This window comes from Eumetopias jubatus, unplaced genomic scaffold (genome assembly GCF_037043125.1).
Source record: "Eumetopias jubatus isolate StellerSeaLion01/CBP00866 unplaced genomic scaffold, mEumJub1_p1.0 scaffold_12, whole genome shotgun sequence".
NCBI classification, from domain to species: domain Eukaryota; kingdom Metazoa; phylum Chordata; class Mammalia; order Carnivora; family Otariidae; genus Eumetopias; species Eumetopias jubatus.
Window position 1 is genome coordinate 55,082,528 of NW_028274818.1, and position 144,179 is coordinate 55,226,706.

Here is a 144,179-nt window from a genome sequence, read left to right on the forward strand (position 1 = left end):
CCTTTGTTGCAACAGCATCTCCGTTCAATTCCTCCCGCTGCCCAATCCTCCTTTCCACTCCCTCGCAAATGGTGACCCCAGGGGCAGGCCCCAATAAACCCCTATGGCCCCTAAAACATGGTAGCAGCTGAACAAGCCAACAGTTACCCGTTTGGGTACTGTGCTGCCCCTAACCCATGTGCACAACCCGTAGGTACCAAGAACTGTGAGAGACGTGGCTTTGGGATGGCAGAGACCATCCAGGGCTGAGCTCGGGCCTGTGCAGGCGCCTTCGAATGGGAAGAGTTCAAACTGTCGAATTGGAAAAGATGTCAATGGTCTTTAACGGTTTCTTTTTGGTAGAGAACCACTTTTTGGGGGGTGAAATCCTGTGTGGGACCTCGGTACATCAGATGCAAGTGGAGAGGGAGTTTAAAGTTCTCTCCACCAGTGTGGCTTCTCTCCCTGGGGATACGTCCGAGGAACCAAGGATTCCCTCCGTATAATCTGAAGTGGGAAAGAGAAACCCTGACCTCACCCCATGTTTACAGAAGCTATTTGGCTCTAGGAAATTCTAGCTTTCTGAAGAGCACAGGCACTCGATTAAGCTACATAGGTTTAACAAGGCAGTAAAGTTCTTTTTTTTTTTTTTTTGCAACCTATCGAACACCCGGCATTCTATTTAAACATATCTTATTTCACTTACTTCACTTCCTATGAGGAAGACAGAATCATTTCCATTTTAGAGCTGGGCAAACCGAGACAGAGAGTTGTGACTTTTCTTAGTAAGTTCGAGTCCAGTGCTGCCCACAGCTCTGCCTCAAACTTTGACCATCAGATTGCCTGGACCAGACCCTGGCTCCTTTCCTGTGTGTCATTGTGCAAGTTATCCATGCCTCATTCTTCTTCTTAAGATTTTTATTCGAGAGCGCCTGGGTGGCTCAGTTGGTTAAGCGACTGCCTTCGGCTCAGGTCATGATCCTGGAGTCCCGGGATCGAGTCCCATATTGGGCTCCCTGCTCAGCGGGGTCTGCTTCTCCCTCTGACCCTCTTCCCTCTCGTGCTGTCTCTCACTCTCTCTCTCTCTCAAATAAATAAAATCTTTAAAAAAAAAGATTTTTATTCGAGTGAGAGAGAAAGCAAGCGAGGGGAGGATCAGAGGAAGAAGCAGACTCCCCGATGAGCCGGGGGCCTGATGTGGGGCTCGATCCCAGGACCCCAGGATCATGACCCGAGCCGAAGGCGGACTCTTAACTGACTGAGCCACCCAGGTGCCCCTCAACCTCATTCTTCTAATGCCCAAGTGAGACTGAAAATACCACCTATAAAGATGTTGGGAGGAGTCAGCTGCTCCATGTCGACTCGAACAGTGCTGGGCACACTGGCACCTTCTGAATTCAGTTTGCTATTTTTATGCAGACGTGGCAGGACTAAGAAGCTAGTTTTGGACATGTGGGACCAGAGATATTACCGTTACCACTGCTTTTTTCCTGTGACTTCTGGTCAAAGCATACTTGCGAAAAGCCTTTGTATTCGAGGAACGGATGGGAACCCAAGGAGCAGGGGCATGGTCTGGTGCTAATGGCCAGGCTGTCCCATTGACACCTAAACCACCAGGGAAGGAAGTACCACTCCCATCTTTTTCACTCTCTCTGGCTCTCTGACTAAACTGAGAGTTCCTCAGGATGGTGGAATCATGCTTTTTGGGGACCTAGTGAGGATGATGCCTACCACCCGTCAGGTGCTGCACCAATGCTTCTGGAATAAAAAGTACCATGTTCTTTCCCCATGGGTAAGAATGGGGCTGCCTCACGTGGGAGGCCTACCTGGCACTCTGTGCTTCCTGATTACATCCCAAAGTACCTTTGGGACCAAGGTTAAAAACTTCAAGTACCTGAACGGCCCTGATTCTGGGCTTTCCCTCTTGGCAAATCTAAATCCGGAGGGCCAGAATCCATCTGTCCCTCCTTTCTGCTCTACACGATCCCTGGACCTGAGACTGACTCATCTGGAAGCACAGGCCTGCTTAATGAAACTTCCCTGCTCTAATTCTCCACTGAACACTAATGCATTTGGGGGCTCCCTTTACATTTCAGATGAGGAAACCGTTGACTTTTTTTTTGCTCAGAAACCAAGATGATGAAACTTTACAATCCTACTTATCAGCTGGTGTGTCAAGAGACGGTTAGAAACAAGCCAGATAAGCACTGTCTATAGGCCTTTAGAAGATCTTAATCAGGGGCACCTGGGTGGCTCAGTCGTTAAGCATCTGCCTTCGGCTCAGGTCATGATCCCAGGGTCCTGGGATCAAGCCCCTGCATCTGGCTCCCTGCTCCGCGGGAAGCCTGCTTCTCCCTCTCCCACTCTCCCTGCTTGTGTTCCCTCTCTCACTGTGTCTCTGTCAAATAAATAAAATCTTAAAAAAAAAAAGACCTTAATCATATTTAGAAATGTCAGCAACGTAGACAGATGGAGGGGAAAGGGAAGAAGATGGCTCAAGGCATCCAGAAAACAGGTCGTTATTAGTGATGAAGTCTGACCGACCTCAGGCCACTGCCTGCATCTCTGCCTCCTCCACCAGACTATGTTGAGCTAAGAAACGGACTTCTGTATTCCTGGCAACTGATGCGTAACTGATGCTTGACCCCTTGCCTAATGTTACCAGACTCTCATCTCTTGCTCAAACTCTCCAGTTCAGGTAAAATTTTCTTCTATGGTATCTTATTCCTCTGTTGAGGGAAATGTGTTTTCAAAATAATTCTTACATTGGAATATGGAGTATTAACATACTCCAAGTCTTAAGCTTTAACCACTTGCTAGATTTCATACAGACTGATGCCCACAGCTAGTAGGCTGTTAAGTCTGTATTAATTGATTTCTACCAATTTCACTCTAAAAAATTGTCAAATTAGGTGTGGGGGGAAAACTGGAAAACTGAGGGAAAGTATCTGTAAAAATTCAAAGGAATTCTGTATTTACCCTACGAAGAAGACTCTAGCAGGCATCTCAAGGAAAATGGCATAGACGTCATCAAAAGATTGAATGGAAAATCAACATACACCAAAATCAAGGAATTAAGGCATTCATAATTTTCGATTTCCCAGTCCAGAAAGATGAGGGCTTCTTTTATTTTTTAGGGTTTTATTTTTAAGTAATTTCTACACCCAATGTGGGGCTTGAACTCACAACTCTTGAGATCAAGAGTCATATGCTCTATCAACTGAGCCAGCCAGGCGCCCCAGATCTGAGGGCTTCTACTTAAGAATCCAAGTGACACCAGGTCACAGAAGCTTCCATTTCTGTGGTAGGGTGAACATGACCTGCCAACCCATCGTACCCCAAGAAAGGCTGAAAATCAATAGCACTCTTGGCCTGAAATATGTTGCCACTGTCTTCTGGATTATTTCAGGAAAACCATATAGAGCACTACTTTGAGCACCGACAGCAGGCTCAGGCCTACACCTGAGGGTGTGAATGAAGACAGCACACGGGAGGAGGAAAAGGGCCGAGCAAATGATTCCTTTCAGCAACATGCAAATGCCAAGATAGCCAGTGTGACATTAAGACATCATTGTCCATTTCTTTTCTAGCTCATTTCATACACAGGTATCTTATGGCTGAAATTTCTTAATCACCTAAAAATACAATCAAATTGAGATGTTTTCCACAAACAGGTAGAAAAGAGATTGGAAAGGGCACGTGGAAATACTGAAGATGCCAACGAGCTGTGAGATCCGTTGGGCACCTGTGGGCAGGTGCAACGGAAACCTGATGGGCCTCTCAGGTTTTTTCTGCTAGGGCATATTCTGATTCTATCTTCTACATCTTGCCTCCAGCCAAGAAAGAGTATGTTGGAACTTTACTTTCTGTAATTTGTATTGTGAAAATAAGCAAATTAAATGCCTTTTCAAATTATCATTTCCCAGCCTGCTTCCCCCAATTATTCTTCCATCATAAAGCACAATTTATTAACTAAAGACAAAAGCATCGTCTTCTCTCTTACCAGAACAGTTCAAGGGGCAGAGAAACATTCAAAGGGTTAGTTGACTAGAGCTATTGCCACCGACTAAATGCAACATCTTTTGGGTTATCTAGTTGCATGCCAGAAAAGCCAGAGGTAAGAACTGTAGGACCAAACTGTGGAGAAGCATTGACATAAATACCTTACTTTCATTGGATACTTTTCTTTTTTTTTTTTAAGGGGTGGTGGTGGTGGGAGACCCACTGTATGATCCTACCTAGTAAAGGGCCTAAGGTGTTCATGGTTTCAAGTTAACACAACCCACTGAACAGCACATACGTGGTTGCTTGCAAATGCAGAGTGCAAACTATATATTGGTTGCCCTAAAGTCCTAACATTTAGGAGGACTGAACTTAAGGATTAGAATATGAAAAAGAGAGGCAACAGAAGTGACTTAGCAAGAAGGCAAATATGTGAAGTGGTGACTACAGCTCTTTTGGTACTGGTCTGTGATCCTAGCCTTATCCACCACACCAATGTAGAGCCTATTTTGAGAAAAAACCTTAAAACTGAAAAGCCTGGCCATCTAGGTATGGCTTAACAGTACCCGAGTGCTCTAAATGTTTAAGAATCCCAGCATCCGTGAGTAAAGAAGGTACACAAGTCATCAGTGACTGAATTACTAGTTTTCCTAAAGCTGGGTCTGGAAGCCTTGGGTTCTGGATATGGGATTTTAGGCAATGAAAATCCCTCAGCACTTTACTTTACAAAATGAGTAAATAAAGCAAATCCCTTATAGGCTGCTTATGTAAGTGATAATCTATGAATGTGCTAGGAAAAATACAAAAAATACAAAATTTAAGTACTGAGATCTCTTTTGGGCCCTTCAATTTCTGCCCTGAAGAACGATGAAACTATTTTCTACTTTCAGCATTTGGCATCATCCAGAAAGACTTCTCTCCTCCTCGACAGACTAGCTCTCAAGAGGAGTATGGCTACCCTGAGAACAGAGGCCCTATTATCCTCCATGACAACATTTACTTTGACTGAATAAACTTTATAGTTCTTAAAAGTCAGAATCAAGTCTTTGGGTGATAATCTTTTCCTTAGAGCATAATGTACTCTTGAACACTATTTTTGGTACATGACAGACCTTCTTGCTTCAGATTTTAGGAATGGATTAGAAGTTCCAAGATTCATTATTTAGAGAATACTTTATTAGTTTCTGTAATCAAACCCATGTAGATAAGACCTTACATATTTAATACAGTGCGTTACCCCTGTACAAATGGAAAAAATTATGTTTAACATTTCTAGACCAATATGGCTGTTAATTTCTGTACAATGCCAACCCAACACGGTACAACTGGGATACTTTTTCCAAAGTTGACAGCACAGCTAAAGTTTCCAAAAATTCAAATTATTTATATATATATGTATATGTATGTATATATATATATATATTTATTTATTTATATAAAAAGACCAATAGCAGTATGTTATGCATCAATAGCAGCAACAGCTTTTCCAGGTTCTGCAGTCATCTGAACAAAATTATAGAGACATCCAGCACACTCCATTAATAAAAAAGGGGGGGAAGGTAAAAAAAAAAAAACAAAACCCCAGAAAACAGCAAAGTTCTGTTACTGTTGTGGCACCTGGCACCATTTTTTTATTAGCTTCTCAATCATCATCTGGAAAGAAAACATTCTAGAATAACGTCATTAAAAACAGCTCTGATAAAGCACGGTCACTATTACGTATCATAAAGCAGGTACAAGATATTTTACATTCACAGAGGTATGATACAGTACTGTCCTACATCTATAATACTAGAGGATACAATTAAAAAGGCATTATTTGAGACTTGATTCTACTTTTCCAGCAGAGGGCCCAAAGGATGGTATGACACAGCTCTGGTAAAGAAATGCACCTTCTTCGATAGGATTTCCTCCATTAAGGGCATAGTTTTAGGTATTCACTGCTCTTGATGAACGTCAGTTAAAAACCGTTAAAAACAAACAAACAAAAGCCTATTGGATTCATACAAAGATGACGAGTGGAGGCAAGCCAGACTCAACCTAACTAGTATTTTACCCATTCTGTCATGTTTGAAGACATGACAACTCCGTGGAAGAAAGGAGATGCCAAGTAGCACTTCAAAGCTTCGGGCCACAACCAAAACACAGCATCATTTCAAACAGAAGTAGTAGTCAAACCCTGTCCATTTGGACATGTCCAAGGATGTGGACAGCATATTTCATCACCTGCTCACTCATCCAGGAAAAAGGGGGAATCAGTGACTGTACTTTGATTGTGTTCAACTCAATCACAATGTTACAAAAATAGCAAGCTGCCATAATAAAAAATAAGGCTCCTCTATCCAGCACCAGTTATCTTCAGTTCTTGACCACCAAGCCCACAAATGCTACAATCACATCCAAAGAACATAAGGGAGCAAAGAAACCACACCTGATCTATTAGCTGGAATCACCGTTTGGGCTCAGCTATTCCTCGGCAGGGTTATTTTCCTCATATTTCTGGTGTTTCATCTAACCATAAGGATTTCAGCTCTAAATGATATGCACTCAAGGAACGTGTGCACGTATTTGTATATAAATTCTGACTGAAGATGCACGGCCATCAACAGAGTGCGCATTATACAGTAGGTGCAAGCTGGCAAAGCCTCATTTTACTGCTGCAGCGGCTGTGTGTCAGTGTAAATTGCTCCTGTGTCCCCTGCGCACCTCCCAGCTCTGGACAGGATAATGTCACAGACCACTTTACCCCTTTGGCTGCCGGCATTATCCGACCTCATTCTCCCTCGTGCCCCTCTCCCCTCCCCCAACCCCCTGCAATAAACCACAGCCTTTAAGATTTTGTTTCTTCCGTTTTGATCGCCTGAGGTTTGATTGGTCCAGTTCTAACAGGTTTGGTGGCTATGGTGGGTGCAGGGGGTGGCTTTTCTTCTACTTTTTCCTGACAGACACCAGGAGGGTCGGTCAGTGTTTCAGGAGGTTTACTTGAATCACTGTCCACTTTCGGGGCTTTGCCTCCTATCTGTTTGCTCTGTTGTTGTTCAGAGAAGAACCGCTGCGTGGACTGAAGAACCTCTGCTCTCTGCTTTGCCTTAAAAAATGAGAAACAACGACTGAGAACGTTGCAGCATTAGCAAAGCCTGTCCGTCCATCTCCGTTTACTCTTCACCAACCACAAATCCGTTTGCCCCACATGTTTGGCCCAAACCAAAAGTACCTCAATGATCTTTCAGCTTTTAATGGACAGATTTCTTCCTATCTTGGCAAATATTCCATGTGATTTTTTTTTTAAACATTTGAAAACAACAGGACCACCTCCCACCACGTTTTCAAAGTTTGCCCTCTTATAAAATAATAAGACAGAAATTGCCGTTGGTCTGTAACTTTTCCGGAACAAGACTTACTGATATCAAATTCTATTTAGGGAGGCTGCTTGCAAATTTGAAGACATATATGTAACACTTAAAACTTCTAGTCATCAATATGTGGTCTACAATAAAACGAAAAGGAAGCACTTATATTGTGGCATTACCAACACCTAGGACCAAATGTCTTGTGGCTGAGTCCTCTTCCCACAGCTCTCTTCTGCAGGGGAAGAGCATCAGAAATTAGTAACTACAACTTCACTTGATCACTAAGTTCTGATAGCTCCTACCACATTCTGAGCTGGTAAAATAACTTCCTACTTTTATTGACTATGCGCCCCAAAGAATATACTTACGTCAATCTGTAAATTATACCACTGTAACGTACACAATTAAAACTTAAGTTTCTGTACCTCTCGCATACAACAAGGAGCCCTTCATGTTCACTATATAAAGATCTAAAGCAATTTCAAGAATTTTTACCCCCCCAACCCCATTATAAGCTCTAATGTCATTTCCAACATGGGAAGGTAGGAAAATAAGTTCCAAGGAGACAAAACAACTGGAAACCATGGCCAAATGATTTCCAAAGATTCCTACACATTTTTTAATAGTTATGAACAGATGGAAATCCTAGGCACACAGCCTTAATAAAAGCAGATCACACTTAACAAGAGTTTCACTGCAGAGTAGTCTTTAAATTTGATTACTCAAGATGAGAAATGAGGGATATCAATGTAGAAAGAAACTACCTAGTCAACCGAATTTTCTAATAGGATGATAGTAAGCATTGTTTCTGGAGTAAAGCATTACTATGGACATTGCCTTGTTTAAAGGCAGCAAGTTTTTCTTTGTTCTAGTGTGACCCGATATATATATATATGTGTGTGTGTGTGTATATACACATATACGTAGTGACAAAATAGGCAAAATTACTAAGACATCTAAAGGCAAGTTCAAGTAAATACAGAGTCAATGGATTCAGCTGGCTGTACAGGCAGACAGGTAAGCTTTATGCTATAAAAACTGTCCCCACACAGACTCCTAAAGGCACTCTTCTGCATCAGCAAACCTCACATTTATCAGTGCCTTTTATTATGAAGGATCCCAAAGTGCTTTTTTCAGTTCTTCACCTACAACTGCACGATCTGTTGTGGAATACAGCCAACTCAGGTGGCAGGCAAAAAAAAAAAAAAAAAAAAAAAAAAAAAGTATGGAAACAGTTTGAGAAAAAAACTGTACTTGCAGGACTCACGAAGGAAGGAAAATCAAGATAGGTAAAATCTCTTCTTACCCACTCCAAATTTTCACATAACCATGATTTATATCTTAAGTCTAGGGAGGGGGGAGGGATAAAAAAGAAAACAAAAGGAAAAAAAAAGGAAGAAAATGGGGAAGCTTATAATAATCCAAATTACTTTTTTGCTCTTCCAAAAAATGTAGCAGCTAAACTCAGATCTCCCTCAAATATTCATTTTATAAGCAATTCATTTTGCCAGAGTTTAAAATGTTAACTTGTTTGCTAACTACAGTTGCAAAAAAATGAAAACTAAAAAAACTTAAAAAAAAATTAAAAAATTAAAAAAAAAGAAAAAAGTGGGGGGGAATAGGGGAAACCAAAAAGAAATAATAATTAAAAAAAAAAGGAATGAATAAAAGTAGTTAGCTTGGTTAAATCAGCTAAGACAATGAATGCCTGGGTTTGTGGTTATGGGTCCAGAGGCATCTTAAGACATGGTTCAGAGACAGATTCTTGCTCTGTTGGCTGTTAACACTGTACTAACCTTCATGTCTTGTTCAGCCTTCAACGCAGCCTGGGCCTGATTACCTCTGACTCCAGATAGTGATCCACAAGGACCCCTGGCTACATGTGGCAAACGAGCATGGCTCATGAGGCCTGTGGTCAGCGGAGGAGGCATCTGACTGGCCAGTGCCATTGGCGGCCTCTGAACAGGCGCTGGGAAGGTGTTAGTATGTGGGGCTCTTACCAATGGAGGGACCAGGTTAGGCTGAGAGAGAATCTGAGTGAAAAAAACAAAACATACAACATTGAACTGTTAAAAAAAAAATTTTGCCAACTAGACCAGGTTGGCTTATCTCAGAGTAAATCTGTGCCCATTCTGCCAAGTGAAAGGAAGTGTAGGGATTTGTGCCATTCTATTACAGGGACCAAGAACAAACAGGCAATGCTTGGAGAATCTAACAGAAAAATTAGGCAAAGCATGCTATGGCACTGTAGTTGGTTCTAACAGCTACAAATTCTGAAGGGGAGGTAGAAAAGCTATTAATTAGGATAATCTTTTTAAAAAGATATAATTGCAGAAAAGGCACACACTTATACCACACAATCTGAAGATAAATAAAAATAACATCAATTCAACAAACAAGTGTTTTCTCAGGAACCAATTCTCATTTGTGAGAGTTATGATCAATTTTAGTTAGTCTTTCCACTTGATCAGCGAAAGGAAGAGAAGCCAATATTTTTACACACATATTAGAACATCTTTTGGAAATTGTAACTCAACTACACATAGTTCTCTTAAAAACAAAACAAAAAAAACCCAACAACGACGACGACGACGACGACGACACAACAAAAAAAACTTTAAACCTAGAAAACTTTAAGCACTGGGACCCTTCTCTGAAAAGTCCACTTCTTCAAAAAAGATAAAAGAAACAGGACTGAAATGACCAGAGCTGTGTGGGGAATCTCGAGTATTTCTCTTGTCTGCTTTAGAACTACACGGCCACTACCTTTACCTCACTAAAAGTTGCGGAGAATATATATGAATGTCATAAATGTACTGTTAAATAAGAAACTGTTTCTCATTAAGAACTATGTTTCTAAACTAGTTAGATGGCAAGATTATGAAATCAGATAATTAGCCAGATTAGCAATCATTTCCAAGTAAATAATACTCATTTCTCACTCGTATCTGCCCACCTGGGGTGCAAACTGTGTAGGAAATGGTTGTGTCATTCTCACAGTGGCAGGGGCTGACTGGAACTGCTTCTGATAGACAATGCTGTTCATTTTGCTGGACTGGCTGTTCGGACTTGTGGAAGTAGCCCTTGGAAAAAAGCCATCACTGGTCAGTACAGTAGTGCCAAATAAATAATGCTGTTAGATTTTTAGAGACATTGCTCTTGGAAGATTCTTCGTATGTGGTAGCTGATGAAAATTTACCAAGGTGAGTTACCAAACATTATGGTAGTGGAGAGACACTGGAGGGGCAGAGGTGAGAAAGATTACTAGCTAGATTTGCCCTGTATTTAAAAAAAAAAGTTCTTAAAAGTATGGTAAAACATACACATTCTTAATTTAATAGCTTAACATTTTAGATTAAACTATCAGAATATCTTGTGCTTACCACAGGCCTGGTGACATAGTAAATATCTAACAAACAAATTGTGTTTAGTTATTTGGAAATTCAAATGCCCATTTTACCGGAAGGGACTAGATGTTGGTGTGGTGCTTCTACCGCTGATTGGAGGTGTGCCTGGTTTTATATCAATGCCACTTCCAAAGGCTTTCAGTTCCATTTCAGACATCTGAGAAAAAACAGAAAAGACTTAACATTTCTGGAATTCCATAAGCTAAAGAGGCAAAGAATTTTATTCATTTATTTATTTATTTGACAGAGAGAGAGAGAGACACAGCGAGAGAGGGAACACAAGTGAGAGAGAGGGAGAAGCAGGCTTCCCGCTGAGCAGAGAGCCCGATGCGGGGCTCAATACCAGGACCCTGGGATCATGACCTGAGCCGAAGGCAGATGCCACCCAGGTGCCCCAAGGCAAAAAATCTTAGTACAAAAATCCTGTAATTAAGTTTCAAATAACATGGAATTATCAAGGCCATATTTGTGGGTGAAAAGTCTTAAGAGATAGTGTAAACCTAATTCTTTCACAAAATTTGTGAATTCTTCGTTATCAGGTAAAAACCAGAGGAAGTCAAACACATCAGTAGATTTAAAAAGTAAAAAAAAAAAAAGGTACACTGGGGCTTGGGGTGCCTGGCTGGCTCAGTAGGTGGAGTGTGCAACTCTTGATCTTGGGGTTGTAAGTTCAAGTGCCACACTGGATGTAAAATTACTTTAAAAATAAAAAAAAAAAATCTTAAAAAAAAAAGCATATCAGGGTTTGAGATTTACTAGAGGGTGGTAAAAACTGATGCATTTTTTTTTTATAGATACACAGATATACACATCTCAACATATAGCCTTAAATTCTCGAAGAAACTGTCAAATTTCTCTTCACTTACTTTTCCTGTGGTTGCAATCATGCTATGCTGTGTTCCAGCAGGGATTAATCCTCTGAAAGGCTGGCTTACTTGTGCAGGACGACTCAGGCTCTGGGCCTGGGCCTGTGGAGTGGTATGCTGTAATGGGGGCTGAAGAGTCTGAGGCAGAGCAATTAAAGGCTGCCCTGTAGATCCAAAATTAGGTAATGAAAGCTGGGATGCTGGTAAAGGTACTGTAACCTAGAAAATAAGCAAAAAGAAATTGCGGCAATTTACTTATACCTGTCATCTGTATGTCCCTATAACTATCTATACAACTCTTCAAAATCTTTTGAGTAACAGTTTAAACAGAATACTTCGATCTATTAATATATTTCACATGTTATCTTTTGCTTAACTACCTCCATTCTTTTATTAAAGGTGTAACAATAAAACAGATTAGTAGTGCAGACACTATATATCATTATGAAGATCTTTGAATCCATGGTATGTGTCTAATAAACACATAATACAATGAAGTCATGGGATACAATTTAAGAAACAGTGTTGTTGCAATTTCCCAAACAGACATTTCTATACTGTTTTCAGGTCTGACTAAAATGAGTTTTAGGAGAAGAAAAATAACCTTTCAGTTTTCATACAAACGGTATTTAATTTGAATGTCAGTAAGGTAATAAATACATTTATGAATTTTCACCCCTAAAATAGCCACCAAAATTAGTTATAAGAAAATGACTAATGGTTTGCCTCTCTCCTTCAGTCCTCCACGAACTTTTAGACAGCAGATTTATGACACTGCTAGGAGATCGTGCATGTCTGTCATTTACAGTCTGTCATACTCTGCCACACTGTTCTAAGTATTATATTAACCAGTGTGATGGTCTTTAGAGTCCTCCTTCCCCCCCTAGCATAGATGGGTAAAGCACTTCTCACGCTTACACGTAACTGTATGTCCTGGACAATGGTTTTCGAACTTTTATATTCATGGAATCCTTTGTTAAAATAAATGATTACATGGAAACCAATTTAAAACAAAGAGCCAAAAAGCAGAAATGACTGGAGTGGGGCTGAGGAGGTGCTGTGGCACTGAGCAGGTTCCACCACCAGTGGACCCCATGGAATTCCTAGGACACCTCAGAGCAAAGTCTGAAAACCACTGTCCCATCTCCCCATCTTGGTTCTATTTAAATTGCCAAACAACAACAAACGCAGTAAATGTAATAATAATAATAATAATAATAAAGAAAATTGAGGAAATTTACCATGCCATAGTTTACCTGCTGGAGAGCACTTGGTGACTGGGCAGTGTTATAAAAATTTGTCTGACCAGGCTGTTGTACTTGTCCAGAATAAAGATTTGAAGCCTGGGTAAGATTTGCTCTGGCCTAGAAAAAATTGTGTAAGAAAACAGCATTAAGATGGAAAAATTTCCAATTCAGACATCAAGGGTGTGGCTTCAAAACAATCTCTAAGAATTTTAGTATTAGATAAAAAGACCTTCATTTTTTTCACTACATCTTTTAACATTTTTTCTTTAAAAACTGTTTTCTTAAATAATCTGCTGCACAGGAAGATGATGATAGTGCATGACTCTAGCCCCTGTGCTCCTGTCTTACCTGGAGGAGATGTGTATCAATTAGTTGGGAACCTCCTAGTCCCGATGCCTGACCCAGCTGATGTTCATACAATATAGGAATAGGCTGCGTATTTGAAGTTTGTTGAAAGGCAAGACCTGACTGTGCCTTTGCAAGTTCCTGGTGTTGGACAGCTGGAAAGTTGTGGATGGCAGTACCAGAAAGAACCACAGATGGCTGGGACAGACTGCTTTGCATAAAGGCTGGCTGAGACCTACACAGGCATTAAAAATGAAAGACTTGTGTTAGTAGTCGATTCTATTTTGGAATCTGGAAATCCCTGGAATGAGTATCCCAAATGACCAAGTACTCTAATAAGCACAATTAAGAAAAGAAACAGAGAATGCAGACTGTGTCTAAGGTACTTGTTTCATGATTTAGAGCCCCATACACAACAAAGTTCTAGGGAAAGGCTTGCTCTTCCCGAGAAACTAACAAGCTTTTCTCCTCTTGAACAACGAGAATAATTCTCTTTTTGATGTGTTCACTAGCAAGCTCAGAACCAAATCTGTTCTTCCCTTTGGTATTAACATTTTATTCAAATTTACAGCACAAATAGCTGACTTTTATTATTTGTATTTCATTACTCCACTTATATATACACGTGTGTGTGTGTGTGTGTTTTTATAAAAGATTTTATTTGAGAGAGAGAGAAAGAGCTCAAGTGAGTGGGGAGAAGGGGAAAGGGAGAGGGAAAGAATCGCAAGCAGACTCTGCTGAGGGCGGAGTCTAATGCAGGGCTCCATCTCACCACCCTGAGATCATGACCTGAGCCGAAACCAAGGGTCAGACTCTTAACCAACTGAGCCACCCAGGCGCCCCATATATTTCTTATAAGAAATCTCAAGACCTCTACAGAATGAAGCAGAGTAGTAGTTCACCATCAGTTCACCATCAGAAACCACAAAGTTTCTGTTTGTTCTTACTGAGGTATAATGGAGATTTAACACTGTATTAGTTTCAGGTTCACAACATAATGATTCAATATTTGTATGTATTATGAAATGATCATCACAGTAAGTCTAGTTAACATCTGTCCCCATACACAGTTACAAAAAAACTTTTTTTTGGTGAGGAGAACTTTTTTCAAGATCTACTTTCTCAGCAAATTTCCCGTTTTTGTTTTTAAGAGAGGGAGAGAGAGAATCCCAAGCAGGCTCCACAGCCAGCATGGAGCCCAAACGCAGGGCTTGATCTCACCACCCTGTGACCATGACCAGAGCTGAGGTTAAGAGTCGGATGCTTAACTGACTGAACCACCCAGGTGTCCCCCAGCAACTTTCAAATCACAACACAGTATTATGGTCAAAGGATATAAATTGCTAGTTGTAAGATAAGTCATGGGGATGTAATGTACAGCATGGCTGACTATAGTTAATACTACTGTGGCATATTTAGATGGTTTTAAAAAAAACTACAATGCTGGAATCTAACTTCAGACTACCCTCCTACCTCTGGAATGGGGGCCTTCAAGCTATACTTTTAAAAATGCTAAGATAAAAACTAACTATATCAAAGTACTGGATTAAAGATAATATTATCAATAAATAACATCATTATGCTTTGTTAAAATTGACTTTTGTGGCAGAAACAAAAGCCATTAAGCAGGAGTGCTAGAATAGGGTCACAAGCAGTCTTTAAGCCTATGTGTCAAATATAAATTGGGAAGCATATTGTTATAAACTACCGAGTCCTGGGGTGCCTGGGTGGTGCAGTCGATTAAGCGTCCAACTCTTGGATTCAGCTCAAGTTGTGATCTTGGTGTTCTGAGATAACAAAGCCTTGCATCAATCAGGCTTTGTGCTCAGTGTGGACGCTTTCTCCTCTGCCCCTCCCCCAGTGTGCTCTCTCTCTAAAATAATGTTAAAAAAAAAAAAAGAAGGAAAGAAAGAAAAGAGAAGACAAACCCCACAACTACCCTGTCCTGGCAGAAGTTAAATTCAGGGATTCTGTATTAATAAACACTATGCTGATGAGGTTGCAAGAAAGAATAGCAGAATGATGTGGCAGGGATACAAACAACTGCTTTCAAAGTCTAAACCTGTGCCTTCCAATACACTTGTCATTAGTCACAACTACATATACAGCTTACATTATTTTTCTATGGAACAGGCCCGGTCTTAAGAAGTATATCTTCCAAGGCAATCATTAAAATGGGGATTACAAATACAAAATGTCAGTGCACTGCTACTCCATCTCCCATGGCTGTTGAAGATATTACTAATTAATCACCGAGCTCTTTTTTGCACAGCTAGAAAGTAGCCCCAAACTTTCCAACAATGTTGCAAGTAGCTAATACCAATTAAAAGGAGATTTCCTTAATCACAAAGCTAACTTACAGTGACTCTTTCAAAAACAACAGTTTCTTCTCTACTTGTCATCACTATCCCCACTGCCTTTGTTCCCTGCCTGGCACTCTCCACCCGGGCTCCTGCCTCCTATATGCTATTCTCTGCCAAGCCCCCACGCACATCCCAAGTGAGGGGCGGATTTACAGCTGCTGTGGCAAGGTGGCATGCAGCCTTTTAGGTCCCTTAGCAACTATTTCCTCTGATTTCCAATTGTTATGGGACTGTTGTTCTCCTCGTCTTCAAGAATATTTAAGGTCTCGGGGTGCCTGGGTGGCTCAGGCGTTAAGCATCTGCCTTCGGCTCAGGTCATGATCCTGGGGTCCTGGGATCGAGCCCCGCATCGGGCTCCCTGCTCGGCAGGAAACCTGCTTCTCCCTCTCCCACTCCCCCTGCTGGTGTTCCCTCTCTCGCTGTGTCTCTCTCTGTCAAATAAATAAATAAAATCTTAAAAAAAAAAAAAAAAGAATATTTAAGGTCTCACTTTGTTCAATAAAGTCTTGACTGAAACTACCAGAAGCTAAGTTTCAGGACCTACAATCAACATGCTTAATTATTGAAAGGCATTTTATAAAAGGGTCATCCTAGCTTCTGGGGGAAAAGAAGGAGCAGTAGGGATATGGCAAGAAGGCTCAGCAGTTACAAAAGCACGTACCTATATGGCTGAAGTGAAGAAGTGAATAACTCTTGAGCCTGGGACGCAGCAGGCCCAGCACCCAGACTCAGCTGGGCTTGGTGCTGTCCTTGTAGCGGCGCATAAATGGGGATCGGGATCTGCTGAACTGAAGTTGGCTGCAATGCAATAAAAAACACATGAACACCACACACACAAATCACAGTATTTGGGAAAATAAAAATCTGAGATATGAAAAGAATACATATATATATATAGATATATATCTATATAGATCTATATCAGCTTCCTTTTAAAACAAAACCAAATGTAAGCATCTAAATTTTCCTTTCAATTAATTATTTACTCTACAGTGTTAGCCATTAAGCTTTGGATAATTTGGGGAAGTTTGAAAATTTTGCCAATACATATCAAGGTAATCATGGATTGTCCCATGTTGTCGATAGAAGATTTTAACTTCTAAGAGCCTTTATTTGTAGCCTAAGATATCTATTACACCATTAGCATGCCAAGAAACAAATACATGATGGAAGAAGTCTGTGGTTTACCTGAGAGAGACCTGGTTGGAAGCCTTGTTGTTGAGCCAAGGATGGTGGAGCCAAGCGTGCATGTTGGGTACTGAATAAATGACTTGTGTCCATATAGAAAGCAGGGATTTGAGCTATATAGACCATCAGGAGAAACAAGCAGTTTTAAATGTCAAAGCTTCAGAATTTTCCAAATAGTAACTAAAAACCAAGTTTTGTAGCAGATTTCAAATTGAGTGAGCCCACTGAAACCTAATACAGCCAAGGAAAAACTAGAATGAAAAGACAGAAAACTTCTAGCAGACAGGTATATACAAATTAAAACAAAATTCTAGTACAGTTAACCCCTGAACATGGGTTTGAACTGCGTATTTTTCTTTTCAAATAATTCAGTGCAGTATTGTAAATGTCATTTTCTCCTTATGATTTTCTTAGCAACATTTCTTTTCTCTAGCTTACTTTATTGTAAGAATGCAAGGTATAATACATATAACATACAAAATATGTGTTAATGAACTGTTTATGTTATCAGTAAGGCTTCTGGTCAAAGGTAGGATATTTGTAGTTAAATCTGGAGGACTGAAAAGTTTTATGTGGATTTCTGACTGTGTAGGGTGTCGGCACCCCAACCCTTGCATTGTTCAAGGGTCAATTGTACTTGTGAGGGTATGGAAAAACAGACACTCATACACTGCCAATGGGGTATTAACTAGTGAAATCGGACATGACCTACTCAAAGTGAAAATGAACCTACCGGTTTACCAGCAAATCTATTCTAATTTTATATCTAGTTACTAGAATTTAATAAAATATTTCAAAGGAACTGGTATTTAATAACTGAAAGAATTTGGTTTATATTCTTAACATATTTCTATGTATTATATAAATTATTTTGTGATCTGCTCTTTTTACATAATAGTATGTTTTGGAGAACTTCCCGTATTATTTTTAATTTGTCACATTATAAACAATACTGCAATGAATGAACTCTCCTATATATGTCTCTGATTAATAGGTAAATTTATCTATATGAGATTCCTATGAAAATTGTTACTACAGTTAAGTATGTACATATAAAATATTCTGGTACTTTTCTAAAATTATGTCAATTTATATACTAACCAGCAATGCATTTTAAGACACTATTAATAAGACCTTTGACCCTTATAGAAACTGGGTATTATCAATCTTTCTAATATTTCCCACACAGAAAGGCAAGAAATAGCCTCATTGTTCTTTTATTTTGAATTTAAATCATTAGTGATTTTGAATATTTTTCAAATATTTACTTACTTTTTAACTAAGATTAACATTGTGGTATTTAGTAGGGTAAGTTACCCCAGTATCCAACATACAGTTTTTTTCTTCTTTGCTAATCTTAGGTTTATTCTTCCCTATGAATTTTATTATTGATTTGTCAAGTTTCGGGTAATAAAGTTTTATAACTTGACTAGAATAACATGAAATGTGTAAGTTATTTTGCAAATTATTAGACACGAATCTAATATATATGTAACATACGTGTAAGAAAGAACTGCCAAGAGCCTCCCCAGAATACTTATCAAAGACATTAAATTCTATGATGAAACAAATCTGCAAAGCAGATCAAAAAATAGTTAAACTTGAGCGAACAAAAGTATGCCCGCAAACAATTCTTCTGACTCCCTTATGTGCCTGCCACCCCCCCGCCCCCAGCTCTTACCTGCTGCCGACTGGGACACGTAGACCTGCGGGCTCTGCTGCTGCTGCTGGGCAATAAGGGAAGGCACACAGCTCAACTGTGAGAAATGACCCGCCGACGGCAGGCTGCTCGTCTGTAACTGCTGGGGCTTCACTTTACAAATGTTAGGAGGATCTGATGTGCTTGTAGATTTTGTACTCAAAGAAGAGGTAGTGTATGTACCAGCTCCTATATGTGGGAGAGGGGAAAAGGCAGCGTATCGTAAAGTGCCATAGTGGTTCACTGTAAAAACAACTCAAGCACCCGCTGGACACTGGAAAATTCACGTTTATGCCCTGCATGTGCTTAAGTAACAATCACCAAATGTAAACAAGACTATAATATCTGGAGAAATATAGTACAATAGAAAAACGCAAAGAGAAGGAAGTTAAAAGATTAAACAAAATAAGGTGGCCAAGAGCCTATAGGATTGTTAGTTTAGCCTCAAGCTAATAGTTTTTTAATCATCACAAAGAAAAGGATGGTCAAGAGCTTCATTCATTTATACAGAAGGACAAAATGCTGCCCCTTAGGAATAATTAAGAATGTAGGGGTGCCTGGCTGGCTCAGTTGGAACAGCACCAACTCTTGATCTCAGGGTCACAAGTTCAAGCGCCACATTGGGTGTAGATATTAATAAAATAAAAAAAAAAGTAAATGCACCTGGAAAGATCACAACTGCTCCTAAAAAGTCATGTAAACAAAAGGTCAGATCTTTCTTCTTTCCAGCAGAATACCTTACAGGCAAATATCTTAAGGGTAATCTTAAGACCTTCATTCATTTATGAATAAATGAATACATATTTATTTATTTAAAGATTTTATTTATTTATTTGACAGAGAGAGAGAGAGAGAGAGAGACAGCGAGAGAGGGAAAACAAGCAGGAGGAGTGGGGGAGGGAGGAGCAGGCTTCCCACTGAGCAGGGAGCCTGATGCGGGGCTCGATCCCAGTACTCTGGGATCATGACCGGAGCCAAAGGCAGATGCTCAATGGCTAAGCCACCCAGGCGCCCCTCATTTATGAATAAACATTTAAACATTTACTAAGGTCAGGCATAAACATAAGAACACGTAAGTGCTACACCTTAATAATCATTAAGGTGAAAGGGGCCTTTAGAGATCACAAATGCTCCTTAACAGCCATATAAACTTAAGGTTATACTTAGTCCTCACTCTGCCTGTATATATACCAGCAAAAAACAGGTATATAATAATACCTTAAAAAGAAAACAAACTATTAATAAATAAGTAGAATTATAAAACTTAAGATCTTGAAGGGTCAATTAGTTCTGTTGATCAGTGAGTGTTGATGACTCTAATACTGGAGTGAATGACAATATTGCTATCTGATTAAAAAGTGAGATGCAGTCACATCATTATTTTCAGATTTCAAATGATGTTTGATCTAAGAGAGGACCCAAGATCAAGGTACCTTTGTTCTTCCACTTGAGTCTCTACCAGTAGGATGACTGGGCAAGAAATATAAAAATTTATCCTAATTGAGGAGAGTGTGGGGAAACCAGACCTGGAAGAAAGAAGTACACTTGACCCTGTAACAATGCAGGTTTAAACCGTGTGTGGGTCCACTTATACGCAGACTTTTTTCGATTAAATACAGTACAGTACTGTAAATGTATCTTCTGATTTTAATAACATTCTCCTTTCTCTAGCATATTTTATTGTAAGAATACAGTTGTACGTTACAATACCTGTAACATACAAAATATGTGTTAATCGGCTATTTATGTTATCAGTAAGGCTTATAGTCAATAGTAGGCTCTTAGTAGTTAATTTGGGGGGAGTGATTTTTGGGTTTCTGACTGCATGTGTTGGTCGGCAAGTATCAGTGCCTCTAACCCCTGTGTTGTTTAAGGGTCAACTGTGACGGAAAGGGAACCTTCCCAGTCCCTTTATTTCCTAATCTCTTCACCATACTGTATTCCTGGTTGCTTTATAGCCCCAACCCCTACCCACCCAAATGACTGGGGCCCCAGCTAGTAAGCATAATGAAGATGTCTTACAAATGGATAGTAGGGAATGCATTAAATGGTCTTAAGGAGGGAAGAGAAATAGAACATGCTCTTTGATTTGAATCTGTTTGTCTTAATACATACTTTTGATTCCACATTAACATCAAAATAACTGTAGTACATCCCAAAGACCAATTCTTTTGGTACAGAATGCCAGAATAATGAATAAAAACAAAACAAAACAAAAAAGACCCCCCAAAAAACCAGTAGAACAATCACTAAATGAGAACCAAAGAAAGTAAATTCTGTGCTGGATATATCTTTTATCTTTTGGAAAGCAGCTTTTGCTGCTTTGGAAACATTACCAGGAAAGCCTGAAAGGAAATTTCTGTTTTCAATAGAAGAAACATGGTTATACATATGGTAAAAGGGTATACTTTCCTAGAGTCAAGCATTTCAGCATTTACATTCAACTGTAAAGCCCCCAAATGAAATATAGTTTAATGAAAGGATTACGTGCTAGTGAAAAATTAAAGGAAGAAAAGCACTTTCTAACTTGGGGTGTTGATGGACTCTCCTTAAAAACAAGCAAAACAACCCCCCCTCCCCCCGGGGCAAAAAACCCAATATATATCACCTACTCAAATAACAAACTGGAAATTCTCTACCCCTAACTCTTCACCAGAAAATATATGCCATCCGAAAAGATTTAGGCCAACAGCTCCTTCAAATTAGATACAGACCACAAAAATTTACCACCTGTGTGATTCTGTATTATTTCTGAGTTGGACTAATTAGCTGTATATGAGTTAAAAAATAAAAATCAAAAGATGAATTTTATAGAAAAATGTAGGAGAACAAGATAAACATCTTTTCACCAATTACTTATTAATGCCTATAATGGGGGCAGGGGGGCATGACACGGAGGGCATGGGGGTGGGCAGAAGGTCCAGCAAGCAAAGTGTTTTAGTAAGCCATCAATAACTGTCAAACTAAAATTGGAAGAGGGGCTAAGAGAGGGGAGGGTGTAAGAATGGCAAGAAGAGTTTACAAAATAGCTGATAATCAGATCTTGTGCAGTCTTACATATTTTATAAATAATAAATTTGGGGGGATAGTAAACAGGAAAAGATCATAAGAAATTTTAAATAATTACGACATTTAAAGGAAAGGTATAAAAATCTTCTACCTGATAGTGATGTTGTGGGAGTGACTGAAGCAACAGGAATCTGAGGCATGGATGCACTTGAGAATGAACTGTAATTGGCAGTGCTTGGTCCACCGGCACTACTGCTGACTCCACTTGCAATTGGAGGTGCTGTGGAAGTTACTGGAGATCCCTTCTCCCTCACATTTGGAGAATTCTCCCATGCCTTGCGTGCAGACTCCATCTACAATAAAATGGACATTTTTTTAAAAGCAAAAAAAACACAAAAACAAAAACAAAAACCCCAAAAAACACTATGCTAACACAGAATACGCAAACATATGTGTGTGTATATTTTTAAATCCCAAATATAATCTTTCAAAAAATGGCAAAAATAAAAGATTAAGACCCCTAAGGCTTTCAAACCTTTCACTTTCCCTTTATCTTTTGTTCCTTTACTCTAATTGGGAGGCAGTGGGCTGTAATTATGTCTCTAAAGAAAGCTTGTTGACAGCTTTGGCAAAGAAGTCAGCAAAATATAAAATCACGCTTCTGTACCATGTAAATACGAGTCCCTATCCCACTGGTGAATAAGGAAACAAATACCATGACCCTTTAGGACTGACCTAACGCTCTGATTCCAGTCAGAAAGGCACTAAAGGCCCTCCATAAATACCCACTCCTTCCATTCTTTCTCTGTAAGGCAGCAGGTTCTCAATGGCAGATGACAGGTACCTTTTGTTTGACTGTTTTATGTTCAGTGTCTTAAAAGGCCAAGTAACCAACCAGATAGGTTTTAGGCTTGGGTGCAGTAAAAATATGTCTTGTTTTAGATCCAGACCTCATCAAGCATTTCAGATACTGACTGCTGCCATTTGTATTTGTGGCTACAGGTTGTAGCTGTAGTCTCTTAGTTTCTTAAAATGTAGAAACGGATTGGGGTGCCTGGGTAGCTCAGTCAGTTAAGCATCCAACTCTAGTTTTTGGCTCAAGTCATGATCTCAGGGTTGTAGGACTGAGCCCTCAGTCAGGCTCTGCGTTGGAAATTCTCCCTCTCCCTCTGCTCCTCACCCTGCCTGTGTGCCCCCTCTCTCTTTCTAAAATTAATAGAATCTTTTTAAAAAATGTAGAAACACATCTTATTTTATCTATATAGACCAGTGCTATTCAACAGACATATAAATGCAAGTCATATGTATAATTTTAAATTTTAATAGCCACATTTAAAAAAATAAAAATAAAGAGGTAATACTAATTTTGATGACATGTTTTATTCAACCCAGTGTATCTACAATACAATTAAAACCTATAATCAACATAAAAATGGACATGTTTTAACTTTTTAAGTATTAACATTTCAGATTAGATAAGTATTAACATTTCAGATCCAGGGTATTTTATTTTACACTTACAGCACATACTACAACTTGGATCAGCCACATTCAAGTGCTTAATAACGACACGTGGCTAGTGGATCCTAAACTGAGGGCACAGATGCAGGTCCTCAACAGGAAGGAAACAGATACATAGATTGTGAAGTCTTTACTACTAGTCAAAATACTGAGCTGAGGAAAAAATAAACAAAAAACCCCACAAGGTAATCTACAAAATTCAGCTACCAAAAAATCAAGTAACAATTATTAATACCATAGTTAAGAAGCTGTCAGTCCTTGAAGTACCAACTTTAAAAATTTTAACCTTATTTTAACTGTAAGAATGATAAATCGTTATGTATCTTCCCTGCTTTCTTGTTAAAACACGTTACTTATAATTTAACTTTTTCTTAGATGACTAACATCATCACTATAATACCAAAACATGGGACACTTTGTTTGCTTCAGTCTTCTCACAATCACCTTGATAGTTTCAAATGTGTTTTATTTTAAAACAAAAATCTTGAGAAGTAAAAATAAATAAATAATTTTAAAAAATTTAGAAGTTAGACAAAATGTAATTTGTACTGAGATTTTATGGTTTAGAGCAGTTTTATAGAGCACATAATGCCTTTTATACTAGTTTTGTTGTGTTGAAACACATAAATTACAGCTAATCAAACTTGTATAATATGAGGGCCACACACATGTGGCTTCATTTCATTTCTTCAGCAACAAAGAAATTTAGATTCTATTTTTGGAAATTCAAGGAAACAAGTACAATTATTTAATTATACTAATTTTCCCCTTGACAAATATGCTGTCAATAAAATCCATGTAATAAAACTCTTCTATACTTTATACATTACCCAAATAGAAATGTCAGAAGAAGTAGAAAAAACCAGAGAAAGTGTTAAGCTAATGAAATTTAATTTAAATTATTTCTTCTTGGAATATTAAAAACTTTTAAGTGAAAGGCAAGGTTGAATGGGTTCTCTGAAGAATTAACAACTGGCCTAAAGAATAATTTATGATCTTATATTTGCTTATGTTAAACTGGACTAGCCTTGACTAGCATGTAGTCAAAACCACACAAAAGACGCAGTACGAAACAGACTGAGATAGTCATTCCAGTGGGAAAACTATAAAGGCTGAGCAGGAACTGGCAGTAAAGAGTAAGGACTGGGCAACGATGGGGGCTGACACAAAGCAGAAATGGTTGTCTCATAAAATTTTACTTTTAAACTTCTAGAAATGAACACTGGCCAGCAAGGTTCCCCCTCTTGTGAAGACCATCAAAGATTCCCTGTCAACCAATACAGCAGCATTAGGAAGTTCTGCTATAGAGGTTTGAGGTTAAATAGTTGCCCAGATTATAAAACCAAACAAACACCAAAAATGGGATAAATATATGTACTTTAAAAACATCTTCACTTAATTTCATGTCCCTTTTTTTAACCACTGACTAATCTGGAGATGAACAACTGACTTAAAATTCTCTCAAATAACTGTAAAAAAAGCATTAGTAACATAGCTCAGTATTATAAACACAATAGATTTAAAAAAAAAGGCTTATTTTTTGGTATTAAAAAATGTCTATAATCTCTTTTGCCCTCTTTTTAAAAAATTATCCAACAAAAATCAAATCAAAATCACTTGTATTAATAAATTACCTCTTCATAAAATATTCTAATTATTACAGTGCATTCATTCACTTCACACAGTTTACAGGAAAGACAGAAAATCAGCAGTCTTACCGTTACGGGAACATAGGATATAAAAAACCAAAACAAAACCAAAAAAAATGCAACACACCAAGCCAGTTGGTTTTATACACAACTAATATACTCAAAAATCAAAGTCTCTATATAAACATGAAATATAAATGCTTTCCTGTATTTTTAAGACAAAATTCACAAGCATAATAGGCCTCCCTTTAAAGTGGTATTAGAAGTTAATAAAATTTTAAGGTATAATTTGACATAACTCTATTTTCTCAGCTTAGTATTGCTGCTTACCATACAAAATGAATAAAAATACCAAAAGAGTATTTTTAACTTATGTACCCTAGCATGCATCAAGGACCTTTAGAGAAGGTTGTTGTACATACCTTGAAGGTGAGGCTGAAAGTAGTGGGAGGAGCTGAAGTTAGGCTGGAGCTCTGTTGTATAGTCTCCCTCTTAGGGAGGGGGAGGGTGTTGGGCAAGGGCACCTGAAAAGGAAGGCAACACATATCATAATCTAAGTCTGCTACAAAAGCCCCATTACAGATAATGCTAATGTACTCTTTCTTAGGGTGTTTATTTTTCTTCAGAGCCAAAAGGAATATCTGATTAGAGATACATTGTGTCTGCATTAATTGATAATTCTGGACATCTAAGAGAAATACTATCTGCTTTTTTAATGCATATAATTACAGAAAAAGAATCTGTCCCAAATATAAGGTACATACTTGAAGGCAGTACCTCATGTATTTTAATGTGTACAACAGTCACCTGGGGATGTTATTAAAGTGCAGAGTCTGGTCAGTTGGTCTGGGGTAAGGCCTGAAATTGTGCACTTCAAATGCAGTGATGTTGCTGGTCAGTGGACCATACACTGTGTAGCAAAGCTCTAAGGAATATAATTTCCACCTTTAAGGGATCCATAGATGCTATGAGAAGCATTTAAAATGATACTGTAAACATTAAGAAATTAACTTCTATCCTGCAGTATAGTCATTTTTTTTTTTAAAGATTTTATTTATTATTTAACAGGGAGAGACACTGTGAGAGAGGGAACACAAGCAGGGGGAGTGGGAGAGGGAGAAGAAGGCTTCCTGCGGAGCAGGGAGCCCAACGAGGGGCTCGATCCCAGGACCCTGGGATCATGACCCGAGCCGAAGGCAGACGCTTAACGATTGAGCCACCCAGGCGCCCCTATAGTCAACATTCTTATAACTAGACTCAAGAATAAAAGTAAAATCGGGAGGAAAGTACGGAATACCACCACCACCCTGTTACATTAAACAAATTGCTTCACTATAGTTTTAACATGATTATGGCAAATATTTTTAGAAATGTGAAGATATTAGAAACTCATTAGCCATATCTTTTTCCTTTAAGTCTCTGGATCTTGAAAATTTTATTATGTACTACTGTATGACTGATTTTAATGGTTCATTTATTCAGAGAAAATGACTGAGATACTTGGAGGTTTTAAGATAATCACTTTGTGGTACTATGGAGTATCTACCAGAGATTGATAATACTATGCACTACTTAATGGAGATGACTAAATATAAATCTTTAAAATAGCTGTGCCAGGAATAATCAAAAATACCACCTGCATTTAAATCTTTTAAGACACTCAAGATTCAAAATGATTGTCGTTATTAGGTAACACTAAGCAATAAATAACCAGCTAAAAAATCCTGAAAAAGTAGATTAAGCTTTGATAAAGGGAGTCTTACCAAGAATAATTTTTTCAAAAGATAAAAGTTCTATGCATAAAATGGAACCCTCAACCACACTAAGGAGAAAGGAGCATTTCAAAAGGTCCTAAAATTTTTCCCATGCAGGACAGTTGTTTTTAACACATTAGGCAAGTTCAGAATCACCACCATACTCGGCAGAAAACGCAATACTGTGAAATCATTCCAAACTGATGACCATTTGTAATGCTCCCTGACCCAAAATGGATGTTTGTTTTCAAACATGCTCTGGATACACAGCTAAAAATCAAATGTAGACTGTTTGCTTAGATACAAGACTGGGTCTCTCCCCTTCAGTTGTCCTGCATGCACGAGTCATATTACATTTTAATTAGATCACACAGAAAACCATTAAAACACTCAATATGGATATTTCCAGTGACATGTAAGTGTTCTGAGAATAATCTTTCCTTCCTTACTCGTATTTCAGAAATCACATTTTTAGAGGGTGATCTGGCATGCTTTCTCGAAAAAGTGACATCTAAGAAATATACTCTATATTTTTTAAATGAGAAAAGACACGATTTAAGTAAAATTAAACTTTATTGACACATTATTGATTCCATATTTGGTAACTGACATAGTGCCACTGACAGGGAGTCTTTCTTTCCTTCCCAAATTTCCCATTACTTCTTAAAGGAAGTTAAATAAATGTAAGACTTCCTCCAAAAGGCCAGGGGAAAAGGATCTGGCACATCAAGTGAAGTTCTACTACATCAGAAAGCTGGAGAAATCATAGTAATTGGCTCCTACAAAGCTCTCCTGCCACAAAGAGAAAATGTGTGACACAGTCGCTTCTTTCTCTTTTCCTCAAGCTCTACAGCCCGACTATCGAAGTTGGATTAAATGATCCCTAATGCATCTTGCCTCTCTACAATTCTATACTTGATGCTAGAAAGAAGAATAGACAGCATAGGAAAAATACTGTAAGGCATACAATTTTTATTCTTAAAATGCCAGAGTTAAAACCCTTTGTGAGAAACCTTTAAATATATCTGTGAAGGAGATTTTTGCTAAGAATGAGCCTTTGCTCATTATAGAGAGCTGTGTTTAAAAAAGAGAGCAGCTGACCAAATTTCTACCACACCTGCCCTCCGAAACAAAGGTCATACATGTGACTTCTAAAATGCTTTTCTACAGGGGGTTACCTAACTTGTCTGGGTTTACAATTTTTTCGCCTGTCAGTCAATGAACTAGGCAAAATGATGGACTGTACTGCCTTAACGTAATCCTGAATTATAACATAGCTGTTCTGGAAAACTACAGCCTAAAAATTTACATGACTTACTACCACTTTTTAACACAGCATTTAAGAGTTTCTGAAGTACTTACATATACATTACAGCTCAAACTTCACTACAGGATTGTTGCTAAGGTACAGCAAAAAAAAAAAAATTTTTTTTTTCAAGTTTAAAAAGAAACCCCTGAATTCTTGGTAACACCCTGATTGCCTTTTTGTTTTGAGCGAGCTTTCACTGCATTGTAAAAAGGTTTAAGAACAAAATCACCAACCAAATAAATTACTGAACTTGCAGAATGTAGAAGGAAGAACAAAAATTCTTACCAGATCCAGGTTAACAGGATTAGTACTTATGAAACTGAGCCTAAGTTTTGACTATTTTTGCTAATTATTAGTGCTCCAAAATGCAAATTCACTACAACCCTTTCCCAGACAAGAATTAAACACTGGTCACACACTATGTATTAGATAACAATAGCCAGGTTCCTAACCACACTTTCCACATTTGAGGTTGATTACTTACATTATTAACCAAAGTATCCTCCATCTTTGCATTATTAGTAGCCACAGTGTTAGGCAGAGAAGAAGAAGGTGTAGTATAGTCTGTTACAGACTCCTGTGGAGTAGTAATAGAAAAAAAAATACGTTGTAGACTAAATTAATAACTCATTTTCTAATGGCAGCCTAACAGTTGTAAAGTTGTTTTGGAGGAAAGCAGGAGAGGAGAGCAGATCTTAAGACTCAAGTCACTCAAATCTTAAAGACTAATACTGTGATAAAACAAATGTGGACTCACCACGGAAGTGGTAACATTTCAACTATTGCCAGGTCCTGTACATTTTTTAAAAATGCATTGCTGTATTACATGTCAACTATAATTCAACTAAAAAATTGTTAATAATTTAAATGCATGCACAGTACTAGGAAGTTGCCAACAGTGCTATTTATTTCTGTGGGTTACTAAGGGTTACTAAAAGAACTGTGTGGTTCTCATAATCTATAGCTTACTTTCAACTACTGATTATGTCAAGATTTTAGTTGTTGCAATTAGGTTTTAGGATAAACTTGTTTATCATCATGAACCTCTTCTTTAAATATGGTAGAGGTGGATCATAAGAGTTTTTATTTACATATACTGACTGTATAGCAATTAAGAGAGAAAAATATACAAATAACACGAAAGTTCCCACTTACCTTTCTTCCCAATATGTACCAGAGTGAACACAAAGTGGCAGATACAAATTTTGCTATTCCCACAAATATGAGTCCATATAAGTCACTCTGTTTCCTGGCATCTTGCCTTAATAATTGTATTTTTAAAGATGGTCCCTAAATTCAAGTTAGTTATTTCCTCTGGTGCTCAACCAATGAAACAATGATCTATTCCAACTCGGAAGAAAACTGCCTATACTGGAGTTACTGAAAATTTAATTTGATTTAGTTCCTGACTTCAAAATCTTACTAGTGGGCAAGATAAGGTGCCACTGTAACTCCATTAATAAAATAAAAATCTAGAGCAATCCTTTAAAAGCCTGTAAACCCAGCAAAAAGCATTCTAATCTTATGTACTCATTTTTCACCTGAAACTACTCAACAGTCTAGAACTGAGATTTCCACATAAAGAAATAACTTACTGTAAGGAATTTCTTTAGATCACAAATGCATACGATGAAATAAAATATTCCCTGTAGAAATAATAACCCAGATGGTTTACAGAATTATATGCCTCAAGCCAAAATAAAAGAAAAAGAAGAACAGAAAAAACAAGTATCATCACTGTTTTCCTCACTCATTTTCGACACGGTTTGCATCACCACCGCATATTGCCTACCTTCACGTTAGCGCCGTATTCCGTGGACGACACGGAAATCATCGCTCCTATTTCAGTAGACATTTCCGCAACTGCTTTGGTTTCCTTTGTTGTCACAGGATCTGAACTTCTGACTGTAGCGGGGCTTGGTTTCTCTTGACCTTCTGGCTCCACCTGTTGGGCATCTTTTACTTTTCTATTTTTTAATGAACGTTCTTTTCCAATAGGACCTGGTTTATGTTCTTTATTTTCTAGTGGACTCAAATCTGGAAGCTAAAAATTCAATGTTTATGACAAAAGGGTATCATGATCAAAGACATTCACTGAAAACTAAATTCAATTTCACAACCATTACTAGATTCTCCCATTAAAGTGTTAGTGGCTTTCATACAGTTCTATCTGGAATATGAATTATAATTTACCTTCTGGGCTTTGATAGGGCCTGCCCGTGGCTGCTTCTGCCGTTGTTCTTTAGGTTCGGGTATCTTGTCAGTAGTTTTTTCCGAAAGTACAGGCACAATTTCATTTTCATTCCCATTTGAAGCTGGAGCACCAAACTGAATTGTGTCAATTCCAATTTCAACTCCACTTTCTTGACCATTCTTTGTTCCCTAGGAAGAGAATATTTTCAAACTTGCTTATCCAAGCAGAGGTCAAATATGACCGAATGATGTATTAGTAGCACATATTTCAAAAGTACAATGGAAGGAAGTTTGAAGCGATCTATGTATTAACTGATATTGATCATGTTTTGAGAAACTTTCCTTTAGCCACTACTGATCTGTATTAAAAAGGAATAAAATGGAAACTAAGACTAAAGTTTTTATTTATTTTTGAAGATTTATTTATTTGAGAGACACAGACCACGTGTGCATGGAAACAGGAGTGGGGGGAGCGGCCAAGGGAGAGGGAGAAGGAGAGACGCTGACTCTGAGCTGAGCATGGAGCCCAGTGAGGAACTTGATCCCAGGACCCTGAGATCACCACCTGAGCCGAAATCAAGAATCAGATGCTCAAATGACTGAGCCACCAAGGCACCCAAGACTTAAGTTTTTAAAGTCCTGGCTTTAGGTGTCATGAGTTTTACTATGAGCAAATCATAGCCTCAAGTTATTTGCTCCTTTAAAACAAATGTAAAAGCAACAAACACACAAAGATAGCACCAGCAACAAATAAACAGATGAATGAGTGAGGGAAAGAAGAAAGACAGCAACACCAGTGTTACCCACTTTTAAAAAAGTATGCTTGGAAATAAAATGAAACAATGTCAAGTAAAATACTCTGTGATTGGTAATAAAGCGCACACACCTTAGGAATCCAATTAAACTGTTAATTTATGTGGAATCTTCTTTGTGCTAGGCACTGATCCAGAGAGACTCTAAGAATCTTAACTTGCAGAAGCTGCATTACAGTGAATGGAGAAAATGAACAACTAGAAAATCTGATGAGGGACATGCAAAAATAAAAATATGGTTAAGCCACTTTAGACTGGCAGACAGAAAAAGGTCCTGGGGAGGTCACACTGAAACTCAATGTAAAAGACAAAATCAGCGGGAAATGTTTCTGGCAGAGCAAACACCTAGTGTAAAGGTTAAGAATAAAAAAAAAAAAAAGGCTAGTGAGGCTGGAACATGGCAGGTATTAGGAGCAGTAGAAGATGAACAAACAGAAAGCTAGACAACACACGGTTTTATAAGCCAGAGATGTTTATAACAATTACTTAACATTTCCAGAAATAAATAGACAAAACTTGGGACAAAGTTCAACTTCAGGCTTTGATCTTATAATTAAATCATTACTTCACATCAGTTTCAGCATCCCTGAACTCTGTGTATCAATTACTGCGTAAGGTTACTGTTACATTTAACAGTGTTAACAATGTCAACATTATGAACAGGGCATGTCATTCAGATTTATTTATTTTTATTTTTTTAAGATTTTATTTATTCATTTGACAGAGAGGGACACAGTGAGAGAGGGAACACAAGCAGGGGGAGTGGGAGAGGGAGAAGCAGGCCTCCCGTGGAGCAGGGAGCCTGATGCGGGGCTCAATCCCAGGCCCCTGGGATCATGACCTGAGCCGAAGGCAGACACTTAACGACTGAGCCACCCAGGCGCCCCCAGATTTATTTTTAGTATCTGAACATTCTCTTTCAAATACAGGCAAACATTATTGATGTAACTTAGAATAAAAATCTCTGTTTGCTTTAGTCAATGCTGAAATTCTATAGTTAGTTCAGTATAAATGTAGTTAGTATTAGAAAAGTGAAACAGTAATCACTGAAATCTACTATGTACAGAAACAATGAAGAAGTTATAAATAATTCAATGAAATTCAAAAATAAATGGACAGTTAAGAGAACTATTAGAGAATGTTAGTTTTAGGAAAATATCATATCCTTTGAAACAAAAAATGTGCACAAAATATATATAATACAAGAAAGGATAATAAAGCTTAGATCATATTATCAATCTTTGTGAGACTACTCAGTGTATCTAACATTCATAGCATTGAACAAAATAATCATTAAGAACTGTACTTCACTAGAGTAATTCAGGAAGTCCCATTAAGGAATACTTTCCATCCTTTGAAATAAATTAAAAGTGAAATACAACTTTGCTAGCTCAAAAGTTCACCACGAGGCAATATTCCAAAATCATGTGCAATGAACGTCCACCAAAAAAATCACATTTTATCCAGAAAACATGAAGAACACAAAGAGGATGAAGAAAGATGTGTGTGAAAAAAATGAGATACTACCAAAGTATCTTCCTCTTTCAACTGGCTGAAGGCAGATGTAAGCGTTCTTTCAGTATTGCAAACCTGTAGTAGAACGTCCCCAAGAGAAATCTTGCAGCTTAGAGTGCTGAGAAATTATTCCTGTACTGAATGTCAATTTAAAAGACTGGGACCAGACGTTTTAATAAACTCATTAAATCCAGTGCACTCACCCAAAACAAAAGAAACAAACTTTCCACTTTGTCCTTCATATTAGCATGAAATATCTATGTAAGAAATGCTATGATTAATCCTAATGTCAATACCAACAGGCAGAAGAAAAATGATTAAATCGAGGATCCTAAATACTGAATGCAGTGATTCCATATTTCACTTGACATCTCTGTAGAACTTTTAAAACAGATGATGAAGTCTTCTCCAGACCTAAGTCAAAAAGCTACAGTGGGCGTTGGGGCAGCAGGAAGACTTCTTTAAAGAAGTCTTCAAATTTTTAAAAAATTGTACCTTTATTATCTACTGTCACATGTCTCTGCTCTCCCTTTAGAGCAAACCTACTTACTCTTAAGTTCTCTAAATGCACCTTTCCTCCCACTTTCTCTTAAATTCACTCTAACCAGGCTTCTGTACCTACTGCCCCACTGACACTGTTCTTGTCAAAATCACCAGTGACCACCATGTCATTAGCTCCAATTCTCAGGCCTAACTTATTTGACCACCCAGCAGCATCGGACACAATTTATCCCTCCTTTCAACTCACCTTTCACTGAGATTTGAGGACACTTTCCATCCCCCACATCCCCCTGAGAGGGAAAACCTTAGGACTTAGCTTCTGATTCTCTTCTCTTTTCTAACCACTCTCAGAACTCATTCTCCCTTGGTGGTCTCATTCAACTCATTCATTTTAAGCACCATCTAATTAATGGCTATGAAATTCAGGTCTCCAAACTAGATTATCTCCTGTGAACTCTAGACTCTCCCACCTCACAACCTACCCAACAGCTCCGCTTAGATGTGTAACAGACACCCTAAATCTAACATGCCCTAGACCAAATTCCCTTATATTTTCCCCCAATGTGGATCCCATGTTATAGCTTCCAATCACAACTGAGGCAACTCTATACTTCTTGTTGCTCAAGTCAAAAACTTTGGAGGTAAATCTCATTCTTTTTCACATACTATGTTTAATCCTTCAGTATCTGTCGGCTCCTTCAGTATCCTTCAGTATCTATCTTCAAATCTTCAAGTAGAAACGAACCATTCTTTATCATCATCAATGCCATTTCTCTGGTCTAAGTTACCATCATTTGATTATTATGACAGCATCCTAACTTCTACTCTTTGCCCTTCACAGACTCGTCTTAACTACTCAAAATCATCTTCTAAGAAAAAGTCAGGTCCTGTTATTCTTTTGCTCAACACTATCTATTGTCTTCCTACATCTCCCCAAGGCCCAGTAGGGTCTGTCCTCTGTTATCTTTCTAGCTTCATCTGTTGTCTCTCCATCCCTTAACTTCACTACAGCCATGCAGACCTCCCTGATCCTCCTCAAACACACCAGCCATGCCCCTCTCTGGGGGCTTTTGTATTTGCTATTCTCTGAACCAAGATTTCACTTTTCCTCAGAAATTTCAATAGCATGCTCTCTTACCACCTCTAAGTCTTTAACTCAAACGTCATCTAAGGGGCACATTTTGGCCAACCTATTTTAAATTGTCTCCAGATTCCTTGAGAAATTTCTTATGCACCTTCTGTACTTTGCTTTTCTCCTTAGCACTGATCACCATTTAACATACATCTGGTATATATTAGTGGTCCACTATCTATCTACCACATACTATCTGGTATACATTAGTGGTCCCCCCTCCCCATTTACAATGGAAGCCCCCTGACTGCAGGGCTTTTTGTCCATTTTTATCACACTGTCTCCCTGTTTTGTAAGCCCATGGGTTAGAAAACTGCCTGGTATATTACACTCAAGGAATTTTTGTTCAATGAGTAAGTGAAAAACTGCTGACTTAAGTTGTCATTTACCAATACTGCACATTTGAGAAATTATGTTGAACCTCCTGTAAACTCTGCTTCTAGGTAATTATATTGCCTTATTATTTCAGGCTAAAGACATGGTAGAAAGTTGAAAAACTAGTAACTGCACTTATATCCTCTGTATAAAAGGACTTTTATTGAGACTTAATTTAAAAAATGCTAACCTTATTATGTCTAAAGGTGAGAAGCAGCCTATGAATGTAGAGATCCAGCAGCAGTATCACTTGGGAACCCGTTAGAAACGTACTCTGCCCTCAATCAGACCTAATGAGACAGAAACTCTGGGCACGAGTCTCAGCAATCTATTTTATTTTAATAAGCCGCCCAAGGTGATTGTGATGCACATTCAAGTTTGGGAACTATGTTAAGGGAACTGCTACACTAACCCTGCTAAGGCCATTATTAAGTCTATTCCTACCTCTGATGAAGTAGCTGATCCAAACGATGTTAGTGGCTTATTCCACGCACTGACTGAAGGTGGCTGTGGTGGACTAATGGGACCTACTGAAAAAAAGAAGTCACGGGAAATGGAACCATTAAAATTCAGAGGATAATGATCCCTGATGTACTTTATCTTTTCTTTTAATGGCAGCTAGACAATAAAACAAAGATTTTCACAATACACGTAGAGATTTCAGCATACCAAAATAAATATAAGCTCCCCCCCATTGTGTATTTTTTTAATCAACACAAAACCATGCCCATAAAATATGCCATTAAAATCATAACACAAGAAACAAAGGTTTTAAGAAAGGAAGCTAAGAAAAAAATTACTATTACTGCTTCTTACTAAGAAAAAGGAGGTGGTTAGGAAAAAACATACTGAGTATACAAATAAAACTGAAAACAAACCCCAACATTCTCACGCCAGACCCCATCCTTCACTTCTCTGTTGAACTTACATTTCTTCGAAATGTCATTCAGCACAGCTGGTGGGGCCACCTTGTTATCCCATAATTCAGCTGTAAGTGTGCCATGTGACTGTGAGGTCTGGATGGACTTTCCTGTGGCTACATAATCTGTGCCATTAGGTGTCTGAGCTGAAGGCAGTCTAATTGAAGGTGGTGGCTGTTTTGAAGACTGTGTTGTAGTTTGTAGCGGACTCTGGACTGGTTTATGAGTCTGTCCCTGAGTCTGGGATGGTGCACTGGGGGCTGGAGTGGGGACTGGGACCAGTGCCGGGGCTGAAGCCGGGGCAGGGACTAGGGTAGGGGCTGGGGCTGGGGCAGCTGGGGCTGAGGTGGGGGCTACTGGGGCTGAGGTGGCTGGGGCTGGAGTTGAAGCTGAAGCTGGGGCTAGGGCTGAAGCAAGGATGGGAATTGAGGCTGAGGCAAGGATGGGGACAGAGGCTGGGGATGAAGCTGAGGCAAGGATGGGGGTTGGAGCTGGAGCTGAAGACGAAGAGACTGAAGCTGCAGCTGAGGTGGAGGGTGGAACTGGAGTTGAGGCTGAGGCTGGGAGTGGAGCTGAGGCTGAGGTTAGGACTGGAGCTGGGGCTGAGGCTGGAACTGGGACTGGGGTTGAGGCTGGACCTGGAACCGAGGCTGGAGCTGGAGCTGGAGCCTGTGCTTGCTGGGTCCCTGTAGCCTGTTTTTTGGCAAACCGTGGAGGAAGCTTAGAAGTCTGACTTCTTCCTTTCTCATTTGCATTCTTTTTGTTCCAGACCTAAAAAATTGGTAGGAACCATTTTTGTCAATAATGTAACTGAAAGTACAGTTCATGAACACAGTCTGACAAGATCTACTAATTTAGCTCCTTTACTTTTCAAAATAGGCACTCAACAGAGCAAAAACATCAAGGCTGCTAAGGAGATTTTAAATTATGAAAAGCAAAGATGCTAAAGGGGAAAAAAGACTTAAATGTATTATACATTCTTGATAAATGGTTCCACAATCCCTCTTCCCTAATTCTAAAATTCAAAAAATTAAGGAATTTTTCAATGAATTCATTTGGCAACAAAATCTGACCCAATCTGACAAAAAGCAATTTATCAACTTCACTCATGTTTACCACAGAAACATTAATCTGTGGGTGTTATGCTATATAGGATTTATGCACTATTTTTACCTTCCAAAATAAATGAGTAGACAAATCAATGAATGACTTCTAAAAATATCTAGTCCCATGCTCTATATTTGTTTGAACTTAGTATTACCGCTCATGTAAGATTTTTACAGTGTTTCTTTGTTTTTGAGGCTTCTCATCTGTTAGAGCTTGTTATCACTATGATCAATGTGTTTTACTTATTTTTATCCTGTGTCCGCATTTAGCATAATGGGTGTTTGGGTTGATTTAAATGGAATAACCAATCTTGATTCATTTTGTGTGTTTAAATGAATAATTTAGATTATAATCAAAACCTTTATAGGTGAAGAATCTGCAATTTATTAGATCATGGCAGTTGTATTCATTAGATTTCCAAGATAACTTAAAATTAACTCTACCTCTGCCATGAAGTAAGATGGGATAAATAAGATGACCAGTACTGAAACATGAAATCTTTTTGATTTAAAGTGAATATGGTCTACACTCAGGCACACGGTGAGCTACTACAGTGACTATGTTCTATTTAAAATTCACCTCAATTCTGGGTAAAAAGCTTAAAGTTGTGAAAATCATTCTGAACACTTGAATAAATGCAGCCTTGACATTATAGATAGAAACCTTAACCACTTGTTAATACATTCTGCACAACAAATAACTAGCAACAAACGTAACACTCACCTGTATGATTTGTTCTTCCTTCTTTCGACGTTCTTCATCCTGTAAACGTTTTTGTTGTTTTTTGGAAACCACCTCAGTAAAACCGTCATCATTCAAATTTGACTGGGGGTCTTCCACTACTGTTACTTCAGGATGGTCGTCAATTATAACAACACCTATGGGTATGGGAAGATTTAAAATGATATATATTTTTTCAATCTTGAAAAGGTAAATAGAAATGTTTAGTCCAGTAGTGATTAAATATAACCTAATTCCCATACCACACAATGGCCATTTATTAGTAAGATTTGAAAAGAATGCAGAGACATACAAAAAGATTTCATAAACAAGCTTAAAGAAAGTCTTTTGACTTTCTGAAGTGCTCTGAATGATATACACCTTTTTTTTCTTCATTAACATAGCAGTGATGTCTTGTAAAACAGTATCAAAAAACAAAACAAAACATCACTCAGTATCATCCTACTATCTTAGTCAAATTCCTTAACCTCTACTTTCCCAGCCTCAGATCTGTATTGTGCTATAAAGATCTAAACAGCACTTTACTTCATTTGCATGTAACCATTCTAAGAGGTGAATATTACTATTGTTCCCCCTTTTTAAGGATGAAATAAACTCTGAGAAGCCAATATGCTAAAGGTGAGCTGGTGAATAGTCAAGCCGGTCTTATGACTCTAAATGACTATTCCATGTAGACCATTTGTCTACAATATGTAGTTGTTAAAAAAAAAGAAAGAAAGAAAAATATGTGACAGTTCTATGTGAACCTAAAGTGGAAGAGATGTACATACGTCATAATAACCTAGCTGATGAATAACTCAAGATGTATCTTCAACTCACTGTCCAACTAACAATTATTCAGGCTATCTTCTTAAAATCATACATCCCAGTGAGTGAAAGAAATCTAGATCCCTTAAATTTAGTATTTAAAAGAACTAAAATAGTTTAGGCAATGTGACTTGTGGTTGCAGGTATAATGTTTCCAAAATAAATATAAGAAAAGGGTGAGGCAATTCAGATAAATTATTTTAATTTTGCAAATAATGTATGTTTTAATTGGGGGACACACAATAAAAATAGTTATTTGCTTGGGAATGATCCATATACATATAACTCAGGATGGTGATAACTTGTGAGGGATGGCAAAAGAGTATTATCAGGGAGTGGTTTACAGGGAATCCACCTGAAAACATTGCTCTTTGAATAGCTAAAAATGTGCATTTAGGAAAACAAATCATAAATATTAAAACTGGCTTCCACTCCTTTTTAAAAAAGATTTTATTTATTTATGAGAGAGCGAGTGTGCACACGTGTGTGCGAGCAGGGGGAGGGGGAGGGAGAGAGACACTGCGCTGAGTATGGAGCCCCACAAGAGGTTTAATCTCAGGACCCTGAGATCATGATCTGAGCCAAAATCAAGAGTCAGATGCTTAACTGAGCCAGCCAGGCGCCCCTGGCTTCCACTCTTCAAAAACCTATTACTGTTAGGGCGCCTGGGTGGCTCAGTTGGTTAAGCGACTGCCTTCGGCTCAGGTCATGATCCTGGAGTCCTGGGATCAAGTCCCACATCGGGCTTCCTGCTCAGCAGGGAGTCTGCTTCTCCCTGACCCTCTTCCCTCTCATGCTCTCTCTCTTTCTCTCTCTCAAATAAATAAAATCTTAAAAACAAAACAAAAAAACCAAAAAAACCTATTACTGTTATTCTGTTCTTTTCTTTTTAAAAAATACTTATTTAATTGACCTCTACACCCAATGTGAAGCTCAAACTGAAAACCCCAAGAGTTGCATGCTCCACCAACTGAGCTAGCCAGGTGCTCTGTGTTACTCTGTTTTTCTAACAAAAGCCTGATCGGTTCTGTTTCATCTATGATAGTTCTACATATGGCTTAAGGAGTAATGCTCATTTCAGTGAAAGGTCAAACATTTCAATGGATGCCATGTACTCCATTACTTCAGAGTGGTAATGAAACCTCTTCATATTTCTAAGTTCATCTCAGTCTTCCACTTTGACTAAAAAGTGTGTGTGTTTAAAGCTTTTCTTCATAGCCATGCCATCACCCACTATTCCAATCTTCTTCCAAAGAGCTTCTTTAGAATGTTTTGAAGTTAGTTTACCCAACTACACACAACATTTGTAGAAATTTGAATGATACTTTCTGTTCGTTTTCAACACCCTGTTCTTGCCTGGTCCTTAGTTAACATTTTGGGCTAAAAAGAAATTACTTAACGAGTATTAGGAAAACAACCTAAAGATGAGTTAACTCATTTAATGAGTTTTAAAAATGTATAGCTCAGTTTCCACTGTCAACTCAGAATTGTAAGGGAGTTCTTACCTTTTTTATGTCTTAATCCAATAATGTAATACTTTGGGAATTTCCTACCCCAAAAGTTCTTTTGAAGAAAGAACACTGGTAAACCGTTATTTGGAAAGACAAATCTGCCATGTTTTGTGGACTTTTTGTAATCTTCATTTGCCATTTTAGGAATGTGGGGTTTAGACTCTCCTTTCTTTATGGACCACCATTAAGACTGGCATCCAACCTTCCTATGGGTCTACTCTGTTCTCTAAATCAGGGCTTTCCAATTTCAGCACTATCAGCATTTTGAGGTGCTCATCCTGTGCACTCTAGGATGTTTAGCAGCATCCCTGGCCTATACCTACTAATATGTCAGTAGCACCCAGCCCCACGTTGTGACAATCAAAACTGTCTCCAGAGACTGCCCAATGTTGCCTGGGGTACAAAATCACTCCTGTTGAGAACCACTGCTCTACATAATCTAATTAAAAACTCTTAAACATGCAATTAAGCTAAGATTATTTCTTTCCCATGTGAATCCTAAAATGGTATTCTAGAACAACAGTTCTCAACTATTTGTGTGCATCAGAATCACCTGGACAATTCTGTTAAAACACAGACTGCTCCAAGGGTTTCTGATTCAGTAGGTCTGAGGTAGGGGCCAAGATTCTGAATTTCTTACATATTTCTAGGTGATACTGATGGTCTGGGGACAACATGTTGAGAATGAAACAATAATGCCAAGGTCCTGGGCCCAAATCAAGTTTTGTATAATAACCATTAACAAGATGAAAATTCTCATCTTTATTTTTTAATACTGGAATAGTAGTACCTAACCTAACTTTCCCATTAATATGATCTGGCCTTAGTAAATCTCAATTTTACACAGTATTTCCAGCTTAAGTCTATCTGAATGAATGGCAAACAGTGCATTTTTACATGTGTAAGTGCCTTCTCATAGATATTCCTTGTTAACTTCTTCAACAAATATTTTCTTATTGCATGTGTTACCCTTTGCATTTCATATCCTATTACTTCATGGCTTTCTGAAAGTATTTATCCAGAGCAACACTGTCTCCCACTCTATTATGCTCTATTTATCATATCTTAGATACCAATTTTGTCAGAGGTCTAAGTCTAAGGTTAACATTTCTTTCACAGAAGATAAAGCATACACTGAGATACACCTAAGCATCCTCTTAAGTCTTCTACGCTTCCCTACACCTGTCTGGCAAGGTGGAGCAGTTAATTTTCTCCTTTTTTATGAGGAATAATGAAACCCTACAGATTATCTTTAACAAGGACTTTATCAAGCATTCAGGGCTGGGCTAAAAGTTGGTGTTATTTTAGTTCATTATATCAATTAGTGATTCATAATCAGCCTCTATCTAGACCTTGCAGGTCCAATTCCTTCCCTCTTTAACAACTTCTTTATTATAATATCGACTCAAATGTAACATAATACATACATAAAAGGAATATAAGACATACTTGCATAATTGTTGAGATCAAACTGTGATAGTGCATCTACTTTTTCTTTGGGTTTTTTAGGGCCTGATTTGGGGTCCTCTCTTTTTTTCCCTGTGGAATCTTTGGTGTTCTTTTGTCCTGTACCATTAGGTGTTCCTTCCTGGTGGTGTGCAGAGCTGCCACTGACAGGATCAACAACAGCTGTGCCTGCAGACTGGTCATCAAATGGCCTACAAAACAATAATTCAAGTTACTATTACCTCCACATAATGGAACCGAAGAAAAATTACTGGCAATTTCTGAAGTCTGATCTAAGAAGAAATAGCAGTGGGACAGAAGACTCTAAAACCAATAAGCTTTAGGGACTTCTGCTGAGTACAACTTCACTAAGATTGAGTTTCCCAATAAAGGAGGTGGACTTTCTTTCCAGGAATTAAACTCCAAAATTCCAATTGTGCCCTGGAGGCTCTTATTGTGTCTGTTTGTCTGTCATGGTATAAATAAACTAATCAACACGGTTTGGAGCAGAAAATTCCTGTGATCCAAGCTAGTCCCAAGTATTTGTTTCTGGATCTTTTCCACAACAGGGCAGCATATGAAAAATTTAAAAAGCATTCTGTTTATACTATGTGTATCAATCAGATACATAAACGTAAGCATACAAAAAACCATTAATATGGAAATAATTCACTTCACAAACCAATGTATTTCCAGAGTTTTTGTTTCCTATCAAATTTTATTCTTGGATTTTTTTAATTTATGAAAATATACCTTGGAAAATGGGTTTACAAATTCATTTTCATCTTAGCCAACAGTATCACTTGAGATAAGAGCTTACCAAGTGCTTGACACAAAGCATGAGCTCGAACATTTAAAGAATAAAATGATTTCTTCTAAATGGGACTCTTTCAAGACTCATTTCAATTACAACCAGTAACTGCTATTTCTGCAGGTTCGAAGCTGTTATCTACATGGCACAGGAGTCTTGCTAAGTTGTTGAGATCTACATTACATAAAACCAGATCAACATTCCCTCGAGTGTTACTACTCAAAACCAGCATTTCATCACAGGCGGTAACTGCACTGTAACTACACATGCCATCCTAATTCTTTTGGCCTTCTGAAGAGAGGTTCAAATTCCGTGTTAAGACGGTACTCAGGAAACACAACTGGTCACATTATTTCCCTAAATTTTTTTCTAAGTTATCAGAAAGCCAAAATATTTTCGTTGATGGGTGTGGTAACCTGCAATGCTAAGTACACTGTAACTAACCAATGCAGATTAATATATTATCTGAATAAATTATCAGCTCAGGCTGCAAACCCAGGAATTTGATCAAAAACCAGGGCAAACCATAATAATAACTGTTTACTATACACCAGATATGTTATGTAGTCACAAATATATCCGTAATCTTCACCAAGTTTAAAAGTACCATTATTTCCTCCCTATTTTACTGGCGAGGAAGCAGAGTTTATGTAGGCAGTAAGTACCAGAACCTATTAAAAATTAGGCAAATAAATGAATGAAAGAATGAACAAAACTAGGCATACTGCTACTGTAATTTTTCCTAATATTAAAGAAATAAATAATTTACAATAAACAACATTGTAATATTTAAAAGAACAGACCAAGCTTAGCACAGTTTCGAAAAATTGTTTTAAAATAAATCCAACAGTATTTATGTTACTGGTGGCCTGGGTGGCAGTTCTGGGCCACTACCTAGCTGGATCATTCCCTGTAGTTTGCAACTCACGAGGAAGATATAATTTATTCTTAAGGTTCAACATTCACTTCCTAGCAACCAGTACAGAGTGATAAAGCATATGGTTAAAACGTATTAAATCTCAGAGCACACCTATGAGCACCAGAGTTTTGCAAAGAGGAACCAAAAGAAAGGAGGGCTGCTCATCATTAATAAGATGACTTTCAAAACAAAAAAAAGACTTACCAAAAGGAAGACACTGTACAGGTCCCTCCCTAGATGTACAGATATACATTTCTAGAAAAATGTTAACTTAGGAGGCAAAGACTCCTGAGACCCATTAACCTCTCTTGTTCAAGCACCCTTAACTTTGAGAACAGACAAAAAAATTTAGGGGAAAACAATGTCTGGGTCCTCTATCTAGACTGGCTCCTTTGCTCAGTTCAACTTTCAGGTACGAATGCAATTATTTCGAAAATAAAGTACTCACCCTCGCTTCCCACTTTTTGATGGTGGACCACTTCTCCTCTCATTTCTAGGACCTGAGAAATTCCTTCCGGATTTGGGTGGACCACTGTTGCCACGCCGATTCTGGCGATCTACGCCAGGCCTCTGGCTAGAAAAACTTCTCTTTGCTATTTCCCTTTTTGGAGGTAAAACATTCTCTCCGGCCTTTGTAACTGCTTGTGCATTCAAATCAGCATTTTTTTTTTCATCTCTCTCACGTCTCTCGTTGAAATCACTGCTTTCAGAAGCTGTTTCCCATTCTTCATTCGCCTGATCTGAAGAGTTCTGATTAGATAAGTCTGGCGTCTTATTCCCAGAAATATCCCCAGCAGGGTTAACCGGTTCTTGAACCACATTATTAACGGTGCCATTTGTGGGCACTGCCACCTCGTTGGTTTTGGAAGCGGCCTCCCTCTCTCTGAGACGTCTAAATCGAGGCGGCTTATCTTGCCTTGGTGGTCGGGTAGGACGTTGTCGTCGGGGCCTCTCTCTAGCTGGGTCAAATTTTCGCTCAAATTTTGGAGGTCGCTTATCTACTGGTATAGGAATAAATTGCTCATGTCTTCTTGGTGGCTCTCCATCGTCTGGCTTAGGAGCTTCTGCCTGCCTTGGGTTCCACTGATTGTCCCTGTAGGCAGGTCTTCGTAAGGTGGAAGGGCGCGATGGCCGGGCTCCAGGATCCCTTCCACCACGTCTGAATGTTCCCCCTCTGCCTCGCCGTGTAGGCTCTCCTTTAGGAAGGAAGCCTGGTTTAGATTTATCATCATCCCTCGCATAAGGTTTTTCTAGAGGTCTATTATCTATTCGGATGTGATTTTCAGGCTTGAAAGAAGACTGAGGCTTTATAGGTTTTTTGTTTTCAGACCGTTCCTCTCTTTTGGGAAGTTTACCTTTGCTTAAACTATCCTTATCACTTGCACTTTCATGAATTTCACTGTCTGTGTCAGTCTCTGAACCTCGCTGTCGTCTTCTTTTGGGAACAACTTCAAAATCAGAGCTCTCACTTCGTGTTTCACTTTCTTCTCGCTGTCGAAGAGGTCCTGAGGGCACATGCTCTGTCCGTGGCTTATTGTCTCTATACTGAGGATAGTCTCGAGTGTGCCCCCTCCCACCCCGGCCACGCCCTCCGTAAGAACCTCTATAGCTTCGGCCTCTGGAATAGTATTCACCCCGGCCTCGACCTCTGTATCCTTGATCTGGAAACCAATCTCTATCTCTAGCTTCTTTCCAATAGGTCCGAGGGGGTAAAGTGGATTCTTTTTTAACTGCTGGTCTTGAATCTGGTCGAGGCCTCTCTAAAACAAGATCTTTGCTACCCAGTTTCTCAGGTTGTTTTTCTTCTTTCACTGCTGGTGCTGTGACAGTTTGCTGGTTTACAGTTTTAGCCACAGGCTCTACCTCAACACTACTTAAAGGTTCCAAGGGCTTCTCAGCATCTTGAGGTGGCTTTTGAACCACAGCTGAAGTTTCTGTTGAAGGTAATTTCTCCAGTTCTGGTTGAGGTGGTGGTGGAACTGATTGCGGCTGAACCGGTGCTGCAGGTGGTGGGACTGGAGCAAGAGGATCTTTCTTTTCTGTCTTTTCAGGTTTTACAACTTTTTCAGTGACCTTTTCTCCCTTTTCCCCTTCCTTCTCCTTCCGCTGCTCTCGCTCCTCTTTCATATCCCTAAGTATAGGTTTTTTAATGGGACCTGATCTTCTCACAGGCCTATCATTACCTTCTTCTCTTCTGTTGGAGCTTGGCCTTGGGCCCCAACGAGTTTCCGATTTAGATTTATACAGTTTTTCAGGTTTGGGTCCCTCAGAAGATCGTATAAAGCCATCCTTCTTTGGCTTTTCCTCTGTCCTTTCTACTGGGTCCTTTGAATCAGTGCATCTGCTGGTTACTTTAGGAATGCCTGCAGATGGGTCATTTCTTTGCTCCTCTGATTTTTGAGTATGGTTAGATCCATGGGAAACACTTCTTTTCCGGGCAGGCTGACTTTCTCCAGCTGACATCCGCTCTTCTTGAGGAGTGGATACAGTTTTTTGATCAGGTACATCAAAACAAGCAGACTGATTGTTTGTGTCAGTATGGTGAGATCTAATGTCTTCCACAGATCTGCTTAAAAACTTTTGTACTTCTGTCTCACTTGATTCTCTGACAAAGTCTGCTTTTGGATGAACCTCTAATTGACCGTGTTCTACAGGATAAGCAGCAGTAATCTGTTCCTGATCCACTGGGGCTTCAGGCCTAAAAAAATGAGAATTCAGAAGCATAACTACCAAGACAAACTCTTTCTCACAAGTGTAAAGCAAAATAATCCCTTTAATTACAAACCACAAATGGATCCTAATCATAAAAACCATTTAAAAAGGATTCTAATCTTTATGTCTCCTTAAAAAGTTTAGTGCAGCAATATTCATAATAGCTGAGAGGTGGAAACAACCCTCAGTGTCCACTGACAGATGGATTAAATATGGTATATACATAAATACAATGTCCTGACATTAAAAAGAAAAAATACTGTTATATGCTACCAGATGGATGAGAATATTATACTATGTGAAATGAATAATCACAGGACAAATACTGTAGGATTCCACTTATATATATATATATATATAATGTAATCGAACTCATCCAAGCATAAAGTAGAATGGTGATTGCCAGGGACTAGTAGGAATGGGAAAATTATTTGCTACTCAGTGGGTATAAAGTTTCAGTTATACAAGATGAAAAATTTCTAGAAATGTACTGTAAAACACCATGCTTATAACACTCAAAATTTCATTGACGGTAGATGCCACGTTATTTTTTCCCTACAATTACAAACAAATGAAATTCATTCCTTAAGATAAAAGGAAGTTTAGGCCATGGTGATGTGAATTTTTAATCCATCAAGACTAGTAATTCCCATCCATAATCAAAGAGTACACTAGAGTAGATCTATCTTCCCTGATGAATCAGGATTACAAAATACACTCCTTAAAAGGGCAGAAGTTCTAAGTTTATGGTTATAAATTACTACAGATCACCAACTGTCTGCTACTTCGAATTATCTCTCTAAATTAGTATTTGCCTTTACCTTGGCATTAGAAGACTTCCACGAGGTACTGATAATCAAATGTCTACCATTTCTCATTAGTGGAAAAATTGTATCATTGCTTTAAGCTAGACTACATGTCAAATAGTAGAAACCTGCCAATTTTACATACAACACTGAATTTCAGTATTTAATTCAGTGTACAGAACTAGGTGACAAAATGCCCCCATCAATACAGGAATGAGAGAAAAAGAAAGCATGTCCAAAAATGAAATGACATAAACTAAATGGGAGGAAATAAGACTTGTCACTCAGTCCTAAATCAGAATGATCTTCAGGGACACTGTAGTTTTCATTTTACCACCATATTCAATTTGTATTCATAATTTTTATAATTACCTTGCATCCTCAGGTTCTTCTGTTGCCTTGGGAGTAGTGGCCCGCTGAGGCTCTGTATGGGGATAGGGATCTGACCCCCACATTACACGAGGTTCAGGGAGGGAAACTGCATGATCTCTTGTAGATCGTGCTATATGCTCAAATGACTCAGAACTGTTTGGTGATCCTTCCATCTGTTCTCTTCTCATTAATGGCTTAGGAGGAATCATTCCTATACAAAAGGTGAGAAAAAGATGGGAAAAACAATCATTATACACATAAAGAATCTGGGTTATTAATTACTATTTGGAATTCTACACTTGAGCTAAAGAAATACTTTTTGCCAAGTGAGGAACTCAAGAAATGATCAATGAAAATTACACAAGTTTTTCTGTGAATACAATTTTTACTGTTGCTATTAAGTAGATTTAAGAGGGGGCGCCTGGGTGGCTCAGTTAAGCGTCTGCCTTTGGCTCTAGTCATGATCCCAGATCAAGCCCCACATCAAACTCCCTGCTCAGCAGGGAGCCTGCTTCTCCCTCTTCCCCTCTCCCTGCTCGTGCTCTCTCTCTAAAATAAATAAATAAAATCTTAAAAAAAAAAATAGATTTAAGAATTAAGGAAGCAAAGCACACGAACAGCAGCCTATTTTTATTTTAAAAAAAATTTTTTTTAAAGATTTTATTCATTTATTTGATAGAGACACAGCGAGAGAAGGAATACAAGCTGGGGGAGTGAGAGAGGGAGAGGCAGGGAGCCCGATGTGGGGCTCGATCAAATGACCCTGGGATTATGACCTGAGCCGAAGGCAGACGCTTAACGACTGAGCCACCCAGGCGCCCTCAGCAGCCTATTTTCAAAGGAAAAAAAATGCAATGCCTATAAAAATCAATAACATGTATGATGCAATTATGCATGTTAAAAACATAATGAGGATTATACCAACAGTGATAGATTTCCAGAGAAAATATTTCCTACAGATAATTCCATTAATATAGTTTAATTAGTTGATCCATGCTATTAATTATGCCTCTTAAATTTTAAAACTGCAGTATAAATATTAAGACATGATTCTTGATATTTTTAACACCCCTAAATTTTCCTCTATACCATTTTGTTAATGAATTATCTGGATTTATTCTGATTCCATACAACACTGATAATGCGATTGTTTTCAGCTAACCTATGTGAAAACGTCAAGTATTTGGCAGAGAAAACTGAAAAGCTAGAATATAGAATGTATGGACAAAATTTAAATGCTTAAACACTTAAAAGAATGAAAACAATTTAGCAGATAACAAAGTATTTTCAGACTCAAAAAATTTTTAAATATTTACACAAAACAGAAAAAAACTAGTGTTTTGGTATTGTTACATGTATGATACAGTGTATGGCATTTAACTACTCTGTGCTGGAAGTTACAGAATTTTTTGGATTAAAAATCTAGGCACTCTGGGGGCACCTAGGTGGCTCAGTCAGTTAAGCGTCTGACCCTTAATTTAGGCTCAGGTCATGATTTCAGGATTGTGAGACTGAGCCCCGCATCAGGTCCCCTGCTCAGTGGGGAGTCTGCTTGAGATTCTCTCTCCCTCACCCTCTGTCCCTCCCCAAGCCTGCGTGTGCACGCTCTCTCTCTCAAATAGATAAATCTTTTAAATAAAAATCATCTACGCACCCTGGGGTGCCTGGGTGGTGCAGTTGGTTAAGTGTCTGACTCCTGGTCTTAATCTCAGGGTCGTGAGACTGAGCCCCATGTCAGACTCTGTGCTCACTGAGAAATCTGCTTGAGATGCTCTCTCCCTGTCCCTCTGCCCCTCCCATTCATGTGTGCTCACTTGCTGTCTAAAATAAATAAATAAAATCTTTAAAAATAAAAAATCTAAGGGCACCTGGGGGGCTCAGTCGTTAAGCGTCTGCCTTCGGCTCAGGTCATAATCCCAGGGTCATTTGATCGTTAAGCATCCAACTTCAGCTCAGGTCATGATCTCAGGGTCCTAGGATGGAGCCCTGCATTGGGGTGCCCGCTGAGTGGGGAGTCTGCTTGTCTTTCTCCCTCTCCCTCTACCCCTGCTCCCCACTTGTGCACACGCACTCTCTCTGTCAAATAAATAAATAAAATCTTAAAACAAATTATCTAGGCACCCTACTTGAGTTCTTACTAGATGATACATCTTAAAGGACTTAAGAGTGAAAATGGGAGGCAGGTGGTTGCACAACTGCAGTGAGCCATGAGACAACATCAGCTCCCACTCACCCGGATGAATGGGTGGAATATCCATAGCAGGTCTACCTGACATCATTCGGGGATCCATGTACGACTGCATCATGAGCCACCTTGGATCAAAACCCATAGAAGCCAAGTGCTGAGGGTGAGGCTGCATGGGCTGGTAGAGAGGTCTGTGTGGCGGAGGAGGGACGGCACCGCCGGACGGCTGCGACGGCACCGTCTGTGGAAGCACGCCTTGCTGCTGCTGCTGCTGCCACTGCTGCTGCTTCATCTGCTCCTGGAAAAGCAGGACCCCACACCCTGAGCTTTTTGTTCCACGTGATAAATCAGTATCACTCATATCAGAAAAGAACAGGCTTTTTTGAATCCTTCAGGGAAAAGAATTCAAAAGATACTGAACAGTGAGAGATGGTAAGTCAAAAGAACAAAAAATAAGTCATGACATTTCGCCTTAAGAAATTACTCACTAATTATACTGCAGAAATAATACCCTAGAAAGGAAGACGGTGTCTACAAACGAGGCAGAGGGGAAAAAATGACAGAGAAGTTTATGGTAAAACCCATTATCAACAACCTTTTATTAAAAAGGGAAAGAATTTCAGGGAAAATTTTTGTGCTTTGTGTATTTTAGGTTTCATGTCAAACTACTTCTCAGACTACTGAACAAGAAACCTCGTTGATCACACATACATGATAAAATGTTTTACTGTTACCTGCTGTCTCTGAAATCGAGGTGGTAAAGACTTCTGAAACTGTTTAAAATAACCAGATAATACAGCAGGCCGAGGCTGAGCCCCCGATTCTGGCTCTGTTTCATGTGCCACTTGCATGGTCTCTTTTTCACTGCGACTGCTGTCTTGTCTGGTGAAAACTGCATCATCCTCTGTCAAAGAAGGGGTGAAAAATAGTGATATTCATTGATGACACTTACCAAATACATGATGTGTGCACTGGCAGGAAATTATTAGATTAATATATAAAAAAGGTTAATGAGGAAGAAAGTATCCATAACACTCCCAAAAAACTGTTCTGTACTCTAATACTGGTAGGTAGCCATCAATGAGGTTAACATTAAAGGAACAAAACCTTAATTTCCTCAAAGCCAGGTTCTTAAGCTAGAGATCACAGGTCCAAATACTTTACCAAGCAAAAATTTGTATTTGATACTTTGTGATAATAAAACACTTCAAATACTACCTATTTGCTATCATTTCAATAACTATTAATCCTGTTAGTATTTACCTGTGTTTCACTAGGACTTATGTGAAAACACAAATGGCCTAAATGTAACATATAACGTTAAGAGTTTGCTTTTTGATCAACAGACTACTATATATAGAGAAAACTAATGAATCAAAGTCTGACAACAGTGATCATCAGCTATCGTCAAACATATAAATTATTCTATGTAAAGAGTATCAAGAATGATACCAAAAAGAACTATACACTTATTTACTAACTAAATAACAATTTTTCATCCTAAAGAAAACCACAGCCATAGTCGTTCTAGAGAATATCATTTGTCACAATTACCAAGCCAAGCTTGTTATAAATTCTTTTTATTTTAAAGATTTTATTTGACAGAGACACAGCTAGAGAGGGAACACAAGCAGAGGGAGTGGGAGAGGGAGAAGCAGGCCTCCTGTGGATGATGAACTGTGGTTAGTATCAGTCAATTAGAGCTCTTAGCACAGTACCAGCTATGCACCCCCCACCTCACATTTTTTTTAGATATTTATTTATTTATGATAGACAGCATGCACACACACACATGACTGGCAGGAGGGGCAGAGGGAGAGAATCCTCACGTAGATTCCCTGCTGAGCACAAAGCCATGAGATCATGACCTGAACTGAAATCAAGAGTTGGACACCTAACCAACTGAGCCACCCAGGCACACACCCCACCCCCCTCACATTTAAACCCACACTGGAGCAAGGAGAAGAAAGAATTCGCAAACTTGAAGATAGAACAATGGAAATTATTATGCCTGAGGAACAGAACAAAAAATAAACAGAGCTTAAGGCACCTATAGGACAAGATCAACAGACCAAACATATACACTGGGAGGAGTCTAGAAGCAGGAAAGAGACAAAGGGGCAGAGAGAATATTTGAAGAAAGAAATAATGGCCAAAAAGTCTCAAATTTGATGAAAGCATGAATGTAACTCCCTAGAAGCTCTCCCAATTCCAAGAGTCCCAAACTGAGATACATTATAATCAAACTTTAAAAAGACAAAGAGTGAATCTTCAAAGCAGCAGGATATCACTAAGGAGTTTCAAGAAGTCAGTCACATACATATGTGACTTCTGATATAAATAAACCATCTTTGGTTTAATTCTAAAATTAAGAAAGAATATACAGGGGATTCTTAATAAAACTATCAGATTTCTCATCAGAAACACTGGAGGCTAGAAGGCATCTCAAAGTATTAAAAGAAAAAAAAACTATCAACCAAGACTCCTGTATCTGGCAAAACTGTTCTTCAAGAATGAGGAAGAAATTGAAATATTCCCAGATAAAAGCTATGAAAGAGTTCTTTACCACTAGACCCGCCCTCTAACAAATGCTCAAGGGAGTCCTGTAGGGTAAAATGAAAGGTCAGCACACAGTAAATCAAAACTGCATGACAAAATAACGATCTCAATAAAGGTAAATACATGGGCAATTATAAAAGGTAGTAGTATGTGTAACTGTCCATGTGATTTATGAAATGAATACTTTTTTTTTTACATAAAGCAATTAGTCTAAAAGCTCACATTATATTTTGGCTTGTAACTCCACACTGTTTTCCACATGATTTAAGAAACTAATGCACTGGGGCACCTGGGTGGCTCAGGTCATGATCCTGGAGCCCCAGGATCAAATCTGAGCAGGGAGTCTGCTTCTCCCTCTGACCCTCCCCCTCTCGTGCTCTCTCTCTCTCTAATAGATAAAATCTAAAATAATAAAAAATTTAAAAAAGAAACTAATGCATTTAAAATAATTATTAGTTTGTTTCTGGGGATACAAAGTTAAAGATGTAATTCTGTGACAACAACCAAAAGGAATACAAATGGAACTGATAAAGGAAAAGGAATGAATCTTTGTATATTATTAAACTGATATAAATTCAGTGTTATAACTTTTGTATGTTTATGTAATCCCCATGGTAAAAACAAAGAAGGTAGCTACAAAATATAGCAAAAGGAAATGAGAAAGAATTTAAATGTTCCAATACAAAAAAATCAACTAAACACAAAAGACAGTAATGCAGGAAATGAGGGGCAAAAATGGATATAAAGCATATAAAAGCCAAATACCAAATTGTGAGAAATAAGTCCCTTCTAATCAATACTTATTTTAAATGGATTTAACTGGAAACACAAGATCCAACTATATGTTATCTCTAAGAAACTTAAGATCCAGAGACACAAACAGACTGAAAATGAAAAGATGAACATAGATAATCCATAGCAATAGTAACCGAGAGAGCAAGGTGGCTATGCTAATACCAGACAAGACTGGCTATGAATTGAAAGTTTTACAAGACAAAGGACATTATATACTAATAAAAGGTTCAATGCAGCAAGAGATAGCCATTATAAATACTTATACATATTTCATATATGTGTCTAATAACAGACCATGAAAATATATAAAGCAAAATACTGAGAGAGTTGAAGGGACAGAATATTGTACATTTACAGTTGGACACTTCAATACCTTACTCTGAATATTGGATAGAATAGCCAGACAGAAGGTAAGTGAGGAAACAAAGGACTAAATACAATAAACCAACTAGATCTAAAAGACCTACAAAACACTCTATCCAACAACAGCCATCACATTCTTCTCATATGCACAAAGGACACTTTCCAAGACAGACTGTATGTTAGGCCACAATATCAAAGGTCAATAGATTTAAAACGGTAAATCTCCTATCAAGTATTTTCTCTGACCACAGGGGGATGAAGTTAAAAATCAAAAAGAGAAGCAAAACAGGAAAATTCATAAATCCGTGGAAATTAAACAACAGTCTTAATCAACTAAGGTATCAAAGAATAAATGGCAAGGGAAATTAGAAAATAGTTGAGAACAATGAAAACAAAAACACAACATACCAAAATTTATAGGATGCAGCAAAAGTGGTGCAAAGGGGGCAAATTTATAACTATAAATTTTTTTTTTTTTTTAGTGTTACAACGTAAGGGAAAAGAATAAGAACAAAGTAAACCCAAGGTTACCAGAAGAAGGGCAATAAAGATCAACACAGAGATCCACAAAATAGAGAATAGCAAAATAGAAAAAAATTAATGCAGCCAAAAGGGGATTCTTTGAAGGTGCTTGGGTGGCTCAGTTGTTGGAGTCTGCCTTTGGCTCAGGTCATGATCCCAGGGTCCTGGGATCAAGCCCTGCATTGGGATCCCTGCTCGGTGGGAAGCCTGCTTCTCCCTCTCCCTCTGCCCTTGCTTGTGTTCCCTCTCTCGCTGTGTCTCTGTCAAATAAATAAATAAAATCTTTAAAAATAAATAAATAAATAAAAGGGGGATTCTTTGACAAGATCAACAAAATAGACAAACCTTTAACTAGGCAGGTCAACTAAGAAAAAAAGAGAGAAGACTCAAACTACTAAAATCAGAACAGAAACTGGGACATTACTACCAATTCTACAGAAATAAAAAGGATTATGAGAGTATTATGGATAACTATATACCAACAAATAAGACAAGATGAAATGAACAAATTCCTACAAATATAAACTTTGTAGTAAGTTTTTAAATACAGACGTGTGAGTCCTCCAGCTTTGTTATTTTATTTCAAGATGGTTTTAGCTATTCTGGGTCCCTTGAGATTTAGGGTTTTCTACACATAAGATCATATCATCTGCTCACATTACCTGCATCTCTAGTATACTAATAATGAATGATCTGAAAAGGAAATTACAAAAACAATTCCATTTACAATAGCATCAAAAAGAACAAAATACTTAAGAATTTTTTTTTAGGTTTTTATTTAAGTATTCTCTACACCCAACATGTGACCTGAACTCATGAAATCAAGAGCTGCGCACACCCCTGATTGAACCAGCCAGGTACCCCTAAAATGCTTAAGAATTAACCAAGGAGGTGAAAGCCTTCTACAATGAAAACTACAAAATATCGCTGAAATAAATTAAAGACATAAATAAATGGAAACACATCCCATGCTCACAGACTGCAAGACTTAATATTGATAACATTAATACTACCAAAAGCAAGCTACAGTTATGCAATCCCTAGCAAAATGTCAATGGTGTTCTTTACAGAAATAGAAATACTCATCCTAAAATTCACATGTACTCTCAGGGGGACCCAAATAGCCAAAACCATCATGAAAAAAAGTAACAAAGATGGAGGACTCACATATCCGGATTTAAAAGCATACAACAAAGCTGCAGTAATACAAACAGTAAGACACTAACATAAAGTCAGACAGGGCAATGGAATAGAATCAAGACCCCAAAATAAACCATCACATACATGGCTGAATGATTTCAGAAGAGGCTGCTAAGATCATTCAATGGGGGAAAGAAGTCTTTCCAACAATGGTTTTGGGAAAACTGAATATCCATGTGCAAAAGAATGAAGCTGGACCCTTACCTAACACAATGTACAAAACTTAACTCAAAATACGTCAAAGATGTAAATGTAAGGCATAAACCTACAAAACTCTTAAAAGAAAACAGAACAAAAGCTTCATTATATTAGATTTGGCCATGACACCAAAGGCAGAAGCAATAAAAAATAGATGCATTTCATGAAAATTTTAAAGTTTTGTGCATGAAAAGATTATCCAGAGTGAAAAGGCAACCTATCTAAAGAGAGGCAGATCATATTATCTGGTAGGGGATTAACATCTAGAATGTACAGCCAACTCCTAAAACTTAACAACAATCTGTTTAAAAAACGGACAAAGGACTTGAGCATTTCTCCAAAGATTCACAAATGGCCAATAAACACATGAAAAGATAATACTCAACACATCATTAATCATTGGCAAAGCGCACATCAAAAGTACAGTGAAATACCACCTCACACTTATTAGGAAGTCTACTATCAAAAAAACCCTCAGAAAATAACAGATGTTGGTGAGGATGTGGAGAAATTAGAACCCTTGTGCATTGTTCATGGGAATGCAAAATGGTACAGCTGCTGTGAAAAACAGTATGGTGGTTCCTCAAAAAAATCAAGAACAAAATTACCATATGATGGAGCAATTCCATTTCTGAGTATGTAATCAAAAGAAATGAATATTTGTACACTCACATTCACAGCAGCATTATTCAAAATAGGTAAAATATGGAATCAATCCAAGTGCCCATGAACAGATAAACAGACAAGCAAAAATGTGGTTTTAGATATAGATTATTAGCCTTAAAAAGGAAGAAAATTCTGCAATATGCTACAATATGGAAGAATCTTGGAAGATAATATACTAAGTGAAACAAGCCAGTCACAAAAAGACAAATATTGTATGAGGCACTGTGAACAGTCAAAATCAGAGACAGAAATTAGAACAGTGGTTGCCAGGGGCTGAGGAGATGGGAGAACACGGAACTATTGTTTAATAGGTAGAGTTTCAGTTTTATAAGACGGAAAGAGTTCTGGAGATGGATGGTGGTGGTAACTGCACAAATTATGAATGTATTTAATATCATTAAACTGTATACCTAAAAATAGTTAAGATGCTAAATTTTATGTTACATATATTTCACCATAATAAAAAAATTATGGAAAAAAGAGTATTAAAGTATCCAATAAAATTCAGCTTCTATTAAAAAAAAAAACTCAATTGGGATGCCTGGGTAGCTCAGCTGGTTAAGCGTCTGACTCCTGAGTTTGGCTCAGGTCACAACCTCAAGGTCCTGGGATCCAGCACCGAGTTGGGCTCTGCTTGAGATTCTCTCTCCCTCTGCCCCTCCCCCTGCTAACAAATGTGCGTACCCATGCTTGCTCTCTAAATAAATAAAATCAATCTTAAAAAAAAAAACAAACACCTCAATCATTTTTATCTGGATTATATACATACATATATTAAAAATACACAAACATCCACACCAGAAGTACTATGAAGCCTCTTTATAAGAACAAACAAGACTCTCATACCTTTATTACAGCTGGTTTCACTTTCTGGTTTCTCTACCATAGGCTCTAAAGTAGGTTCTTTGTGTTCAATTTTTTCCTCCACTTTTTCCCTTTCTTTCTTCTCCAACTCACATTCCTTTTCCTGTTCCTTGATCTTTTGCAGTTCTTTTTCCTTTTCCTGCTGTCGTTCTAGTTCTTTTTCTTTTTCTTGCTTTCTTTCCTTTTCCAGTTCTCTCTGTTTTTCCTGCTCTCTCTCCAGTTCTTTCTCCTTCTCCTGTTGCCTCTCCCTTTCTTTTTCCCTCTCCTTCTCTCGCTCCCGTTCTTGTTCTCTTTCAAGTTCTTTCTCACGCTCCCGTTCTTTTTCTCGCTCCCTTTCTCTAATCTCCTCTGGAGAGGGTTGTTTGTCCACAATGCCAAGTTTTTCATCCAATCGTTTCAGTTTCTCTGCACATGCTGCCTTCCTTTGTTCTTCCATTCTTCGCTCTTCCTCTTCACGCCGTTTCCGAGCGCGTTCCACTGCTGCAGAAAGTTCTGACTGCTGTCTTCTTCTTTGCTTCCATATTTCATCTTCATCTGGTACTTGCTGCTTCGGGGGGAAAGGGCCTGGTCTTCCAGGTACTGCCTGCCGGTCTGGAGGAGGATGCTGAAACATTATGATATATTACCAGATGAATATGACAAATCTATTTCCACACTTGATCTTAGCCAAATCATAGACATGAAGAGGGAAGAAAAAACTCCACAAAATGTCACAAATGTTTCTGATAAAACATACATGTTAAAATACAAACAAGTACCAACATGGGGAAAATATTAAATTTAGATAATTCCCCAAGACCAGAACAATTATTCTAGGCCATGTACCTATTTATTGTGGCAGACATTATCACACATACAGAATTTGTTGAATGAAATTAGAAGCTGTCACAACATGAATTTCAAAATCTAAATTTAGACATGAAGGAAATTTAGAATGTGAGTGCTTTCTGGAGCTGCAACTGTCAGAGATGGAATGCCTAAAGAGGGAGAGAAGTCCATAAAGATGCAGAACAGTGTCATGTGAGCCCTGAGAAGACAAAGGTGCAGTTACAGGGAAAAAACAGCCAGCCAGAGCTGCTAAGTGAAGAAGCTGGAGACACTACTATTGCCGACACTTCCGAGGAGGAGAAATTCCTAGAAATCAGCCTGTGTAGACAGAGTTCTCGAGCTGGGAACTGGAAGATCCAAAATGCATGCTTAGAACCCACCCACAGTGGAATGTGGGATATCACTTGAGAGACTGAGTTTTAATGACCTACTTTTTAATTGATATGTTCTAAAACAACTACAATCACTGCCAGCAACTACGCAAAACAAGCAGAATAACGAGAGCACCTGAAGGGCTGAGATGTTAAGGAACTAAAAAGAACTTTTAAAAATACTGATTTTAATAGCTAGTAGGGTGAAGAAATCTCAAAAGCCATATAACCAGTCGGAATCCTTACAAATGAGAAAATAATGGTATGATGAAAACACTGGACTAAATATAAAAAATATATATACATGATCCAGACTCTACCATTTACTAACAGTGCTTAGGCAAACCACTTTATCTGCCAGCACCCCTAACCCCAAACAACCACTGGTCTGCCTCTGGCAACAGAGAGTAGCTTTACCTTTCCTAGTTTCATATATATGGATACATCAAGTTATATTTTCTTTTGTATCTGGCTTCTCCTGCTCAGGATAACAGTTTGGAGGTGGCCATCCGTCATTTGTTCCATTCTATCGCTGGACAGTAGTATTCTATCATAGGCACATCGTTTCACTTGTGGATGGACACGTGGACTGCTTCTAATTTTTTTAATCATGAATAAATAGTTATGGGACATTCATGCCTAAGTCTTTGTGTAAATGCATGTGTTTTCATTTCTCTTGGATAAACACTTAGGAGTGGAACTGCCGAGTCATGTGTTAAGTGTATTTTTCACTTTACTAAGACACTGCCAAACTGTTTTCCAAAGTGGTTACAAGGTTTTACAGCCCCACCAGTAATTTATGAGGGTGCTAGCTGCTTTATATCCCCACCATATTTGGTGTCACCAGCCCTTTAAATTTTGGATGTGTAACAAAATCTCACTGTGGTTTTAACTTGCATTTCCATGGTGTTTAAGATACTGAACATCTTTTCTTGTGCTTACTGGCCATTTATATATCTCATTTTGTGAAGTGAATGTTCAAATCATTTTGGACTACTTGTCTTATTATTAGTTATAAGGGTCTTTTGTTTGTTCTTTTTTTTTCCCTAAGATTTTATTTATTCATTCATGAGAGACAAAGAGATAGGCAGAGCAGGGAGCCCAAGGCGAGACTCAATCCCAGGACTCTGGGGATCACAACCTGAGCCAAAGGCAGATGCTTAACTGACTGAGCCACCAGGCACCCTTGTTTGTACTTCTTTTAAAAAATATATTCCAGGGACGCCTGGGTGGGTCAGTTAAGTGTCTGCCTTCGGCTCAGGTGATGATACCAGGGTCCTGGGATTGAACCCTGCATGGGGCTCCTTGCTCAGCAGGGAGTCTTGCTTCTCCCTCTGCCTGCCGCTCCCCCTGCTTGTGCTCGCTCGCTCTCTGACAAATAAATAAAATCTTTAAAGAGAAATAAATACTTTCCTAAAAAATATATATATATTCTGGTACATGTTCTGGTCAGATTAGTAATATTTTTTATGTACATATTTTTTCATTGCCTCAGAGATGTTTTTAAAACTCCAACTGACAGATTTTTTTTTTCTAATTCACACCTTTTGTGAATTATCCAAGATCATCTTTGTTGACCCAAGTTTAAAGATTTTTTTCTCCACTTTCTTCCACATGTTTAGTTTTAGCCTGTATGTATATAAAAATACCATAAAGAGCATTCAGTTGTTAAAAGGAAAACGACTGGTGGAGATGGTGGTGATGGTTGTGGTGTGTATGCCCGTCACAGTAGGGCGATTAGGGAAGCCCTCTAAAGTGGTAACACCTGAGCAAAGAATTTGATTATAAGGATCTCTGGAAAACATTCCTCTAGTTAAGAGGAAACAGCAAATAAAATGTTTTATTTGCTGCAATAAAGCTTGTGTGGCAAGAACAAAGAGAAAACTAGATAAAATGAGGAGAGTAGACTGAGACCTTAAAGACCACTGGAAGGACCTGAATAGGACAAGACTGATCTACTATAGGAGAATTTAGGATGGAGGTGGCAGGTAAGCAGAGCAAGAGTGGGAAATAAGACCTATTAGGAACCTACTGTGATAGTTGAAGTGAAGTATAACGGGTGGTAGGCAATTACTCGGTATAGGAATATATCCCGAAGGTAGGGGTGACATAATTTGCTGATAGATTAGGGTGGATGTATGATAAAGAGGGAAGAGTTATGAGTGACTTCTAGGTTTTACCCTGAGCAAATGGGTAAATGATAATGCCATTACATAAGATGGGAAGACAAGGGAAGAAGCAGGGCCACGTGTGTCATGTGTACGGGGGGGAGGATATTGTTATGGTTTGGACATATCTTATCAGAAATCCAAGTGGAGATGCTTAATTGATCACTAAATACCTGACTCTTGAAGTTAGCATAGAACTTTAAGGGCTACAGATAACATATATTTAAGTACCATAAGCACATTTATGAGATCTTCCAAGGAAAGGATACAGTCAGAAAAAGGAATAAGAACACAACCCTTAACCCTCCAACACCCAGGGGCACCTGGGTGGCTTAGTTAAGAGTCTGACTCTTGATTTTGGCTCAGGTCATGATCTCAACGTTGTGGGATCAAGTCCCGAGTCGGGCTCCACATTCAGTGGGGAGTCTGCTCGGGATTCTCTTGTTTCCCCCCCTCTCTGCCCCTCCCCCTTCCTGTGTGCGTGCGTGCGCTCCCCCCCCATAAAGGCCCACAAAAAATACAAATTGAAGAAAGAGAACACAGTAAGTATGATGTCTTAAAAGTAAAAAAAATGGTCTTTTAGGAAGGATGGAAAGATTAGCTATGTCAACCGCTACGGAAATTAAGTAAAATGAAGACAACAGAACTGAATTTGGCAAGACGGAAACCATTACTGACCTTCATAATAATAGTTTCAAAGGCATAGTGGTAATATTCGTGTAACCGTAAAGGGTTATTGAGAGAGAAAGTGAAGACAGTAAGTGCAAATAGCTCACTAAAACAATTTTGCCATGAAGGAGAACAGAGAAATAGGGTGGAAACTATAGGGGGATGGAGGGTAGTGAGAGTTAAAGAAGGGTTGATTTTTTTAAAAAGTTTAAGATGGGAGATAATATTACCGATAAGTGATAGAAGATGGGAGCAAAGAACAGTAAGAAGGGTTGCCCTTAGCAGCAAAGATAGGAAGAAGTCAGAATAAGAAGGGCACTGAAATGGGAAAAACAGTTGCTTCTCATTTTCTTAGAGAAATTAGGAGCATGCCTATCAACTGAGAACGAAGAGGAGAAAAAAGAGGAAGATATGCAAAGAACTAACAAGGTAATATCCCTAGTTGTTTCATAAAAGTTGTAAGAAACATACAGAAATCTTTCCATTAAAGAAATAAAATCAAATAATACATACAGACCACAAAGAAGCATTTAACATTTACCTGCTGTGCAAGCAATTTTGGAGGTGGTGGCAGGTGTGAAGATGGTCCACGTTCCTATAATAAAGATAAGGAATATTACAAAATAACCAGATAAAAGATATCTACTGAAAATATTACTGAACGTAAATTTTTTTCAGTGGCACTACAAGATGGCAAACAGTAAACCATCTTCATCCTTTTCTCTTTTTTAATAAAAGTACACCACTCACTGCATGGTAACATTATATTCTATAAAATCACTCTGCCATTTTAATAAGATTAGAATCTCAAATGGACTTTGCAAAAAGTAGAATTTTAGTGTATAAATTCTGAAATTCTACCACAGGTAATTTGGCAGTGGAGAAGTACGCCTTTAATTTGGAATTTTATTTACGTAAGCCCTATTCTTTTTCTGCATTTTTTCCTAATGGCAAACTAAATGTATGAGATTTACCTAAAGAAATGAAACATCTAAAACATATTGGAATCAAATACAATACATACTCACTTGCTACACTTCACAACACTATTCACTTGCTAATACAATGTCACACACAAAACACACACACACGCATCAAGATATGGTATATGATATTCCTCTATTCTTTCATGGGAAAGGATTATCACTCCCCATGTCAAGCCAGTAAATTTAAGTCACATAAAACATGAATTTTATTAAAAAAAAAAAAACTTGAAAAATCCTTTTTCGAATTCACAAATTTATTCTCCAATGACTAATCAATGCCTTAAGAATAAAATTCAAACTTCCTTGTATAACATACATTTAACAACTGGTTATTATGCAGCTGTCTTAACTCCTCTCCTGTATCAAACTACTGGAGACTTCTAGAATGTGCCATGCTTTCTCGTGCTTCTCTACTCTGAACATGTTCCCACTGCTTGAAATTTCTCTCTTCCCTTTGTTTACTGGCTAATTCCCACTTCAAGTACCAAGTCTTTTGCAAAACCTTTTCCGGAGAATGCTCTAAGAACTCATTATGTGCACTCTGTCACACCATTTATCACACTGTCTCGCAAATGATATTTGATGTCTTTTCATTTTACAGAGACTGTTAGCTATCTACCTTTTATCTCCTTGAAGGGACCAGTTCCTCCATCTGTTTTGTATGAATTCAACAAATATATGCTGAGTACACTATGAGTCAAGTGGACTCTCTGATGACAGCCCTTTTTAATTCCCAGCTTGCAATGCAGTTTCTTGGAAGTAGGATCAAGTGTATCTGTTTACCTACATTATTTCCTTTAACGATGTTCTTCAAAATGACTCACACTTAATAGATTTCTCTACTCCTTATGTGTGATTCCCTACTCACCGTATTATTTCACATATGAATACTGACTAGAATTTACAAAGAACTCAGTAAACCATAAAGCACTTAGCAATGTTTGGAAAAAGTTTAAACCTCCACTTTAATAGGACCAAACAGTTACAAGGCAGAAAAAAGGTGAAACTTTAGTTTCTACTTGTTAATTTTAGCTACTGTATTGACAGTTCCTATTAATAATGCAATAAAATTATGGTTTAGATGTACAACTATTCAAGACAAAAGATACAGTTTCCTTTTCCTAATTCTTCTTTCAATTTTATGATTACAAGATTAATTCAACCAAGGTACAGGTAGTGAAAACGATCTTAAGTCCAACAAACCTGATTAAATGGAGGTCCCTTCCCATAGGGACCTTTTGATACTGATGGCTGGGCAGGTATCTGAGAAGATGACTTCGTGTTGCAAGCTTCATCTGCTTCTTTTCGGTTTTCAGTGTTTTCAGAAGCTTTTGAACCTTGATCCTCACTAAGCAATCAAAATCCAGGTGAAATTAGAAAGTAAAGTGGACAGACTACACCTAAGTAAAAGCATTTTGTCTATAAAGATTATTTCTCTATGGTTTTAGTGGGTGGAGTGGGAATATATCAAGAAATGAGATGGCCTTGTGACCAATGGTGCTATTCATTCATTCATTCATTCAGTAAATATATGCCATATGTCTATAATGTGTTAGGACCTAGGTTTGGCTAAGCTATCATCACAAGGTGTAAAGTGCAGTAGAGTAGCTGTCAAATATGGACACTCAATCTTGACATACAACTTCACAAAGGAATATATCCCAACCATTTGATTGACCTCCACCCAAAAAGTCTCATCTAAGTGCAACCAAGTAATATTATAATTAATACCTGTATTCTTATTCTGACTTAATGAAAAGACAGAAGTCAAACTATAGTATTTTTTAAAATCACAAGTGCCAGGCATCTCAGAACTGATCATGAAACAGCAGTATATTACAATGCCATGGCTAGAAACTACCAATTCTACCAAAACTTCTAACAACTAATTGCATGTGCATGCAAGCTCCTTGTATTTTAAGAGCCCAATTTTTATGGTATATAATCCATATATTTCTGACTCTGATGTCCCTATATTAGAGATGAAAAGCTCCCATTTTTCAAACTTTAATGTTGCTTGCTCAAGTTTAAAAAAGCAGCTATAGTAATTCAAGTAATTTTTCTCCAATTTTGTAAATATGAATCAGTTCAAGCAAGTAACAAGTCTGAAATAGTCTCTGATATTGTCTTTCAAAATATCACCAATCAGGGCGCCTTGGTGGCTCAGTTGGTTGAGCGACTGCCTTTGGCTCGGGTCATGATCCTGGAGTCCCGGAATCGAGTCCTGAATCGGGATCCCTGCTCAGCGGGGAGTCTGCTTCTCCCTCGGACCCTATCCCCTCTCATGTGCTCTCTCTCTCTCATTCTCTCTCTCAAATAAATAAAATCTTTAAAAAAAAAAAACATCACCAATTAGGGGCACCTGTGTGGCTCAGTCATTAAGCGTCTGCCTTCAGCTCAGGTCATGATCCCTGGGTCCTGGGAATGAGCCCCACATCGGGCTCCCTGCTCAGCGAGAAGCCTGCTTCTCCCTTTCCCACTCCCCCTGCTTGTGTTCCCTCTCTTGCTGTGTCTCTCTCTGATAAATAAATAAAATTAAAAAAAAAATCACCAATTAGATGACCAGAATCTAAACATCTTTTTTAAAATATGTATTTTCTTTAGAAGCATCAAACTTTAATTCCTTGACTAGCTGTACTTTAAAATTTGGCTTATTAGTCAACTTCCCACTCAGTAAGTTCCTGGAGTAGAATATAGAAATTCTATAAAAAAGGAACAAATGACTATTAATGAAACCTCTCTGCATAAATGGATAATGTTATATCAATGAATTCATAGTATTACTCGTGGAAGTTGTTCCAATAGCTTACCTGCTGTTTTCTTTAGGACTACTACTTCCTTGCTCATCATCATCACTGAAATTCAGCTGTTCTGTATAATCTACTTCCATCTGAGCACCTAGTAAATTAAGGAAAATTCAGACTGACTGTTTAAAAACATCCAAAAACTAAAAACAATTAATTTTGCCTCTTACCTGCCCAACCTTCATCAGCTTCAGCATCTAGGTTATCAAATTTATCAAGCTCCTTTAGTTCTGAAGCACTAAGGATGGAGGGGCGTTCAGGCTCAGAGGCCCATGAAGGAGGTGGACCCCTTCCTCGAAGGCTTCTAATGAACAAGAGGTTATGAAGGGAAAAGATACAAAGTTTTAATGATTCCAAATTATGTAAATATTAAAAGACTGGAATTTAGTTCATTTCAATTCAACATTAGTATTGTCTGATGTACAAAATATTCTCCACCTGACATGTGTATGAAGAAATTCTAATGAGGAGAATGTTCGAGTCTCACATTAAACAAAAAAAAAAAAAAAAGAAAAGAAAATGGGGAGTCATTAACATCATGGAAGGAAGAAAGGATAAACAACTGTCATGCCATGATTTTCAGTTTTCAGAATCTTAACGTCAATTTAAAGTTTTAGAAGAATAAAGTATTGTTCTATCTTATAAAAGTCAATTATTTGTTCATGGCAACTGTACTCTGAGGTCAAAATAATGAATCAATCATCACAATCCATTCAACCTCCAGAAAATCTTAATGAGCATATGTGCCCTCGTGCCTTGGCAACTTTTATCATTTAATAGTCTTACTTGTTTGTTTCAGATAAAGAAGGTGGAAACCTCATGGGACCATGAAGAGGAGGATACGCCATCCTCGGATACTGTTGAAACATCTGAATGAAGAAAACAAAATTGGTAAATTCTGCAACCAAGTTATGTATATATATAAAAAAGATCACCCTAACTAAACCTCAGATAATTTATAGAAAGAAAGATTATAATAAACCATTCTATAAATAATTAGTTGTATCAGCTGGTATAAATCATCATTCACCCTCAATAACAAGCCATCTCTTAAGACTACTGCATCTAGCAAGACTTTACAAATATGGATAATAACTAGGACACATCCTAGAAAGAACTTCTGCTATCGCATTAACAAAATCACATGATTATGTACCAACATGAAAAACCTAAAAAGACAACATGCATGCACCCCAGGGACCTGCAGAGCCCTAAGTTCAAATACCTGAAAGGAAATAATGTGACACTTCATCATAATGCAATAGATTAACTGAAGGCAGATTTGTTGGTAAAGAGAAATTCAGTTTATTTTAAAGATTTTAGTTTATTTATCTGACAGAGAGAGAGAAAGCAAGACAGGGAACGCAAACGGGGAGTGGGAGAACCAGGCTTCCCGCCAAGCAGGGAGCCAGATGCAGGGCTCAATCCCAGGACCCTGGGATCATGACTGGAGCCGAAGGCAGACGCCTAACGACTGAGCCTCTCAGGTGCCCCGAGAAACTCAGTTTAGATAAAAGTATGGTCCATAATCCAGGGGAGTGAGGAAGATAGTGGGTATGGGAGATTTCCCAAGGGTTGGAAATAGGTGGATTCTGATTCAAGCTAATATACAGATCATTATCATAAGCTGAGGTACAAGGATGTTGCTCTCTATGGGAACTTGGATTTGAGAAGTGAAGTTTAGGAGAAGTTAGAGTATGAAGACAACACCGCCAAGAGAAGGGAACAAATGTCAAAAGATGTGCTTCTAGCTATTTGCTTATAACCAGGTCAAAATACAAGAAGGAAAAGAAAAGAAAAGAAAAGAAAGAAAAGAAAGAAAAAGAAGGAAAGAGGGGGAAAAAAGAAAGGAGAGAGGGTGGGAGGGAGTGAGAAGGGAAGGAAGGCAGGCAAGAAAGAAAAGACTGTATTACCTTAAACACGTAATTTACATCCTGAAATAGATTAGCTTTTCTTTAAAAAAAAAACAAAACAAAACCTGTTAGGTAAAGAAATTACTCTGTACTTGAAGAAAGGCTGTTTATATGATCATTCCATCTAAAGATGCATTTCTAAGTAGGGTTAGAGCAAGTTAATTTTAAGTTAAGCAGCAGCTGAAGCTCAGATGGAGAAGCTTTTAGTCTGGCGAATGCTGAGAATTTTTGGTTACATCATCCTGTACTGAAAGTTAGCAAAAACACAGTTGGAGGCAAATGTGCACAGGTAAAGTTTCATTAGATCCCTCTTCTGCTGATTAGTCAGACATAGAGATTAATTTGATGTATTAAATGCTTAAAATTTAGGAATTTGCCACAAAAATAAGTGTAGAAACAATCTTTAAATTCTCAATATATAGTGATGGTTTTAAAAACATCCGCAAATCAATCAACGTGATACAACACATTAACAAAAGAAAGAACAAGAATCATATGATCCTCTCAATAGATGCAGAAAAAGCATTTGACAAAGTACAGCATCCTTTCTTGATCAAAACTCTTCAGAGTATAGGGATAGAGGGTACATACCTCAATATCATAAAAGCCATCTATGAAAAACCTACAGCAAATATCATTCTCAATGAGGTCAGGAACGCGGCAGGGATGTCCACTCTCACCACTGCTATTCAACATAGTATTAGAAGTCCTAGCCACAGCAATCAGACAACAAAAAGAAATCAAAGGCATCCAAATCGGCAAAGAGGAAGTCAAACTCTCACTCTTTGCAGATGATATGATACTTTATGTGGAAAACCCAAAAGACTCCACCCCAAAACTGCTAGAACTCATACAGGAATTCAGTCAAGTAGCAGGATATAAAATCAATGCACAGAAATCAGTGGCATTCCTATACACCAACAACAAGACAGAAGAGAGACAAATCGAGGAGTCGATCCCATTCACAATTGCACCCAAAACCATAAGATACCTAGGAATAAATTTAACCAAAGAGGCAAAGGATCTGTACTCAGAAAACTATAAAATACTCATGAAAGAAATTGCAGAAGACACAAAGAAATGGAAAAACGTTCCATGCTCATGGATTGGGAGAACCAATATTGTGAAGATGTCAATGCTACCTAGAGAAATCTACACATTCAATGCAATCCCCATCAAAATACCATCCACTTTTTTCAAAGAAATCGAACAAAGAATCCTAAAATTTGTATGGAACCAGAAGAGACCCTGAATAGCCAGAGGAATACTGAAAAAGAAAAGCAAAGCTGGCGGCATCACAATTCCGGACTTCCAACTCTATTACAAAGCTGTCATCATCAAGACAGTATGGGACTGGCACAAAAACAGACACATAGATCAATGGAACAGAATCGAGAGCCCAGAAATGGACCCTCAACTCTATGGTCAACTTATCTTTGACAAAGCAGGAAAGAATGTCCAATGGGAAAAAGACAGTCTCTTCAACAAATGGTGTTGGGAAAATTGGACAGCCACATGCAGAAGAATGAAACTGGACCATTTCCTTACACCACACACAAAAATAGACTCCAAATGGTTGAAAGACCTAAACTTGAGACAGCAGTCCATCAAAATCCTAAAGGAGAACACAGGTAGCAACCTCTTCGACCTCAGCCACAGCAACTTCTTCCTAGAAACATCGCCAAAGGCAAGGGAAGCAAGGGCAAAAATGAACTATTGGGATTTCATCAAGATAAAAAGCTTTTGCATAGCAAAAGAAACAGTCCACAAAACCAAAAGACAACCGACAGAATGGGAGAAAATATTTGCAAATGACATATCAGATAAAGGGCTAGTATCCAAAATCTATAAAGAACTTATTAAACTCAAAACCCAAAGAACAAATAATCCAATCAAGAAAAGGGCAGAAGACATGAACAGACATTTTTCCAAAGAAGACATCCAAATGGCCAAGAGACACATGAAAAAGTGCTCAACATCGCTCGGCATCAGGGAAATCCAAATCAAAACCTCAATGAGATACCACCTCACACCACTCAGAATGGCTAAAATTAACAAGTCTGAAACGACAGATGTCGGCGGGGATGTGGAGAAAGGGGAACCCTCCTACACCGTTGGTGGGAATGCAAGCTGGTACAACCCCTCTGGAAAACAGTATGGAGTTTCCTCAAACAGTTGAAAATAGAGTTACCACACGATCCAGCAATTGCACTGCTGGGTATTTACCACAAAGATACAAATGTAGGGATCCGAAGGGGTACGTGCAGCCCAATGTTTATAGCAGCAATGTCCACAATAGCCAAACTATGGAAAGAGCCAAGATGTCCATCGGCAGATGAATGGATAAAGAAGATGTGGTATATATACACAATGGAATATTATGCAGCCATCAAAAGGAATGAGATCTTGCCATTTGCAACGACATGGATGGAACTGGAGGGTGTTATGCTGAGTGAAATAAGTCAATCAGAGAAAGACATGTATCATATGACCTCACTGATACGAGGAATTCTTAATCTCAGGAAACAAACTGAGGGTTGCTGGAGTGGTGGGGGGTGGGAGGGATGGGGTGGCTGGGTGACAGACATTGGGGAGGGTATGTGCTATGGTGAGTGCTGTGAATTGTGCAAGACTGTTGAATCACAGATCTGTACTTCTGAAACAAATAATGCAACATATTTTAAGAAAAAAGAAAAAGAAGAAGATAGCAGGAAGGGAAGAATGAAGGGGAGTAAGTCGGAGGGGGAGACGAACCATGAGAGACGATGGACTTCGAAAAACAAACTGAGGGTTCTAGAGGGGAAGAGGGTAGGGCGATGGGTTAGCCTGGTGATGGGTATTAAAGAGGGCACATTCTGCATGGAGCACTGGGTGTTGTGCACAAGCAATGAATCACGGAACTCTACATCAAAAACTGATGATGTAATGTATGGTGATTAACATAACAAAAAATGTTTTTGTTAGTGGAACTATAAAATGATTGATGAAACTGGAAAAAAGCCTGCTTGGTCTCCCCTTTTAAAACTTTCCCTTCAACCATCCCAAACCCCAGGCCTGAAAATTCAGGGGTCTTTGGAAGAACAATTTGGAGACAAGTAGTTTGGTGTAAATAATTTTTCAATAATTTTTCTTATATGCTTATATGACTGATTTTTATCATGCTCCTAAATTAAAAAAATATATTTTTTTAATTATTTATTTCCCTCCTCTCCCCTAGAATAATTAAATACAAAGAAAATATGAAAAAATATGGAAATTTAGTGCCTGAATACTTAGGAATTAAGTCATAAATAAAAATAAGTATAAGAACCAGACCCTTACTCTCTTTTGAGATTAATGGTCTCCTGAAAAATGTTAATTTATTTACTTGGGCACATGTAGTTTACCCTATCATTTCACAGAAGGCTGACAGCAAACAAACGTTTGAGGGCACCAAATCTACCTATTAATTTACAGAAATATATGGGTCACAAATATATATTAAATAAAACTACAAAAATAGAATCAGCAAAATCCAGACTATGAAAAACTCCACAGGATAACAAATAAGTAACAAGCTCCCCTCCAAAAAAGAGAGAGTGAGGGAGATGGAGGGAAAGAAGTAACCAAAGGCAACAGGATTCCTAAGAAAAATATCAATCTCAAATAATAGATGTTATTTTGATCCTAATCATGAGAAAGCCAGAGAAATCGGGATACTGACTTGATGTTTTTAAAAACTTTTTTTAGGGGCGCCTGGGTGGCACAGTCCGTCGCATGTCTGACTCTTGGTTTCGGCTCAGGCTGTGATCTCAGGGTCATGAGATCGAGCCCATGCCAGGCTCTGCACTCAGGGCAGAGTCTGCGTAAGACTCCCCCTCCTCGGGCGCCTGGGTGGCTCAGTTGGTTAAGCGACTGCCTTCAGCTCAGGTCATGATCCTGGAGTCCCGCGATCGAGTCCCACATTGGGCTCCCTGCTCAGCAGGGAGTCTGCTTCTCCCTCTGACCCTCTTCCCTCTCGTGCTCTCTCTCTCTCATTCTCTCTCAAATAAACAAAATCTTAAAAAAAAAAAAAAGACTCCCCTTCCTCCTCTCTCTGTCCAACCCATAAATAAATCAATCTTTAAAAAAAATTTTTTTTTTTTTTTAGATAAAAAACCAAAACTTTCCTTTTAGGTGTGATAATGCCATGGTGGATTTTTCTCCTAGTTTTTATGTTTTAAAATACAACCTAAAACATATATGGATGAAACGATGTATCTAAAATGTTGCTTCAGTAACTGGAGGTGGTGGGAAATAGCTGAACCAAGACTAACCACAAGTTGATAACTACTGAAGATGGGTGGTAGATATAGAAGAAGGGGGGGGCTCACTGTACTATTATTTGTTTTTGCATATGTTCAAAATATTCCATAGTGAGAAATTAAAAAGAATGTAAAAGGTATGTTTACCAATAAAAACTTTAAAGCTAAAGCACATATTAACCTTTTTTGTGCCATGAACAACCCCCCTTGGCAGTCTGGTCAATCCTATGAAATCTCTTCTCATAGAAATGTTTTAAATACATAATCTAAAACACAGAGTACTACAAAAGAAAACAATTATGCTAAAATTTTGTTAACACAGTATTTAAAAAGCAAATTTATGATATGGTAATGTATGTGCTTTCATTAAATAACAAGTGGGGCTACCCATGGGTCTAATAACTACTTTGAAGTATTACTGAGTGTATTTTGCCATATTCACAATATGATAGGAAATGAAAATAAATATGATCCCTATTAATGATAAAAACTAGGGTACTCCTGATACTTCTGTGATTTATTTCCTGCATCCATAATCAAGGAAAATGCTAATTTTTAGTTAGATGTTAATGCAAATAAAGACCCAAACTTTTCCCCATTCTAATTCTCTCCATGGAACCCAGAGCAAAAACCTCTTATTTAACAACTTGCCTCTTTAACAATACTTACATAAGGAGGCATCATAGCTCTGTACTGGGAAGCAAGAGCAGGCTGCTGTCCATTCAGTTTAGCCTGTGGAGGACCACAAGCTATCCTCTTTTCCACCACTTTGAGGATATCATTTTGTTCTGATGTTCCAGCCGTGCTTTCATCCTGGCCAGAGAGCTTTTCATCTTGGTCAGATGTCAAAGGTGATCCAGCAGACTTACCACCATCTCTCCAACAAGCAACATCTGGTATGGAGAGAGGTAAGAAATTCAATTAAAACAAAGAAACAGGGTGCCTGTGGCTCAGTCGTTAAGCGTCTGCCTTCGGCTCAGGTCATGATCCCGGGGTCCTGGGATCGAGCCCCACATCGGGCTCCCTGCTCCGCGGGAAGCCTGCTTCTCCCTCTCCCACTCCCCCTGCTTGTGTTCCCTCTCTTGCTGTCTCTCTCTCTTGTCAAATAAATAGATATTAAAAAAATAAATAAATAAAACAAAGAAACAGCTCCACAGAATTTAGAATTGAAATTAAAAAGGGGGAGGGGCATAAGAAAAAAGCTGAAAATGGAATACAGTGAAATCAAACTAGGCACATTACACAATTCAACAGAGTAACAAAACACAGTGAAGGAGTAGTGAAAATCTAATCTATGTCCTACTGCTTTCAAAGTGTTTGGGATATCAAGAACAGTGGCTTCCAAAGCAGAGCAAATGTACCACAGAGGGTACCACCAAAAGCAAATACTGGGGTTGGGGAAGAAAATATTAGAACTTCTCTATTGAGGGGTGGCTCAATCGTTAAGCGCCTGCTTTTGGCTCAGGTCGTGATCCCAGGGTCCTGGGATCGAGCCCCGCCTTGGGCTCCCTGCTCCGTGGGAAGCCTGCTTCTCCCTCTCCCACTCCCCCTGCTTGTGTTCCCTCTCTTGTTGTCTCTCTCCGTGTCAAATAAATAAAAAATAAAATCTTAAAAAAAAAAAAACTTTTCTATTGAGCTTTACCGTTATTTGTTATAGAGATTAAAGTCACTGTTATACCTGGAGGTGTCCTGAGGGAAGAGGGTTGGGAGTCCTGTGGTGACAGTAATGCCCTTATCTGTTTTCAGGCTACTATGGCTAGTTACATGTGCCCAAGCGGGCAAATTTAGTGACTATAGTATCTGGTAAAACTACACTCAGTAAAATAGGTAAATGATTTTATAAGGATATCTCTTTGGTAGGTAGCCTCTAAGATGACCCAAAATGGGTTTCTACCTCCTGGTATTCACACCCTGTACCAGGATTGGTTTGTGTTACCTACAGAATAAAGCAGCAGTGATGACGTGTCTCTTATGGGGTTAAGTTATAAAAGACTGGGCTTCCATCCTGAGTGGGAGTAGTCCTGTCACTCTTTACTTTATCTGGGGAAGCAATGCTGTGAGCAGCCCACACACAAAAGAGCTACCACGAGTGAGCCTGGAATAGTAGCCCTGTCAAGTCAGCATTAGATGACATACTGCAAGGTTGTTGAGAGAGTTCCTGTGCCACAACTCCTAGCTAAGCAGCTCAAAGATTCTTTGACCCTTGGATACTGTGTGAAATCATTAAGTCTAGTTCAGTTGTTGTTTTAAGCTGCCAAATCTGCTCTGCAGGAACAGATAACTGGTGAAAATCAACTGAACAAGAAAATAATAGAGGGGTGCCTGGCTGGCTCAGTGGGTACAGCATGGAACTCCTGATCTCAGGGTTCTAAGTTCAAGCCCCATGTTGAGTGTAGAAGTTACTTAAAATTAAAAATAAAAAAATCTTAAAAAAATAAAGAAAATACAGCTGACAATCTATTTCTAATATAAATACATCAACTATGTAACAATTAAAAATAAAAATAAGAAAAGATGATTTACCCAGACAAGAAATGAGCCATAAGAAGTATGAAATGTATTAGGTTATCAGAAATACAGATTTGTAACCATCACCGAAAAGAGAAATCTCCCATGTATACAGGATCCTTTCAGATATTTGGTAAAGACAATAGAAAACTAATATAATTAATAAATAAGACACTTAATCTCAAGGATTTTATATTTCTATTTTTAGCTCTTCCTTTATGTCCATAATACAAGTATTTCTTACTATCCAAATTTATTTGGTTCTTTGGTGTGAGTTCAGAAAGCACAGGATCACCGAATGTTAACAGAGTAGCAGATAAATGGATATGATTTACAAATAAATATTTGCATATTAGAGGGGTTGGTTCCAAATTTTTACTACTGTAAAAATGACCAATATTAATGTGCAAAGAACTCACCCAGGAATCTTGTTAAAATGCAGATTTCTAATTTAGTGGGTTGGGTGTGAGGCCCAAGATGTACATTTCCAACATGTTCTTTTATTTTATTATTTTTTTTAAGATTTTATTTATTTATTTGAGAGAGAGATTAGAATGAGAGATAGAGAGCACGAGAGAGAAGAGGGTCAGAAGGAGAAGCAGACTCCCTGCCGAGCAGGGAGCCCGATGCGGGACTTGATCCCGGGACTCCAGGATCACGACCTGAGCCGAAGGCAGTCAACTGAGCCACTCAGGCGCCCCAACATGTTCTCTAAGTTATACCAATGCTGTGCATGTGAAAACCACACCGGAATGACAGCAGTTACTCTGTCTTTTCAAAGGAGGTAAGTCACACATACAATAATATTGGGTGGGTTATGTTACAAAATAAAATACAAATATGATCTCATTCACTATTTCTATGAAATAAAAAGTATTCTTACTTGGTGGGCGTAAACTGGGTCCAGGTCCATAATTGTCATCACTTGTTTCTTTTTCTTTTTTTTCCTGATCCCCAGCTGCCTGCAGGCTGGGAAATTCTTGCTGAAAATGACTATTCACCTGGATTCCTACAGATTTTTTTTAAAACATTAAATGTAATTTTTATACTGAAGATAATGAAAAAACCCTCCCACGATAGAGGACTCTGCTTTTCTGATAAATTATTCCATATATATATATAATTCTATATATATAATTATTCCACTGTTTGTATCCATAAAACTTTAACATTTATTTAGAATTAGAATCCCTTGGAAAGTTAATGAACAGCCATGAGGAGATAAAAATCTAAGAAAGGAATCTGCCAGACATTGTTCAGGACTCATTGAAGATAAGGAAAATGAGAATTTCACTCCTGTTTTTCTTTTACAATAACTCCTTACATTTTTCAAAAAGTCAAACTCTTTTGCTAATAACTCTAAGAACCAAACAGTATTACTGAAACAATATATGAATCAACACTGCAAGTATCACAATGAGGCTAAAATGCCTTCACTAAATTTATCACTGAGATACTGACTGCACCTCATTAGTCACCCATTCACCCATCTACCTACCTACTTGCCTATTTATTTATATACTTCTATTAAATTAAAAGATCTGATTTTATTAACTTGAGGGCATAGATAGGGCGTAGATTTTCTATACAATGTTTTATAGACCTTCCCTGTTTTGCAAGTGGAAAATTTAAATTCTGCTAGGGAGTCCATCATTCCTTAGGTGGGTAGTATTACAGCTACCATGCTTTATAGCTACTGTCTAGGTCTTCTCTACCATGGAAATCCTGAGTAGCACATGTTTGAAACAGAAGAGGTTAGGGAGCACAGATGGTGATAAATATAGCTTCTAGCCATTTATACAGTATCTGGGTACTTTTATGCCCCAAAGAGCAGAAGGTACAAAGTTTTTTCTGGTCATGTAGGGTGAAGATAAAAACAATGTGGGAGAGTATCTTAAAGACTCCTTTTTAAATCCCTATCATTGGCTCATACATGGATCTTGGCACTGAAACTTAACTACCCCAACAGTTGAAAGAAGGACCGTTTTTTAGGACCTGAGTATATCCTTGACAACGTTTTCTGCCCCTGTCAAAATCCACCCCTTATCTCCTGCATGGCTGTTCAGTAACTATCAAACCTAGCGAGTTTCCCCAGCTTATGTCCACTTACCATCTCCTTGCCCACCTTGCTTGTTACTGGCCCAAGATTTGGGAGCAGGTGCTACTTCTGGGGGAGCTGCAACCCCAGGTTTTGGCTGTGCTGGTGGAACTTCTGGTGTTCTTAAAAAAAATATGAATCCATTATTTCACATACTGTATGTTCAAATAAAATAAAAATGAATATCGTAGTTAAGGTAAATTTGTGTATAACTGTTTTGGCTACATATTTACTCATAGATGCATCTCTCAAACGCTTTTCCTCTGCAACATTCCTTTAAATAAAGTATAGCTCTTTTCATCCCCTTTCATTTCTTTCTTTTAATAACCCAAGGAGAAGATAGCTTTACTTGTTTTTCATTTTGTAAAAAAGAAAAAAAGAAACACTCATTACTGAGTATAGCTACCAAAATCTATTTTAAAGAAGTAAACATTTATATATAATTAGAAATAACATTATAGGTATACATACTGTCTGGACTGGTGGACTTAGCCAGGGCTAAAGCTAAGGAAACTCTCCATCTGACAGTCAACAGGTTCACCACTGTACTTATTACTGTTATTCAAAGAGGTAACAGCAACTTGCCTGATACCTCCCCAAGAGTAAAAGGTGTTTTGTTTTGTTTTGTTTTTGGAGGGGTGGGGTTGGGGGGGAGGGGCAGAGAGAGAATCTTAAGCAGGCTCCACGCCCAGTACAGAGCCTGATGCAGGGCTCGATCTCAGAACCCTGAGATCATGATTTGAGCCAAAGTCAAGAGTTGGACACTTAAATGACTGAGCCACCCAGGTGCCCGAGTAAAAGGTGTTTTAAAAGAATCTACAGTTTTAGTCAATCTTTGTAATGAGTTAATGCTTGAAAATGAAAAAGGTAGTAGTTAAGAGACTTAAGAGAGGCAATATATTTCTGGTACACTCAGACCTTGTAACTGGCTTGCTACTACAAAATAAATCTACAACAACTAAGAAACAGAGAACAATGTCTTTGACAAGTTTTATCCAAGTAAAGTCAAATTTACTATATAAAGCTCCCCAAATAGGAGTACAGAAATTTGATAACAGATACAGGCAAAAAGCATCAAGTACCCAATTACTTGTATTATTTTTCTAAATTACCACTACTTCACTTGGTCATTCAAGAAATTAAGAGCTTTGCATAATCCCTGACATACAGAATGCTAAATATATGCTGAATGATTAAAAGGGACATTATTAATTCTATCGTAGCCTGCTTGCTAATTCTTTATTCATTTAAATAGTATTACTTGAGCACTTAAAATGTGCATCAGGTATAGTTTCAGTGAACCAGGCAGACAGAAATTCTTAGCATCATGGAAATTATTTAATAGAATCAACTCTTAATTATATTAGAAAGTGAATGCCTGATATGGTGGGGGTTCGAGGGAGCCTGACACAGTACATAAGAAAAGCTGTGATTAGCAATTCCGTCATCTGTTCTACCTTGACACATGGAAATACTGCCACTAAACCTACTCACACACACAAAAAATTCATCAAAAGGTGACTATGTAAATGACTTCAAATGGCCTGAGATACCTAACATACATAGTTCAACGTCTAGCACAGAGAACAAACTCAAACAGAAGTTCCCGACAGGGTGCCTGGCTGGCTCAGTCACTGCAGCATGCAACTCTTGATCTCGAGGTTGTGGGTTTGAGCCCCACGCTGGGTGTGGAGATTACTTAAAAATAAAATCTTAAAAAAAAAAAAGTTCCCTACAAAGAAATAGTTTCATTTTTTAGTTGACTTTGACTCACTTTTCTTCTTCATGCTGCTCTTGTTTGGATGCCCATCCAGTGCCATCTTTAGGTACAATGTTCACATTAGGGTCATTGCCTTTGTTTTCTGCTTTGAGACTTGGGAGGTTAGCAGGTGGAGGCATACGCCGTGAAATACCAACTTTTCCAAGACTCTGTAATCCATGTCGAGCTGCAACTAAAGATCAATAACATCAACTTTCTTTGAACATCTATTTTATTGCTCAATTTATTCTTAAAACAATATAGAAAGACAACAGGTGTCAATGGAATCTTGAACTATTATTTCCTTTTATCTTAAAATAAGAATTTTAAAACTAAGCCACACACCTGCAACAATAATCCAATATAGAAATTATATTAACCTATCAAGCCACTGAAAAGATGACTTAAACATTCTAACAACCCTATATACTATGAAAAGGAAAACACAGGCAATTAAGTGGTTTTGTAATCTGAAATCTATTTTAAACTCAAAATTTAGTATATTAGAGAAGAAATACGTGAACTTTACATTCATAATGAACACTGCTAATATACCATACATGGTCCAGGTTTCACCTTTCACTATAAATAGTGGGCCCAAGGTATCAAAAAACAAAACAAAACATCCCAGGACTCTCTTCCATAACTAGAAGCAGGAGTAAGTACCCACTACTGTATATTCCTATGCCTACTAATCTCATTGACCAAGTCTCCGTTTGGAGCCACATAGTTCTACTTTCTGCTGACAACAAACAGGAAAAAAGAGACATATTTTAAAACATTTATCAATTTTTAGGGCCTCTGAAAATGGTGGCTCAGTTGGTTAAGCATCTGCCTCTATGCCTTCATCTCAGGTCACGATCCTGGAGTCTCCAGATGGAGCCCCACAGGCTCTGCGCTCAGCAGGGAGCCTGCTTCTCCCTCTCCTCTGCGCCCCTCCCTGCTCATGCGCTCCTGCTAGCTCTCTCTCTAATAAAATCCTTTTAAAAAAATTATAAACTTTCTACTGTAAGACATTTAATTCATCCCCTGAAAAATGAGTACACACATAAAAGGCTCAATGTACATAGGGTTGCATAAATATGGGTTTATCCTAGCTCCTAATAGCAATAGCTCCAGAGTACCAATCATAGCAATAAAACAAAACCATGAAAATCATAAAAATATGCCACTTGATTTTACTCACCTGTGGTTTTCTGAGTTTCTAAAGATTTACCCTTGTAAGTATTAAATAAACTGAGTGTTGCATACTTTTTCCCATCCTTTGCTTTTGTGCTCTGGCCTGACTTCTCCGACATTTCGGTGGAAACTCATCGAGTCCAAAACCTCCTGTCACACCCCTTCAAACCTTTAAGACACACATAAGAAAGAAAAATGAGGAAAATTTTAGCATAAAGAAACTCTCAGTAGGGGCGCCTGGGTGGCTCCATTGGTTGAGTGTCTGCCTTTGACTCAGGTCATGATACCAGGGTCCTGGGACTGAGTTCCATGTCAGGATCCCTTGCTCAGTAGAGAGTCTGCCTCTCTCTCTCCCTGTCCCCCCGGCTCATGCTCGCTCTCTCAAATAAATAAAATCTTAAAAAAAAAAAAAAAACTCTCAGTAAATTCAAATGTCCCCCAAAATTCTGAAAAATAAAAAGTGATGAAATCCATCTTCGGTAACTCGTATCAATAATAATGTCATACTTGTTTAATACTGTCAAATCTGAAGAACGAACACACAACAAAATCAATCAAACGAAATTACCCTGCGTTCAGTGAACATATTAGTTACTTATGGTTTGTAACTGCTTAACTGTTATCGTAGAGAATAAGAATTTTAATCCAGAGGCGCCTGGCTGGCTCAGTCAGTAGAGCATGCTACCCTTGATCTGCTCAAAATTGTGTGTTCAAGCCCCACACTGCCTGTGGAGTCTACTTAAAAAAAAAAAAAAAAAAAAGGGGAATTTTAACCCATACTGAAACGAATAGGTCAAATACAGTAAATCTATGGAGACTGTCTATTTAACAAATACTATTCAATTTAACAGGCTTGAGATAACAGGCATCAATCAGTTTCTGCATATGGAATGCAAATATGATAGGAGGATTAACATCATTCCTCCATTAATTATATGCTTGTTTTCAGGCAGTATATGCTTTCATATGCTTATAAGTCACTCTTGTTTTTATGTTTTAGAGTATTACTACACCAGGAAAAAATATAAATCAAGTACACATAACTGTAATATAAATGAGTCAAATGATAATTCCATCAAAAGACAAGGACAGGGGTGCCTGGGTGGCTCAGCTGGTTGAACGGCTACCTTCGGCTCGGGTCAGGATCCCAGGGTCCTGGGATCGAGCCCCACGGTGGGGCTCAATGCTCAGTGGAGAGCCTGCTTCTCCCTCTCCCTCTGCCTGCCTCTCTGCCTACTTGTGCTCTCTATCTCTTTGTCAAATAAATAAATAAAATCTTAAAAAAAAAAAGACAAGGACAAACTATCCCTTAATGTACCTAACCGAACTGCTATAAAAGAATATGCATTTTTAGGGCACCTGGGTGGCTCAGTCATTAAGCGTCTGCCTTCGGCTCAGGTCACGATCCCGGGATCCTGGGATCGAGTCCCACATCAGGCTCCCTGCTCTGCAGGAAGCCTGCTTCTCCCTCTCCCACTCCCTCTGCTTGTGTTTCTGCTCTTGCTATGTCTCTGTCAAATAAATAAATAAAATCTTTAAAAAAAAAAAATATGCATTTTTAAAAACAAAGAATTTGTGGGGCGCCTGGGTGGCTCAGTCCTTAAGCGTCTGCCTTCGGCTCAGGTCGTGATCTCAGGGTCCTGGGATGGAGCCCTGCATTGGGCTCCCTGCTCTGCAAGAAGCCTGCTTCTCCCTCTTCTACTCCCCCTGCCTGTGTTCCCTCTCTCGCTGTCAAATAAATAAATAAAATCTTAAAAAAAAAAAATTTGTAGCCATAAGCAATAAGACTACAGAAATCAGAAAGACCAATTCCACTATAATGGTTTTGCCAGTTAGTGTGAGCACTTTTAGTTTAAAGTACAACTTATACTAGCAATTAAAAATATGAAATCCTTAGGAATACATCCGACAAAAAATGTGCAAGATTAGTATATTAAAAACCATAGAACATTAAAGAAGACCTAGATACATGATGCTATGCCCTGTGCATGGGTCAAAAGACCCAATATGTAAGACTGTGATTCCTTGCCAAATTGATCTATAGATTCAAATCAATTCCAAACAAAATCACAGAAGGAATTTCTGGGGGAGAGGGTGGTAGAATTTTCAAGCTGGTTCTAAAATTTATTAAAAAATAGACAGGACCTAGAATAACCAAAAGAACTTTAAAAAGAATAAAGTTCGGGGTATCTGGGTGGCTCAGTTGGTTAACTGTCTGCCTTTGGCTCAGGTCATGATCCCAGGGTCTTGGGATCGGGGATCGAGCCCGGAGTTGGACTCCCTGCTCAGGGGGGAGCCTGCTTCTCTCTCTTCTCCCCGCCCCCTGCTCTCTCTATTTTTTCTTTAAAGATTTTATTTATTTATTTGAGAGAGAGAGAATGAGAGATAGAGAGCACGAGAGGGAAGAAGGTCAGAGGGAGAAGCAGACTCCCCGCTGAGCAGGGAGCCCGATGTGGGACTCGATCCCGGGACTCCAGGATTATGACCTGAGCCGAAGGCAGTCGCTTAACCAACTGAGCCACCCAGGCGCCCTGCTCTCTCTCACTATTTCTGTTGCTATCTCTGTCTTTCTCTGTCAAATAAACAAAATCTTAAAAAAATTAAATTAAAAAGAATAAAGCTGGAGGACCAATGTCACCTGATTTCATGATCTGTTAAGCAGCCATGAACACCGTGTGGTATTGGCCTAAAAAAAAGACTGATCAATGAAACAGAATAGAGTATAGAAATACAAATATATACAGGCATCTGATTTTTACAAATGCAAAGAAAATTCAGTGAATAAGGGACAGTTTTCTTAACAAATGGTGCTGAAACAATTAGGCATATATAACATAAAAAAATGAATTCTGATTCATAACTTCTACCATATACAAAACAACTCAAAATGGACTATAGCAAAGGGTACAAACTTGAAATTAGAAGACGTGTATGTTCTGGAGATCTAATGCACAGCATTATGATTATAGTCAAAATACTTTCTTGTATACATCAAAGATGATAAGAGACAAGATCTTAAATGTTCTCACTACACACAAAAAATAACTGATGTGATGGGAGTATCGGCTAATGTTACAGCAGTAATTATTCTGCAATATGTAAGTGCATGAAATCAACATGTATACCTCAAACTTACACAACGCTATATGTTAGTCACATCTCAATTTTGTTTTAAAAAGGAGCATAGACAAAATGTAAAAACTAGAGAAAAGGAGAAAATCTTTGCAACCTTGGGTTAAATAAAGAATTCTTTGACAGCACAGTAGAATCTGCTCTCAGGGGTCTTACTTTCTAATGTGGAGATTCAAAATATAGGTAAATAGGATTATTTCAGATGGTGACATATGCTATGAATGAAACTAAACAGGACAATATGAGGAAAAAAAGTGTAATTATTTTAGATTAGTTGATCACTAAAGGCCTCTCTGAGGGAAAGCCTTCTGATTTGGATCTAATGGGGGAAGGAGTCAGCTTCAAGGCTGACGAAAAAGCAAATGCAAAGGCCCTAAAGTCCTGACATGCTTATCATGGTCAAAAACATAAAAGCTAGTGAAGTCGAAGTTAGTAAGAAAGGGAGAGTTGAAAGGGAAAGAACAGGTTGGATGAGAAGGCCTATTAGAATTTTAAATTTTATCTTTAAAGCAATGCGATTCTGAGCATTCATTTTGAGCAGAGACATGACTTTGGTTTTTAAAAACAACCTGGCTACAATGTAGAGAAGGGACTGTAGGGGGCCCAAAGGTGGAACATGGAAACATCATAGACTACAGAAGCCTAGGCACAACATGATGTAGCTGTGGTTGAAAAATAGAGACTAGGTAGAGGAGGCCAGGAAAGAGGAAACAAGGACAATTTTGGTCTTGAGCTTGAAAAGCAAGACATGAAGTTAAGTGAGGAAGTCTAGATTTAGGGACGATGGGGCAGAAGGCGAGGCAAGAGTTCTGTCTTAAACATGTTTAGTTTGAGATCTTTATAAAAACAAGCAGAGATTTGTACAGAAAGATGCTCAAGACAATGTTAAAAAGTATGTATGATTTTTAAATAATATATGTTAAATACTGAAAAATACAATATATATGCCAAGTATGAAAGTCTACAAAACCATATTACAAATTAGCTGCAGCAGCTATACACCTGATTGTAAGCAACTTGACTCTCTCTGTTATACATACTGCAATATCTAAACAGTAAATGCAATTTGGTCTTGTAACAGAAAAGAAAAAAATTGCAAATGTTTTTAAAAGCAATGACTTGAAAAGGAAAAAATTTAGTTTCAAGACCAGAAGATGAAAAAATGCGTATGATTAAAATAATTTAAAAATCTATCCTCAATGGTGTAACACATTATCTAAAATATGCAAGAATAATAACAAAGACTATAGGTAAACAAAAAGTAGTTGATGGGTGTAGTAGTTGATGGGTGTGGGTTCATCTGACTTCTTACCTGCCTTGTGGTTTATGCAAATAAAAATGGGAGAAAATAACAAAAAGATGCATATAACTACTGTGTGTTAAGTGATATTCATCGAGCATAACACAACTGTCATTAATGCTCCTTACACCATCAAAGGTACTTGCAAGTATGGTAACATCTCTTCCTTTTGAGCACTGGCATAAGAACCTAACTCACATCCATAAGATTCCAAGGGATAACATACCTTCTGTGTGTTTGTCCTTAGATACTAAAACCTTAAATAATGAAACCAATGTCCTCTTAAAGCCTGCTGGAGGATTTAGTAAATTCTCTGAAATACAATTTCCCAAAGCAATCCTCTACAGGTTACACAGAAATAAACCTGGTATTGCCTCCTCACTGCTACAATGACAAATATTCATTCAACAAGATACAACAAACGTGTTGAGAATAAGCTGCCAAACCCTATCTTAGATGTTAAGATCTATAATGGAAAGATAGATGGGGCCCCTGCCTTCATGGAAGTTTTAACAATAAGTAAATAAAAATACAAGAATAAAAAAAACTCAGCTGGGTAAAGGGACAGTGAAGAGGGGAAAGAGATTGGATACAATGGCAAAGGTCTGAAAGATCTCTCTGAAAAGATGACACGAGGGAAGAAAAATCAATCAGTAGTTCTCAACAACAGGCTGCAGACTTATCCCGGAAGGTTTTTAAAGATACTATAGTCCCTGTGCCAGACCAATTAAATCAGAATTTCTCAGACTGGGTCTGGCTCCTCAGGTGTCTCTTAAGTACAGGCATTACCTCATTTTATTGTGCTTTGCAGATACAGTGTTTTTTACAAATGGAAGGTCTGGGGCAACCCTGCATCAAATGAGCGAGTCTGTCAGCACTATTTTTCCCACAGCATTTGCTTACTTCACGTCTGTATCACATTTTGGTAATTCCCGTATTTCGAACTTTTTCATTATTATTTTATTTGTTATTGGTGATCTGTGATCAGTGATCTCTGAGGTTACTTTTATCCTTGTTTTGGGGCACCACAAACTAAGACAGTGAACTTAACTGATAAATGTTGGGTGTGTTCTGACCGCCCACCAACCAGCTGTTCCCCGGAACACAATATTGAAATTAGGCCAATTAATAACCCTACAATGGTCTGTAAGTGTTAAAGTGAAAGGAAAATTCTCATGTCTCTCCACTTTAAATTAAAAGCTAGAAATGATTAAGTTCAGTGAGAAAGGGATAGGCCAAAAGCTAGGCCCCTGGCACCAGTTAGCCAAGTTGTAAATTCAAAAGAAAAGTTTTTTTTTTTTTTAAAGATTTTATTTATTTATTTGACAGAGAGAGACACAGAGAGAGGGAATACAAGCAGGGGGAGTGGGAGAGGGAGAAGCAGGCCTCCCGCTGAGCAGGGAGCCCCATACGGGGCCCGATCCCAGGCTAACCCTGGGATCATGACCTGAGCCGAAGGCAGATGCTAACAACTGAGCCACCCAGGTGCCCCGAAATAAAAGTTCTTAAATAAAATCAAAAGTGCTACTCCAGTGGACACAGGAATGAAAGTGCAACACCTTTACCACTGACATGGAGAAAAGTTTCAGTGATTCCGATCAAACAGCCACGTTCCCTTAGGCCAAAACCCAATCCTGAGTGAGGCCCTAACTCTCTATTCAATTCTATGAAGGCTGAGAGAGGTGAGGAAACTAAAGAGAAACTTGAAACTGGAAGAGGTTGGTTAATGAGGTTAAAGGAGAGAAGCCAACTTTATAACATACAAGTGCAAGCTGAAGCAAGTGCTGATGTAGAAGCTGCAACAAATAATCCGGTCAGTAACCATCAACATGGAGGCAAAATCTTACACTGCAAAAAGATTACAACTCTGAAAGCTAAGATGATGGCTAGCATTTTTAGCAATAAAGTAAATTTTAATTAAGGCATATACATTGCTGGGGCACCTGGGTGGCTCAGTCAGTTAAGCATCGGACTCTTGGTTTCAGCTCAGGTCATGATCTCAGGGTCCTAGGATCAAGCCCCATGCTGGGCTCCAAGCTCAGGGTGGACTCTGCTTGAGATTCTCTCTCTCCCTCCCTGTCTGCCACTCCTGCTCATGCTGTCTCTCTCTCTCTTTAAAATAATTAAGTAAAATCTTAAAAAAAAAACATACACAAAAGATATTAAAAAACATAATGCTATTGCACAATTAATACACTACAATATAGCACAAACATACTTTTCATATGCACTGGGAAACCAAAAAAATTTCATTCCATTCCCTTTATTGAAATATTTGCTTTATTACACTGGTTTGGAACTGAACCCTCAATATCTCCAATGTATGCCACTATAACCATAGTTGAGAACCACTGGGGGGGGGGAACCCAATTTTGATCTGGGATAAAAGGGTTCAGGTGTAAAGGTCATGGGGAGAGGCAGGAGAGGAAGTCAGAGTAGGCAGAAGTCTAGTAGGCTAGGCTAAGGAGTACTGCCCAGTTTATTCTAAATGCCATGAAGGGCCACTGAAGAAAATTAATTAAAAAAATCTCAGTTGCTGAATAAAGGTATGGCTGCAGGGGCGCCTGAGTGGCTCAGGTGGTTAGGCGACTGCCTTCGGCTCAGGTCATGATCCTGGAGTCCCGGGATCGAGTCCCGCATTGGGCTCCCTGCTCGGAGGGGAGTCTGCTTCTCCCTCTGACCCTCCCCCCCTCATGCTCTATCTCATTCTCTCTCTCAAATAAATAAATAAAATCTTTTAAAAAAAAAGGTATGGCTGCATTCTGCAGATCCACATCTTAAGTAATAAAATGGTACAATTTACACAATTAGTAATTTAAAAATCCTTGATAAGCTCAACAGGGGCATTTCTTTTCAACTTGTCAGATTCTGATTTCAAAAAATGTACCGGCACAGTCACAGAAGAACAAAGGATCTCTATCCTCTACTTGTATCACTTTTAATTTTAAAAAGCTTTTTGGGGGTGCATGGGTTGCTCAGTCAGTTAAGCATCTGCCTTCTGCTCAGGTCATGATCCCAGGGTGCTGGGATCCAGGGAGCGTGCTTCTCCCTCTCCCTCTGCCGTTCCCCCTGCTGTGCTCTCTGTCAAATAGGTATTAAAAAAAAAAAAAAAAAAGCTTGGGGCACCTGGGTGGCTCAGTCGGTTAAGCATCTGCCTTTGGCTCAGGTCATGATCCCAGGGTCCTGGGATCAAACCCCGCATTGGGCTCTCTGCTCAGCAGGGAGCCTGCTTCTCCCTCTGCCCGCTGGTGCTCTCTTTCTCTGTCAAATAAATAAATAAAATCTTTTTTTTTTAAAGCTTTTTGTTATTTGCATGCTATTAAGAATATATATTTTTTTACATTACTGTCCTGCTTACTATGTACCTAAAAATCTGAATCATTAGGGTCTGAAGGTCAGTCTACAAAAAGAGCCTACTGAATAATAAATACACCCCCTTTAAGGGAAGAGAAAGTAATCATATTTCTGTGACCCTGAGCAATGACAGGAAGAAACTAGCATTTTTCGTTGAAATTTGATATACCAAAACATGAGCATCTGCATTTTCCAGATTTGAGCAATGAATATATATTACCTTGTAACAATTTTTTTTTGGGCGGGGGAGTGTTAAGATGAAAGAAGAAATCAAGAAGGAAAAAAGGCAGTATTTTAAAAGCAAACAATTTCCAAAAGGTCTAGGGGAAATTTGGAAGACAGCGGTTTGTCATAATATAAATATCAACCTTTCAAAATGAAAGGATGACACTCAACAGTGGTTACAAAAGGATGGTTTTCATGAAGGACAGCTATCATAGATTAAAAATTTTTTTAAAATCTGTAAAGGGTTCCACATCAAGACAAAATAAACTATGATCTCTAAAATTCCTTCAGTCTCAAAAATTGTAAGATTCTATGGTTACTCACCATTACAAAAGTATTTAAAAATACTCAATATGAAAAACATTATTTTTAGTGATATTTAAAATCTAGCATCTCTGAAAAAAAAAAGAACACACTTTCACAAATTGCCAATCTGCTCAATTCAATAAATGACAATTATCTTTCTGGCCACCATGGGTTTCTAAGTATCCAAGCTCTGTTTACCTTTCTTTCCTCATTAATCTTATGTGAGAATTTAGTTCTTCTGGAAAATGAAATACAATGTCCCGGGGCGCCCGGGTGGCTCAGTCATTGAGCGTCTGCCTTCGGCTCAGGTCATGATCCCAGGGTCTTGGGATCCGGCCCCACGTCAGGTTCCCTGCTCTGCAGGAGGCCTGCTTCTCCTTCTCCCACTCCCCCTGCTTGTGTTCCCTCTCTCGCTGTGTCTCTGTCAGAAAATAAATAAAATCTTAAAAAAAAAAAGAAATACAATGTCCCACTGATTTAAATAGTAAACATTAAAAAGAACCTGCAACCAGATGAGCATACTATATGCACTCAACAAATGTTTTACTGAACAAATAAAGAATCTCTAGTAAGTAAGAAGTAATAGTCAAGTATCAATACGAATATAAAAAGCAAACAGATTCTGTGTAAACCATATTCTTTGGTTTCTGTGACTCTCTGACAGCTCTTTTTTTCTATCCCTCTACATAAACGTTAACGTGCTTTTTGCCATCTCTCTTTACCAGCTCCCTCTATGTGCTTTCTTCCTTGGCCATCTCATCTATTGTTCACTAAGGATAATTCCCAAAACTTTCCTTCAAACTACAATCTTTAGACATACATTTTTAATTGTCTATAGTACAAAATGTCTCCACTGAAATCTCTGGACAGAACTACAAACTCAAAATGTTTGATTCCCCTACTGGTTCATACAAATGTTTATCCAGCGCCTACTATATTATCAGGCACTCCTAGGAACAAATGAAAAAGACATGCTGTCCTCATCAACTGAGTGGAGATAACAGGAAATGTGAGAAGGCTGGAAAAGGTTCGCAAAGAACTGGGAGGAAAGAGACAACTAGGCAAACGAGGCATTGACAATCAGTGCTGACACCCCAGTAAAAGCTGGAGACCAGTGATATAAAGTATTCCCAAGGCTGTCCAGTTTGAAGACTCTCATTAATGCCCAGCAGCACAATCAGGAGTGGGGAGTGGTGGGAAGCACACAGCAGCTGGAATGATAAGGAATTAGGCTGTGCCATACATGTGTAAAGAAAAGCAAGGCAAAAGAAGATATTGCCAGGAAAATGGTTAGAATAACATTTCATGGAAGTCTAAGCCAGAGAGTAAAGCAGGAGAAGGTGGAAGAGAACAAGGAAGACAGCAGAAGGAACTGCCAATTTTAATATGATTGTATAAAAGCTCCACCAATAGTAATTATTAAATGCTTACTGAGTCAAGCTTACTATGTATTGCTTTGTTCATTTAATAAAAACAACAGAGGGGCGCCTGGGTGGCTCAGTCAGTTAAGTGTCTGCCTTAGGCTCAGGTCATGATCTCAGGGTCCTGGGATCGAGCCCCGCACTGCACTGAGCTCCCTGCTCAGCAGGGAGTCTGCTTCTCCCTCTCCTCCCCACTCGTGCTGTCGCTATCTCTTTTCTCTCCCTGCTTGTGTTCTCTCACTCTCGCTCTCTCTCAAATAAATAAATAAAAATCTTTAAAAAAATAAATAAAATAAATAGAAACAACAGGAGAAAATGTACTATCTGAGTGAGAAAAGTGGAGGCACAGGAGCTTGCGATTTGAAGTTAAGGTTTCAGGTGATGAGAGGGGTTTAGAACATCAGACGTTAAAAGTCAAGCACACATTGTATATGTGACTGAGTGTGCATAGGTACACATACCCACAAAGAGTGATAAATATGGTAAACTACTAACAATCAGGGAATAGGGATGAAGGAATATAAGAATTTTTCATACTATTCTTATAATTTTTCTGTGAGATTAAGATTATTCCAAAAGAAAAAGTTTAAAATGGGCGCCTAGCTGGCGCATGTGACTCTTGGTCTTGGGGTCATGAGTTTGAGCCCTGCGTTGGCCGTGGAGCCTACTTAAAATAAAAATTAAAAAAAAAAGTTAAAAACAAAAAGCTCACCTGCTTTCCCAAACACGTTCTTCTCCCCAACTTCACCATAACCACCTTTCCTGACCTCTAGATTTTTTAAAAATTTATTTAAGTAATCTCTACAGCCAACGTGGGGCTTGAATTCATTACCCCTAAGATCAAGAGTTGCATGCTCTTCCGACTGGAGCCAGCCAGGCACCCCTCTCTGACCTCTAGATTTAAAACCTTGAATGGTGCTCCATATTTATGTCTCCCACTTCTAACACGAAGAGGGATGTAAGTTCTATACGCTCTAATGTAGTGATGTCTCTTGAAAGCATTTTAAAAAAATCTGAACTCTATAATGTAAAAATATCAGCTTGGGAATAAGAGCTCAAAGCCCAAGTCACCAAAATTTACCAATGAAGAAACAACTTTAGACAAGTAAAAATAACTTGCCCCAAACTCATATAGCCATGAAGAGATACGGCCAAGATTAAATCCAGACTGATGGCAAAGCCAGTGCCCAGATAACCTCACCATAGGAAAATCAGAATTTAATTTTCATTATAAAAGAGATAAACATCAAATCTTTAAAATGTAATAATAAACGTGATTTTAGGCTAAGAGGTTCTAAGATTCAAGTTTTTATTTTCAAAACTTACTGTATTACAATACAGAATAAAATATCAAGAATAAAAAATTATAGTGACAAAATACAGTAAAAATGTATTCCATCTGTTGTAGAAATATGTAGAAATGGAAAAAATCTAAGACTCAATGCACTAAAGACTGTTAAAAAAAAAGGGGGGGGTAGCTATGTACAGAATTGTTTCCCCTCTCAAAATTTTTATGTTGAAGTCCTAACTCCCAACTTGACAGATGGTATTTGGAGATAGGTCCTTTGGGAGATAATTAGGTTTAGCTGAGGTAATAAGGGTGGGGCCTCATAATGGGGTTAGTGCTCTTTTAAGAGAAGACACCACAGCTCTCTCCCAACCACACGAAGACACACAGCTAGCAAGCCAGGAAGACCTCACCAGAACCTGATTATGTGGGCACCCTGATCTTGGTTTTCCAGCCTCCAGAGCTGTGATAAATTCATGTTAAGCCACCTAGTCTATGGTAGGTTTTTTTTTTTTTTAAGATTTTTATTGATTTATTTGAGAGAGAGAGAGAGAAGGAGCCAGGGTGAGGGGGAGAGGGAAAAGCAGACGCCCTGCTGAGGAGGGAGCCCACTCATGCATGACCTGAGCTGAAGTCACTCAACCAACTGAGCCACCCAGGCGCCCCTATGGTATTTTCTCATGGCAGCTGGAGTTGGTTAAGGACGAGGAGACTGATGAGTTAACTTCAGAAAACATTTAGTCTATCAAATTTTAAACTAAATTTTCCATTTAAAATGAAAAGGTCTTGCTTTGGGTAAGAGACTGAACTGGTCAACTTCTAAGTTCATTTCGATCTCCAACTGTTATAATCAGTATTTCTAAAGTTAGAGTGACATCAAATATTTTTTAAGATCACATTTGCTGCTGTAATAGAAAAACTAAGAATACCACCATATGTTGAGTGCCTCTACTACAAATAGCACTACAGCAAAAGCATTAAAAATTGTCATTTTTAAAAACAAAGTGTAATATAAATAAATCTGTTGGAATTCTAATCAGAATGGAAGAAGGGCTCAGGCTGTTCTTAGAAACTGAAACATGTGAATTAAGTTTCTGGGGCAGAATGCCTTAACAATCAGAACAAGAAACGTAGTTATCAAACCTTCTGTACCATAAATTACTGTTCTAGCAAAGTAACAAACCTGTGTATCTACCATTTACTAGATGAGGTGATTGCCACATTATTCTTTTTGACAACTTACAGTATTTTTAAACTGTTCGTATCACACCATTACTTTTCTTCAAACTGATTTAAATACCAGCTCTAACATTTTGTAGCTAGGTGTTTTTATAGCATAATTGTGGCATATGCATATTATGGCATAAGCACGTCCCTAGTCATTAAATATAATTCTGAATTTTTATTTCCTCATCTGTGGGCTCTATCTTCTAGTCTATTACGAGATTTAATTAACAAAGTGTATAAAACTCTTAAAATAGTGTCTGCATTTAATAAAAGCTTAACAAATGGTAATAATGTTTTCAAAACTTAAATATTACAAATAAAAACCAAAGCATAAAAGTTTCTTCATTAACTTTTTTGCAAGGCAAGTATGTTGGATGTTACAGGAGGAAAACAGAAGCATTCTCTTTCAAGACGCTCAATTGACATTATGAACTCTCCTAAAACTTTCACATAACTAATCTGCTGCCTTTAAGGGTTGTGATTTCAAGTTTAAATTTCTAAGTGTAGAGAACTGGTTAGCATCCCTCTCTGCCAAGCAACTGGCTCTGTTCCCCAACATTAAAATGTCTTAATATTTAAATAAAATATTTAAAATAAAATATTTAAAATATAAAATAAAATATTTAAAATAAAAATACTCCAATTATGAGTGCTTTAATGTGAATGGAATGGTCAACTGATTATAGGAAGCTCCTTTTTATTTATTTATTTTTTAAATATTTTATTTATTTATTTGAGAGAGAGAATGAGAGAGAGCACATGAGAGGAGGGAGAGTCAGAGGGAGAAGCAGACTCCCTGCTGAGCAGGAAGCCCGATGTGGGACTCGATCCCAGGACTCCAGGATCATGACCTGAGCCGAAGGCAGTCGCTTAACCAACTGAGCCACCCAGGCGCCCAGGAAGCTCCTTTTTAAAATGTACTATTTCTCAATGGTTCATCTTCAACATATGTGGCTTAATTTCCTTCACTTATATAAAAGTACTCATGCTGAACTGATTTAAAAAAAAAAAGTCTGTCTTGAGACATGTAAGCTACCCATCTCTCTTTTTGCTACTTTCTACTTTCATTCTCTCCATGTTTCCAGTTTGTCATATATAAAACAATATTTGTTATGTTGTTTATTATTACTTTTTTTTTTTTCTTTTAGTAATCTCTATACCCAACATGAGGCTCCAACTCACGACCCTGAGATCAAGAGTTGCATGCTCTTCTGACTGAACCAGCCAGGCACCCTATTCCTGACTTTTTAATCCTTATTCAACAGTTCTTTCTCTGCCTCCAAAATGTGAGATATTTCATCTTTCTACATTCTGTATCCTAATTTTGATGCGAGTTACATGAATCTACACATATTAAAACTCATAGAATTGTACACCAAAAGCTCCAATTTTTCTTTATCTAAATTTCAAAAACTATACAGAAATATAACCAATCTCTACTTCTTTCAAAAGCCTCATTCAATAACACCTATCTGTTCCATTTTCCTGACCTCCAGAAGTTAATTCTATACCTCTTATGTTGTGCTTCTTTAGTTAAGATCTACATATATGGTCTGTTTCCTAGTTACCAGAAATACTGAATAAGCTACAATATTCATCTTTAAAATGCATTGGATAGGGACGCCTGGGTGGCACAGTTGGTTAAGCCTCTGATTCTTGGTTTCAGCTCAGGTTGTAATCTCTAGGGTGGTTGAGATGGAGCCCTGTATTGGGCTCCGCACTCAGCCCAGAGTCTACTTGAGATTCTCTCTCGCTCTGCCCCTTCTGCTTGTGTGTGCCTGCTCCCTCACTCTCTCTCTCTGAAATAAACAAATCTTTAAAATAAAATACACTGGATAAAGTCAATGTGTACTTGCCCAACTACTTAACCCATTTTAGTAAAAAGTACTAAGCTTTGTTCCTTGGTGACCATTTCTCCAGTCTCCCAACTGTTTTTGGTTTTGTTCTAAATTATCCTTAATATATCTCTTTGGGAGTCTTTGAGAGGCGCTCCACAGGGCCTTTGTGCAAATAGAAAAACATACCCTTCTGGGAAGATACAGGTAATCCTCTGGGTGAGGTGCTGATGCACTGGGGAAAAGGGAGGAAATGAAGGCACAATTACCCCCTGGGAGGCCTAGCCAGAGAATAGGACTCTCTGCAAGCAGAGCATGGAGTAGGTTTCAGTCCTTGTTGCCTCCTTCACCCCCACACATTTGTGCAATATACAAACTGTACAGTCATACACAGCAGCCCTACACTTTCAGATTATTCATTAGTAAAGAGGAAAGGATGATCAAGTATTAACGTCTCTAGCTACCCATACTCCAATCACACGTGCATCCATCTCTTATCTTGTAAACTCAAGATTTATTTGGAGGGGATCTTCCAACATCATAGAGAACCACTCTCACTTTGTCTTTAACTTTCTCCTTTTCATAGTTCTCTTTTCTGTTTTAAATATGGTCAAGGCTCATGTAATATCAAAGAATATAAAATTCAAAACATACACAGAAACATATTTAATGTGATCTTTGCAACAATCCTGAGATAGGGGAAATGGGTATTTTCCTTATTTCACAGATGAATAAACAGATTTCCCCTGCTATCAGAAAGCAAAGTATTCCTCTGAAACCTTTTGTAAGCTGAAATGGTTACAGCAAAGAAACAATTACCATTAATTTATGTGGAAAACTTTTTGTGCTGTCCCCAGACCCAAGAAATAACCTTTCTTAGGCTTTTCTGACACCTTAGGACACGTCTTGCTAACAAAATCACAAAATAGATCATGATAAAGCACAGACAAACTAGATGCTGAGTGTAGTTCCAGGGGAAGGAGCTTGGTGGCACAACTCTTGCTGCTCAGGGTGCGCCCTGCCTCTATAATGGCTGACTGCTAAATTTCCGTTTTGCCTTTTTCCGTAAAAACAAAAATCGTCTTCAGAATTTTTAGTTAGAAAAAGCAAATAATAATGTATGTCCTTCATAAAAACAAAGTGGGGTAGTGCGAACCTTCAAAAAGCAGGGAATACCTGTATCTAAAATTTGAAGAAGCCATGTCATTTGCCCCCAAAGTTAACAGTAGGCACAAAAGACAAAACTTAGGTGACAAAAGGTTTAAACCTAGGTTTTTACACTCGTAGTCCAGAGCTCATACTGAGTATTCAAGTCACCTAAAAATCAAGAAGTCTCACTACTTATTCCTCCCTGCTTAACCTTCCACCCTTATTACTTGACCTAAATTCTTTTAGGGTCACCAAGGATCTCTCAGCCAAATCCAAAGGCCACTTCTCTTACATCTTTCTGAACTCTGCTACATTTGGCGTAATAATCCTATTTTTTAGATTATTCTCTTCCATCCTGATTTCTGTAGTTGACTTCCTTCTTCACTTATTCATTGTTGCTCTCCTTCTCTTGCCATAAATTGTCTAAGATATCCTGCTAAATTTCTGTCTAAACAAATACCTTCACTTTGCAGTTTATCAAGGAAATGGTTGCCCCGAGTATGTAGTTAAGGCTCTACATTACAGCTCATCTCCTGTAATGCTGCCACTGCCTGTGATGAATCTATTCCATTCCAGGCTTCCATCACTTCTGGCCTTCATCAATTCCAACTGTTGCCTGATCCTATCTAGCATTCATTTCTCATAGCATTTATGTCCTAAAGCGTGAAATACAAAAGACTACTGATGACATATTAGATGATTTTAAGTGGTCCATGGAAGCATATTTAAAATTATGTTTATTCTGAAACACACTGAAGGAAAAAAACCATAACAGCAAATAATTATGTATGTTTTCTTTGAAATTCACTTAATTAAAAGACGGTAAGTTGAATTAAAGAAAAATATTAAGACAAATGATTTGAACATTTAAAAAGTCATGACTTGTCCTAAGTTTGGGCAATACTGGCCACTGGGAAGTCCATGTAGGGTGGAACTTAAGCACTACAGTTAGGCTCTGGGTCAATGATTCGAATCCCATATACTAGCTAAGTAAATCTAGAAGAATTACCTAAACCTCTTTAAATCCCAGTTTTCTAGCTGTGTAACAGGGATAAAATAATCCACCACCTAGGTGTATTGTATAGACCGAAAAAGATAAGCCACAAAATTATCTTCGCTCAGTGCCTGGCACGGAAAGTGCTCAACAAATATTAATAATTGCAATTATTCATGCCCTCTCTTGGCCATCATGCCCTCACTTGTAATCAATTAGTCACGTGATCTAGACTATAGACAATTTTCATTTATGGATTTTCTGCCCCAAACTTCCCTTATCTGCTTTTATGTCTTTATTTTTATCTTCTGGTATAAATCCAAAGATCACATGATAACTTTTAACATTCATCTTTAAAACTGTAAGCATCTTGGCAACGGGAACCAAAAGCCATACATATTCCTGATTCACTAGGCCTTATGAAATTAAAAGAATCTTTAATATTTGTTGAATAAATCTAAAAATTAGAAAGGAAAATCTGCTGCAAATAAATCTCACAATGGATAGTACATAAACACAAACTGTCTGAAAGCATCTGATACTATTCTAATGTGTAAATAAGGGGGAGGGGGATGACAAGGTATTCCTTTGCTCCACTAAGATATCCGTCAGTTTAATCTTAGCTGTGGGTCTCTTCTGTTTCCCACTCTCATACATTCAATAATAAAATCTAGGTATATACCAACCACTGTATAAGGTGATGAAGATCTGGAAACAATTTAGTAAAGGAAAACAGACTAGTACTGGAACACAGGTAAAAAGAAAATTACTAGATAATATGCTACGTAAGTAATATCCAAGTGTTTTTTATACTGTATGTGCTCCACAAATCCTGACTATACCCCATCCTCCTCTAACGTAGAGCACCTAGCAGCACCACACAGGGCTGACAACATTACATCACATTAACAGTAATAACCTAACTGCTACCTTGTTTTAGGTATATGCTAACCATATATAAGTTTTTGTCTACCATCCAGACCACTGTTGAAATTCACTAATAGCCCTTGTTTCATCTGATTTGCCAGCAAACATGCACATACACAGGCCCTAAAACATGACTGGCATTCTGTTAATCTACAGCAAAATGACTACAAATATAACTGGCAAAAACATCAGGTTATATTTAGCCTTTCTGGGGATTGGGAAAAATATACAATAGGAAATGTACTGAAGTTACCCTCTCTAGAGAATTCTTTTACCACAAAGATGTCCTGACTGATGCATCAAAGGCTTTATTATTGAGGAATTTAAAATGTTGTGACTCAGGAAACTAACATTAATTCTCAAGCTTCTAAGCAACAGTTAACAATGATGAAGATAAGCTATCACTGTGTTACCTTTTCATAAGTTGATAAATCTCACTTTACTGAAAGTGTATTAGTCATAACTCAGTGAGACACAACTCTTGGATCTCCTTCACTGTAAGAATAGGGTTCTGTACCAATTTGTTTTTTATCAATTTTATCAATCTCATTTTGTCAGTAATCAATCCTTGTCTTACACAAATATGGCATAAACAGCATCTGAAACAGAAGTTACTCAACTGGCTTACAAGTTGAAGCAGTGTTTGGATGAAGGGCAAGAGGAAACCACTTGCAGGGAGGGGAAAATATATTAATCTTCAAAGACATTTTACCAATAAAGGTGGTGGGGTGGTGTAAGGGTAGTGGGGAGATGGGCTGGAATGAGTCAGAACTTCTGTATTTTCAGCTGTGCTCAACATACTGAGCCCAGGGTTACTGACTGTAGAGCAGGAAGAAATCTTTTTTTTGTTTTTTAAAGATTTTATTTATTTATTTGAGAGAGAGAGAGAGAGAGAGAGAATGAGAGGTAGAGAGCATGAGAGGGAAGAGGGTCAGAGGGAGAAGCACACTCCCTGCTGAGCAGGGAGCCCGATATGGGACTTGATCCCAGGACCCTGGGATCATGACCTGAGCCGAAGGCAGTCACTTAACCAACTGAGCCACCCAGGCACCCAGGAAGAAATCTTTAAGAAACAAAATCTAGTGTGTGGTGTAAAAAGAAAAAGAAAGAAAAACTATTTAAACTCCCAAAGAATATATACTCCTCTCTAAGAATAAACAGATTACTCACTGCTTGGAAGAGTACTTTCTTCTATCAATATTCTGCCAATTCACTATTAGTTGGCCTTTTACTATGTACTAAGCACAGTAATAAGCCCTTTACACACATTATCTTTATTAATACTACAGCAAACCTTGGAGGGAAGTACTATTATTATTATCACCTCCATTTTACAGATGAGGAAATATTTTATCAATAATAGAGGCCAGATCTCAAAATTTAAAAGCTGTATGCCGTACTATACATTTAAGAGTTTTAACCAACTGGCCTTTAAATAGAAAAAGATAGAAAAACTAGCTTCTATCCTATCCCCAAAGTAGTTATAACTATTTTTTACACCTTGCAACACTTTCACCACTGTATGCAACTATGTTTCTATACTGAAATCAAATGAAAGAAAAAACTAGGTTGAGAATGCTGCATCTTTAGTTACTACAGTTCCTAAAATTACAAGGACCAGGAAGGCAGTTTGATGGCCCAGAGCATCCTTTGGATTTAGACAGTTTGGGCTTGAATCTCCACAGCAGTGACCTTGGTGAAATTAATATCGTAGATTTCATTTCCTCATCTGTAAAATGGGATGATGATGATAACAACATCTCCCTCAAGGAAAGATCATATATGTAAAGGGCTTATTACTATGCTCAGTACAAGTAAAACATCAACTAATGGTGGAGGGAAAACAGCCACATATACATGCTCACCAAACCAAAATATAAAAGTAAAAAGCTTAGATTCTCACAAGTCGATTATGGAAGAAGAAAATTACTATTTGACTACATGCTCAAGATAAAATCCAAATTCAACCTATTCCTAATTTTTTAGGGGATCAATGCATTTGAGGTGGGCCAGAAACGATGCTGCAGTGCATCTGTGACACACACCTAAAAATGGCTCCACTCAGAGCAGCATCTTAATCACCAACAGAGGAGGTTAAATCTACTTTCAACAAATGCTGGAGTTAGACTTGGTGGGCGCTTAAGTATCATTCTATCGTTTTTATTTGCAGGAAGGAGTAAGTTATCAGGCACTTAATCAAGAATCGTGATGCTTCTGGTGCATTCCAAATGAAAATCTTACAGCACAGCTGCCTACCGTACAATTAATTCCAAGTACCCTAGCAAGGCATGAATCTATGAACCTAGGCTGAGGATCGGTCAATGCAGAAATTTGGGTAGCAAACATCAGGCATGTTGGAAACCTCAAAAAAACAAAAACAAAAAAACCACCAAACCTCAAACCAAGTCAAAACAAATATGCACCCCTTTAAAGGAACTAGACGCATTCCTCTCGGGCAAAAGAACAATTTATCAGTGTTCCCATTGGTCCCCATGCCCTTTTCTTCAAGTCCTAAAGCGGGGCCTTTACCGTAACACCAATAATATTAACGCTATCTCAAAGAGAGCGAGCTGCAGAGTGGGATTCACTACGTAAGGTTAAGGGATGGCGAGGCCTAGGGTATGAAATGACTAAACCCTCCTCTGGAGTTGGGGCAGCACGTCCCTAGCGGAAGTAGGGTTGGTCCAGATTCCCCCCAAGAGCCTCCCACGGAGCCAGGTCTTTAACCCGGTCTCTCTCAGACACTGCTCACTTCAAATTCCACCCTCACTACACACGGAAAAGTAGGCAGTCAAGGCCCTAGATGAGCCCTTGAGTTGTCTGGGGGACGCATCCCACACATTAGAAAAAAAGACCGCGCGCCCGCCTATCCCAAGGATGGAAACTCCCTTCTTTAGCCGGCAAGGCGAGTAATCCCCCCCGCAGGGCCTGAGCTTGGGACTGGGTGGGAGAAAGAGACCAACGGGTCCGGAACTCCCGCTGCAGACCACATGGGGCGGGTCTGACTCCGGTTTCCCGCTCCCCGACCAGGAGGCCGAGACTTCCCCCAGACACGGACATCATGGGAACCAAAAAAAAAGAGGGGGGTGGCTAGACCCAAGGCCGCCTCCAAGCGACTTCCCAGTATCTGCCAGCCAGGGTCGGGGTGCGCTTCCACGCCCCAGGCCGCCCCACGCCAGCCGTCCCCGATGGGGCCCGCTTTGATCACAGCCCCTACGCCCTCGCTTTCCTTACCGGCCAGGGCGAGTGTCAAGCGGAGTGGGTCTGCGCACTTCGAGAGTCTCCGCCGGGCTCTGATCGAGGAAAGGGGAAGGGGAGGTTGGGGGTAGGGGGTGGCTGGAAGGGCCACCGGACTGGGAAAGCCGAAGCTGCGGATGGACAAACCGCCAAAGCACTTTCGCCGCTTCCCGAGAGGGAGAGAGCAAGCGAGAAAAAGAAGCAAGATGGCGGCTAGCCAGCCCCTACGTACTACGTCATGCCGCGGCGTACGTATGGCAAATCTCCGCAAGACCGCCCTCCGGCGCAGAGACGGCCAGATCACGTGTAGCCTCCGTGGCGGCCCAACCCCGGCGGCAGGCGACGGTGCCTCCTGCTGGAAGGAGGGAGTTCCTGCAGTCGAAATTCCCGCAGCCGGGGTAAGATTTTGCCTGAGTTCTCTCCAGGAACTTTGAGGAGAGGGCGACTGTAGGTTGATTTGCCTCAGGAGAGTGAGCACTCCTGCATGTGGTGGATGCGTGTGTGAATTGGTTCAACCAACAGTTTGGCACTATGTATCAACATTACACTATACATAATCTTTAACCTTGTTATTTGACGGTATCTTGATATTTTCCAGAAATGTGAATATAATATTCATAATACCAAAACCAGTCCATTGGTAAAGGTAGATAAATGCATTATGATACATCCACCTAATGGACTATTCTGAACCCATTAAATTCAGATTAATACTTAATGATCAGGGAAATGCTTATGCCATAATGTGCTTATGCCATAACTATGCTATAAAAACACCCACGTATGTGCATATTCTTAGAAAAGACTAAAAAAAAGTACTCTGCATGTTAATAATGGTAATGTTAACAGTAGTTTTTCTTAGGGGCGCCTCAGTCGTTAAGCGTCTGCCTTGGGCTCAGGTCATGATCCCAGGGCCCTGGGATCCAGCCCTCGCATCAGGCTCCAGCCCCGCCTAGGGCGCATGGGGCTCCCTGCTCTGCGGGAGGCCTGCTTCTCCCTCTCCCACTCCCCCTGCTTGGGTTCCCTCTCTCGCTGTGTCTCTCTGTCAAATGAGTAAATAAAATCTTAAAAAACAAACAGTTTTCTTATGGCAATCGGATTTTAAAAATATTTTATGCATGCCTTTCTATAATTTCCTGATTTTTATAATCAGAAATCACTTTTAAGGTGTAATGAAGTTTGTGAGTCATAAAATTGTTATGACAAATGATAAATGTGTGCATACAGTGTATATACTGTGTGTGTAACTATATATGGTATTTGTTTAGGTTTCATAAAGAATTACATATTCTTTAGGTTTTATTTATTTTTAAAGATTTTATTTATTTATTTATTTACTTACTTGACAGAGAGAGGGAGAGAGAGAGCACAAGCAGGGGGAGTGGGAGAAGCAGGCAGAGGGAAAGGGAGAAGCAGGTTCTACTAGGGGCTCTACTCCCTACAGCTCCACTGGGGGGAGGCTCCGCTGGGGGCGGGTCTCCACTGGGGGCTCTATCCCAGGACCCTGGGATCATGACCTGAGCCAAAGGCAGATGCTTAACCGACTGAGCCACCCAGGTGCCCCTAAAATATTTTTAAAATTACAAAAATTATTCTTCCATAAAAAAATAACAACTACTTCTCAAATTTGTGTTATTTACTCGCCAAATATGTACCGAACGTCTCCTGTCTGTGCTAGGTAATGGGAATATAAAGGTGCTGAACAATTAAGACCTTGGTCTAGTGATACAGATCCAATAATAGGTTTGGATATGTGCAATGAAGGAAACAAACAGGATATCAAGATAAAAAATAACCAGGGAGAAGAACAGGAGGAATTTACTTTAGAAAAATGTGGTCACTGAGTACCTTTCTGAGAAGGGTCCATTTAAACTGGAACCTAAATAATAATAAGAGTACGTAATAATATGAAGAGTAGCTGGAAAGTGCTCTGGACCAAGTGAACTGCAGTTGCAAATGCCCTGATGTGGGAAAGAGATTGGAATGTTGTAGGAACTAGGGGAGGAGTATGCCTGGAACTTAGTTAAAAGAGAGAGTGACACAAGATTATGCTAGAAGCAAAGATGAGGGTTGGATTCAGAGGGGCCTTAGAAACCAGATTAGGGAGTTCAGAATGTCATCTAGGTGCGGTGAAAAGTTTTTGGAAGATTTTAAGATGAGGAACCACATGATCTGATGTTTTACATTTTAAGATTACTGGGAGTAGGGCGCCTGGGTGGCTCAGTCATTAGGCGTCAGCCTTCAGCTCAGGTCATGGTCCCAGCATCCTGGGATGGAGCCCCACATCGGGCTCCCTGCTCCACGGGAAGCCTGCTTCTCCCTCTCCCACTCCCCCTGCTTGTGTTCCTCCTTTTGCTGTCTCTCTGTGTGTCAAATAAATAATTGAAGAGGGGCTCCTGGATGGCTCAGTCTTTAAAAAAAGGGGGGGGGGCACCTGGGTGGCTCAGATGCTTAAGCGTCTGCCTTGGGCTCAGGTCATGTACTCTGGGATCAAGTCCTGCATCGGGCTCCCTGCTCCTTGGGAGCCTGCTTCTCCCTCTGCCTCTCTCTCTCTCTCTCTCATGAATAAATAAATAAAATCTTTAAAAAAAAAATAACTGGGAGTGAAGAGTGTGAAAAATAGATTGTGGGGAGGCAAGAAAGGAAACCAGCCGCCCTGCTAGGCAGTGATGAACTAATTACAATGGTGAAGAATGATAGTGGCCTGGACTAAAATGGAGGCATGGAGATGGAGAGGAGGAGACAGGTTTGGCATATATTTTGGAGCCAAAATACACTTGCTTGTGGGACATGATGGCTTCTAAATGTGGGAGAAGAAGAAAATCAATTACAACAGATTTATGGCTTGAGCAACAGGGTGAATGGCAGCAACGTTTATAGAGATTATGGTGTTGGAAGAGGGAAGGACAATCATTTGGTTGGTGGAGCAATATTAAAAAGAAAAATTGCGGAAAATTAAATTTTGGACATGTTAAATTTGAGATGTTCATGTAATGTCTAACTGTAGATCACGTATGCAGTTGACATACCTGTCTAGAGCTCAGAGGAGAAGTTAGAGCTGGAGAGAGAGATTTGAGTCTCATAGATTTGGGTTTCAGACTTCTACACACACATTCCATAGACATGTGTTTAAAGTGGTGGAAGCAGATGAGATCACTTAGGGAGAGAGTAGGAAAAGAAGAAAAAAATGGCTAGTCTTAACAGCAACAATATGTAAAGATTAGGTGGAAGTGGAGAACATAGCAAAGAACAAAGAAGCCAGAGAACTGGGAAGCCTGAAGACGATGATGTCACAGAAGGCAAGAGAGGAGAGAATTACAAGATGGCATGAGCACTCAGATATGTTAAATGCTGCTGAGTGGTCAAGTCATATGAAGAAGGAGCCAAAAGTGTCCATTGTGTTTGGCAACATGGAGGTTACTAGTATCTTTTACAAGAAGTTTTGGTGGAGTAACGAGGTCAGAAAGTCGTATGATGGTGAGTTGGAAAGGAAATAGATGTTGAGAAAGTGGAGATTATGGATAGTCAAGTTATTTCCAGAATTTGAATTTTGCCAAGACAGAAAAACAAAGTAGCTGGAAGGAATGTGGAGTAAAGAGAGACATTTTTAAATATTGGAGACAGTAGATGATGTTTGTATGATGATGGGAATAATCCAGAAGGAGGTGAGGAACAATTATGTAGAAGAGAGAGGGAACCCTAAGGAAGGGAGGTCCATGAGAAGGTGTGAAGGTGTGGATTCAGGGCACCGATGGAGGAATTGCCTTTGAAAGAGAAAGTAGGTGCAGCCGTAGGGAATATTGATGATTTGATGTTGGAAACAAAAGGGAAGTCCCATTGATGGCTTCTGTTTTCTCAGTGAAGTAGGGAGCAAGGAAATTTGCTGAGAGGGCTTGGCTTGTGGGAGTTTGAGGGGAAGATTCAAAAGTAAAAGAGTGAAAAATTAAGCCTAGTGTGAGGAACAGAGTAGGATTGGCATGCTCTGCTGAAAGCACTTTTGATGTTTGTGATGTTGGATGTAAAATATGTCATTCAGTTTATTTATACGATTTCTCCAGCAGTGTACAGCATTTTGATACAGCTATGGAGAATATAGATATATTCATCCATGCTGGGATTTACCAGGCAAGTACAATGTAGGGAAGTGAGGGTATCTATAAGTAAGTGACTGTAATGATGATAATATTGAGTTTGAGCATATGGTAGATGTGTGGTAGATGGAAACTTGTGTCCACTTTATGAATTACATATGGTATATTTTAAATTCAAGGATTCCCTGCCATCTCTCCTGGTCTGAGCTGTATTTCCCACCAATCTGGTCAAGGATTGTCACTGCAGCAATGTTAGAATAAATAAAATAATAAACAGAGGTAAGTTCACAAGCACACACCAACCCCCCCCCCATTGGTATCAGTGGTCTTTTGAAATGGAAAAGCTTGGCTGATATAGGGTCATTGCCAGGGGAAGGCCTACTGACTGTCCCCAAGAGGACAGGGAAGCCTTACCTTGGTGAATTTTTCCCAACCCTCTAGGATCTGGCCTAGAATGTTTTAGCCTCAGAAGTACCTTTCTTTGGCAACATAAAACACCTCCAGCAATCAGATGAATTTATATTAGCCAATATATATCATGAGAATGATATATATAACTGGAATATTAATTTATTAATTTTCCACTTATATACCTGAATATTAATTTATTAATTTTCAGTTTATATACCTGAAGACTCAAGACTGCAAAGCCAGTGTATTTACTACACAGACAAACCTACTGAAGGCTGCTTGCTGAGCACAGATTCAGAACGAGTAGGGTTATGTGTATAGATTGTTCTTGATTCACCTCTCTTCATGACAGGATGATGTTGTCCCAAAGATGGAAACACTCAATTTCCAATGGTTGCAACTTTCTACATTGATCTCCAGTACAGTAGGGACATCCTGCCATGCTATTGATTTGAGCTTCTTCTCTCCTTGACAGCACTCAGATGGGCACTGAAGTGCTCCTGTATGCTGCTTTCTCTGTTTCCATGGCTACCCAAACCTCTTAGCAAACTTGTTTCAATAAAAATCAAGTTACAGTCAGGTCAGGCCAGTTTGTGTTTTAAAGGTGACTTTGCTTACTTCTGGTCTTATCCATTGTGTGTAATCTTAAAGTTTAGCTCTCAGAGAGCAGTCTTATTTCCCTTATTTCCAATATCTTGGGGAAAATCTCTAGGTATGGGTCCAATGTCCAGAGCCAAATAATATTCTTTTAAAATTTACTTTGTTTTGTATTATTCGCACCTCTCCTAACACCCCTTCAGCATAGGCAAATTTGTCATAATGGAAATGTTCTCATAACAGAGTGAATGAAAGCTTGTCATTCAATTTCCAGTTCTGCTTTTTCTAAAAATTAATTTTAGGGTTACATTATCAAATTGCCAATTGGTGATATACAATCAGGCAAACTGTTTCTTACTGAAAACAAATTGATACTCCAAATAATATGATCTATTTTCTTTGTGATTGCCTAGTCTTATTTGCTAATGGTTTTTTGTTTTGTTTTGTTTTGAGAGAGTGTACATGCGCATGAGTTGGGGTGGGGCAAAGGGAGAGGGAGGGAGAGAATCTTAAGCTTGCTCTACACTGAGCGCAAAGCCTGACATGGAGCTCAATTTCACAACCCTGAGACCATGACCTGATCCAAAATCAAGAGTCGGATGCTTAACTGACTGAGCCACCCAGGCGCCCCTTATTTGGCTTTAAGTTTCTACCCTTCTCATTAGGACTGATTCTATAAACCTAGAGGCACTGAAGATTTATGAGATATTAGGTAAAAGATAAAAGAATCAATGGCCATATCATGCTTTATTAGTAGTAGTGTATCTTTTTTTAAATTTTTTTATTAACATGTACTGTATTATTTGTTTCAGAGGTACAGGTCTGTGATTCCTCAGTCTTACACAATTCACAGCGCTCACGATAGTACCTACCCTCCCCAATGTCCATCAAGTAGTAGTGTTTCTTTTTTTTTTTTAAGATTTTATTTATTTGACAGAGAGAGACACAGGGAGAGAGGGAACACAAGGCGGGGGGAGTGGGAGGGGGAGAAGCAGGCCTCCTGTGGAGCAGGGAGCCTGATGCGGGGACTCGATCCCAGGATCCCGGGATCATGACCTGAGCCGAAGGCAGACGCTTAACGACTGAGCCATCAAGCGCACCAGTAGTAAGTAGTGTTTCTTAAAGGTTTATGTGCACAGGACAATTTTGGTCTCTTTTCACCAATAGTCCAGCAAATCATATTTAGTAAAACTGTGAAACATTATAAGCCCGATGTAATGAAAATCATAATACCCAAATACTGTATGAAAATGTAATCTAATTTTTTTAACTTCAACAGATATTGAACTTTGCTAATAAAGAAAAATATTGCCAGGGCCTCAAAAAAATTACCTTTGTCAAGCTGTAAGAGGTTACATACTACATACATGTAAGAGGTTACATGCATACATTTATATGTCACATGTAAAATATTACATTATATAAAGTGGAATAAATATCTTGGTTCTTATCAGTCTATTATGAACTGGCTTAGCAAATCTTTCTTATATGGAATAAAAACTACAATCTGGTTAAAAGTGTTACTCGTTTGGGCGCCTGGGTGGCTCAGTTGGTTAAGCGACTGCCTTCGGCTCAGGTCATGATCCTGGAGTCCCGGGATCGAGTCCCACATCGGGCTCCCTGCTCAGCAGGGAGTCTGCTTCTCCCTCTGACCCTCTTCCCTCTTGTGCTCTCTATCTCTCATTCTCCCTCAAATAAATAAATAAAACCTTAAAAAAAAAAAGTGTTACTCGTTTATCACAAGTCCTATGTTAGTGAAATCTCAGTTAACTGGGATTTCCTGTCCACCCAAAATTTCTCCAGATTTTTCTTAGCTAAGCTAAGTAACTAAATTCTTGGAGCAGTGGACCCAAGTCAAGACGGTATAGTATTGTTGATGAACAGAGAACGATATTTGGGAGCATGGGGAAGCAGGGAGGGAAGAGATAGGAGATAGGAGAAAATGGTACAACACAGACTTGCCAGGTTCATGGCTTTGCCTTAAGCTGGAATTTCACCAGAGTCAGGAAGTGAGTAATGATAAAGGGCAAGAATCTAGAGACCAAAGGGAAAGAGGGTGGGTCTAGGGAATGCAGAGCGGAAAAGGTTAAAAAGGAAACTAGCCAGGGGGTAATTGAAGGTACTGAATAGGGGATATCTTAACTTGTTAGCCCAGAAAATAGAAATCTGACATATTCCTGATGGATATACAGTGCTCAATAATTACCTCTAAAATTGTAACACTGGCTGTTGCCTGTAGCATTTCTCAAAGTATAAGGCACTTTTTTTTTTTCCTCCCTGACCAATTGTATATACAATGTATAAATGGAACCACCCCAGTTTCATTTTTTATTTCATCTTTTATTGTTCCATAGTAATTAAGAGAAGGAAGGTTGATAGTACATTTCTTTGTTAGCACTGGGACTAAGTATTTGTTTTATTTTTAACTGAAGTGTAGTTCACATACAATATTATATTAGTTTCAGGTGTACAACAAAGTGATTCGGCATTTATATCCATTACAAAATGCTCACCTTGATAAGTGTAGTTACTCCTTGTCACCATATAAAGTTAATACAATATTATTTTCTATATTCCATATACTGTCCTTTTCCTCCCTGTGATTTACTTATTTTATAACAGGAAGTTTATACCTCTTAATCCCCTTCATGTATTTTACCCATCCCCCTACCATCAGTTTGTTCTATTTATGAGTCTGTTTCTGGTTGTCTGTTTTGTTGATTCCACATATAAGTGAAACATGTGGTATTTGTCTTTCTGTGTCTGCCTTATTTCATTTAGCATAGTGCCCCCTAGGTCCATCCATGTCATCGGGAATGGCAAGGTTTTGTTCTTTCTTATGGCCAAGTTGTATTCCATTATTTATATATGTATGTATACACATGCACACACATACACACACCCCCATCATCTTTATCCATTCATCTATCCGTGAACACTTAGATTGCTTCCATATCTTGGCTATTGTAAGTAATTCTGTAATTTCAGCCTTCCTATAGAAAAGAGAATTTCATGTGTTACAAAGTATCAGCAGCCCATGCCTAGTTCAGGTTTGTTTCTTTGCATTCTCCATTCTTTCTGCTGGGTTTACTTAAACAGTTATTTCAGAATTTCTTTGAGTTGCTGAGCGTCTCTGAGGATTGTTTCACATGGGAATTCATAGTACAATAGTCCAGGGATTGGGCCACTGTTAACCTTATAGGGCACAGTCTTAATAGGAAGAAAAGAGAAAAGGGATAGTGACTGAACAAATTGAGAAAAAGCTTCTCAAAGTATTTAACAGCCTGGGTAAATTGCAGTGAAATGAACCTCTCTTCATTTCAATATTCAATATTACCTATATGAAATTTTTAATTGGAAAGTCTTAATCATTGTAATGATTAATAAAATTGTGCTACCTTTTAGGCTACATGTAACCAGGCCACTTGTCCAACTTTGAGAAGATGCTGCTAGGGTAGGTGATCAGTCCCAGTTTGCATGAGACTGTCATGGTTTTAGTACTGAAGGTCCCATGGCGCCGGAAACCTCTCAGTCTGGGGCAAAATAGGACAGTTGGTCACCCTCTGCTGACTACAAGGAAGTGGAGGCATGGATCTTGGTTCCAAGCTACTTCCACATTCAACTTTCCTTTGGGTCCCTATTATCTCCCTGAGAAGATATCCTTGCTGGAAACCACTAACAGGAAAAGAGCCTTGTCTGATGCCACAGAAGATTCTTTTAATCCTGGGGGTTAGCCAAGCTGCAGACAACTAAGAAGTTAGTCCCCAAGAGCCCCCTGGCATCAACTGGACACATCATTGTCGTGGTGCTCACCCAGTTGTCGTTGCTGCATTAACTCCTTCTATCCTGTTCCAGCTGCCAATTATCAAATGCTTACTGGGAGCCAGCAGGGTGCTAAGTCCTTCACACACATCATTTTACATGGCAAACTGCGATACAGATTATAAAACTGAGGTTCCAAGACGTTAAATGGCTTGCTTCGAGAACTCACAATGCCAATCGGTGTAGAGCTTGTTGCTGTTTGGACTGAGGTATAACTTCAAACAAATTTGATGCCTTCATCCACTCTGCAATCTCCAGGTTGCCTGGAAAACTTACCTGTACACTCTCTCTGACCTTTGGTTCCAGGTCTGTATCTCTTCATCACTTGCTCTATGACCTGGAGGTATGGTAGTGACTGATGCTGTTGATGAGACCAGGTTCTTTCTCTGTCCACAGAGCATTGTACCCCATGACCTGCGCTGGTGGAATCTCCCTCTTTTCAGTGACAGAAGGTGCTTTCAAGTGATTCTTTAAGAACAACAACAACAAAAAAATAAGCATGAACAAATACTATCCATTGGTAAAAAAGCAATAACAAAAGCAAGAAATCCTGTTGCTTGAAATCATTAAGTAATAGATCATTAGTAATTTGGTCTATCTGATACAATTTAAAACACTACACTAGATTACTGATTTAGAAAGTGAGCTAATTCCTTAGTCACTGTTCTTAAAATTCCAGTTGAATTGACAATTCAGCAATGCATTAATTATTTATCCAATTTTAATGAGTGTTATGAAATGAGATAATGGGAAAGCATTTAAGCTTACATAGAACCGTGCAAATATAAATTCTAATTATTACTGTGGCATTTTGAGCTTTACCTAAGGCCAAAGGATAAGAGAAAATTTTGGTCTCAAGATTATTATTATTATTTATTCAGCACCCAAACTTGCAAAAGGTAAGCTTTTTCCAGGAACAGTGGAGAAAAATGTCTTTAATGAAGAGCAGCTGTTGCATCTTCTCTAGCAGTGTGACTTTTAAGCTGATCAGCCAGCACATGGTACTAGCTGAGGGTTTCATGGCTTCAGTAGGAAGAAGAGCACTGTTAATAAATCATAACTATTATCATCTTGTATTAGAAAAAAATTTTCTGGGGCACCTGAGTGGCTCAGTCAGTTAAACATCTGCCTTCAGCTCAGGTCATGATCCCAGGGTCCTGGGGTCGAGCCCCACATCGGGCTCCCTGCTCTGCAAGGAGCCTGCTTCTCCCTCTCCCTCTGCCTCCCGCTCCCCTTGCTTGTGCTTGCTCGCTCTCTCTCTGTCAAATAAATAAATAAAATACTAAAAAAAAGAAAAAGGAAAAAAATTTTCTCAAATCACCTAAGAAGCAATTTGGCTTTAAAGAATTGGCATAAATCTTAGAAGTAAGCATTGCAGAGAAATTTTAAGATTTTATTTTTAAGTAATCTCTACACCAACTCATGAGACTGTCATGGTTTTAGTACTGAAGGTCCCATGGCACCGGAAACCTCTCAGTCTGGGGCAAAATAGGACAGTTGGTCACCCTCTGCTGACTACAAGGAAGTGGAGGCATGGATCTTGGTTCCAAGATCAGTCACCACCATACCTCCAGGTCATAGAGCAAGTGATGAACTCATAACCCCGAGATCCAGACTCACATGCTCTACGTACTGAGCCAGCCAGGTGCCTCTGCATAGAAATTCATTAGGTCACAGAAGTGACCTAATGACAGGGAGGAGTTCACCTTTTTCAAGTGGATCACAGAAAATAAATGGAATGGGAATTCTTAATGTATTACTCAAATTGCATATTTGCTATTTGTAAGCATCATGTCATATATTATAAATCTGTATTATTTGCTTTTATTTTTAATATAGAACATTTAACTTAATGTATGCTATGCTTGATTTACTCTTTTCCTTCAACAAATACTCATTAAGAACTTATATCAGCTATTGTGCCAGTCACGGAGGGCATAAAAATGAGCAAGACATTCTAAACGCCTGTTCTCAGAGAACTTATAGTCAAGTGAGATGGGAGGAATAAGGTAAAAAAAAAAAATTATAAGCAATTATGACTAAAGGTGGTAAATACTCTGACAAGGCAATTAAAATGTACCATGGGAGTCCAAAGGAAAAGCAAGCAACCCAGATTTGCAGAGAAGAGTGATCAGGGAAGATGAACCCAAACATTTTACAGGAATTAGCTACATGCTTGTGTATGTGTGTGTTATGAGTGGGTTAGTGTGTGTCTGTGATGGGAAAAGTATGGCAGCATGTGGTAGGACAATTATTGGGACGAGAGGGGCAGTTGGCTTACATATAGGGAAGGGTGAAGAATGTTCCAGGCAGAGGGAATATCAAATGGAAAGACCCCCAAAGCCAAAGGGAACATGGCATGTTTGAGGATTTTGAAGTATCTCAGCAGCTCTGTTTAGAAAGTAAAAGAAGTAGGAGCAAAAAAGCAAACTTGCAGAGGTAAGCCGAAACCAGTATGCAAAGAGTAATGAGTTTGGATTTTACCCCAGGGGCAAGAGGAGCTTTTGAATGGGTTTAAACTGGGATGTTATGTAATGTAGGTAAAATCTGTGATCTTTATTGACATCACATATGAAATACAGCTTAATGTATATTATTCCTTAGTCATTTCCCCCCCAATAATTATTTTTGTTAAAGATTTTATTTATTTTAGAGAGAGAGAGAGAGAGACAGTGTGAGTGGGTTGGGGAGCAGAGGGAGAAGGAGAAAATCTCAAGCAGGCTCCTTGCTAAGTGCAGAGCCCGAAATGGGGCTGGATCCTATGACCCTCCATGACCCTGAGATCATGAACTGTGCTGAAATTAAGAGTTGGTTGTTTAACTGACTGAGCCACCCAGGCGCGCCCTACCCCCAACAATGATTAATTCAGCATGTAGGGTGTAGCAGGTACTGTGCTAGTTGCTGGGGATCCAAATGGCTAATGGTTGAAACATTTATTTAGCTAAAATGTAGAGAATGATTTACCTGGGCCCAGGAGCATCTGTTTTAGAAGGCTGTAATGGTAACCCAAGGACTACTCATAGAAGGGTTTGATTCCAGCAGTATGGAGGAAGGAAGGTAAGGCAGAGGCCATTTCCTCAGGTTGTTTTTATTTCCATAGAAACCTCATCATTATCATCTTAAGAAATTGGGGAATTATTCTCCCAATGGTGTGATTTTAGAAGGCAAGCCATCTAAAACCCCTTTGTATGCATCAAATTCAGAATTTTATTAACAATCTAGTATAGTATTTGCAGCTGGTGCCTTCATAATCTGTAAAGGTGTTAGCAATCTGAGAAATAAGTGTCCTGTGTCCCAGGGAGAGGGCTATCAGCTGTGGAGGACCCTGAACTATGCTGCCCAGACCTCCCTTCAGAAAAGAATGACTTATTTTACCTGCTCCTGGGAGTGCTGGCTGCCCTCAGATATGAGCCCTCTTTGGGGATTGCCTCTTCTAAAGAAAGCTGCCTTGCGCAAGGTTCCTCCTCCTTCCAGAGGCACCCACCTTCTGATGTCTGATTGGTGTGAGGGTGTAGCGGTCTGGCTCTCTCATTTTCATCTTATCTGAGGAACAATTCTGAAGGGACATCTCAGTTCCAGAACTCCACATAGGATATGTTGAGACTTCCTTGGGACTCTATGTAGATCAGCTTCTCAGTCTGTCTAATTCTACTTCCTTCTCTCTCTTCGATTGGTACTGATCCCCAAAGCAGTCTAGTTAAAATTCTGCCTACTAATTTCTGTCTATTCTCCAGGGAACGCAACCTGTTCTACCCAGCTTGTTCAAGCCAGAAATCTGGAAAATCCCCTAGATCCTTGTCTCTCCTTTATCCCCAAACACCCTCCATATCCAATCAATCACCAAATCTTTATATCTCTCCATTCCAGTTGCAACCATCATAATTCAATTCACCCTCATCTGTTATGCAAGTAAACTATTTCAGTAGTTGCTAATTTGTTTTCCTATCCTTACCTTTGTCTGGGTCAAAGTGACTTACTTTTAAAATAATACAATAGGGGCGTCTGGGTGGCTCAGTCATTAAGCGTCTGCCTGCGGCTCAAGTCATGGTCCCAGGGTCCTGTGTTTGAGCCCTGCATCGGGCTCCCGGCTCTGCGGGAAGCCTGCTTCTCCCTCTCCCACTCCCCCTGCCTCTGTTCCCTCTCTCACCGTCTCTCTCTCTCTGTCAAATAAATAAACAAAATCTTTAAAAAAAAATACAATATTCTGGATTGATTGATTGATTTATATTAAAGATTTTGGTTTTTTTGAGAGAGGGAGAAGCAGACTCCCGGCTGAGCAGGAACCCGCCCCCCCCCCCCCCCCCGCAAGGGGCTGATCTGAGGACCTCGGGATCATGACCTGAGCTGAAGACGATGCTTAATGGACTGAGCCACCCAGACCCCCCTCTGCTGTATATATTTAAAGTGTACAAGTTCAAGTGGCACCGGTGGCGGTCACTAGCTCAGGTTCCGGGGCTGCAGCCCACCCGCATGGTGGGCTCCTGTGCACCAGCCCCTCTGCGCCTCCGCCAGCATGCCAGTGCTGGTGATGAACACCAATGTTTCCAGCACCTCCGTGCCGGCCGGGCTCCTTTCCAAAGTGACTTCGCAGCTGGTGCAGGCCACAGACAAGCCGGCCCGGGACATCGTGGGTCCCTGGCCAGCTCATGGCCTTCAGGGCTGGAGGGAGAAGCGCGCTCTGCAGTCTGCTCCGCATGGGCAAGATCTGTGCGCAGAACGGCTCCTCAAGCTGCCGTGCGGCCTCCTGGGCGGTCGCGGGCACGGCAGCCTGGATAGGATCCTCACCAACTCCTGAGACACCAACGTGGTCAGCGTGGGCGGGCACGGCTCCACTTTGGCCTGAGGGCCCCGACCCGAACGCACCAGACCGTGCCGCACCGCACTATTGGGCCTGCTCTGCCCCACCGGAGACCTCCACCGGGGTTCGGGGCAAATAAAGGGTTTGGAGGCTGAGAAAAAACAATTGTGTACAGGTAAATAAATTTTGACCTATGTGTATACCTGTGAAACTATTACCGCAACCAAGATAATAAACATATCCACCGCTAATTTTATTATTTTTTAAATTACAAAAGCTGTGCAAGCTAGTTGGAAATGCCTAGAGAAGCAGTAAGAATGTGGAAACAAATTCTCTTTACCCTCCCTTGGGGTAATCTTTTAAAAATTTGAATCCTGGGCACCTGGGTGGCTCAGCCCGTTAAGCGTCTGCCTTCAGCTCAGGTCATGGTCCCAGGGTCCTGGGATCGAGCCCCGCATCAGGCTCCCCGCGCCGCGGGAAACCTGCTTCTCCCTCTCCCACTCCCCCTGCTTGTGTTCCCTCCCTCGCTGTGTCTCTCTGTCAAATAAATAAATCTTAAAAAAAAATTAAAAGAAAATTGAATCCTAACAAGTTTTTTCCTTGTCTTAAATGCCTTTAATTGCTTCAATTGCTTTTATTATTTATTTATTCATTCACTCATTTATTTATTTTTGGATCTAAAGTCTGTTTATTGCAATAGCCTTGCTTTTCTTCTTGTAGGCTGGTTGAGGACGGTGGAGCAGCCCCCAGGCCAAACTACCGTTGGTGCTTGGCTGAAGACTGTGGTGATTTTGTAGCAACCTGGCCAGTCATGTCCGAGAAGTAGGAGCTGGGGCTCTGTACCTGGCGCTTCCTCGTGTGCTTCCCCTTACGGGGCGGGTGGAGGAGGTCCTTTTTGTGGGGCATGTTCTCATGGGGAGGTGGAAACTGCTGGAAAGGCAATTGCTTTTGAATAAAGACAAAAATCTTTACCTGAAGGCTTGGTCTCATCCCCCACCCACCTTTCCAGCTTCCTCTGGCAGGCCTCACAGAAAAAACTCCTGAGGGATTGTTAAGATTACAGATTCTTGGGGTGCCTGGCTGGCTCAGTCAGTAGAACATGCAACTCTTGCTTTCAAAGTCATGAGTTCAAGCCCCATGTTGGGCATGGAGCGAACTTAGAAAAAACCAAACAGATTCTTGTGTCTCACTTATTGGAGTTTCTGATAAAGACCTGGGATTTGGGGGCACCTGGGTGGCTCAGTTGGTTAAGCGGCTGCCTTCGGCTGAGGTCATGATCCCGGGGTCCTGGGATGGAGCCCCACATCAGGCTCCCTGCTTGGCGGAGAGCCTGCTTCTCCCTCTCCTTCTGCCTGCCTCTCTGCCTACTTGTGCTCTCTCTCTCTCTGTCAAGTAAATACATAAAATCTTTAAAAAAAATCTGGGATTTTCCTGGGGACTTGTGTTTTAAAAAACTCATCATGTTATACTGATGCACTGTTCTGGGAAAGCAAACATACTGAAGGCACTGTTTCTATTCACAAAGAAGATTGGGTGAGGGGTGCTGCTGGGTGGCTCAGTTGGTTAGCATCTTCCTTCTGCTCAGGTCATGATCCTGGGGTTTTGGGATCGAGGCTCATATCAGGCTCCCTGCTCAGCAGGGAGTATGCTTGTTCCTCTCCCTCTGCCCCTCACCCCTGCTTGTGCTCTCTCTCTTGCTCTGCTCTCTCTCAAATAAATAAAATCTTAAAAGCAAGCAAACAAACAAAATCCCACAGAAGATTGGGTGAGGGACATAGTTAACAAGGAAAACTTAATCAAGTTGTATTGTTACCAATCTATCATAGCTGCTAACTCAAGAAATGAACAGGTGATGGGGCGCCTGGGTGGCTCAGTTGGTTAAGCGACTGCCTTCGGCTCAGGTCATGATCCTGGAGTCCCGGGATCGAGTCCCACAGGGGGCTCCCTGCTCAGCAGGGAGTCTGCTTCTCCCTCTGACCCTCTGACCCTCTTCCCTCTCGTGCTCTCTATCTCTCATTCTCTCTCAAATAAATAAATAAAATCTTAAAAAAAAAAAAGAAATGAACAGGTGAAAAAAAAAAGAAAAGAAATGAACAGGTGAGCCCTGGCATGCTTCGGGACCAACTGCTCCATCCCCCCAAATCCCGAGGGGACTGGACAAACCGAAAGCATAATTGCTGGCTGGGTTTACCAACACTGTTGCTGAACAAACTCGGATAAACTCATCATAAGGGAAGCCAGTAGCTCAAGAGATGAGGGTTTGGAAAAGAGAATGGGAGAAATTCATTTCAGCAGGGGGAAGTTGCAAGGCTCAAGCCTCAATAACTGCGGGCAAGATGGAATCTAGAGTTTGACAGAGAGAGGTTCCGGGGGGTACGTGTAAGAGAGCAGGGCAGAGAGCACGTGGTCATAGGTGGGGGTCACTGTCAGGGAAGGGGATGTGTGGGGTGTGGTCTACTAAACATTCCGTTGCTATCAGGGCTTTTCTAGTCTGGCGGTTGGAATGTTCTTTTCCTTGCAAAACATCTTCGTCAATGCCTCAAGAAAGTGCGATAAGAAATAAGCACAATGGGTTTTAGTTAGAGCATGAGTTAAGCAGTCTAGTCTATTTCTGGTTTTAACTGACAGCTCACTGACAATGTTTCAGGATTTCTTTTCCTTTAGTGCCCACGGTTCTTGGTTGTGCCGCTTCAAGAATGAAGAGGTAGACCAGAGTGGTGGGTAGCAAAACAAAGTAAATTGAGTGATAGTACAAAGCTCCCAAGGAGGGAGGGGACCTGAGAGGGTTGCCACTGGAGTTTCTAAGTCTAGGGGCTCTTTTGCGGAACTATCTTAAGCAACCAGGGTGTGCTAAGGCATGCCAATTAGGGCTTTGATCATGTATCTGTCTACCTATTAGGTTAATGTTTACATGCTGATGGTCTTCTTGGGCTGACATCTGGGGATTTATGTCTTAACTGCCTCAGCTTGTGATAGTGACATGGAACTATCTTAAGCAACTAGGATGTGCCAATCAGGGCTTTGATCACGTATCCATCTACCTATTAGGTTAATCTTTACATGTTGATGGTCTTGTCTAAGCTGCAAAACAGGATGTTAGTGCTGTTTTGTCTTAGCTGGTCCTGACTCCATGTTTTCTCATTGGGGACCCTGGCCTGACAACATAACTGTCCAACTAACTCCTAACAACAACATCAATTTTTTTTGTTGGTTTGATTTTGTCTCTGGGTAAGATGAATTGCCCATACCATCCCTCCTGCAATATAGCTGAAGTCTTCACGGAAAGGGTCAAGTGACATTGTTTTATTCATGTTACCATTGTTGGGAGTGAAGATGTGCTGGTAGAAGAATATGTGGGCTGATAGAATGTGAATGTGCCAATATACAAGCTGGTAGGTAACTAGAAGCATACATGATAAAATAAACTCTATTTAGGTCTAGTGAATTCCAGGCCTGGAAAAGATGAAATAGAATTGTCTGAAGAGGGACGACATCCTTACCAAGCAGGCTATCTATCCAGAAGAATCAGCACTTCACTGATGTGTAAGTATATTGATCAGTGCCCCTCTATTAATATCTAGAAAATGCCCCCATTACCAAAAATGCACCCATAGTCACCCATACTGTGGCCTGTCTTCTGGCTCCCCTCAAAGTTGGGAATGGGAGTGAAGTAGGGGTGCTGGATGTCTTCACCCACACAAACACAAATTCAGCATGAGCTGTGAGTAGGAGTGTATAGATTTGGGACAGCAGAAAATGTGCTGAGTGCAGAGCAAAGGCACCTGTCAGAAAAAGCATTTCTCCTACTCAGTTCCAGGATGTGGATGAATACTATCTATTTTTTTTTTTTTTTTAGATTTTATTTATTTGACAGAGAAAGACACAGTGAGAGAGGGAACACAAGCAGGGGGAGTGGGGGAGGGAGAAGCAGGCTTCCCATGGAACAGGGAGCCCGATGCGGGGCTCCATCCCAGGACCCTGCGATCATGACCTGAGCCGAAGGCAGATGCCACCCAGGTGTCCTGAATACATATCTATTGCATTTTACATATTGGGAATTTAATAGTTGCTATATTAGATAAGTTTGGTTCCAACATTAAAACCAATCAAATATTACTGAGTACCTGTTGTGTATGGAAGGGCTTTTCTAAACATTCCAACAGAAGAAAAACACTGGTGCTTTGACTCTCAGTTTACTCAGAGCCAAACATTTTACAAGCTATCTCAAAATGCCTGTTTTTAGTGTCTGCTTTGAGCATGGAGGTATTAAGAAGAGAACCATAGGCCCAAGGTGGAGTCACCTGCCCTCAGGACAGCAAACCAAGACTTAATTGCAGTTTCAAACTCTCCAGGGGTAGAATTTAAGACAATCAACCTGGAATTTTTATGGTCAACACCACCGAGGTAACCTCTCCATCCCTCACCCCCCAAATGAAGATGGGTGATCTGCATGATAAGACCCCTGCACTTCCCCTTAAGGGAAGATGAACTGGCCTGAACAGATATTTTTGTTTTGCTAATAATGTTTTGCCCCACCTTCCTTCCTATAAAAACCTTTCTGTACAACTCTTTGGAGCTCTCCACTAGTTGCTAGGTGAGATGATACCCATGCTTGAACTGCTTAGCAAAACCAATTTGGTCTTAGAATTTACTTGTTGAATTTTATTAACAGACTGTAATGTGGCCTGTCACCTAATTGCCATTTATTTATTTTTTTGTGTGTGAATTTTGCATTTCTAGCAGTGAGTCTTTCGAGGGTGTTTTGTACCTCCTCGGTGTGGCAGATGATTGAGTCATAAGATAGACTATTAACATAGGACTTTCTAAGTGACTAAGTAAGCACTGCATCCAAGGTCATGGACATAGGCTCTGACAATCACCCTACTTTAGCTTGGAATTTATCTTCTAAATTTAAAATTTTCCGTAATTGACCTAAAAATGATTTTCCCCCCTGAAAAAAAGTATGATTAAATAAACTAAATTGATGTTGAATTAAAATACCAGGAAGAAATGGATAACTAAAAATAACAGGATATGATTAATGGTTTTGATTCATAGCCTATTTTAATCCTCTTCTGGAATCTGAGAATCCAGATTTGTATTTGCAGAGCAATACAAGAAAAAATGAGATTGGAATCTTAAATTTTGAAATTCTCTTCTTTTGAATCAACTTTATTGAAAGACTGTCACTTGAGAATTTGATCTTAATAAGTTAATGCTCTCAGAGTTATTTCTCTTGGACTAGATGTTAGCCTCTATAAGAATTCATTGTTAATTTTACAGGGTGTGATAATGTTATTATGGTTATGTTGTTTAAAAATCCTCATCTCAGGACGCCTGGGTGGCTCAGTTGGTTAAGTGTCTGCCTTCGGCTTGGGTCATGATCCCAGGCCCCTGGGATGGAGTCCCAAGTTGGGCTCCTTGCTCAGTGGGGAGACTGCTTCTCCTTCTCCCTCTGCTGTTTGCCTGCTTTTGCTGTGTCTCTCAAATAAATAAAGTCTTCAGAAAAAAATCTTTATCCCTTAGAGATATATATAGAATATGTGTAGGTAAAATGATATAACGCCTTGGTTTCACTTTAAAAATATTCCAGCCAAGGTGTGCCTGGATGGCTCAGTTGCTAGAACAAACCCCATGTTGGGCGTGGAGCTTACTTAAAAAAAACCTTAAAAATATTCCAGCCAAACAAAACAAAGCAAGAAGATGGGGAAATACACAGGTAATAAGAATGGCAGAAACTGCACCCCAATGTTTAGAGCAGCAATGTCCACAATAGTCAAACTATGGAAAGAGCCCAGATGTCCATCAACAGACGAATGGAAAAAGAAGTTATTCCATACAATGGAACACTACTCAGCCATCGAAAAAAGTGAAATCTTGCCATTTGCAACTACGTGGATGGAACTAGAGGGTATTATGCTAATAGAAATAAGTCAGTCAGAGAAAGACAATTATGATCTCCCTCATATGTGGAATTTAAGAAACAAAAGAGGGGGGACACCTGGGTGGCTCGGTTGGTTGAGTGTCTGCCTTCCGCTCAGGTCATGATCCCAGGGTCCTGGGATCAGGTCCCACGTAGGGCTCCTTGCTCAGCAGAGAGCCTGCTTCTCCGTCTGCCTGCCCCTCCCCCTTGTGCTCTCTCTCTCTCTCTCTCTGACAAATAAATAAAATCTTAAAAAACAAAACAAAACAAAACAAGGGCACCTTGGTGGCTCAGTCAGTTGGGCATCTGCCTTCAGCTTGGGTCATGATCCCTGGGTCCTGGGATGGAGTCCCACACTAGGCTCCTTGCTCAGTGGGGAGCCTGCTTCTCCCTCTGCCTCTGCCTACTTGAGCTCTCTGTGTCAAGTCAATAAATAAAATCTTAAACAAAACAAAATAAAACAGGGGATCAAAGGGGAAGGGAGGGAAAAATAAAACAAGATGAAATCAGAGAGGCGACAAACCGTAAGAGACTCTTAACCATAGGGAACAAACTAAGGGTTGCTGGAGGGGAGAGGGGTGGGGGGATGGGGTAACTGGGTGATGGACATTAAGGAGGGAACATGATGTAATGAGCACTGGGTATTATATTAGACTGATGAATCGCTGAACTCTACCTCTGAAGCTGATGATACACTATATGTTAATTAACTGAATTTAAATAATAAAAAAATTCATAATAAAAATTAAAAATTAAAAATATAAAAGAAAGGAAAAAAATAGAATGGCAGAATGTTCCTCACACCTGTCAAAATCAACAACACAAGAAACAACAGGTGTTGACAACAATATGGAGAAAAAAGGAACTCTCATGCACTGTTGGTAGGAATTCAAACTGGTGCAGCCACACTGGAAAACAGTATGGAGTTTCCTCAAAAAGTTAAAAATAGAACTACCCTACAGTCTAGCAATTGCACTACTGGGTATTTACCCGAAGAATACAAAACCACATATTCAAAGAGATACAGGCACCCCTATGTTTATAGCAGCATTATTTACAATAGGCAAGATATGGAAGAAGCCAAAGCATCCACTGATAGATGAATGGATAAAGAAGAAGTTATATATATAAAACTTTATATATATATTTATATAAAATAGAATATATAATGGATTATTACTCAGCCATAAAAAATGAAATCTTGCCATTTGCAAGGACATGGATGGAACTAGAGAGGATAATGCTAAGTGAAATAAGTCAGTCAGAGAAAGACAAATACCATATGATTTCACTCATATGTGGAATTTAAGAAACAACAAATGAGCAAAGGGAAAAAAAGACAAACCAAGAAATAGACTCTTAATTATAGAGAATAAACTGATGGTTACCAAAGGGGAGGTGGGTGGAGGGATAAGTTAAATAGGTGATGGGGATTAAGGAGTGCACTTGCAGAAATGAGCACGAGGTGTTGTATGGAGTTGTTGAATCAGTGTACTGTACACCTGAAAATAATACTGTATGTTAACTAACTGGAATTAAAATTAAAAACTTAAAAAGAATGGCAGAATGCTGATAGTTGTGTCAAGTGGGTGATAGATATATGGGGGTTCATTATGTTCTTTCCATGCATTAAAAAAAATCCTCAATAAGTTCTTTTTTTTTAAGAGTTTATTTATTTATTTGAGAGAGAGAATGAGAAAGAGAGAGAGCATGAGAAGGGGGAGAGTCAGAGGGAGAAGCAGACTCCCCGCTGAGCAGGGAGCCCGATGCGGGACTTGATTACTGGACTCCAGGATCATGACCTGAGCCGAAGGTTGTCGCTTAACCAACTGAGCCACCCAGGCGCCCCTCAATAGTAAGTTCTTAAAAAGGTTTTTTTCAGTAACACACTCTACATTATATTTTTGTTTTGCTTTCTTTTAGCAATCTTTTTATTTTTCGCAAAACTACCACATCCAGAATGTAAACATAACAAGAATGGCCCTTCCCATTCTTTGTTCAGAAATACAGTTTAGCACCCATTTAATGAATAACCTATGCTTGGTGCAGTTGCTGCTTGAGGGATTTGAAAGGAACACATGATCTAGTCACCAGAAGAAAGTCACATTTCTGATCTTCAGTTTCCTTATTGGAAAATGAGCAAACAAAACTGGATGATTTTAGTAATCCCCTTCCGGTTCTATGTGTCTTTGAGTCTGGCTTCTTGAGAATAAGAACTGTAATGATCTTTTGATTGAGATGGGATAAAACAATTAGACTTTTAAATACATGTACATAGGTGACTTCAGACCAGATGTCTGTTCCTTCTTGTGATAATAGGACATTCGTCATGGCATTCCCTTCCCTGTCAACTATCTTTTACTTTCTCTCCTGGTGTTGGTTTCTTTCCAAGAATAATCTGGCATTTTTAGGCAAATAGTTGTATGGAAGAACATACCCTTCTAAAATTTATGATATTCTATGATAACATATTAATAAACATTTTTGGTAATTTAACTCAGCCTGGTTTTTTTTTTTAAATGAGAGTTAATGCATTTTCAAATTTAATGTGGTAATTTTCCTTACCTATAAGGAGTAAGTGAAATCAGAAATACACTTAACAGGACAAGCCAAGTGCGATTTGATACTCAGTTATTAGGACATTGGGAAGACTTAAAATTTCAGTTTTGACATACCATAAAAAGAGCAAATACCAGGTGGTTCTGAAGAAATGAATTTAAAGTAAATGTAGCTATTTAAAAAATGTGTTTAGCAGAAACATGAAAAAAATGTGTTTACAGAGTTGAATGTTGCTGTGGAGAATTCAGAAGTTAAATATACATGTATATATTTATAAATATATGTATATATTTATAACAGAAAAAGATAAACGACCTCCCACAAAACCATCTTTTCTTTGAAGCTTTTTGCACTAAATCAGAACTGTTACATCTTTGTATTCTTTGGTTGATTTTTGTTGGCATTGTTAATTACATATGACAAATACTTTTTTTAAAAGATTTCATTTATTTATTTAACAGAAAGAGAGAGAGAGAGGGAGAGAGAGAACACAAGCTGGGGGAGTGGGAGAGGGTGAAGCAGGCTTCCCGCTGAGCAGGAAGTCTGATGTGGGGCTCGATCCCAGGACCCTGGGATCATGACCTGAGCCGAAGGCAAACGCTTAACGACTGAGCCACCCAGGCGCCCCAAATACTTTTTTTTTTTTAAGTGGGCTTCACATCCAGCATGGAGCCCAACACAGTGCTTGAATTCTGAGATCAAAACCTGAGCTGAGATCAAGAGTCAGATGCTTAACAGACTGAGCCACCCAGGCACCCCTGTAACAAATCCTGTCCAAATAGTATTTTACTGAAGGAGGCTTAGAGATATATTTTGCAGCCAATGCAAATCTCTTTTTCGCAATCTCTTCTTGGGAACTGGGAGTATACACAGCAACTATATGCCTTAGTTAACTTTTTTATTGGCAAGGAGGTGGGGCTAGGTTTACAGGAACAAACATAGGTAAGTTGGAAACTTGCACTTTTCTTCTGTCTGACAAATGAAAGAAAATGCCTGTTTTTTTACCCCCAGCCTCTTCCGTCATTCTTCCTCCCTTTCTTCCACAAACATGTATTGAGCTCTTTCTATGTGTGAATTTTTAGGGATTTAGGGAAGTGGGGATGGGGATATGGAAGAGAGGAGAATGCCATCAAGAAAGTCATGAATTCTAGGACAGAACCATATACCACTGCCTTACCAAGCCATGACTCAGAGCTCTGATACTCTCCTAAGCTCTGGAATTGCATTTCCAATTTTTAGTTTGATTTTTTTCTAGCTATCATTTGCTAACAATTACTGTTGAGTCACGCATTCTTTCTTTAAACTGTCTTAAGAAACCCTTATAAGACAGATACTCTGCCCACTTTGCAATAAGGAGATACAGATTTATTTATTTAGTTAGTTAGTTATTTTTAAAGATTTTATTTATTTATTTGATAGAAAGAGAGATAGCAAGAGCAGGAACACAAGCAGGCGGAGTGGCAGGCAGGGACAGAGGGAGAAGCAGGCTCCCTGCCAAGCAAGGAGCCCAATGTGGGGCTCAATCCCAGGACCCTGGGATCACAACCCGAGCCAAAGGCAGATGCTTAACTGACTGAGCCACCCAGGCATCCCTTATTTATTTTTAAAGATTTTATTTATTCATTAGAGAGAGAGAGAGAGTGAGTGCATGAGGCGGGGGAGGGGCAGAGGGAGAAACAGACTCCCCACTGAACAGGGAGCCTGATGAAGGGCTAGATCCCAGGATCCTGGGATCACAACCTGAGCCAAGGGCAGATGCCCAACAGACTGAGCCACCCAGGCACCCCTAAATATAGATTTTTATTTTTGAATATAGATTTTTAAATGAAAGCTCCCAGTTATTAAATGATGTTTTTGAATTATGCACACATTTTTAAAAAATGTGAGGGCCAAACAAAGCATGTCTACAAGCACCTCAACCTTAACACCTCTGTAACTGTATTCATCTTTTCCCTTCAAACCTGTTCACATTCCTGCCCATATCGCAGTAGGGTCATCTCTAGCCACAGAATGTGTGGGGTTCAAAACTGAAGATGTTTCTCCTTTCTCCCCTTCATCCCAAATTCCCAACCCCAGAATTATCTCTCAAATCTGATACTCCTCTACCCACCCTCCCCCCAGCTACTGTCTTCGGTCAAGTTCTTATTTCTATTTGCACTATAGCACTACCTCTTACCTGGTATCCTTACTTCCCAGCTTTCTCCTCTGCAAAACTGCTGGTTAAATTAAAAAAAAAAATTGCCCCCAAATCAATGGAGAGAAAGGACATACTTTTAAAAAGATAAGTTGGGGAAAATTGGGTCGCTGTATGGAGAAAATTAAAACTGGATCTCCACCTAACACCACATGGGAGAGTGGATTCTGGATGGGTTAAGGATCTAAATGTAAAAGGTAAAATGACAAAATAATAGAAGAACACATAGGAGAATATCTTTGTGATTTTGGTTCAGGGAGGACTTCTTAAACAAAATAAAGCAAAAGACTTAAATGTAGGGGAAAAAATGGACAAATGTGATTGTATTAAAACTGAGTATTTCTGTAAATGTTAACAGATGAAATAATAAGAAAAGGTGTTTGTAATATGTAAACCAACCTAAGGGTTAATATATAGAATACTTGAAGGTACTTCTGCAAAAGACAGCAACCCCAATGGGGAAAAAAATGGACTAAAGATTAAAAATATGGTCCAAAGAAGTTTCTAGCGGAGGAAACCTGAAGAACTAATAAGCATATGAAGAGAAGCTCCTCACTGGTGATCAAAGAAATGCAGATAAAAACAGCAATGAAATCTCAGTTTATACCGATGAGACTAGCACATATTAGAAAGTGTAGGTGGGGGCGAGGAAATTCAGTTACCCTCCTGCATTACTGGTGAAAATATAAAGTAGTGCAGCTGTTTAGGATGGCAACCTAGCACAATTTAATCAAATTAAGTATATGCATGCCCTGTGAACAGTAATTCTGCTCCTGAGTATATATTCCAAAGGAATTGTTATACAGATGTGTAATGAGACACATAGAGATGTTTAGTGAAGTTTTTTTTTTTGTCATATGGTAGTGAGGAGCTGTGTCATCTGGGTGTTCATCAGTGGGAGAGTGGATAGTAAAATGTTATGGATGTATACCACGTGTACAATATAGCAATTACAATAAACATAGATTATATATACGCACTGCCATATGGATACATTTTAAAATCATAATGTTTAGTAAAAAAAGAAGTAAAAGAGAATGAGTTATGTGACACACTACCATTTATGTTAATTAAAAATGCAGACATACTTTTATATGATAAAGGGTTAGTATCCAAAATATATAAAGAACTTATGCAACTCAACACCAATAACCCCACAAATAATCTAATTAAAAATGGGCAGAAGAAGGGCGCCTGGGTGGCTCAGTCGTTAAGGGTCTGCCTTTGGCTCAGGTCATGTTCCTGGGGCCCTGGGATGGAGCCCCACATCGGGCTCCCTGCTCTGCAGGAAGCCTGCTTCTCCTTCTCCCACTCCCCCTGCTTGTGTTCCCTCTCTTGCTGTGTCTCTCTCTGTCAAATAAATAAAATCTTAAAAAAAAAAATGGGCAGAAGAGGGGTGCCTGGGTGGCTCAGTCAGTTAAGCGTCTGACTCTTGATTTCAGCTCAGGTCATGGTCTCAGGTTTGTGAGACCTGGATCAGGTTCTGCAGTGAGTGTGGAGTCTGCTGAAGATTCTCTCTCCCTCTCCCTCTGCTCCTCTCTCTCTCTCTCTCTAGTTAAAAAAATGTGGGTAGAAGACATGAACAGACATTTCTCTAAAGAAGACATACAGATGGCCAAAGTCAGGAAAATGCAAATCAAAACCACAATGAGATAGCACCTCACACCTGTCAGAAGAGCTAAAATAAAAAACACAAGAAATAACAAGTGTTGTCAAGGATGTAGAGAAAAGGGAACCCTCATACACCGTTGATGAGAATGTCAGTTGGTACAGACACTGTGGAAAAGAGTATGCAAGTTCCTCAAAAAATTAAAAATAGAAATACCATGTGATTCAGTAATTCTGCTATTGGGGTATTTACCCAAAGAAAACAAAAATGTTAACTTGAAAAGATGTATGCACCCCTATGTCCATTGCAGCATTATTTATGATAGTCAAATTATGGAAGGCAGCCCAAGTGTCCATTGATAGATGAATGGATAAAGAAGTTGTGGTATGTACATACAATGGAATATCACTCAGCCATAAAAAAAAATGAAATTTTGCCATTTGCAACATGGCTAGATCTAGAAAGTATAATGTTAAATGAAATAAGTCAGAGAAAGACAAATACTATATGATTTCACTCACGTGGAATTTAAGAAACAAAACAAATAAAGAAAAAAGAGACAAACCAAAACACAGATTCTTAACTATAGAGAACAGACCGATGGTTACCAGAGGGGAAATGGGTAGGCGGATGGGTGAAATAGGTGAAGGGGATTAAGAACATACTTATCACAATGAGCACTGAATAATGTATAGAATTGTTGACTCACTATATTTTACACCTGAAACTAAATAACACTGTATGTTAACTATACCATAATTAAAATAATAAAAAAAGACATGCACATTTTGTAAGAACACACACAAACAGGAACATAAATACAAAAATGAAAATATTGAATGTTATGGAACCTGGGTGGCTCAGTCGGTTAAGTGTCTTCCTTTGACTCAGGTCATGATCTCAGGGTCCTGGGATGGAGCCCAGCATCGGGCTCCCTGCTGAGCAGGGAGTCTGGTTCTCCCTCTTCCTCTGCTCCTCCCCCCTGCTCATGCCCTTTCTCTCTCTCAAATAAATAAAGTAAAATAAAAATCTTAAAAAAAAAGAAAAGAAAATATCATTAAATGTTAAATGATTGCATATAGTAGGAGTTAAGGGGATTGAGATAGAATATGAGGATAAAAAGAGAATAAGAAGAAAGTTTTGTCTAGGCAAAAAAATGATAATAGGCCATGCATGACCTGTCAAGTATGATTAACTCATCCTTATGCATTTGAGGTCCAATAAAAATCATACCCCCCCAGCACAGAACACACACAAACACAATTTCCTCTTGGTACGCCCAAAGTTAACTTTCCTCCACTGACTGTCACCTATAATTAAATGTCAAATTTCATAATAATCTATCCCTAAGGTAGTCCGTCTTCCACCTGCCCCTGAAATTCTTGTCATTCCTGAACGTACCTTTCCTATTGTTTCCGTCTTGAGTTTTGACTCTTATATTGTATTGTGATAATTTGTTTACATGTGTGTTTTCTCATTAGTTTGTGAGCTTCTGAAGTTCCCAAGGGCATATAAATTGTTTTTAAAGATTTTATTTATTTATTTGCCAGACAGAGAGAGAGGGAGAGTACAAGCAGGGGGAGTGGCAGACAGAGGGAGAAGCAGGCTCCCCGCTGAGTAAGGAGCCCGATGTGGGACTCGGGCATATATTTATATGCCCTTTTATAAATTAAATACCATATGGATTTTATTTTTGTTTCTTTGTTTTTAGGATTTTATTTTTAAGTAATCTCTATACCCAATGTGGGGCTTGAACTTACAACTCCAAGATCAAGAGTCACATGCTTTACCAACTGAGCCAGCCAGGGGCCCCAGTACTATGTGGTTTTAACCCTCAGGAAAATTATAGCTTGTCAGATGATACGTCTATTATCCACGTAGACAAGCATTTATTGAATGGTTTCTAAATGTTGAATTAAGTGATTACTCAGTGAATTTTATCAAATCCAGCTACAACCTGGATCCAGTCAAATCCCCAATGTCTTCTGGAATTGAGTCTTGCTATGGAGAAATCTGAGGCCATCCTGACTTTTTTCTCCCATATAAATGATTTAACCTTTTCAGTCCAATAACTTTATTAGGATATGCCTTTTTGGATGAGTTTTTTCTGGTACTTAGTAAGTCATTCTGATATGTACGCTCATGTCCTCATTTGTTTCAGGAAAGTTTTCTTGAATATCTTGCACTATTTATTATTGCATTATTTTGATTTTCTTCTTCAAGGATTTCAATTATGCAAATGTTGACACTCCTCGTTTTCTAGATAATGCTCTTTCCTTTAAAATCTTTATTTCAGTCTTCTTATTTTTATACTCTAGGACTCTTACGGTATTTTTTTTTTCTGGGTCCGTTCCCCCTGTGTTTTCCTTCTTTTTCATCCTCATCTCTCTTGGGTTTACTTTTTCCCTGTACTTCTTTCATTTTACATTTTATCTCCTAAGATTATCTCATCATCTCTTCCCAGAAGTCTTATATTTCTGCTTGGAGTGTGTCTTCCAGAGTTGCAATTACTTCATTGACATTTCTTAAATTCGTGGTGAAAATTTTAGTTATATGTGTTTCTTTTAATTTTAATTTTAAAGATTTCTTTGTTTATTTGAGAGAGAGAGAGTTGAAGGAGGGGCAGAGGGACAGAATCTTCAAGCAGACTCCTGCTGAGTGTGGGGCCTGACACGCGGCTGGATCCCATGACCCATAAGATCATGACCTGAGCCAAAGCCAAGAGTTGGACACTGAACTGACTGAGCCCCTTTAATTTTAGTTTTTAAATTTGAGTATGGTGGATGCACAATGTTACATTAGTTTCAGGTGAAGAACATAGTTATTTGACATCTCTATATGTTATGCTATGCCCACCACTTTCGCCTGTTTCTTTATAGCTTTTCTTTTTTTCTTGGTCAGTGTGATTTGTTCATTGTTAAGTTTGTAATTGTTTTCACATTTTAAAAAAGTACATTTGTATCAATGCTGTGCTAGATCCTTTTAAAAAATGTGTTATCTGTTTATTTTTATTAGATTCAGAGGTGATTCATCAGTTGCATATAGTACCCAGTGCTCATTACATCAAGTGCCCTCCTTAATGTCCATCATCCAATTATCCTTTCCCTGCACCAACCTCCCCTCCAGCAACCCTCACTTTCTCCGCTATGGTTAAGAGTCTCTTACAGTTTGCCTCCCTCACAATTTTCATCTTATTTTATTTTTCCTTCCCTTGGTCTATATTTATCTGTTTTGTTTCTTAAATTCCACATATGAACAAAATCGTATGGCATTTTCTTTCTCTGATTTATTTCACTTAGCAGAATACCTTCTAGTTCCATCCATGTCATTGCAAATGGCAAGATTTCATTCTTTTTGATGGCTGAATAATATTCCATTGTATGTACATAACTACATCTTCTTTATCTATTCATCTGTCGATGGATATCTGGGCTCTTTCCATAGTTTGGCTATTGTGGACATTGCTGCTATAAACATTTGGGTGCATGTGCACCTTCAAATCACTATGTTTGTATCCTTTGGATAAATACCTAGGTAGTGCAATTGCTAGGTTGTAGGGTAGCTCTATTTTTAACTTTTTTAGGAAACTCCATACTATTTTCCAGAGTGGCTGCCCCAGTTTGCATTCCCACCAACAGTGTAAGAGGGTTCCTCTTTCTACCTCATCCCTGCCAACATCTGTTGTTTCCTGAGTTGTTAATTTTAGCCATTCTGACCCCTGTGAAGTGGCATCTTACTGTGGTTTTGTTTTGTATTTCCCTGATGCCGAGTGATGTTGAGCATTTTTTTCATATGTTTCTTGGTCATTTGTATGTCTTCTTTGGAGAAATGTCTGTTTATGTCTTCTGCCTCTTTCTTTCTCTCTTTCTCTTTTTTTCTCTTTCTTTCTCTCTTTCTCTCTCTTTCTTTCTTTTTTAAAGATTTTATTTATTTATTTGAGAGAGAGAGAGAGCACAAGGGGGGGTGGGAGAGCAGAGGGAGAGGGAGAAGCAGACTCCCCACTAAGCAGGGGGCCTGACACTGGGCTTGATGCCAAGACCCTGAGATCATGACCTGAGCTGAAGGCAGACGCTTAATGGACTGAGCCACCCAGGCACCCCTTTCTGCCCATTTCTTGACTGGATTTTTTTGTTCTTTTGAGTGTTGAGTTTGATAAGGTCTTTATAGATTTTGGATACCTGCCCTTTATCTGATAAGACATTTGCAGATATCTTTTTCCATTCCATAGGTTGCCTTTTAGTTTTGTTGACTGTTTCCTTTGCTGTGCAGAAGCTTTTTATCTTTTTTTTTAAAGATTTTATTTATTTATTCATGAAAGACAGAGAGAGAGAGAGAGAGAGAGAGAGAGAGGCAGAGGGAGAAGCAGGCTCCCAAGGAGCAGGGAGCCCGATGCGGGACTCAATCCCAGGACCCTGGGATCATGACCTGAGCCAAAGGCAGACACTCAACCATCTGAGCCACCCAGCACCCCCAGAAGCTTTTTATCTTGATGAAGTCCCAATAGTTCATTTTTGCTTTTGTTTCCTTGCCTTTGGAGATGTGTCTAGCAAGAATTTGCTATGGCCAAGGTCAAAGAGGTCGCTGCCTGTGTTCTCTTCTAGGATTTTGATGTTCCTATCTCACATTTAGGTCTTTCATCCATTTTGAAGTTATTTTTGTGTATGGTGTAAGAAAGTGGTCCAGTTTCATTATTTTGCCTGTGACTGTCCAATTTTCTTAACACCATTTGTTGAAGAGACTGTCTTTTTTCCATTGGATATTCTTTCCTGCTTTGTCAAAGATTAGTTGACCATAGAGCTGAGGTTCCATTTCTGTGTTATCTATTCTGTTCCATTGATCTCTGGGTCTGTTTTTGTGCCAGCACCATACTGTCTTGATGATTGCAGCTTTGTAAGACATCTTGAAGTCCAGAATTGTGATGCCTCCTGCTTTGGTTTTCTTTTTCAACATTACTTTGGCTATTCAGGGTCTTTTCTGGTTCCATACAAATTTTAGGATTATTTGTTCCAGCTCTCTGAAAAATGTTACTGGTATTTTGATAGTGATTGCAATGAATGTGTAGTTTGCTCTGGGTAGCACAGACATTTTAACAGTATTTTTTCTTCCAATCCATGAGCATGGAATGTTTTTCCATTTCTTTGTGTCTTCCTCAATTTCTTTTATAAGTGTTCTATAGTTTTCTGAGTACAGATCCTTTACCTCTTTGGTTAGGTTTATTCCTAGGTATCTTATGGGTTTTGGTGCAATCGTAAATGGGATTGATTCCTTGATTTCTCTTTCTTCTGCCTCATTATTTGTGAATAGAAATGCAATTGACTTCTGTGCATTGATTTAATATCTTGCGACTTTGCCGAATTCCTGTATCAGTTCTAACAATTTTTTTGCTGGAATCTTTTGGGTTTTCTACATAGGGTATCATGTTGTCTGTGAAGAATGAAAATTTGACTTCTTTCTACCAGTTTGGATGTCTTTTATTTCTTTTTGTTGTCTGATTGCTGAGGCTAGGACTTCTAGTACTATCTTGAACAACAGTGGTGAGAACGGATATCCCTGTGGTGTTCCTGACCTTAGGGGAAAAGCTCTCAGTTTTTCGCTGTTGAGGATATTTGCTCTGGTTTTTTCATATATGGCTTTTATGATATTGAGGTATGTTCCTTCTATCCCTACACTGCAGAGTTTTTATCAAGAAAGGATGCTCTATTTTGTCAAATGCCTTTTCTACATCTATTGACGGGATCATAAGGTCCTTATCCTTTCTTTTATTAATGTGATGTATCACACTGATTGATTTGCAGGTATTGAACCACCCCTGCAGCCCAAGAATAAATCTCATTTGATCATGGTGAATAATACTTTTAATGTACATTCAGAGTACTCTCCCACTCCCCCTGCTTGTGTTCCCTCTCTTGCTGTGTCTCTCTCTGTCAAATAAATAAAATCTTAAAAAAAAGTACATTCAGAGTAATTATTGAAAGATATAAATTTAGTGCCATTGTATTACCTGTAAAGTCACTGTTTTTTTCTTAAAGTTTTTTAAAAATTATTTATTTATTTGACAGAGAGAGAGAGAGAGAGAGAATACAAGCAGGGGGAGCAGCAGGGAGAGGAGAGGCAGGCTCCCACCGAGCAGGGAGCCCAACTTGGGGCTCCATCCCAGGACCCTGGGATCATGACCCGAGCTGAAGGCAGATGCCTAACCAACTGAGCCACCCAGGCACCCCTGTAAAGTCACTGTTTCTGTAGATTGTCTCTGTTCCTTTCTGGTCTTTGTTACTTTGTTACTTTTGGGCTCTCTTTTTGCTTAAAGGATTCCCTTTAATATTTCTTGCAGGTCTGGTTCAGTGTTCAGAAATTGCTTTAGTTTTTATTTATCCTGGAAACTCTTTATCTCTCCTATTCTGAATGACAGCCTTGCTGGATAAAGTATTTTTGGCTGCATATTTTTCCCATTTAGCACACTGAATATATCATGTCAGTCCTTTTTGGCCTGCCAGGTCTCTGTGGTCAGATTTGCTGCCAGCCTTATGTTTCTGTCCTTGTAGGTTAAAGACCTCTTGTTCTGAGCTGCTTTCAGGATTTTCTCTTTATATCTGAAATTTGCAAGCTTCACTATTATATGTTGAGGTGCTGACCTATTTTTATTGATTTTGAGGGAGGTTCTCTGTGCCTCCTGGATTTGAATACCTGTTTCCTTCCCCAGATTAGGGAAGTTCTTAGCAATAATTTGTTCAAGTAAACCTTCTGCCCTGGCCCTGTCTTTATCTTCTGAGACCCCCTATTGTATGGATATTATTTTGCTTTATGGAATCACTGATTTCTTGAAATCTCCCTTGGTGATCCAGTAGTTGTCTTTCTTCTTTTCAGCTTCCTTATTTTCCATCATTTTGTCTTCTATATCACTGACTCTCTTCTGCCTTCTTTATCTTTGCTGTTAGAGCCTCCATTTTTTTTTAGAGCCTCCATTTTGACTGCATCTCAGTAATAGCATTTTAAATTTCAGCCTGATTAGATTTTAGTTCTTTTATTTCTCCAGAAAGGGATTCTCTAGTGTCTTCTATGCTTTTTTAGAGCCTAGTTAGTATCTTTATAATTGTTGTTTTAAATTCTAGTTCAGATATCTTACTTGTATCCATATTGATTAAATCCCTGGCAGTGAGTGCTGCCTCCTGTTCTTTCTTTTGTGGTGAATTTCTCCGTCTCGTCATTATGTCCAGAAAAGAAAAGAAGAAAGAGAGAGAAAAGACAATACCAACAACAACAACAGAAAAAAATAACAAAAACAAACCAGAAGAAAACAAAAACAAAAGAAGAAAAAAATCAAACCAGAAACAAAACAGAACAAAACAAAATATGAGGTCCTGAGTATATTTTGGTCTGCTTGTTAAAAGAAACTAGATCCCAAAATAGGAAAGAAAGAAAAACTTATATATATACAAAAATAAAGTAAAATAAAATAAAATACAATGAATGGAAACCAAAAATTAAAAAAGTTTAATTTCAAAAAAAATTTATATATATATTATAACATATATAAATAAAAATTAAAAAAGAATGAAAAAAATAAGAAAATAGCTGAAAAAAATAAAACAAAGATTAAAGAATTAAAAAATAGAAAAACAGTCCAACCACAAATGCTACATACTGTTTCCCCTAAGAGCTGAAGTTGCAATAAACTCGGTGCTAGCCAGTTATTCCTGCTGGTCTCGGGGAGAGGTGTGTTGTGCTGATGCTCAGGTACCTTTGAACTTGTAGAAATGTGCCTCCCTTGCCAGGGGGCTGAGCTCCAGATTGCGCTATGTGGCGCTGCTTTGCTTCCTGAAGGCTTTCAGCACCGATTCGGGGAGGGATGAATATGGCGGCTCCTTGCTCTCTAGCCCCAGAGCTGAAAGTTCGTGCCCCTCACTCTTCAGTGAGCCCTCACAGAATAGCTGTCAATTACTTTTATCTCCCCAGTTTCTGATGGAACTCTGTGTTTACCCACCCGACCAAGCATTTTTATCTCAGGCATGTGACTGAGTTTCAAGTCTCCAAATTTTATGGACTCCTGCAGCATGGACCCCCACTGTTCGTCCCAGGGTGGGAGGGGGGGTGTCTCACCAGGCTTCTGCCAGGAAAGCGGTTGCAAGACTGAGCAGCGGTTCACAGTTTATGGCAACACGGGGCAGATAGCTGGAGCCTAGACTGGCCATTTTCAGCTGGTTTCCTCGCGCCGATGCTTGGGAGTTCTGACGCATTCAGGCACCCCTGTTCTTCTTGTGATCCTGGTGATCCTGAGATGATGCTGTCCTACTTGGGATTCCACCCAGCTTCACCACCTTTAAGCCAGGGGCATCCCCTACTGTAGCCGACTTCTAAAAGTCCTGATTTTGCACTCTGCTGCTTATAATACTTTGCAGTAGCCTCCTTAGGTTGGTTCCCTCCCCTTGCCATATCCTTGGTTATATTGCCCCAGATTCAAGTCTCTGTACATCCTACCTTCTGAAAAGTGGTCGCTTTTCTATTTGTAGAATTGCAGCATTTCTTTTCTCAGATCTCTGATTGATTTTGCAGGTGTTCAGAATGATTTGATAACTATCTCAATGAATTCCAGGGACCAGACAAACTTAGGGTCCCCTACTCCTCTGCCATCTTAACTACCCCCTGCTAGATCCTTTTTTTTTTTTTTACTGCCTAACAATGAATGAGTTAGATTTTCATAAACCACCTTTTTGCAGATTATCGTACAGCAAGAGAGGCAGGTCGGATAGCGTTTGAGAACTTATAACCCAAAGGCTCTCTCATTCTCTGTTACTGTAGGAACATACTGCTCCCAAAGATTTGGATTATTTTTGTGATTCTTTGAATAGTCCCACCCTGCCCCTCGGCCCATGATAATCACTGCTCTACTTTCTGTCTTTATGAATTTGACTACTCTAGGTACATCATATAAGTAGAATCATACAATATTTGTCCTCCCATGTCTGGCTTACTTCACTTAGCACAGTGTCTTCAAACATCCATGTTGTAGCATGTATGAGAATTGCATTCCATTTTAAGGCTGAATAATATTCCATTCTACATATATGACACATTTTGTTCATTGATTCATCTTTCAGTGGGCATTTGGGTTGTTTCCACCTTTTGGCTATTGCAGATAATGCTGCTATGAACATTGGTGTATACTAATTCTGTATTTGTTTCTTTGTTTTGCTTTCCTAGCTGCTGTGTGCTTTCCAGGAGGTTTAGGATGCTGATCTACACAGCTATGATTATTCTGGTCAATCCCTGGAAGCTGCATTTTATTTTATTTTTAAATTTAAATTTAATTTTTATTTAAAAAATTTTTTTAAAGATTTTATTTATTTGAGAGAGAGCGAGAGCACAAGAGCAGAGTGAGAGGCAGAGGGAGAAGCAGATTCCCTGCTGAGCAGGGAGTTTGATGTGGGGTTCAATCCTGGGACTCTGGGATCATGACCTGAGCTGAAGGCAGATGCTTAACTGATTGAGCCATCCAGGTGCCCCAGAAGCTCCATTTTAAAATAAATATTGCAGATATTCTTTTGGTCAGCCAAGTTTGGAAAACACTTTTTTACCATTTCCATTTGAGTAAAATCAAGTCAAAATAGCATCCGATAGTCCTGAGAAGAGAAGCACCTAGAAATCTGGGTAAGGTTGGTACCAGGAGAAGCATTGATGGTAAGAGGGAGCATTGGCATGTATAAACCGGTTAGATACATAAGAACCAGCTATTCTACTAACCACCATCTGCCAGAGCTGGTCCTGCTTCTCTAAGTATCCATGCAGGCACAGAGATAGGGTGACATGGATGGGTTAAAATGGCCTAATTCAACTTCTGGGCTGATTGTACCTATGGAAAATCCCTGTTTGGCTCTGCTTTCAAGAATGCCAAGCTTAGCTCAGCACTTACCCTGTGCATCTGCTGATGCTCATATTTTGGACTGGGGGTAACCCAAACCATGTTAGAGTAATTGTTGGCTCCTGGTTTTAACATTATAATTAAGAAACTTGTAAAGGTTTCCAAGAGCTATTGGCTGGTCTAAATTCACCTCTTGTGCATGTCTTAGATTTGCATCAAGGGAATAATGTGAGTACCCCGAGGGATAACCTTGATGACATAAGCAAACTGTAGTCATGGGAATATCTTTGAGGCTGTTTGTTAGCGAACTGTTGTTCAGACTCCATAAAGCAATGATATAGTGACTCAGGTAAAAGAGTTTAGGATTTTATCGCCAGCAGAGAGACACTCAGGTAGCTTTCTAGAGGGAGAAAAACATTTTGTGGGGCACCCGGCTGGTTCAGTTGGAAGACTTTGCCACTCTTGATCTGGGGGTTGTGAGTTTGAGGCCCACATTAAATGTAGAGATTACTTAAATTAAGAAACTTTAAAAAAAGATTTTATTTATTTATCTGACAGAGAGAGAGCACAAGCAGGGGGAGTGGCAGGCAGAGGGAGAGAGAGAAGCAGACTCAGGTCCCTCCCAGGACCCTGGGATCATGACCTGAGCTGAAGGCAGATGCCCACCTGGCTGAGCCACCCAGGAGCCCTTTAAATAAATAAACTTAAAAAAAAAAATCCATTTTGTTGGCTGTAAGCACATTTTTATTTATTCAGCAAATATTTATTGAGCTCCTATTATGTTCTAGGTGCAGCAGATAAAGCAGAGGAAACGATTTAAAAAAAAAAAGTCCCTGAAGTTACTGAGCTTTCATTCTGTTGTGGGAAATAGATGATAAGTGAACAAATATCAAGATCTTTTCAGACAGCAGAGAACACAGTACTAAGTAGACCAATTAAATAATGGTCATTGATGAAATGTATTGCAAGAACCCTTTAGATGTTGAGGCCCAGTGGTGTATTTCAACTATGATTTGTCTATAAAAATATATTTTACAAACAAATCTTCCTGACATGGAATTATTTTGCAAAGATCTTCCTCTTTTTTAAAGACTGAGAAAATGTGAAGATTCCTGGGTAAAAAAACTAACAGTCTCAGTTAACAATATGGTTAAGTACAAACTGGCTAGTACAGATTCTAGGTACTGTGGCATTTCAAGTAAGAACCGAGGGTTTCCATGGTTTTGGGGTCTGACAGTGTGGAAGCTTTTGCATCTTCAAACAGATTTCAAACTTCACCCACAATTTCTTAAATTGGCTTATCCACTTGTTCACTTTCTTTGGTGTTCCATCCCTTAGCAGATGGAGTGGGAGGTGGGAGGAGGAGGTTACTATGTGCTGCTCCCTGGGGGCTGCTTGTGTATAAAAATGGCTCCCCGAGATGGTTAGGAGAGTGCTTGTTGTGTCTAATTGGGATGACAGTGGTCGAGGGTGTTGTTGTTGTAGTTGTAGTTGTTAAGGAAAATATAGAAAGATCCCAAGGGCATGTGGGTGGGTCAGTCAGTGAACCGGCCAACTCTTGATTTTGGCTCAGGTCATGATCTCAGGGTCCTGGGAGGGAACCCCACTTTGGGATTGAGCCCTGAGAGGACTCTGTGCTGAGCAGGGAGTCTGCTTGATATTCTCCCTCTCCCTCTGACCCTCCCCTGCTCTCTCTCTCTCTCTCAAATCTCTTTTTTTAAAAAAAGATTTTATTTATTTATTTGACAGAGAGACACAGCGAGAGAGGGAACACAAGCAGGGGGAGTGAGAGAGGGAGAAGCAGGCTTTCTGCTGAGCAGGGAGCCTGATGCGGGGGCTTGCAGGACCCCAGGATCACGACCTGAGCCGAAGGCAGACGCTAAACCCACTGAGCCACCCAGGTGCCCCTCAATAAATAAATCTTTAAAAAGGCTTCCAGATATTAGAATGCCTGCTTGGTTGTCCACACCATTCAGTGGAAAATGTTGCTGCTGCTTTGGGATGTGAAAAATCCCTGCAGGAATGAAACATCGGTCCCTCTGGTTCAGCCTGAGCAGGCTAAGAACCTGATTGATTGTGGTTCACTTTCCTTTGATAATACCACACAGATATCTTTCCTGAAATATTTAAGTTGAAAGAATTGGGGCACCTGGGTGGGTGGTTCAGTTGGTTAAGTGTCTGACTCTTGATTGCAGCTCAGGTCACGTTCTCAGGGTCGTGAGATCGAGCCCCATGTTGGGCTCTGTGCTGGGCATGGGGCCTGCTGAAGATTCTCTTTCTCCCTCTCCCTTCCCCCCACCCCCCAAAAAGGAGAAAGAATGACTAATTACAGAAAAAGAGAAAGGAATGTCTAAATGTCAGAAAAGAATGAAACTCTAAAGAGTTAGAAGCATAGGTTATTAAATTGAGGCTGATCAGAGAATTTGGTGGGGCTAAAAATCATTTCTTGAGGTGACCTGTCACCATTGAGTGTAAACTACTCTTATACAGATGATTTTTTTTCTCTAGATGACATGCAAATATGAATGGAATTCCTCCTTTAATCATGTCTGCACATAAATTTTTAAAATTTCATTTTTTGTGTGTGTATTTGTGTCACTTGTGAGCTTACTACCTTTCTTTTTTTAATTAAAAAATTTTTTTAAGATTTTATTTATTTATTTGACAGAGAGAGACACAGTGAGAGAGGGAACACATGCGGGGGTGATGGTGGGAGAGGGAGAAGCAGGCTTCCTGCGGAGCAGAGAGCCCGATGCGGGGCTCGATCCCAGGACCCCGGGATCATGACCTGAGCCGAAGGCAGACGCCCAATGACTGAGCCACCCAGGCACCCAAGCTTATTCCCTTTCTAATCACATTGGGGCAAATAAATTTGTCTGCCAAATATTAACTTGAAGGGGCATGAGGAAACATGTAGAAAATAGGAACCTACATCCAAATTTTACACAATTAGCAAACAGACTTGATGTTATGTCATTCCAGTTTATGTCAGACAAAAAGAATAGTATTTTCCTTATGAAAGAATTTACAAATAAAAAAAAAAAACATACCTAACATTAGTCAAGTACTATCTGGGGGAATGTGTCGTTATCTGCTTATATAATGAACTCCCAAATGGATATGGGAAACAACTACACACAAATTTTCTATCCCTGCTAGACTGAAGCAATGAGCCTGGAAACTTTTTAAAAGAAGGTTTGGCTTTTGAATAGTCAGTGCCTCACAGACTTGTTTATATGGGCTGCCCACCCCCCCCACCCCCACTGTAGGGAGATAGGAAAAAGCTGTTAACAGCAGAGATGATTTAAGTCTCAGTAAAATTTTTATTTTTAATTTTTTTTAAGATTTTTTTTAAAAGATTTTATTTATTTATTTGACAGAGAGACACAGCTAGAGCAGGAACACAAGCAGGGGGAGTGGGAGAGGGAGAAGCAGGCTTCCCCCTGAGCAGGGAGCCCGATGTGGGACTCGATCCCAGGACCCTGGGATCATGACCTGAGCCGAAGGCAGATGCTTAACGACTAAGCCACCCAGGCGCCCTAAGATTTTTTTTTTTTGAGAGTGAGTGTGCAGGTGTGCTAGCGATGGGGGAGAGGCAGAGGGGCAGGGAGAGAGAGAGAGCATCTTAAGCAGGCCCCACGTCTAGCACAGAGCCTGATGCGGGGCTCAATCTCACAACCCTGAGATCATGACCCGAGTGGAAATCAGGAGTCCGACACTTAACTGAAAATCAAGAGTCCCATGCTTGGGGAGCCACCCTGGCACCTCAAGATTTCATTTTTAAGTAACCTCTACACCCAATGTGGGGCTCAAATTTACAACTCCGAGATGAAGAATAGCATGCTGTACGGACTAAGCCAGCCAGGTGCCCTCAGTAAAATTCTTAAAAATCAAAAGAGAAAAAGTCTTCTTTACATTAAAATCTATTAATTATGTTGATACTTAAAAATCAAGCTTAAAATGTTCACTTTCAACATTGCTTTTAAAATATGATTTAAGGGGTGCTTGGGTGGCTCAATTGGTTAAGCATCTGACTCTTGATTTCGGCTCAGGTCATGATCTCAGGGTTGTGAGTTTGAGCCCCACGTCGGGCTCCATGCTGGGCTTGGAACCTGCTTAGGATTCTCTTGCTCCCTCTCCCTCTGCCCCTCCCCCAGCTTGTGCAATGCACACCTGCTCTCTCTCTCTAAAAAAAAAGAGTAAAATATGATTTAAAACAAAATGCTTCACATAGTTTTCCTTTTCACTTACATGTAAGCATTGATGGACACTGAACCAATCAAAATTGACTTTTGTTTGTTTAGTTGATAAGATTAAATTTCTTTAGAATAATATTTTCATGTCCTTCTTTTCTTCCCTTAGCACATTGCTTGAATATGTGACCATTTTTCTTTTTACATTGCGTATTTTTTTAATTGCAAGGTACTATTAACCAAATTAGAGATGTCTGGAGGTAAATAGTAAATTATATTTACCTAAGACATACATTGCCACTAAGGGTACTATAATAAAAGTTGATAGTCTATGAAACAGGCCTCTGAGGCTTCTCTCATATATTATTTAGAAGATTTTCTTCTGAAAGAGTTGAAAATGCTTTTAAGAATGAGGATCATCTTAAAATGAGTTATTATTGGGGTCAAGTCTATATCATTAGTACACTAGAAAATAAGTTTATGCTAGCAAGAGTATAATGATTCTGGAAATCTCATACTATTGATGGTATTATTAGTTAATAGAAATGTCCTGGAAATCTTCTGAATAATGTTTGTGAACGTAAAATGTACATAGTAATGATTTAATCCACAGGTTTACTACTTTTCCCTTACTCTTCCTTCCCCCCCTTCTCTTCGTTCTTCCTCTTCCTCTGTTTGTCTTTTCAATTCCACAGAGTTGAAAGTCATTTAGTCATTCTCCCAGCATATTCTTTTTCAGTGCCTATTTCAGGCACTATTCTAGGTTTTGGAAATATAGCAGTGAAAGAAATATACAAAATTCCCTTTTTGGAGAAATCTGATGTATGTAGGACATGCAAGATAACATCGCCCACATTGGGACAGACCATCATCTTATATCTCCTGATATCATGCTCTGAGGACATACCACTTCGGTAGGGTTCCTGCCAAAAATGCATAATCCGAATCTGATCATGGGGAAATAGACAAACACAAATGGAGAGACATCTGCAAAGTAACTGGGCTGAACTCTTAAAAAATGTCAAGGTAAAGAGTGACCACCACCACCACCAACGAAAGACTGAGGAGCTCTTCCAGATTACTAAATGCAATGCATAATCCTGGACTGGGCTCTGGATTAGGGAAAAAGAACTATAAAACACACTACTGGGAGGGCGCCTGGGTGGCTCAGTCGTTAAGCATCTGCCTTCGGCTCAGGTCATGATCCCAGGGTCCTGGGATCGAGCCCCACATCGGGCTCCCTGCTCAGAGGGAGCCTGCTTCTTCCTCTCCCACTCCCCCCGCTTGAGTTCCCTCTCTCGCTGTGTCTCTCTCTGTCAAATAAATAAATAAAATCTTAAAAAAAAAAACAAACAAAGCACTACTGGGACAATTGATGTTATTTGAATATAGACTATGAATTAGATAACAGTATTGTATAATTGTTTAATTTTGAGATTTGGGTAATTATACCTATTACAATTAGGTATGCTATATATAGAAAATATATATAGAACACATGATATATATCTAAATATATATGTATATATTCATCATGTTTTTTTCTACATATCATATATATATAAAAATATATCTTGTGTGGTTTTTTTTAAAGATTTTATTTATTTATTTGACAGAGAGACACAGCGAGAGAGGGAACACAAGCAGGGGGAGTGGGAGAGGGAGAAGCAGGCTTCCCGCTGAGCAGGGAGCCCGATGTGGGACTCCATCCCAGGACCCTGGGATCATGACCTGAGCCGAAGGCAGACGCTTAACGACTGAGTCACCCAGGCGCCCTGTGTTCTTTTTTTTTTTAAAGATTTTATTTATTTATTTGACAGAGAGAGACACAGCAAGAGAGGGAACACAAGCAGGGGGAGTGGGAGAGGGAGAAGCAGGCTTTCCGCCAAGCAGGGAGCCTGATGCGGGGCTCAATCCCAGGACCCCGGCATCATGACCAGAGCCGAAGGTAGGTGCTTAATGAGTGAGCCACCCAGGCGCCCCCATATATTCTTTATATACACAGAAGACCATTTATATAGACATACATGACAGAGATGGAGAGTGACGGCAAGAGAGACATAAAGCCACGGCAGGCAAAGGGGTAAAATGTAAACAACAACTGATGAATTTAGGTTAAAAATATATTGGAATTTCTTCATCTGTTCTTGCAACTTTTCTATAAATTTAGATTGCATCAAAATAAAGCATTAAACATTTTTTTTTCCTGGTGTAACTTACCTTTGCCTGTTAGTGGCTGGCTGAGGCGGGGGTGGTATTTCAGACATATAGTAACAAATCAGTAAAAAAATACATTATGTTAAGCGGTGATAAGTTCTCCAGGGAAAAGTAAAGCAGGGAAGAGGCATAGGGAGTGCCTGTGGGAAAGCTGCGATTTGTGTTTCATTTAAAAGGTTTCACTTTCTATTTATTTTATTTTATTTTATTTTTTTATTTTATTTTTTTAAAAGCTTTTATTTATTTATTTGAAAGAGAGAGAATGAGAGATAGAGAGCACAAGAGGGAAGACGGTCAGAGGGAGAAGCAGACTCCCTGCTGAGCAGGGAGCCCGATGCGGGACTCGATCCCGGGACTCCAGGATCATGACCTGAGCCGAAGGCAGTTGCTCAACCAACTGAGCCACCCAGGCGCCCTAAAAGGTTTCACTTTTTAGAGCATTTTGGGGTTTACTGAAAAACTGAGCAGGAAGTACAGAGTTCCCATATAAATCCTCTCCTCCCAACAGATTCCCCTGTTATTCACATCTTGGGTTAGTGTGATACATTTGTTACAATTGATGAGCCGATATTAACACATTATTATTAACTGAAGTCCATAGGGTCCATTAAGGTTTACTCTTTGTATTGTACAATTTTATGGGTTTTTCCAAATGCATAATGTCATATATCTACCGCTATGGTATTATATAGAATAGTTCTATTGCCTTAAGTTCCTGTTCTCTACCTACTCATCTCTTCTTATCCTTGAATCCCTGGCAATCATAGATCATTCTGTCTCTGCAGTTTTGCCTTTTCCAGAATGTCATATAGTTGGAATTATACCACATGTAGCCTTTTCAGATAGCTTCTTTCACTTAGAAATATGCATTTAAGTTTCCTCCGTGTCTTCTTGTGGCTTGACAGCTCCTTTCTTTTTATCACTGAGTACTATTCCATTGTACAGATGTACCCCAGTTTGTTTATCCATTCACTTATTGAAGAATAACTTGGCTGCTTCCAATTTTTGGCAATTGTGAATAAAGCTGCTAAAAATATACACGTGCAGGTTTTTGTGTGGACAAAAGTTTCCAACTCATTTGAGTAAATAACTGGGTGCAATTGCTGGTATTGTAAGTCTGTGTTTAGTTTTGCAGGAAACTGTCAAACTACCTTCCACAGCGGCAGTACCATTTTAATGAGCACAGGAGTTTTGACCTGCTGCGTTTCTGACCTGCGCCGGTTCACCCCTCCTTAGGCAACTCAACGGTCCCCTGACTCCTGGGAGGTCACTATGTTGATACCCAGCTTAGTGCAGACACCCAGCTGGCATAGGGCACTGCAGCCCAGAACTCCTGGGCTCAAGTGATCCTCCTGCCTCAGCCTCCAAAGTAGCTGGGGCTACAGGCGTGGGCCACTGCCCCCAGTGCTCCTGGCTGGACCATTTTGCATTCCTGCCAGCAGTAGATGGGAGTTCCTATTTCTTCACATCCTCACCAGCATTTGGTGTTGTCAGTTATTATTATTATTATTAGGTATGTAGTGGTATCTCATTGTTTTAATTTGCATTTTCTTAATGACATATGATGTTGAGCATCTTTTCTTGTGCTTATTTGCCACCTGTATATCTTCTTTGGAAAGTTGTCTTTTGAGATCTTTTGCCCACTTTGTTCAGATCTTTTGTCCGAGGGGTTGCCGTTTTAAATAGTGTGGTCAGAGGTCTCACTGAGACTTCTGAATGAAGATCTGAAAGAGTGAGGGAGCAAGCTGTTTGGAACTCTAGGGAAAGAGCATTCTCGGAAGAAGAATAAATACCTGCAAAGGCCTTGAATGAAGGGTGTATGTGGTATCTGCTAGGTTAGCAAGAGGTCTGTGTGGCATGAGGGAGTGGCCAACGGGAGAGATGAGCAGATAAGACCAGAGAAGCTAGGGGGTACAACTCAAGTGGCTTGTGGATCGTTAGGCCTTTGCTTTCATTCTGAGTGAGACAGGAACCAGAGGATCTTAAGCAGAACTTGATGTAATCTGACTTCTGTTTAATAGGCTCATTCTGGTTGCTGTGTTGAAAGCAGACCCAAGGCAGGAAGACATAAAAATAAAAGAGACTGGTGAGGAGAGTGGTGGCAAGATCAGGGAAGAGGTGAAGGTGACCAAGCACATGGTGGTAGTGATAGAAAGGATGAGAAATGATTCAATTCTGCATATATTGGGAAGATACAGAATTTACTAATGGATTGGATGTGGGGGTGTGAGAGAAAGAAACAAACGGAGCATAGTCTGTTCAAAGGTAAACAGTGTCTGCAGCCAATGAAGCCAACTGTGCTGTTTCCACATATGGGGGCCTGGTGTGCCACGACTGCAAACAGTAGCTTCTTTGGTAGTGTATGAAGCCTGTTGCTTATAGGGCTTGCCCTAGGGGACCTTGGAGACAGAGCTTTCCAGTGTACATTCATGTCTGACCTCATGCTATCCCCCGTCTAGGCTCCGGAGAGATATGTAAGGTGCCTTTGGAAAGCCCCAGGGCACAGTGGCCAGGGTCCACATTGGCCAAGTCCTCATGTCCATCTGTGCCAAGCTGCAGAAAAGGGAGCATGTAACTGAGGTCCTATATAGGGCCAAGTTTAAATTCCCTGGCTGCCAGAAGGTCCACATCTCCAAGAAGTGGGGCTTTACTAAGTTTAATGTGGACAAATTTGAAAACATGGTGGCTGAAAAGTGACTCATCCCAGAGGACTATGGGTTCAAATACACCCCTAATCATGGCCCCCTGGACAAATGGCAGACCCCATACTCATGAGAACCTTGGTGCTGTCCCCTCCTTATTCATGCCCACTGATGAAGCCTACTTCCTGTCAACAATAACAAAGATAAACTGAGTAATATTAAAATTTTAGGAATTTATTTGAGCAAACATTGATTTGAATCAGGCAGTGCCAAACCAGAAGCAGTTAGGAGCACTCTACTGGCAGGAACTAGGGGCAAGGTTTTCATAGAGAAGTAAAGCAAGGAAGTTATTTCATTGGCTGTCACTTAAGGGATGCAATATTTGGGAAAGCCTAGTTGGCTGTTTGTGATTGGTTGTTCTTCTTGACCTTGAGGCATTTGCAGGATTGACTCTGGCTTAGTTGTCAGTTTGCTTATGTAGGCTACCAAGGCATGAGAACCACCCTCAGTCTAGTGACCCTCTTGTTTGGTGACTCTAAGAGTTCTGCGTTTCTTTTGTTTGTTTTTCCCTAAGCAACTGAAGAATAGCATTGATTATGCTCTGTCATCCTAGGTGGGCACAAGGCCCTCTTTTTTCCTCTTTCTTCCTGATCCTCATTCTCATTTCTTCCGTATCCCTCCCAGGCATCCACCAGTATGCTTGAGACTTGTATATTATTTAGAGCGTTTTAAATTTACACTGGTTCTGTGCGATCGATTTTATTTTGTTTCTCACACTTTTTCCACTTGACACCATGTCTTAAGAGCTAACCACATAGCTGAATGTATGCCTGCTGCATTAATTTTGGCTGCTGCTTAGTTTCCCACCGAATGCATACATTACGCCTGATGGAGTTATACCCTTGACCACAAGCCCCCAGGTTGATTCCAACTCCCTGCCACTGCAAACAATTGTGGGATGCACACCCTCAAACAGATTCTAGTAAAGACCTGTGTGCAAGAGTCTCTGGAGTATATTCCCAGGAGTGTGATTGCTGGGACATATTTAGCTGCCTAACGACTGGTTGCCTTCGTTTACCATTGCGGACCAATAGCCTTTGAGGGAACCCTTCCTTCATATTCTTACCAATTCTTTTTTTTTTTTTTTAAGATTTATTTATTTATTTTAGAGAAAGAGAGAGAACAAGCGAGCACAGGGAGGGGCAGAGGGAGAGAAAGAGAGAGAAACTTTAGCAGACTGCACTGAACACAGAGCCTGACAGAGGGGCTTGATCATGACCTGAGCCAAAACCAAGAGTCAGATGCTTAACTGACTGCACCACCCAGGGGCCCCCATATTCTTACTAATTCTTGATATTAAACTTTAAAATTTTTATATTGTGGTATCTCATTGTTATTTTAACTGCATTATTTGATTACTAGAGAGAGTTTGAGCTTGTTTTCATGGATTTGTTAGGCATTCATATTCCTCCTTCTGTAATTTGCCTATTCTAATTTTTTTTTTTTAGATTTATTTATTTATTTGAGAGAGAGAGAGAGAGAGCACAAGCAGGGGGAGGGGCAGAGGGAGGGATAGAGGGAGAAGC

At 39.2% G+C, this 144,179-nt stretch overlaps 1 protein-coding gene and 2 non-coding genes across 14 annotated transcripts; 1 reads left to right on the top strand and 2 right to left on the bottom strand.

The window, feature by feature from the left end:
- Positions 1-5,578: 5,578 nt before the first annotated feature.
- PRRC2C (proline rich coiled-coil 2C) lies at positions 5,579-97,898 on the bottom strand. Of its 12 annotated transcripts, none has more exons than XM_028122945.2 (36): positions 97,679-97,898; positions 77,294-77,455; positions 76,123-76,300; positions 74,361-74,470; positions 73,134-73,259; positions 70,412-70,635; positions 64,333-64,415; positions 63,717-63,850; positions 63,553-63,640; positions 61,946-62,090; positions 60,298-60,351; positions 55,703-56,324; positions 49,288-49,457; positions 48,602-48,851; positions 46,369-46,579; positions 42,927-45,176; positions 40,752-40,960; positions 36,967-37,121; positions 35,145-35,907; positions 34,661-34,746; positions 29,882-30,070; positions 29,481-29,732; positions 28,173-28,265; positions 25,048-25,149; positions 21,607-21,808; positions 18,429-18,635; positions 16,748-16,860; positions 16,221-16,357; positions 13,200-13,431; positions 12,846-12,968; positions 11,605-11,823; positions 10,792-10,895; positions 10,288-10,414; positions 9,128-9,364; positions 7,511-7,563; positions 6,897-7,069 (listed from the first exon to the last, which is right to left on the bottom strand). In XM_028122945.2, exons 2-36 carry the CDS (start codon positions 77,403-77,405, stop codon positions 6,997-6,999), a joined length of 8,433 nt encoding a protein of 2,810 aa, XP_027978746.1. In that variant the 5' UTR covers positions 77,406-77,455; positions 97,679-97,898; the 3' UTR covers positions 6,897-6,996. The 12 variants fall into 12 exon arrangements, 11 of the variants coding, with proteins under 11 accessions (XP_027978744.1, XP_087873153.1, XP_087873154.1 ...); XR_003612273.2 differs by having other exon boundaries at positions 6,991-7,069; positions 7,383-7,563; XM_028122943.2 differs by lacking the exon at positions 7,511-7,563 and having other exon boundaries at positions 5,579-7,069; positions 12,861-12,968; positions 76,123-76,294.
- A 43,164-nt stretch (positions 97,899-141,062) lies between these two features.
- On the bottom strand, positions 141,063-141,357 carry LOC148162811 (signal recognition particle RNA). The gene has a single exon (XR_015766587.1).
- An 870-nt stretch (positions 141,358-142,227) lies between these two features.
- LOC114224028 (small nucleolar RNA SNORA70) lies at positions 142,228-142,363 on the top strand. The gene has a single exon (XR_003612288.1). It is a non-coding gene; the product is annotated as a small nucleolar RNA SNORA70 (small nucleolar RNA).
- The last annotated feature ends 1,816 nt before the right edge of the window (positions 142,364-144,179 follow it).

Bases quoted from the DNA above. Each gene is read 5' to 3' on its own strand.
- PRRC2C (XM_028122941.2), bottom strand. From the start codon at position 77,405: ATGTCGGAGAAGTCAGGCCAGAGCACAAAAGCAAAGGATGGGAAAAAG. The intron at 70,636-73,133 runs GTAAGAATACTT...TCTCCATACCAG, and splicing joins ACCCAGTTTACGCCCACCAA to ATGTTGCTTGTTGGAGAGAT. The intron at 13,432-16,220 runs GTACGTGCTTTT...ATGCCTGTGTAG, and splicing joins TCTTCACTTCAGCCATATAG to GTCTCAGCCAGCCTTTATGC.